Source organism: Lissotriton helveticus, chromosome 4_2 (genome assembly GCF_964261635.1).
Source record: "Lissotriton helveticus chromosome 4_2, aLisHel1.1, whole genome shotgun sequence".
Lineage (NCBI taxonomy): Eukaryota > Metazoa > Chordata > Amphibia > Caudata > Salamandridae > Lissotriton > Lissotriton helveticus.
In genome coordinates, this window is record NC_136064.1 from 127,254,011 (window position 1) to 127,398,189 (window position 144,179).

Here is a 144,179-nt window from a genome sequence, read left to right on the forward strand (position 1 = left end):
TCCGACTCCCGCCCTTCCAATCCGAAGCCACTGACATCATCTGCGGTGTCCCCCAGGGTTCATCTCTCAGCCCGACTCTGTTCAACATCTACATGGCCCCCCTCGCACAAGTGGCCCGCCATCACGACCTCAACATCATATCCTATGCCGACGACACCCAGCTCATCCTCTCCCTCACCAGTGACCAACACACATCGCCAAAACCAACCTTCATGAGGGAAAGAAGGCCGTCGCCGACTGGATGAGGAGCAGCCGTCTGAAGCTGAACTCGGACAAGACGGAGGTCCTCATCCTCGGACCCACTCCTGGTGGCCGAATACACTAGGAACAGCACCAACACCCACCGACCATGTATGCAACCTAGGAGTCATCCTCGACTCCTCCCTCTCCATGTCTAAGCAGGTCAACGCCGTCACCTCCTCCTGTTACAACACCCACCGCATGCTTCGCAGGATCTACAAGTGGATCCCGACCGAAACAAGAAAAACGGTTACACAGGCCCTCGTCAGCAGCAGACTGGACTACGGCAACGTACTCTATGCAGGAATCCCAGCCAAACACCTACGATGACTACAACGCATCCAAAACACCTCCGCCTGACTGATCGTCAAAGTCCCCCACCGCATCCACATCACCCCCCACCTGAGATACCTACACTGGCTCCCCATTGACAAGAGGATCACCTTCAAGCTCCTCACCCACCACACGAAGTACTCCACAACGCCGGAGCCTCGCACTCGCCGCTGTCCCCCACATCCAACCAACGATCTCCGGCAGCAGATTCTTCTCCTACCTCGCCGCCAAGACCTGGAACACCCTCCCTACCCACATACAACAGACCCAAGACCTACTCGCCTTCAGAAGACTCCTCAAGACCTGGTTCTTTGAGCAGTAGCAGCACCCCCTTCCCCTCAGCGCCTTTAGACCCTCACGGGTAAGTAGCCCGCTCTACAAGTAATCTGATTGATTGATTGACTGATTGATCACCCATAGATGACTAATACATTTAATCAATCACCCACGCACCACTGATTCACTCATTCACTTACCCATTCGTAAGTCATACACTTACTATCTCACCTCCACACACATTCAATCACTCAACCATATATAAACTCATGTTCTCACTCACTCACTGAAATATATACTCTAGTTCTCTCTTACTCACACATACACCACTCTTGCATTCACTCACTCACCTGTACACCACTCATGTACTCGTCATTCACCCATATACCACTGATGCACTCACTCATTCAAACATTCATGCACTCATACTCTCTCGCTGGCCCATACATGCCTTCATGCCCTCTCTCACTTATTAGTATTAACTTGCCTTTGTGAATACCAAAAAGCAGTAAACGTTGACTTAAGTGTAAATTCTATACTCTTTGGTATTCACAAATGTAAATTACTACTAGTAACTTTACTACAATTAAAGTTACTATTAATACAGTAACTAGTATTAAAGTTACTACTAGTAGAATAAATAATAGTAAAGGTACAACTAATAACCAAGTACTTGTGGATACCAAAAAGCAGTAAACATACAGATACATAATATTTGTTTAATTTTTCAATAAGTAATTGTTTGGAAATTTTACCTAAATATAGGGAAGTTTAGAATCCATTTTGCACTGCCAAATTTATAGACATATATAACCACTTATATGTGTTGTCTTAGAGTAGTGGTAATGGTTACATGACCTTATGTTGTTTTTCAAAAATCATTCTTTACTTCAATCTCAGGAAAAATCTCAGGAAAAATCAATAGGTAATCTATGAATTGTATTAAACAATAGATTCTATTGTTCAAAAAAGTAAACTTAAATGCTATTATTAACTATACAGAAAATGTTAAAACATTATGTAACAAATATATTTTTAGACACTGGATTAACAGGTATGATGGATTTAAATTATCAGGGTAAAGACAGTAATTTGGAGTCCATGTTCACAATAGATTTTTTCACTCAGAGGCAATTGTGTAGAATAAATTTGTCCCAATAGTAAATGCTAGTGCCTCACTAAAGAAAAGTTGGCCTTGCTCTTCTTGGTGGTGGTTTTGTTGGAATCATCTCTCTCTGATCCAGCTAAATTACCCCTGCTGAGTGAGATGTATGAATCCACAGTTTCAACGTTTGAGGTGATGACAGGTGTCTCCAGGGGTTGAAGGGCCTCCCTTTCTGTGGAGGAGCATGGAGGAGTGATGGCTCATGTTGAAGGTCTATGGAAAGTGGCATATGAATCTCTAATAGCCATACTGATGCCCTCAAACTATCCTGCACCAGCCAATTAAGGAAGCACAAGATTGACATCTACCTCACTATAAGGTCATTGCACTCCTTGTACACCTAGTAGTTTTGATCCCCAAGGAACTGATTGTTTGTTTTGAGGAGCAGCATTACCTTGTCCACCTGGACTTCATGTCTGGAGACTGATCCATGATATTGTGTCCCACAGTTTCATGAAAGCTCTGGGCATCAGTGGCGCGCTCAGATGTCTCAATATTGACATAACCCCGTCTCACAATACCCTGTGGACTTTTAATAATGTGTACCGTAACCGTGGGTCCTGATTCAAGATGTTTCCCCACAGGGAGCAGGGACAGTTATAATATCTGGAGAAGAAGCAGGTTGTAGGAGTTAAAGGGTAAGTGAGGCTCAGTCTCTCAACCTGCCCTGACACGCCTGACAGACCGGACTTTTCCTCATAATGATCCAGACCAGCAGGAGTTGTGTCTCCGCTGAAGGCTTATACAGAAGATTGGGATATTTTGAGCAGATTTTTTAACTGAAATGATGGCTGATTCGTACAATGTAAAGAAGAAGAAGAATAAGAAGTACTATCACTTCTTGAATATTAATTGATTCAAGAACGTTTATCAATCTGTCCGTTAGTTTTGAATGCTTTTGTATCTATAGTTATATCACAAACTCATGTATGTGTTCCTAATGAAGAAATAAACAAAACTTTTTTTCCACCTTAGATAAACACTACTTTAGTGTGACTGAGATGAGGTTCTACAACACAAACGTTATATAAATACCAAGAAGTAAGATGAAAAGAATAGATATGACTTCAAACTAGTAAGTCATTAAACAACGCGTTTAGAAGTATTCAATGTGAGTACATTAGTTCATTGTTTTACCTGTGTGTCTTCACTAATGTCCAACACAAAGTCAGAGGTATTGTTTGAGTGACACATTACTCCTTCTTTCAAATCAATATGTTGGACACCTAGATGTTGCTGTTGTTTTCAAATGAAGTTGTGTATATTTAACATATTTGAAAAATGGCAGATGCATGTGGACCATACTATACACAACAATGTCCATTGCAAAATGTATCCTCAGTATTATTACTTACTTGAACAAAATAACTGATCTGACTAAATTGTGAATTGTGAATGCAAGTAACCTAAGAGTGATTGCATCCTTATAAGGTCACAGAGATAGTTACTAATATTTTAACAACAGTGCTATGCTTCAACCTGATAAGAGGGATTAAACATGTATTTTTCCCATTACAATATTACTCCATATTGTCTTAATATTTGTATGACATCAAACATTATCTTGAAAGGCTAGAGACAACCTGAGAATGCATCAGTAAGTGTATTAACCTATAAACACCACGGAGGACTGATTACGTATAACTAAAATTGAGAGTCAGAGACAACAGGCTACAGTAACATATTGGTCAGTATAGTTTTATAGATAAGCACAGTGCACGTATGGAGCTGGAGTTAGTGGAAAAATTAGCGTAATGCGGTTTAAAATACAATACAAGCACTTCAAGTAGCATGGTGCATTATGGGAGATGTACTCAATTACCACTAATGCTGTTAAAGTAGTGTGGAACATAAGTAAGAGACACTAATAATATATAGGGTGCTGTGTTCGATATTACATTACATGTTAGTATATCTCAGGAAAAAAAAAAGCTTTAATTTTTAAACAGAACCATAACAAATAACATACAACGTGTGTTAAGATAATATTAATGAAGATGATGAGAAGACAAAAAAACATTATAGTGCTTGTTAGCAGTGAAGAGCAAATATACATGTGTATACATGGTTTTAGAGATTAGTTAGTGAGAAGGAAGAGATGATATACAAAGAAACCAACAAGATTGATAATGATATTACAAATCACCAATAAAATATAATTGTGCCTTTCTTTAGGTTAAAATGTATATTAAAAACATGGAAACTATATATATATTATAGAAGTACAAACATATGAGGTCACTGTTGCTCAATGACGTACACTCATTTTACCTACAAATCTCAAGTTGACCAGGTATTCCTGCAAAACCTTCATTATGGAGAATTTCATACATCTTTTTCTCCCTGGGCAAGATTTTCTTGGGAATGCGAGAAGAACCACCTGTCTCCTGGGGGTCTGAGTGGAATTATGAGTCCTGGGAGAGTGCACTCCGCCTTAGAGATCATTCCAATGCTTTCTCTTGTGAGTGCCTATTGTCAGATACATGATTTACTCTTGTGACAAGTATCTGTCTAATTTGCCTTTTCTGGGTAATAGTTGTACAAGGCACCAACAGCTGTAGCTCAATCCTAATCATCTCATCCAGCATAACAGTTAATTCTGTATCTGAAAATCTGGAGTTTGTTTTTCCAGACATGAGGCAAGCAAATCATAATTTTACAAATATCAAGATTAGTGGAGGTATCCAAAAAAAACAATAAAGAAAAAGGACAAGGCAATAAATATACCCTTTTCTTGCAGCATCCAAAATAGAAAATTAAAATGTCATGGTATGAAAAGAGGTGTGCTTTTCATCTCAGGTGTGTAAGTTACATGTCTATCATGAAGACGCATGGATATAACAAGGGAAAACAGGGCTGCAATGTAATCATTCCATTACTACACTCCTGCCACGCTGCTGACCTGAAGGATAGATAACTGATGATGGAGTATTGTCTGATGGCAGACCATTGCGTGCTGGGAATGTAGAAGACCTGTTGATAAGACGCAAAAATGTCCGACCAAGGCAGATGGAGTTTTCCTCTACATGTATAATTGAGGCATAAAACCGCTATAAACCTGATGAGTGGATTGAAATCTTCATTAAGAAATATAGATGGATAAATGCCAAGATAGAAGTCAGCCATCCTAGATCACCAATAATAGTGAGATGGCTAAAGATTGCTGAACAGATAAGATTCATAACATCACTACTGGCAATAAAAACGTGTAGGGTGGCTAGAGTAGGGCGGTGGGTAAAAAGGGTTGGCCTTTAAAGAAAGGGAAGGGTAAGCCGAAGGAATAGAGTGGGAGGGACTGCCTCACTGTTATAGTAATTCCACTGCTAGACATTCTTTAAAATATTTATTAAAAAATCTATTAAACCTAAGATGAGTCTGCAGACCTGGATGGTTTCACTGCATCGCATCACATAGTGTACTACAAAGTACCAAAAGATATCATTAAAATTACTATTATTACACATTTCACTATTGCGTTATAAATCTGTATTTAAATATTGCAACTACAAATTGACCCTGCACCCGAGAAGAGTAAATATTATTTATATAAACATCCTAGTACAACTCATTCAAATGAATAAAGAGATATATCACAAACAAAATAGCTTCTCAGACGAGAATATCAAACATGTGTATCTTGATTGTAGTTATAGTAAATCTTTTATTGTAAATCACTTGTCCTTTTTAAAAACACCACACAATTGCTTTCCAACGCGTTTCATCCCTCTTGGGACTTCTTCAGGGCATGTTCAAGTTCTGTTTCTGATGTTGATGGTAATTATGGCTCCAAGCCAATCTTAACAGCAACGTTGGTAAAATAGTGTATTGGTATTGGTCTGAACGTTGTCGATAACATATAATTATTTCTCCCTAGGCGCCAGAAAGTCGATCTTATATTAAAATGATTATGCAGGTAATCATTATTGTAATTATCAAAACTTATGATTTAGTGTTGATAATCCGGGGTAAATGACCAGATTTATCTCATATGTTCCCCATTATGAAAATGATGAAAATATCCACGCATTACATCTGTGTGTTTAGTGGCCTTTTTCAAACAACTGTATCATCCAGTGGCCGGGATATTCAAGTAACCTCAAAGTATTATTAAAGCAGTATCGCATCCTCTGCACGTCCACAATCAAATGGTGTATCCAAACTATGATTATCGAAAAAAATCATGAGTGGTCGCACAGGTACATATATATTATGTGGTAGAAACAGAACTTGAACAAGCCCAGAAGAAGTCCCAAGAGGGGTGAAACGCATTGGTAAGCAATTGTGTGGTGATTTTAAAAAGGACAAGTGATTTACAATAAAAGATTTACTATAAATACAATCAAGATACACTTGAATGAGTTGTATTAGGATATTCTCAGGTGCAGGGTCAATTTGTAGCTGTGGGTGATGGGGGTTTCTAACCACCTATTTGGGATGCATGTGGGTCACATTCCAGACCTGTTGTACTGAGGTTTAGCACTGATCTAAGAGGCATATTAAGTAGTGACGTCTGGTGCTGCACCTTTTAAAGCTCGACCCTGTCTCCTTTGGTAATATATTTAAATATTATAATCTACACATTCAGAATTCATAGATAGTGGAAAGAGGGCTATATCCTATTCTCCAAGGAAAAATAGCCACTATATATCTCAAACATCTATTTATGGGCAATAATGGAAACACACATGAGGGGAAGAACATTGCAGAACAAAACACATAAGATTTAAATTCCTTGAGAAAATGGATCATAATTTTATTGTAAGATTTAAATAATTGTTACCGCGTCACACGGAATCAAGTGCATGATCAAATTATCATTCCTTCCAGCAGTTATTGACTAAGCAACAATCCATTAGATTTTTCAGTAAAGGACAAGAGGATAATAATTAAATCAGAAACGGGCAGAGCCAAGGGAAAATGGTCCCAGCAAAAGCAAAGGCCTATGGTCAAGAAGTAAGGAGAGGCAGAGACCAGAGCATCACTGGTGTCAGCAGCAATAGGTCCAACAAAGGAGGAAACATAAGGGATTTGATTCAGGACAGGGACAACCTATTCCTTTCCTCTCTGTAGACGTTATGTCTATCAATTATGATTCATAAGTACATTAAACAGGTATTTTTTTTTTAGCATGAACAAGTATTACACTGCTGTAATCTATCACATCATACAGTTGATTAACAGTCCTGTGAAACACCTGCAGCTCCTTGATAACATAGTTAGCATCCCCAAGCGCTTGTCTTATAAAACTCTCATCCATACATAGATGGGGAAACTTAAAGCCCCCAACCATGTAATAAGTGGTATCGAGGCACGTTATCAGTATTAAATGCCCTTCATCTTTTACCAGTGATGAAACATTTTTTAAAGCACTGCAGAACCCATCTTTATTTGTCACGTGGGTCTCCAAACAATGAGGCAAAATCAGACAGTCAGCCTGGGGCAGGATGGTGGGAGACAAGGGGTTATGTTTGTTGGCATCATACTTAAGAACGTGTGTGATTTTGCTTCGTAACATATTTTGCGTCTCAGGCGATGCGTCACTGAAAAAGAGAATACAACGTTTTTTAATTTAAATGTATTATTGATTAAAACATGTTATATTCTCATAAGTTATGTCATATATTTTTTTCAAAACTGGTTTGTATGTATATAAACAATATGTTTGCAAAGGGACGACATACATATATATATATATATAGCTTTTGAAAAAAACAATATTTTACATATTGTAAAATAGAAACGACTGCGAGAGGCTCTGTCCCTATAGTGAACTTTACACTAACCAATATGGGATTTGTATGATATAGACATTAAAAAATGTTTTAACTGGTCCAGTCTTTATAGCACGTGCTCCAAAAAGACAGGTACAAACACATGCACTCTATACATGTGTACACACACACATAAGCATTCTGAATGGTGTTTGTGTTTTACTGACACAATATTTTCTAGGCATAGCAAAATATCAGTTTATAACTGCATTACTGCCCTTCTGCACCTCTTTTTCTAGATTGTAGTTTTACCCCGGGGACACCATATCTGCTTGTTATGCTCACCTCCCCTTTAAATTATTGCATATCTTCAACAGATCCACAGTCACACCTTAGGAACTGCCACTTTTCTTTCCTGATCACAGTTATCAATAAACCATTTTTGAGTGATCAATATATTTTCCACACCCTTCTCTAGTGGAGTAACCAAGGCTCAACTAGCCTGTGTCCTGCCCAGGAGTCAGAGTAAAGAATCTCCCTTATAGAGAGTTGTCACAATGAGGTAATAATATCTTCCACATATATGTATGTATTATTTACAGTGAGGCTTTCCAGAGGCAGGAATTCCTCAGATAGTTGTCTGTTAAAAACACATATATGTATGTATTATTTACAGTTAGGCTTTCCAGAAGCAGAAATTCCTCAGATAATTGTCTGTAAATAACAATTTCATGAATCTCTACAAAACCTAGAAGACCTATAGCATTTACTACATCGCAGAGCATACAAAGTTTAGTGGTGATTGGTCAACCAGGTTAAAAGAAAAAAGAGGGGGCCCAAAACTTGTTTTTGCTTTATTGAACTTTACATAGAAATGTATATTGCAGTTAGTGTTCAAAAAACAGCTGAACAGATGTTAATGAAACTTGAGAACATAATAGATTATGGTGTGCGGATGATACTTTTAGGTAGTAGAGGTAAGTAGTATTTTAAAACTCATAAGGCATTTGAACTTGGAGATATCTGTGGCCACAGTAATTTGTTTGTCTGTTTTATGAGTTAGGGGCATAGATGTAGGTACTTTATTAAATTGGTAATAGGAAGGCAAAAATTATATAATGTTTCTATATATGTTTTAAATGTATTTTCTATAAAATTCACTGACATAGTGAGCTTCAATATTCTACATATTGAAGCCGTTCCAAAATATTTTGTACATAGTAATGTGGAAACATCAAGAATTCCATGCTACTTAAAAATATTTTAAAAAGGTAAACTTATTCACCAGCACAGTACTTCCTAGATACTAGAACTATTCTCTGTAGACTTCAAATACAATTATATAGAAAAATACAACAACATTTCCCTTCCTATTACCACTTTAGTTAAGTGATCCTCGGTGGGAAACAACAAAAAAACTACTGCTTACTGATATTTAAGGGCCTAACCCAGAGCGCAGCTAGAGTATAGTAAAAACAAAATGGCTGACTTTAATTTTGTAAAGGCAGCCATTAGCCAGCCATATACAGGGGTGGGTGGAACTTTGCCAGATTCCGCTGAGTTTCAAAAATGGGTGGAAATATGCATGTCACACTGTTTGTACTGCAATATAGTGTCAGTAGCGCAAGCAGCACTGATAAATCAGTGTAAAAAGGCATTATGTGGCGTGAAAGAGTATGTAGCCATTCAAATTGATTATGCTGTCGCTCGAGTACAAAATCTACTCAAATGCCTCACTATCTACTTGAAAAGCAGAATTTTGACTGCAATTCCTACAACAGCCATGTTAGAAAATGGTGTTAGGGGAAGCCAAATCTCTGAAAAGTTGGGGCAATAAATTCTGCCACACAGTGGATGTCAGAATTTAGATGGATCTCTGCATACAAACATTGCATAGGGTAATCACGTTCTGCCATTTTTGTGGGCAGAGGGAAGCTTTCCACTCCACCCTAGTCACATACTGCTTTGTCATTGGCATGTATTGTGGTTTACAGTCAATTTGGTGCACCCTGTACAATATATCACTGAGAGACAGATGTATGGCTGTAGTTCCTTACCATTGCATCAAGCATGGTGTTGCAAGGGCCACTTTAATCAGATTTGCCAAAGCAACGCAAGGTCAACATGCATTACTCTGGGCATCTTGGTAAATCTGCCTGGAGAAACACAAGGCATTACCTGGCACTGAATTGGTTTACTCTACACACCAAATGTTATAGTCCTGCACAGTTCCAACCCAGTTTCACACTCCATCTTTTTAAGCTATACTGTATGACCCAACATGCCACTCCACTTCACTGCACGATACCACACTCCACTTCTAAAACACAACACTCTAATGTATGGCATGACACGCCACTCTATGACATGTCACTCCACTCTACAATGCTTCACTCAACTCTACTCTCTGCCACTCCACTGTATGCTTTTCAACTCTATGCCACTGCAATCTATGATACTCCACTCTACACTATTCCACCCAGTGCCAATCTACTGTGGTAATCCACTCTATGTCTCTCCACTCTACTTTAATCCACTATATGCCAATCCACTGTACGGTATTTCATTGTTTGGCACTGCACTGTATGCTTTTCTACTCTAAGGCACTCCAGTGTACGCCACTCCACTCCACTCTACCTGTTTATATTGTAAGCTACTGCACTCTCCAGTATTCTACCTTATTGCAATCCAGTCTACTCCACGTCAATGTATCCCTCTCTGCTGTACCCTTATCCAGTGCATGCCATGCTGTTCTGTTCCATTCCACTCTCTGCTATTCCACTGTATGACTCCCCCAATGCTGTTTTCCTCTACGGCACTCCACTATACAGTAAACTACTCAATTGTTCACTACTCTAGTCTACATCACTCTACTGTATGTCACTCCACTCTACTGTACAACATACTACTCCCCTCTATGCAACTCCACTCTACTCTAAGAAATGCCACTCCTGCCTACACAACTCCTTTATATGTTATTTAACTGTAAGTCACTCCGATGTATTCCACTCGTGTCTACACCACTCCAATATACTCTACGAAATGCCACTCCACCATAATTCACTCCAGCCTATGCCACTCCTTTATATGTTAGTTAACTGTATGCCACTCCGATGTGTACCACTCGTGTCTACACCACACCACTCTATTGTATTGCACTGTATTCCACTTGACTCTATGCCACTCCATTCTCCAACAATCTACTCAAAGCCACTCCACTCTAAGGTACACTTCTCTCTACACCATTCTACCCTATGCTATTCCACTGCATACTACCCCACTCTATGCCACTCCTCTCTATGCTAAGACACAAAATTCCACAACCCTCTACACCACAACACTCTAAGCCACTCCAAAGTATGCCATGACACTGTACGTCACAACACTTTACACCATGACACTGTACGATATAACACTCGAAGCCTACATACAACACTCTCCATCTGGAGTGATGTAGAGTCAGTGTATGGCACTGAAGTCTTCATTACTCCAGTCTATGCCACAACAGTTTTCTCAGCTTTCAACACTATTCTAAATTCAGTGACACTCTACAACTCTCAAGTCTACTAAATTCTACTCCACTCTATACCACTCCAATGTACAACACTGTACTCCAGTCTATGTCAACATCCTATTACTCTTTGTGACACTGTGTATCAATCTTCTTCACTCTATGACACTCTTCATAACTCCCTCTATGACACTGCACTCCGATTTACGCTACTCCATGACACACTTCTCCAGTCTACGTCACTCCACTACTCTACTCTATGTCACTGCACTTAACATCACTCTATGCCACTCGATTCCACCACACTCTAAGGGAGTATCTGACATTCTACGACATGGCACACAAGACCACTGTATGCCACAGAACTCTGCTCTACTCTATGACACTTTACTACACTCTGTGCTATGCCACTTAACTCTACTCCACTTCACAGAACTCTACTTTACAAACGTGCATCCCATTCTAATACACTTACTTTACATTATGGTGTGTATGACACTTTGCCCAACTCTGGGCCACTCTATAACACTCTGCTCTATTCTGCCCCACCTACAACATTCTACTCTACTCTATGCAACTCCACACTGCTACACTCTATAACACTATGAGATACTCTACTACAATATTCCCCTAAACACCACTGTACAACCCTGTATGCCACTGTAGGACACTCTACTTCACTCAAGAACCCACATCACATCTCCTTCAATGCCACTACACCACACCATACTACTACCCGCAGGCATCCCAGCGCTGGAGGCCATCGGGAAGATTAGGTGAGCTATTGCCCAGAGTCACATGGTGCTGAGCTGACCTGCCGCCAATGCCAGGGATCGAACCATGAGCCCCAGCGCCCGGTGTCAGTCACCCTGTCCGCAGCACCACATCTCTTCCCTCACACTGTATGCCCTCTAAGCCAATCATCTCTACACAAGTATTTAACACTCTACTCTACCACACTCTACAACACAGTACAGTACACTACTCCTTTCTACAACACTGTTCTGTATGCCACTCCACTCTCTGACACTTTCCAATACTCTATAACCTGCCGATCCACTATAGGGTATTCCACATCATGGTTTTCCATTCTATAACACTCAACTATACACCACTTAACTCTATACAACTCTACTCTATGCTACTCTGTTCTATGCCATTCCACTCTACCCAACTCCACTCCCATCCACTTCACTCTATTGCACTCTACTCCACTTAACAACACTCAAAGCCATTTCACTCTACCACTCATTAATATAGCACTCCACTTTCTAATATTTGTAATAAGGAATCCAATCTATAGGACTCCACTTTCTTACATTTGCAGTACACACTGGGTGACGCCTGTTTTTTGTTGACATGGTTGTAATCAGGCAAGCAAAGGTTTGTTAGAAAGGCTAACACTGGTCATTAACCACAGATCAGAACACCAGATCTGTGAAGTATGATGGGCAAGTATGTAGAAGTAAGTATGACAAGGCAGGCAGGAAATATAAAACACAGATCAGGAGTGTATGGAGACAGTAGCCTACAAAGAATACAATAGTACGAACATGAATGTAAAATTCAAGTGCAGCACCCAGGGAACAGGACAGTAATACTATGCTATACTGTAACCCATTATCACACACCCAACAACATCTCTCAGATATGTGTACAGCAATCAGCCATATAATAAGACACTTCTCAATTAGCAATACACTGGGAGCTGAGGATCATAGAATAAGATTGAAGAATATGAAACAGACAAAGCGACATAAGACTCTGACCAGTAATACACATAATTGGTGCAAAAGGCTAAGGTTTTGTCAAGATTATGCAGTATTTTAAAAAGTGCAGCTATATTTAGTTAACTCCGCTTGTAATAGGTCGGTTAGCTTCCGTTAAAAATAGAATAGCTACAACCCATTTGTTCCTAGGGCATCTCAAATGTACAGACCTTTAAATATACTTTGGAGCAGATAGACAGCCAATGAAGAGGTCTCAATGCTGGTAAAATTATATATACATACACATATACATATATATACAAATACATACACACACACACATATATAAACATATATATTTACAGATATGTATACATATATATATTTTCCGAAGATTGTCACTCCAAGGCAAAGAGACTTTCACCAAAGTATCCAGTGACAAAGAGTCGACCCAAAAGTGCTGGTGCAAGGTGATTTAATTACGTGGAGCCAGCGCTGCCGCCATGACGCGTTTCGCCTCCAGGGAGGCTTGATCACATGACAAGCTACACAAAAGTGAGCAGGGCATTTAAAGTGACAGTGCGATATTGTGTGCCATAAACATGGAAAAAATACTATACAATATAACGCTGCATTTGTGCAGTCAATCGAGAGTGCCAATAAAAACACATAATTATTACCCGATGGAATTTACACAATCAATAAAATCATATATACAGATTTCATAGATAAAGGAGCATATTTATAGGGCACCAAATGGTAGAAAACAACACAAGAAACTATATATACATGATAATTAATTCTATCTATGTACATTATGAACACCAGCTCATTGTTGTGCCCAAATTTTCTGAAAGTAAAAAATGCTCATACGTTAGTCAGCAGCATTGATCCAAAGCATCATGACACAAAGATCTAAATAGAGCCCAAGTGGGCGAGTCACAATATTTGCCAACAAACAGGAAAAGTGCTTAAAGTGATGGTGCAAATTTTGGCATTAAAGTGCAAATGGTTTAGCAAAAAATTCAAAATGTTCAATTCAGTACCAATAATACAAAAAAAGAATAGCATAATAGTTTTCGTTTAAAAAAAGACATGAATTCATCAATATATACAAATCGGAAACAGCATGAGGGGAACAATAATTAACTACTATATCCGGACAGGTCTTATGGGCATACCAATTAATCCTACAGACAGGTATAGAGATCTTCCCTGTCATTAAGGCCACTGGGATTTTTGGTATTGAGCTCCAAAATGTATCTAGTCTCAAGGAGACGGAGTTTGGCCTCACGGTCACCTCCCCTCCTTGACGCCTCGCACAATCGATTAGAAAAAATTGGAGTTTATCAGGAATGCCCAGATGTTTATCCTGAAAGTGCCTGGCAACCAGATAGTTATGATCATGCCCAGTTATTGCACGTATGTGCTGGAGTATCCGTTTGTGGGCGGGCAGTTTGGTACTACCCACATATTGAAGCCCACACGGACACTCCAGCACATAGATGGCATAATCAGTTTTGCAATTGAGCCACTTAGAGATAGCAATAGGATGTTCATGAAAGGGACTTTTGAAATGTGTCCTATTGATGCCATAGCGGCAGGCTTTGCATTGGGGGCATACCTTGAAGCCTTTCTTTAGAGCTGCCCAAGTTGTAGAAGTCTTGGGCTCCAAAGTATTGCTAACCAGAACCTATATATATTTATCCATCCAAACCCACGCGCAGACCTCAGCAGCGTGAAACCGACCACACCAGCGTACTTGAAATCCATTTATTTCGGCAGGAATGCATAACGCGTTTCAAGGCAACACGCCTCTTAATCATATGCACAGCATTGGGGAGGGGTTCGTTAGTTCTTAAAAACGTAGCTTAAACATTGAAGTAGGACAAATGTCAATTAGCTTAAAGAGGCAGTCTATTTTAAGCATTTTTCAATTAAAGTGTAGCGTTAAGTTTGATAGTGCTTGTATTATTCTTTTGACTGTATAATACTTGAGTCTCACTGTAGTTACATTTAGGTTCACCTTAACCCGCTGTACACCTTCTTTGCTCGGTATTTGGACTTCATGTCCCACAATGCCTCTCGTTAATACTCCGATTCTCAAGCTTACTCCAATGTGGATTTAGGCAGGCTTTCACAGCGTATCCCCGGCCGACACCTTCACAAGCCATATATATTTATATCTATATAGAGACAGATTTTTCTTATGTTTTCTAGGGTGACCCGAACCCTGATTTATGTATATGTAGAAACATGGTTCCACCGCAGTGGATCATTGGAACCATGCTCCAACACAAATGCTGTGATTGGCTGCCTGCAATCTGGGAGGAAAGTTGCAGCCGCAATTTTGTGAATCAGGACATTGTTCTCTGGGACGGGGAAGTAAAGGAAATGATAGGATACAAGAGGTCAGGAAAGGGGTTTCATGACCCCATGGTAATGATGGAGGGGTATGTGAAGGATCTCTTGTGGGCAAGAAAATATTTTGAATTTTTTTGCAAGCACAAGATAGACTCACACACTTAAACAGTAACTCACACATTGGCTCACAGACCCAGAGAACAACCTCTAACCCCATATAGGCACTCACACCGCCATGTACATACCTATAAAGCTATTTTACCCACACCCCCATCGACCAACACAGCCACTTATACAAACACTAACACATGCATATATCACAAACCAACTGACACACCCAGTTACATACACTCAGAGTCCCACACAGCCACTTACACACCCACTCACACACCCACCCATCACACACTTACATGTCTACTTGCACTTCCTCACAACCTCTCACACACCAACTCAGACACCCACACAGACACTGACAAGCCCATTCATGCACGCACCAACTCACTTCCTGGTTGAAGTGTTGGCAGCCAATCAAATTTCAGTAGTATTTCCATATGATTTTGGGCTTCCAGATATCTATATATTTTAAACCTAATTAACAGATTTACACCATCTCACAAACAGCACACTTTCCGAATCATCATCATAGGTGTATTTCCTTGCAGCAGTTTGGGCTGTAGTCATTTTCAAACAACTGAAAAATCCCAATAGATATAATCTTGAAAAACACACTTCGGGACCCCCCTGTGCTTGCCAAATTACCCCAAAACTTTCAACACAGCAGCTGAACCAAAAGATGGAGGTTTCTTGAAACGTTTCTGAATTTTCAGCCACTGGTGCCAATTTTATTAGCAAAATAAAACAAATGCATTTTCTATTGAATCTTTGCTCCTAACTATAACTATCTACTTTCACCTGTGAATGTTGGCACATTCTCAGACTTACCATGGGTGGAAGACTGGAGAATGCCTCAAAATGCTACGCCTCACCAGATACGGCATTACAAGAGAAATATCTTTATTTCTCCTTGTATTTTCTCTTTCTCTGTGTGCTGTATTCCGCAGCACCCATAGAAGGAGAAACATGAAGATTGTTTGTGTGCAGGAAGGTGTGTTTGCCTACAGTGAGGGTCCCGTGATAGAAAGGCCCCTTAGTTCTCACTAGGCAGCCAAAATCTCAACAGCGCAAGGAAATGACAAGAATGTGCTGAGTGAAAAAGTTAAATATGGCCCACATTCATATTTGACCTGTCTAGACCTAGAGTATGCATCTCCTCAGAGCAGCAAGCAAAAACGTTGTCACTCTGCCTTGCTCTCTCACCTCGGTGGAAGTCCACAAATGTTCTCTTGAAAGTCCAAAAAGGACCGAGATGGGGTTTTACTTACTCCTTCTTCATGTGGGGCCTGACCTGTTTACCCCCGTCCACTACAGCAAGGGTTATACAAAACCTGGACATTTATGTTTATTCTAATGGCTTACTTGACGCTCTAGAAGAACAGGGGCATCATTTACATTTCATGCAACAGAGCAAGCTGGCATGTACCCTTGGTATATCTTTTATTTTAGTTTAGGCTGGATTATGCAAGTGACGCTAATATGGCCAATCTCTGTCATCAGTTCTCTTCATTGGCTGCCTATCTGCTCCCGAGTTTGTTTGAAAGCCTGTAATTTGTCCATCAGTGTCGTTACTGACATGCACATCTATACCCTGTGCTCTAAAAAGGTCCTTGTATTCAGCCAACCAGTTTGCGCCTACTTGTCTTGAGCCTAAACAGCTACTTATGGGGACAGGTCCTTCTCTATTTCTACAGCAAAACTGTGTAATTCTCTCCTATTGACAATCAGTGCAACTTAGCTATCTTTAGGAAAGTAATGTATACTTTGACCTTATTTAGATTACAATGGACAGGCAGTTTTTGCACTAGGATGATGGAATAAATTAGTCTATCACTCTGGTGGTGGTACCACACTAAAGATTTATAATTTCCCACTGACAGGTAGTCATTCATTCATAATGCATTGGCAGGAACAACGGTCCTAGCAGTTTCCGTCAAAGTCTTTCGATGTTAAGTGCAGAGTGTTCCAGTAACATGAACAAAGAGTATTGTTCTTTATTTGAACAAAATCCTTTGCAATTAAACACATAATGACTCCCCCTCCATAGGAGTCATTTCCAATGTGGTGGGGTTATTTTCTTTTCCTTTACCACCAGGGTGTGCCTGTCAGTGACAGACAGTAAAAAAAAACAGCTATATGTCCACCAATCCTTATTGGGTAAATGGGCATATATCCAATTCTCCACCAACACTTACTTCTTTGGGCAATTGGAGATATTTGGTCATGGCATTCATGGTATTATCACTGATGCAGCTAAACTCAATGTCCACCTGCATCTAAATTGAATGGGATAGACCACAATGTTGGTGGAGTGGGAAGTCAGTCACCTTTACAACAGAGATCCTGCCCCACCAACATATAAATCAGGCTCTTTACTTTGTACTCAGTAATTCTTCTTTTTCTAGCACCTACTTGTAATCTATCTTACTCATCTTTTCAATGTGTTAGTGCATTCTAAAAAAAATAGCATAACTTGGCAATTGTGCACTAATTATGAAACAACTGAAACACTTGAGGTGCTCCTTATATTCTTTTGTCTTTAGAAGAAATGTGAGTTCTAAAAATATAGGATTGCTTTTTGTATTTGCAAATCTAATATGTCTGCCATTCTATTCTTGACTGTCTCTCTCTTCTAGCAATCAGCTTGGTTAATAAGGAATCAGTTTTTGTTAATCTTATCCTGACCATCAATTAGTTTGACATTAGTACTCAAAGCTTGATTAGAGATTGTTAAGTGGAATATTCTGTCTGCCGTATTACAAGTGACACAGGATATAATATACTGTGATAATGGGGACAGGATACTCTGTCATATTCGTGAAAGAACATTCATCTGCCGTAGTCTAAATTAGATTCTAAATCATAGACTTTTTTACTTTCAGAGTTTTTTATGGCGCAAACTTGACCTGCAACGGAATCGGGTATCAGAGCGCTTTACATAGCACCAGTTATGTTACATGAGGACACATTCATTTTTGTTAGGCACGGGGCGATTAAGTGATTTGCCCAGAATCACAGGATGTTCAGCGTCGTTACTGAGACTCGAACCTAGTTCCCCAGGTCCAAGGTTGAACGCCCAAGCCGTTAGGCCAACTCCTCTCCCACAAGAACGGATTGTGTCTGGCAGCCCTGTCTTTGATACTATGGGATTCCAAACTGCGATAGCCGACTTAGATTTTAGACTCATTGTTGCTTAGTAAATGTCCTCAAGTGTATATTTTTACAAAGGGTCTATTCACAAAGGTAAAGTTACATGTGAGTAAATCTACACAGGGGAGCTTACTCATATACTATTGAGTAACTTTGCTTCTTTTGGATATCACCATTCACTTTATAATTATTAAAAATTATGTATAGAATTAATTAAAACAATTAATTAAAACGAATTGGATTATAATTTTACAAAACTAATAATGGTATATTCATTCAAAAATTAAAAATTATATGATAACATATTAAAATGTGATAACATATATTCACTTTTAGATATGTTTTTAAACATTAAAATGAATGTGTTCCTATTTATAAATAATATAAATATTCAGTTCCCTTTCATTTTATTTTCCATGGGTGTTAAATTGAAGGTATTTGCTGGATTATTTCCCATTGGAAGGATGTTACATTATCAGTGGCTGGGCTTACACTACCTCTGATGAGGAGTACATATCCAATAATAACTTTGTAAGTGCACTTTGTGAAAGGTAATGTTGTTACTCTTTTGTAGATGGGTGAATATCCCTACCTAAACCCTATCTAATCCTCTATACTCCGTCATTAACCCCTCCCCTTCAGCAGTTAATAATTCCCTTTGCAACAACTCCTCCCTGTCTCTCCCATATTTGCAACACAAATGTATTCTGGAGACTGGGGTGGGGACCTCTGCTCAAACAACATATTTGGGAGGCACAGATGGAACCATCGCATGAACATTTGTGAATAGCAAGTTGTAGTATGTTAGTAGTACTATTGAAGTAGAAATAAACATACTACAAAAGCATTTTGTGAATAGGCACCTGAATATTTACTTAGATTTGGTATCTTAAAATGGGCTCTTGATTTGTTATGGCTGCAATTGTACAATGATGAAATAGGTGAGAAATGTTCTAAGCTTTTCCATTTTTAAGGTTCTCTCACTATTTTGACAAACAAATGTTGACATTTCATCTACTAAGCTGAGGGCGTGGTGTAGAAACAGCTAGAGGTTGGGAGTTGATCACCACACTCTTTTGAACTATCTGCAATACAATCTATATATTGATATAGTTGCATTGCGAGATTTCAAGTTATGTCAAGTGTCAAAAAAGCTGAGCTAAGGCATATTAAATAGGTAGGAAACGTTTTGTGACTCCCATCGACTGGCTCCAAACACAAGGATGAATGATTACAGGGAACAGCATACCATGATCCCTGAATTTGAATTTGGAAATGTGATTTTTTTTCAAAAGAACATGCACTACTGTTATAAACAAAATCCCATTTGAGAATTCATTTATAGAAGCAGGCACCCCAACAAACTCCCTGGAGAGGAAACTGTCCAATGGAACAGCATCGCTCTTTGAATGTTTTACCAATTCCTTTTAGTAGTAAGTCACTTTTTTAAACTTTTATGAGCACAATTCAGTAACAAACCAGTGACACACCTCAATGCTAATCCTAAAAACAATGGAGATGCCCAATGCATGACTTCTCCTATTTGTGATTCAGAATGAGTTGATAACCTTTTGTGATACAAAACAAATTACCAAATCACAATTACCAACATATTGCATTTCAAGAAAGCGATAGATTTTTCATGCTCGCTCACTTACAGGTTCAAAGATGGAAAGCAGTTTGATGAACGCCCTACAAATCTCTATGTTCAAAAATGGAAAAGTGGCATGAACCTGCTGCTCACCTCTGGAAACTTTGACATTAATTTCATGAAAGTAAATCTGCTGCCCTCTGCGTTAGGATTGCTGGCAAGGTAATCATAGGTAGGTATTTGTAATACATCATCAGGTGTAGAATACATACCTGCTGCCCTGGTGCTCACAAAGTGCCTTTGCTACATGACTCCAATCCAGAGCTCCAGGTTCATTTCTCCTCCACTTCTCTATCACTGCAACAACCTGATCAGTGGAGCCACCAAGAACGACGTCTGAAAAATAGTCACAGGCTGGAAAGGTCCAATGAAAGAAAGGAGCATAGGACAGCTCAATCAGCAGCTCCCCTTTCACACCACCTGGTAAGAAAAGATGTACAGAAATTGATTATTGATTAGGATTTTTGAAGTCAATATATTATATTAACCTCTGCTCCGCATGTAACTTTGCACAGATCAATCAGGTTTAGTTTTAGAGGCAGATTGTAAATTATTTGTGCAGCACCCCAAACAGTAAAACAGTGAAAACACCACACAAAAAGATACCACACCTGTTTAGACAAATATAGTTTAATTTCATGAACAAAATTAGACAACAGCTACAACAATTCAAAACGGAGGCCTTGAGTCAAGAATTTTTGAAGAATAAACTGAAACGTAGTGCTTAAAAGCATACTCCGCCATGGTCATGCTTCACCAGAACAAATACAAACATTCAGGCCAACCACAATGGAGCCTGGTCCAGATAGGTGGAGCAGGATTGACCTGCTGCAAAGTTCCGTTAATGCATCGTTATTGGGGAAGAGATGCGAGAAGCAACGGGGTGATTTTTCATTGTTAATCTATGGGATGGTGGTGACGCATCAGCTCTGAGCCGCACAAAGTCGAAGATGCACCTGAAATGTAGTCACTGAGCTGCAAAGATACATCACAGCCAATCCTAATAAAGGCGGTGATGCATCTGATGTTGCAGTGGTACACTAGTTCTGGGATGCTGTGTCTATGGCAATGCATAGAGTCTGCCGGAGCAGCACCTCAGGCCCATTTCAAGGGTCCAGGACTGGGCTGGCACCACTTGACAAGGCTGACTCACAGAGGGCAGATTACAGGTGCTGATGCAGGCTGGTTGGGAGTCTTTGATGTTCCTGAGACCCAGCAAGCCCTTGGAGTCTCTTTGGTTCTAGGTTCAAGGGATGTGGGTCCAGTTCTACTCACCCAGGCAAGGAAGACAGAAGGCAGCAGATTAACACAGCAGAAAAGCAGTTCTTCCAGAGCAGCAGTCCAGCAGAGTGATAGTCCTTGAGGGGGAACAACCTTTACAATTCAACATTACATTGCACTACACTTACAACGCAGGCATTACATCGCAACATCCTTTACAACGCATGAGACTACAACGCAGGCATTACATTGCATACCATTACAACACATGACACTACATTGCATGTCACTACAACGTATACCACTAAAGTTAGAATAGTCATTTTTTACCCCTACATTATCCAACAATTACCCCACGGTTGCACCCCCTGGAGATCGAATAGTAATTTTTACCCCTATACTATCGAATACTTACCTTAAATGCAATTTAATGGTATGCGTCGTAATGGTATGCGGTGTAAAGGTAGTATGCGATGTAATGGAATGCGTTGTGAAGGTAGTTTTTTTAAATGTGATGTAGTGTCATGGTATGTATTGGAATGCGTCGTAGTTGATGTTGCAATGTAAAAACTGCGTTGTAAGTGCATGCGTTGCAACATCATACATTCATCCTTAAGCAGCACATCAGTCCTTATTCCTGCCAGGTCAAGAAATATACTGAATTGGTGAGGTCAGAAGTCCAGTTCTTATACCCAGTGTTGTCTTTGCAGAAGGCAAGTGTTGGACTTGGACCTTTTTGCAGGGTCATCCCTGAACTTTTTGCCTCCGTCCTATATTTGTTCTGACCTGTTCTTGGCTGTTTTATGACTCTGGGCACTTTACAACTGCTTATCAGTGCTAAAGTGCATATGCTCTCTATTGTAAATTGATGTATGGATTAGTGACTCCAGGTTTACTTGTCAGACCCTAGTACAGTGCACTGCATGTGCCAAGGGCTTGTAAACCAAATACTGCTGGTGGGCCTGCAGCCCTGATTGTGCCATCCAACTGTAGCCACGTGTAAAGTGTGTCTCAGGTCTGCCATTGCTGAGCCTGTGTGCAGTCTGGTACTGCCATATTGACTTGGCAAGTACACCAACTTGCCAGTGCCTAAACCTTCCCTTTTCTATATATTAGTCACCCCTAAGGTAGGCCCAAGGGCAGTGTGCATTGTTTGTAAAAGGTAGTACATGCCCTGATGTGTGTGGCATGTCCTGATAGTTACAACCAATTTCAATTTTATTATTGCAAGGCAAACTGTTCCTCCTAGGCCAGAATGGGCAGTTTAATTATAACATCTTATAATCCTAACTGACTCAGGGAATTTATAACGTATATATTTTATTGAAGTTGGTTTCAACATTCTGTTTTTGAAAATACCACTTTTAGAACATAGGTATTTTCTTGCCTAGCTGTCCAGGCCTGCCTCTGCTAGGTTGTGTATTCCTAATCTGGAGTTTGAGTGACAGGGGCTGGGGGATTCCAGGAGACAGGGTGAGTCAGCACAGGACTGAATAGACCCATATGCATGTGAGTGATGGGAGGGAGCACCTGGGACCTGAATAGGGCAGTGCCTGCGTTTCACAATGCTGGCTCCACCTCCTGTGGGGCGCCTGATGTGCCTGGCCCACTCTGTCAAAGGAAAGACGGAGCCTTGTCAACAAAGTGCTCCAGGACTGACCAGAACTGGTTTGGACTAGGTACAGACACTTTGTGCTTTCGGAGAACAAAGAAAATAGGTGTAAAAAGGGGGGGCCCAGACCCCAGAGAGTTCACTTCTGGGAAACAAGAAGAACCTTTGCTGAGAAGATGAACTAGAGAGAAAAAACGAAGGAGGAGACTATCCCTAATCTGAGTGCTGTTTGGGGGATTGGCAGGCAGTGGTTGCCTGACTGCCAAAGAAATGAGAAAGGAATTTTGTGCTATTTTCATCGTCATGTAAAAGATCTCCAAGGGCTTGAATATTGAGCTTGCCACCTGCTGAAGTCTCAGGGATAACAGACTTCACCAACCAGCACCCCTTAATTCCCTTGCTGGGAATCTGAAGTGCCTGCTGTTGTGCTGGGCCTTCTGAGAGACTGTGTGTCGCTGGGAGCTGGAAGCGCGACTCAAGGAGAAGAAGCATGACGCTGACGCAGCCGCTGTTGTCGCATCACTGATTAAGTGTGCCGCCATTGCCGCTGTTACCATCGCATCGCCAAAGCGCCTCACATCACCAGAGAAGTGTTTTGCCGCCGCACCCGCTGTTGTTACATCACTGAGTAAGAGTGCCGCCTCTGTCGCCATCGCATCACCAAAGCGCCTCGCATCACAGGAGAATAGTGTTGCCACCGCAGCAGATGCTGTTGCATCACTGGAGAAGCAGGTCCCAGGGCCTGTCGCAGCTCAGAAGGTTCACCAAGTAGCCGCACGGCCATCAGGCATGCACGGATCATTGTTGCATCAAGAAGAAGACACCATTTTGTTTCATTACACCAGATCATCATCGCATTACGGTGCTGCTAGTCCCATCGTCACAGAAACGCAGTAAGAAATCACCATCCCCTACACAGCAGAGACAACTGATGCATCACCTCCCCCAGAGTAGCGAACGAACTCATCACCTCCCCACGTGGAAAACAACCGATTTATCACCTCCCCTCCATTAAGGACCCAAAGCATAACCGTCCCCTAAGCAGCAGTAGGGAACTGATGCATCACATCCCCCAGAGAAAGGAACCAACGCATCCCCGTTCTTGCGTGTAAGGAACCGACGCATCACCTTCACTGCAACTCTTTTGTTTATAGTACGTTATTCTTCCAAATGTACATTGAATGTAAAGTGTTGCATTTACCACCTAAAGAGATCTAAGCTATTTCTACCATTCTAATGTACAGTATTGTGGATTTTTGTAATTTGTTAAGTCTATATAAAAAATACTTATTAATATAATACAACCTGTGTGGTGTCCATCTGTAGTGTATTACTGTATGAGTTCACAAATGCTTTACACGCTACCTCTGAGATAAGCCTGCCTGCTTGTGCCAAGCTACCAAAGGGGTGAGAAGGAGTTATTTTAGAAGAGTAACAATGTACCCTGACTAGACACAGGAGTACTATTTGGTCAAAGGTACCTACTTCTGCCAACTAGAGACCCCCACATCTATCAGCGAGACATCAAAGAGGGGGGTAAAGTAACCAGAGGTCCTCCCTTCATGCCCTGGCTCCAGACTCACTGCAGTGGGTTAAGCAGTCCTTTGTGTAGGGACATGACATAGGGTATTCAAGCATCTTGCTCAGGAAGGACCTTCAGGATGTGGATGGCCCATCAAGTTTCAATAATCTCTCTTTGTGTGTAGCTGTACAGAAGGAATGCACACACCCCAGCTATCACCCATCCCCGACATGCATTGGAGAAATGCTGGAGGCACACAGGACTAAGCAGAAAAAGTACATTCTTTCTAAAAGTTGCTTTTTTAAAGTTGTAATGATAAATGTTGCTTTACCATTAACGTGGATTTATCATTACAATTCCATTGGTACTAAATATGATAGTTCAACTGACCTTCAATTAGAAACTTCACTTGTTAGATGTAACAAGGAATTCCAATGTTAACCTAGGGTAGGAGTAGGCTTCACAGTAGTGGAAAACGAATGGGGGAGTTTTTCACTACCAGGACATTTATAACTTGTGGGCTATATAATGTCTACCTTAGGGGTGACTTATAAGGAATAAAATGAGAGTTTAAGAATTGGCAAGTGGTTTTAAATGCACAGTCCACATGACAGTATAAGCAGTCTATATAGGCTGTGGAGTTGCGGGCTTGAGATGTGTTTTAAAGGGCTACTGGAAGAGGTGTGGCACAGCGGCAAGGGCGATTGATGCCGGACACTGGGTATTTATTTATTTATTTGTTTAATATATTTATAGAGCGCAAACCTGTCACCCAAAGGGCATCCTGGCGCTTTGATCAAGGAACCATGCACTTTAACCGCTCAGGCCACTTATGGAAATAAGTAAGTTTTTAATGCTTTCCTGAACGGAAAATAATCCTTATAGCTCCTCAAAGAAAGTGGGAGGGAGTTCCACAATTTGGCCGCTGCCACCCTAAAGGAGCGACCACCCATCCTCACTCTATGAAACCTTGGAACCACCAGAAGGTGAGCCGATAAAGAGCGAAGGAGCCGTGGAGCCGAATACCACGCGAACATGTTTTGCAAAGGAATGGGGCCCAAAAGGTGTACCGCTTTAAACACCAAGCATGCAGCCTTGAACTGTACCCGCAAACCCACCGGGAGCCAGTGTAGGTCTCGTAGCGCAAAAGTGGAAGAGCTGGACCTAGGGCGGGAGAGAGCCAGCTTGGCGGCCATGTTCTGCACCCGCTGTAACTTCCCCAACAGTTTTTTGGAGCCTCCAGAAGAAGCCCGTTGCAATAGTCAAGACGACTTAGTATGGTCCCACGGACTACTTTCGGCCTGGCTTGAGCGGGGAGAAGGGGCAGGACTTTGCGTAGCATGCCTAGCAGCATCATACACGTTGCGGTGGTTTTATTGACGTGTATGTCAAGTTGTAAGTTAGGGCCAAACATTACCCCCAGGTTACGAGCTGATTCCGCTGCCAGCACTGGTTCAGGGAAGGAACTGGGCCAAAAATTCTCAGGGAGTGCCCGTGGAATCCGGTCAGTGGAACAGTGGAGCACCTCCGTCTTCGAGCTATTAAATTGCAAGGAGTTAGCTCGCAACCAGTCCGCTGTAGCTGCCATGCAGCGATGGAAAGTGTCCAGAGAGACCGCATTGTTCCCTTCCAGAGAAAAAACCAGCTGGGTGTCATCGGCATAATTAAATGCCGAGACACCGAAGGATTTAATTAGCTGGACTAAAGGGCGAAGGTACAGGTTGAACAATATAGGGCTAATGGCCGAGCCCTGCGGAACCCCCTGTCCTATACTCCTTGGCTCAGAGCTAAATGGCGGGAGTGAAACCAACTGTTGCCTGCCACCAAGATAGGATATCAGTCAATCTCTAGCCCCCTCAGTGACCCCACATTCCTCCAGCCTCCTGACCAGGGTCCGATGGCAGACCGTGTCGAACGCGGCCGACATGTCGAGCAGCACTAAAAAGGCTGCCCGCCCACTGTCGACACGCGAACGAAGGTTGTCCAACACGGTCACCAGCGCGGACTCCGTCCCGTGTCCGGGGCGGAAGCCGAACTGGGTCTCATCGAACCACCTGATGTTCTCCAGGAAGCCTGAGAGTGAACGGGTCACCCACTTTTCCAAGATCTTAATCGGAAAAGGGAGCAAAGAGATCGGCCTGTAGTTGGAAAGACAGGCCGGATCCAAAGTTGGCTTTTTTAGCAGAGGTGACACTACTGCTAACTTCCAGCACTCTGGCACTGATGCCGACTCCAAAGATTGGAGACAAATCGAGAACAAAGGCAAAAAGAGTTCTGCTTGGAAAACCTTCCAGAATTTGGGAGGCAGCGGATCAAGCGGAGACCCTGAGGAAACCGAATGGGCCACCTTACAGAATTCCTTAAAGGACGGAGAAGGGAAAGTCCTCAGCCAGGGTCGACTGGGTAAGCTGGCTGGAGCTCCCAGACCAAGGGCAATGGTGCCCGTCTGAGGTCGACTGGGCGGCTCCACCGGAGCTCCCACACCAATCGGTTGGGGTCGACTGGGTGAGCTGCCCGGAGCTCCCAGACCAAGGCCAACCCTCAATCCCCGGCACCAGCGGCAGGGGTCTGCCCAGCACCATGTGACTCTGGGCAATAGCTTGCTTAATCTTCCTGATGGCCCCCAGCGCGGGGAAACCTACGGGTAGCTGTGCGCTTTACAAATACAGGATTATTATTATTATTATTACTTAAGTGGGTTGTATAATTAGTGCTGCAGGCTCACTAGTTGCTTTTAATTTACAAGGACTGGGCACATGCATACATTCAAGTAAAATAAAAATGCCAATTGTGTATAAGTGACGTACATACATACATTTTAGCACTGGTTACAGCGGTAAAGTGCAGATGGCCCTATAACTTTTTAAACAAAATTAGCAAATTGGTGAAAGTTCTGTCCCATTAAATGCTCTAAGGCGTCATTTTCAATAATAAATTCCTTGGAAAAGTCATGGACCATGAGCATAGTGGCTGTGCATGTGGCCTGCTTTAGTGAGCCAAGTGCTTCCTGGCATGTTTCCGTCAAGATCACGATCTTCAAATTTAGCTCAGTCAAGAGGGCAACAAGTGTGGCATATCTCTATATAAGCTTTCTGCAATATCCTCTGAGGTCTAGGAAGGATGTTGCCGCTCTTTGAATCTTTTTATGGTTCCCAGGTATTGATGGTTTCTATTTTAGCCTGGAGGGGCTGCACCTTACCCCCACCAACCAGGTGTCCAAAGTGCATCACAGACAGCTGCCCTATCTGGCACCTCCTGACCTAGTTGAATGTGCATTTTGCAGGACCCTGCAGCATTGTAGATGAAAGAGGCAGTCTTTCAAGCTGTGACTGAAGGCATCTGTGCCATACAAGTAAGCAGCAATAACGGCCCCATTCCATTAACAACGTGGTTCACCAGCATCTGGAAGGTGGCATTGGAATTCTTGAGCCCAAAGGGCATCATTTTAAGTTGGTAGTGGACTTTTGGTGTGGAGAAGTCTGACCTCTCTTTGACTCTTTCAGTTTGGGCAATTTGCCAGTACCATGAGGTAAGGTCAACAGTACTCCGGAACTGGGCAGCTCCCAACCTGTGGGAGTGGGAGGACCATCAGTCTTGGTGACTGAATTGAGACCCCTGTAATCTACCCAGAGTCTCTATTCTGATATAGTACCCAGTGGGACAGCATTTGGTACCAGCATCACAGGGCTGAACCTGGGGCTACTGGCATGTCTAATCACCCCTAAATCCACCGCCTTTGATGCTGGCTCTCACTTTGTCAGACAGCCTATATATTTAATTCTTAACATGTAGGCTGCCTCCTCTGGTCACATCATGGGTAAACAGATGGATAATCTCAGTATTGAGGGAAAACCGAAGAGAATTGTCCCAGTAACTGATACCAGTCCCTCTGCTGCTCTGATGTCAGGGTAAAGGAATAGTGTACAGCTTCCACTGCTCATCCTTTTATTTGGAGCCTAGGAGATCAGAGGAGGTTTGCTTTCCTCTTCCTCCCCACCTTCTGTCACCAACATCATGGTGCCTCAGACCATTCAAAGTGTGGCATGAGATGGATGAGGTAGGGAACCCTTATGGCAAGTCCGGGGGTCTTGAAGACAACCAAGATGGTGGCCTTCCCGTTCTTCTTAACAATCTAATTCAGCCTGGTCCAAAGGTGTTGGAGAGCTCTATCACCCACACTTTCTGCCCAGGATCCAAATCCATGATGGTAGCTGTCTGGTCATAACACTTTCATCTTCTCCTGGCTGGACTTCAGGTTTCCAGATGCTTGCTTCCAAAACTTGGCCATCTTATGCCAGAGGGCTAGTGTGTAGCTAAGCACATCCTAGGGAGCTTTCCAGGTATCCTGCTACCACCCCTCCCTAGCTTGACAGGATGAATAACAGAAGCTCAAAAAGACCAATGCCAACACATGTGTGTTGTATCTCTCTGTAAGCAAAAATCAGGGATCATAAAAAGAAATCCCATGTATGCTTCTTGGCCTCAGGCAGCACATTGATCATGTCTTTAAGGGTTTTGTTGAATCTTTCAACAAACCGAAAGGTTTGTGAATGGTAGGGTGTTGGCATTGTATAGGTAACTCCATACTCATTTGACATTGACTACAAAATTAAATTTGGTGCACCTACCAGACACAGACTTTATAGGAAAATCCAATCTGGTAAAAATTCCAATTAGGGTGTTTGTCACTGCACATCCAGTTACATTCCTCAGAGTTATGGCCTCTGGGTATCTTGTGGCATGGTTCTCTAGCACCAGGTCAAATCTGTTGTCAGACGTTGTCTGGGTATCCAAGTAGCTCACCAGGTACATCCAGTAAGCACAACAGAGTTGCGTTGCAGATAGGTTTGAAAAGGGTCGTGGCCTCAGACCACCTCTCTGCAACACAGCTCTGTGGCACTTACTGTAGGTACCTGGTGAGCTAGTTGGTCCCCAGCGACTCTCAGTATTCAAGGGGACTTAATCCCCCAACTAAAAACACGCCACAGGAGCATTTGCACATTTGTGAAATCAGGCCCCACCCCCTCCCTTCACCACTGTGTAAACGGACCCTGTGAGTTTGGGGATTAAGTCCCCTTGAATCCTGAGTGTCCCTGTGGTCCAACTAGCCCACCAGGTATCAGGCAAGCTCATCAGAGTTGCGTTTCAGAGGGGTTTAACAAGGGGCATGGCCTCGGACCACCTCTCTGCAAAGCAGCACTGTGGCGCTTGCTGGAGGTACTTGGTGGGCTACTTGGTACCCAGGGACCCTAAGTATTCAAGGGGACGTAATCCCCCAACTTACATTGTGGTAAGGTCGTGTTTGCACAGTGGTGCAGGGAGGGGGTGGGCCTGATAAAAGAAGTTAGAAATCCTGTTGTGTGGGACTTACTAGTGGAAATAAAAGAGGTTGTTGGCCCCCAAGGTTGACGTTGGGGGCTAACTACTCCTCATGTTTCCTCCAGTAAATCCCACATAGTGGGATTTCTAAGAGGTGTTTCGGAGGCCACGCTCACCGTTGTCCACCACTCGGGAAACGCAACTGGTATTTTATAATTAGAAATTAGCATTTAAAATTCACGGAAAAAACCATAGGTTTCAGGCACATTTTAGTTAGAAACTAGCATTTAAAAAACCTTAGAAATTCACTGAAAAAACTATAGGTTTTTGAGACGCTATAGTTAGTTAGACATTTCAATGTGGCTGTTATAGTTAGTTCAGCTAACTATAACTTTCACCCCGCAATGCACTGCTGATGATGTCACATAATGCATCATTCATGACAAGGTCAGTGACATCACTGATGACATCTCAAATGACTTCACTGATGACATTACTGATGGCATCATCCACGTGAAAATATGATGCACCTGCTCACACTCTAATATAACGTTTGCTACACCCATTGTAAAATACAGACTACCATTTGCGAAACCATCGACACCCAAATTCCAGTTACTACATACACACTCACTGATTCAAAGGTCTACACACATCTACTCATTCACCCATACAATCACTCATATATGCAGTCACTCATTAATACAACACTATCAAATGTACTCATACACATATACAGACACTCACACAACGTCACTCATCTGTGGAAAAGTAAATTTTGCCATGTTCTGTGTCCCTACGTGTCATCCATCATATGTTATGTGTGCATGATTAAATATGCATATGTATTCCCTATGTTCGATTCAAGACGCAGTTATAGTTGTGTCCACCTCTAGTATGCCAGTTTCCAGTTCTCGTGAATACTACGAATATCAGGTCTATGTAAAGCTACGTTGCCACGTTTCTCAGTGTGCACGTTATTCCATTATAAAGTCCCCGTTTCTAGGCCTCAAAAGGGCCCGGACACCAGATTCAGCTCCTGTCTCCTAAAGCCTCGCTGAGGAGCGATACAGCCCCCACCTGTATCCTCGACCCTTCACTTACTTCCTGCCACGCCGTGCCCGGTTCAGCCTGGCTCAGCCTCTGAGTCTGCCAAGAATATGTTATGATTCCAGTTATCAGTTCAGTCCTCCTTCTCTGCATTCCTAAGCTACTGAACCGCATCAATAGTTTCCGTCATTGTCTAGCCTTCACGTCTCCACGTAAGAGAAATACTGTATTAATGGTCATTTAATATTCTTCATCACGCACTACATGTAGAATAATGCATGGTCCAGTCTTAGAATCAAGTTAGCCTTTCCCCTCCTGACTTCTAGTTTATATCAACATGTTCTCTAAACATCAGATACTAGATACTGTTTAGGTACATGTCGCCCTGACTCTCCAGACTTCAGTCTCTGCTCCTAGCACAGAGTTCATAGCCCCCAGCTTCTCCTAGTAACACGTCATTGCTAGTTTGCGCGCACCATCAGGTTAGAGGTCCCGGCTCCTCAGGTAGCCCCCTCCATGGTTTCCGCCCCATTCATGACATATTCTGTTACGTTTGCATCACATGTCTATGTATACGCCCCGTTACACCTCTTTTCACCCTTATCCTTCGCGACTGCTACGCGTCACACCCTTTGCTCCACCCACTGCTCCGCCTATCATATGTACTGTAATGCAACTGTTTTACTATATATGCTTGTGTATTGTTATTAAATGCTAGCGCGCTCATCCCAGATCCAGCCCCGGCAGCTGCTGGGCCCTGCCATCCTATTCCTATGCAGGTTGTCCTGTTCCTGTCCTTTATGCTGTAATAAACCTGCGAAACTCCTACTACCTCGAATCTTGACTCTTATTTATTGAGCTATCTGTTATTCATTTATACATTCAAAAATAGGGTATTATTTATTTATTTACCACATAATGGCGCCCGAACAGGGACTTGCCCTTTCCCCACGCGTCGGTGAAGCCACGCCGACCCCCTGACCCTCTGCAGTCGTGACGGAACTCTTCTGCGCACCGGCAGATATTTCTGCTTCAAGTATCCCTCAGGCCCACGGAGGAGACGGAGGAGGCGGTCCAGCATCCAAACGAGACGGTGGAGGAACGCGGCGAGTCCCGACCAGAGCCCAAGCCGAGAGTCCAAGGTCCGAGGTATCCGGAGGTCCACCCGTAACTGAAGTCCGAAGTTCGCCCGTCCGGCGTCCAAGCAGTCCCGTCCAGTCTGAGGCCTTCCGTTCTTGCTGCCCGGTGAGTACCGTTACTGGGGTAGTATCTAGACAGGGTCAATTTAATTGACTCTGGTCCGTGGGTTGGTGGTACACAGACCCACAAACGAAGTGTCCACTTCGGTGGATGCGGGTCCTGACGTGTCTCTTTATGAGACCGGTAAGTTTCGTACTGTTTCAGCAGTGCATCTAGTTCCTGTTCTAGTCAGTTCTGTTCTCGAGAAAATTCATGTATTCTGTGTTCCGTATTCCAGGTAGTATTCTGTTCGAACTGTTATTTTTAAATGTTCTTCATGTATTTTAATGTCGTGGTATGAATGGGGAATAAGTATCGTGTTTATTGTGTATTGTATTGTGTCTAGATTATAGTTCAGTCATGCCGCTCTTTTCGAAATTACGTCAGTTAAAAACCAGAAAGGGTCTGCTGGAAGCAGCAGTTCCAGTTCCGCCTAGGGACAGTCCAGGTCATTTTATGTATCAGAAGCATGGCATAAGCGCCATACTGTATCTAGATTTATGGGTAGAGTATACCAAACAGTTAGAAGAAAAGTATAGATGGCCCGTATCGGGTACATGGGATGCCGAGTGCATCATGCGAGTAGAAGAGGCATTATGGAAAAAGAAAGCCAGACAGTCACAGAAAGATGCCATCGAGTTATGGCGCAAAGAAGCTCATAAAAGAACTGAAAAGGAAATCAGAAAGTCAGAATTAAGTAGAGAATCCTTAGAACGAGCACAAGAAAAAGAACTAATCGAGATAGGTGAACAAGTCAAAGCCGAACAGTCAGACAGACAGAGGCATGCCCTTATTAGGGGTATGTATCCTCTCCTTGCCGAGGGCTTGCCAAAAGCGACCCCAGAGGCATCCAGTAATTTCCCGCCACCATTAGTTCCGACCAAACTACGTCACAAACAGACCGCAGCTGATATTTTTATTTCGTCCTATTTGGACGACACAGTCCCAGAATATGCAAATCCTGTTCGCGCTCCGCCAGTCCCTGTAAATCAGGCACTTCCCGCTCCTCCAGACACCGGAGTACCTGTTACGGTACCCCCGGTCCAGCCCGCCATACAAGTCCAGCCTACATTTCCATTTCCCACTCTGCCAGGACGAAGAGCCTCAGTAGACGACTCTAGTTTAGGGGCCGCAGGGGGAGGTACTCCTCAAACCCCGCCGCCACACAAGCGTTTAACGACAGCCGAATTACATGCACAAGCGTCACAGCGTACGCCCAGACATCAGACTGTAGCAGAAATAAGAAAATCCCTTGCCGAATGCGGCTATGATCCAGTCCCAGGCGAGGATAATATGGTTTTATATTCATTCCGCGTAAGAAAGGTGGCCGAGTATCTAGTCACCTTACCGAATATGAAAGAAGATCTAGACAGAATATATCGTTTCATCCGTACAGGGGATGATCCAGAAAGTATTAGCGAGGCCATGTCTCAAAGGAAAGCCGAGATCCAGCTCATGATATTAAAGTTTCTGATTAACTGTCTAATAAGAGAACAAGATTACCCGTCTAAAGATCAAGCCGAAATGAAAACCCTGACAAGGTGGAGTGATAATATAGCCGAGGGTAAGCACAAGACCGTCGGTGCTATGGAGAGTATGTACAAGAAAATCCGTAAAGAAATAATAAAGTTACACGAACAGCGTAAAGCAGTACAAGTAAGCGAGAAAGAAAGTAACTCTGATACTGAAGAGGTAGAGGACGAGAATCCCGCCAGAATAGCGTATGTAGGAAAATCTAGATTTCCAGATCGCCATTTACGCCTAGAACACAAGTCTACTTTCCATCATCCAGCACCAGAACAAGGTTCTCTAGAACAAGTATTCCAAGCTACCGATCACATTCTGAAATCACGAATCGGTTACAGTGAGTTGAGTACCATGCATGAACAAGAACTAGTCCGATCAGCAGTCCGATGGATTACTGATTCTACCACTTTTCCAGACGAAATAGTGGCACAAATGTTTCTGAAACTGCCCCCAGCCGAGCAACGACTGGTGGGTATGTATATGATCCAGCACCTCATTACATTGTATGAGGGTCAGCACTCTGATCCGGGCCCGTTACATGATGTCCTGAACGAGTTACTCCAGTATAGATGGAAAGGTCTAGGTACCGATTTAATTAGTGTCATTCTAGAACAGCGTCACAAATATAGAACGTTTTTGAACCCGCATTTTGTTCATGTCTCACCCCCAGAAAGTAAACCATTTTACATGGAGAGACAGAATCCGTTACGAGAAGTCCACCCAGTTAGAGGAACGGGTGGCGAACTAGAACGAGTGTTTGTTTACACTCCGATTACAAAGATGGAACTCCTCGAGATGAAGAAATTAATTCCCTGTCATGACAAAGATCCAGCAGGGTTCCATAGAGAATTAAAAGACATGCTCCGTATGGGAGAATACACGTATCCAGATATAATTAAAATGTTAAAAGTTCTGCTGCCCGCAGGGGTGTATGAAAAGCTCAAGGAAAAAGAATGGGAGGTGGGAGAGAAAAAGATCGATTGGGCAGTTCTAGAAGCTGAAGATAAGGCACGAGTACCAGGTACCGGTCTTGGAGCGAAATGTAAAGAATTACCAGAATTATTAATACAAGTTTTACCTAGATTATTGACAACTAGAAAAGAAGACTGGGATGCAATCTCAGCCTGTAAACAGAAACAAGACGAAGATATTAGTGATTTTTATTCTAGATTCGAGAAATGTTTTAGCATCAACAGTGGCCTCAAGACAAGTAGTGAGTCATACCCTCACCTTTTTGTTACTAAATTAGTCGAGAATTCAAGCCCACAAATTAAAAATCGAGTTTTGAAAGTCGAAAGTACCTGGCAAGCTAATACCCCGTCCCAGATGTTACAGATGCTCCAATACCACCAGAATAGAATCAGAGAAGAGCAAGAACACGAGAGAAAACGTATGAAAGACACGAAAATGAAAGTACTAGTTGCACAATCTGTTCCTCAAGACAGTCAGAAGAGGGGTCCAAATCAAGCCAGTCATCCTGCAGCTCCCGTTAAAGGGAACTGCAATTATTGTAAACAGCCAGGTCATTTTATAAATGAGTGTGCAGTTCTGAAACACAACATAGCTACCGGTAAGACTAAAGAAAGACCACGTCCGCCTAGACAAGAACAAGTTTCACAGATTCCTCAGCCACAGAATGCACCACAGACAGTTACAGCACCGCAGCCTATTGCTGCAACACAGTACGTCACACAGCAGATGTACCAGTATGCACAGTCTGAGTATCCAGAGTACCAACAGTATTCATGAAACAGCCTAGAGAGGGAGGTAGGCTTGCCTCTCATCGAGATACCTGTAGATCAAGAAGGTCCCTATGTTCATAGTCAAGTATTAGGGAAAGACAGAAAGTTTTTGATTGATACAGGGGCAAGTAGGACCACAATTAGTCACGTCGAAGTTCCAGGGGCTCCGCTCTCAGGCTCAAGAAATGTTTCCCTTGGATTTTCAGGAAAACCCATTGTAAATGAAATATCAAAGCCAGTTACTCTAGAAGTAGGTCCATTGTCCCGCACTACTGATCTGTTACTTACTAAGTCATGTCCAGAAAATCTATTAGGCATTAAGACACTGAAAGAGTTAGGTGCAGTTATATGCTGTTCCCCAGAGGGAATACGATTGTTCCTACGTGACTTTAAGGGTCACTATGTATTACGAGATTTTGATTCAAGACTGTCTAATGTTCCGCAGCACTTATGGGCGCAAGGTCCAACTGATGTAGGTTATATGCAAATCACACCCTATCGTGTGACTCTCAAGCCAGGTGTAGTGTTACCACGAATCAGACAGTACAGATTGCCACCTGAGGCTGTAGCAGCCTTATCCAAAATTATTGACGAGCTCATGGCTCAAGGAGTGGTTGTAGAAACTGACTCCAATGTATGTAATTCTCCGATCATTCCAGTCATGAAACGCACTGATCCAAATGCACCCCCAGTATATCGATTAGTGATTGACCTACGAGAGCTTAATAAGTGTATTATTCCTCAGTACCCAGTCGTTCCAGATATCTCTTCCCTATTAACGGCCATTGATTCCGAAGCCACGTTCTTCACTGTCATAGACCTCAAGAACGCATTTTTCAGTGTCCCTATTCATCCAGACAGCCAGTTCCTTTTCGGATTTTGTTTAAATGGAAGGAGCTATATGTTTACACGAGCTCCTCAAGGTTTCACAGAAAGTCCTAGTATTTACAGTCAAGCACTCAAGAGACAACTAGACAACATTCACATGCCAACTGACACTGCCCTGCTCCAGTATGTCGATGATCTCCTGATCACAGCCCGTTCTGAACGTGCTTGCGAGCAAGCATCCCTTACAGTCTTGTATTTCCTAGCCGAGATGGGGCACAAGGTGTCCCCTTCTAAGCTTCAATTCTGTGTCCAGCAAGTGGTCTACTTAGGATACTTACTGTCCAAGAGGGGTAGGCAGTTGACACCAGACCGTATCCAGTTAATAGCGAGTCTTCCTCAGCCCAAGACCCAGAAGGAGGTACGTGCTTTTATTGGCCTTACTTCTTACTGCAGACAATGGATTCCTCAGTATGCATTTCTAGCCAAGCCACTGATACAGTTAACGACACAGGAGGCAGCCGTACCGACTGTCCTCCCTTGGACATCTGAACATACACTTAGTTTCAATGAGTTAAAGAAAGCCCTATGCCAAGCTCCAGTTCTAGCGACACCGAACTACAGTAAGCCTTTTACACTTTTTGTCACAGAACGTGAAGGTACAGCATTATCTGTTCTCACACAAGATCAAGCAGGACAATACAAGCCCTGTGCTTATTTTTCGAGCACATTAGATCCTGTAGCCCAGGCTCTGCCTGCGTGCCTCAAGTCAGTTGCAGCCACAGCCCTAGCTATCAGACAAAGTGATTCCATAGTCTTAGGACATTCCTTGACAGTACAAGTTCCACATTCCGTGGAAGTTCTTTTAAACCGAACACAAACTCAGCACTTGACAATTGCACGTTTAACAGGTTATGAATTGACACTGTTCCAGCCACACATAGATATCAGACGCTGCAACATCCTGAATCCTGCTACACTGTTACCATCAGTTACTTCGAATTCTGCCACACATGACTGTGTGGAAGTAGTTAACATTACGACAAAGCCAAGACAAGATCTGACAGACACTCCGTTACCAGACCCCGACCTGACACTTTATGTGGATGGTTCATGTATGAGAACAAGTACAGGAGAACTAGTCGCCGCGTATGCAGTGACTACTGACACCGAAGTTATTGAAACACACCGTATTGACACCCTGTCCGCTCAAGCAGCAGAGCTAGTTGCTCTGACACAAGCCTGCATACACGCCAAGAACTTGAAAGTTAATGTTTACACAGATTCACGCTACGCATTTGGAGTTGTACACGACTTCGGAGTGCTCTGGCAGGAGAGAGGTTTCATGACTTCTCATGGAACCAAGATTCAGCATGGTCTCCTTATTCAAGCTCTGTTAGATGCCATACATTTACCGACATCTATCGCTATCATGAAGTGCAAAGCACATACGAAAGTTACTGACATCATTTCTCAAGGTAACGATTTAGCAGATCGCACAGCCAAGCTCACAGCACAGACTCTAGACATTCCAGTTAACATGACACACACTCCAGATCCGATTACATGCATGACAGTTAAGGACCCTACACAAGATGTCATAGATATCCAGTTACATGCTACTCCCGAAGAAATCAAGAAATGGTCCGAACAAGGAGGGGTCCAGACAGATCAAGGATGGTTAACGAAGGGTAGAGCCACATGGTTTCTCCCCGACTCCATGGTTCAAGTCATTATTAATACCGCACATAGTCCAGCACATTTAGGAGAAAAAGCTATGTTAGACAGTATCCAGAATATTTGGTTCAACAAACATTTACGAGCTGCAGCCAAGCAGAAAGTCCGTACCTGTATGATATGTTGTCAGTTTAATCCAGGTAAAAGTGTCCCGGTGGAACAAGGTGGATTCCAGCCCCCTGACCACCCTTTTGAAGTCCTCCAGATGGATTATATTCAGATGGAGCGATGTCGAGGTTTCAAGTATGTCCTTGTAGTTGTATGCGCTTTGTCCAGGTGGACAGAAGCATATCCAGTCCCAGATTACACAGCCGCGACCACTGCCAAGCAGTTGGTTCGTGAGTTTTTCCCTCGTTATGGACTCCCTAGAGTCGTATATTCTGACAACGGCCAGCCATTCTCATCTGAGTTGATGAAACATGTTTCCCTTTTGTTGGGGTACCAGTGGAAGTTCCATTGTGTACGCCATCCTGAAGCAGCCGGTCTCGTAGAGAGACATAACCAGACTCTGAAAATCCGAATTACAAAAGTGTGTAAAGAGAAAGGTTTAAAAGTGTGTAAAAATAAAAGTTAAGGTCTAGTAAAATAAGTCAGTCAGTTTGATTGTCTAAGTCCTCCCCTAGGTGAAACGGTTAGACTGTTTCTGACATGTATAAAATAGACCCCCATAGTGAGAGAGTTAGTCAAAACTCAATTCGATGTATCGTTTTTCTAAGTTTCATATTATTTCTCAGCATTATGATTTCCTGCACCAGTTATGCATTTTACCTGTATCTTCCAGTTCTTCATGTAAATAAGTCTGCTAATGCTACAGTAGAGCACACGTTTAGTGATCTACCTCCCCATGAACTCTCTTACCGCCTCGCTATGCGAAATAATTCCTTTATCCGCATGTTACATTACTCACATCAGACCAGCAATGCCACTAATTGTTGGGTGTGTGGTCGACTCCCCCCTTTCCAGATACCGAAGGGAGTTCTGCCACTTTTTCCTTATCCATTTTCACATAATGGTTCGTGTGGAGCATGGTCCACATTAACGTCATCCTCAACAGATATGTCTTTTCTTAACAGTACATGTTTTCCAGACAAGCAAGGTCTCCCCCACAGAACCGGGTTAGATCTAGAAAATGAAGTGTATAATTTAGGTAATTATTCTTCGAATTTCATGGTCTTGAATGTTCAGTCTGATTCCACTCCAGACGTACCTGCTATTTCAGTACTACCAGTCAAAGGCGAATTATGTGTCCGAAATAATGGTTCCGTACATGTAGGACACAGTGATTGTACTACTATTGTCAAGTATAGTGACAGTGGGAAATCTATTTTTAAAGCTTCACGTCATTCTTATTTTATTTGTGGTCAAACTGCATATGTTCGTCTGCCCCTCGATTGGGAGGGAACCTGTTACATTGCCTTCCTACTGCCACCAGTTTTCCTAGCCCCACCTGATTATCATAGAAATACACATCTAGTACACATTAGATATAGAAGGGAGTCCCCAATTGTCGATTATACTGAAACTGCTCTAGAACAGTATACAGATTTCAATAGAGGTTTCTTCTTCTTTATAGGACCTATCCAGAATAGTAAGCTAATCCGTAGGTTAACAAGAACTCTTGAAGCTGTGGTAAATGAGACTGCCTCTGCTCTAGGTAACTTAACCGAAGAGCAATCTGCTATGAGATTTGTCGTTTTACAGAATCGTCTCGTCCTTGACGTCATACTGGCCGATAGGGGCGGGGCCTGTAGAGTCATCGGATCTAGTTGCTGCATTTTCATTCCAAATAACGCGCCGTCTGTTTATTCAGCTATAACCAGACTCCATAAAATTGCCCATCTGATACACCAAGATCCAGGCACCTGGACATGGTCCGGTTGGTTCTGGAATATAATTTCCGCATGGGGATGGAAAATATTGTCCTTCCTAGGTATTGCAGTAGCGATCATATTCAGCTGCTGTCTCTGTATACAATGTGGCCCTGCGATTTGCGGCATTTGTGCTACCTCTTGTATTCCTAGTCCCAAGCCCCGTTCTAAATCCCATTCCAAAAGAATTCGAGACGAGCAAATGATACTGTATGAAATGATAGATGGTATCATGAATATTGATGTTTCCTGATGGAAACGTAGTGACAAGGAGGGAATGTGGAAAAGTAAATTTTGCCATGTTCTGTGTCCCTACGTGTCATCCATCATATGTTATGTGTGCATGATTAAATATGCATATGTATTCCCTATGTTCGATTCAAGACGCAGTTATAGTTGTGTCCACCTCTAGTATGCCAGTTTCCAGTTCTCGTGAATACTACGAATATCAGGTCTATGTAAAGCTACGTTGCCATGTTTCTCAGTGTGCACGTTATTCCATTATAAAGTCCCCGTTTCTAGGCCTCAAAAGGGCCCGGACACCAGATTCAGCTCCTGTCTCCTAAAGCCTCGCTGAGGAGCGATACAGCCCCCACCTGTATCCTCGACCCTTCACTTACTTCCTGCCACGCCGTGCCCGGTTCAGCCTGGCTCAGCCTCTGAGTCTGCCAAGAATATGTTATGATTCCAGTTATCAGTTCAGTCCTCCTTCTCTGCATTCCTAAGCTACTGAACCGCATCAATAGTTTCCGTCATTGTCTAGCCTTCACGTCTCCACGTAAGAGAAATACTGTATTAATGGTCATTTAATATTCTTCATCACGCACTACATGTAGAATAATGCATGGTCCAGTCTTAGAATCAAGTTAGCCTTTCCCCTCCTGACTTCTAGTTTATATCAACATGTTCTCTAAACATCAGATACTAGATACTGTTTAGGTACATGTCGCCCTGACTCTCCAGACTTCAGTCTCTGCTCCTAGCACAGAGTTCATAGCCCCCAGCTTCTCCTAGTAACACGTCATTGCTAGTTTGCGCGCACCATCAGGTTAGAGGTCCCGGCTCCTCAGGTAGCCCCCTCCATGGTTTCCGCCCCATTCATGACATATTCTGTTACGTTTGCATCACATGTCTATGTATACGCCCCGTTACACCTCTTTTCACCCTTATCCTTCGCGACTGCTACGCGTCACACCCTTTGCTCCACCCACTGCTCCGCCTATCATATGTACTGTAATGCAACTGTTTTACTATATATGCTTGTGTATTGTTATTAAATGCTAGCGCGCTCATCCCAGATCCAGCCCCGGCAGCTGCTGGGCCCTGCCATCCTATTCCTATGCAGGTTGTCCTGTTCCTGTCCTTTATGCTGTAATAAACCTGCGAAACTCCTACTACCTCGAATCTTGACTCTTATTTATTGAGCTGTCTGTTATTCATTTATACATTCAAAAATAGGGTATTATTTATTTATTTACCACACATCCATGGAGTTACTCATACAGCTAGACAATCAGGCAAATAATCAATCACACTCCCATTTACTCACCCATACAGTTATACACACACCACCTCACTAATTTATACAGATACTAACACATACTTACTCTCTTATTCAATCACTGATACAAGTACACACTCATTCATACAGCCACTCTCACAACCACTGACTCTCATGTATAGACATTTCTATACTCCAACGCTCACATACACTGCCTTTTACATATGTAGTTACTTGGACATGTACCACTGAGACATCCATTCACTCACCAACACACCCATACACACATTTACCTACCCATACAGCTGTTTCCACATATATTCTTGAACCCATACATCCAGTGAATCAACCACTCATAGATCTATGCACAGAGTCACACACTCCCAGCACCAACACACACTCAGTCTCCCTTACAAATACTAAGGCAACCAATCAAACACCAATATAGACAGTCATGTAGCTAATGACCAAACCATGTAGAAGCTTACACAACAGACTGATACAGACATTCACATAGTCTCATCACTAACCCATGCATTCAGAAAGTCACATTTAATCACTCACTTCAGTCAGTCACGCACATACTAAATCCTCCATCCAGACACTTATTCACCCACTCATTCTTCAATACAACGTGGCATATATATAAAACATATTTAAACTTTATAGAAACACACTGTCACCGGATGTTAGTTATTCATCGATCCACCCCGAGCTCTTCATGGAGTTTCTTGGGTTTGCAGACAGTCACCCGATCAAAGGGTGCATTGCGGACCATAAAAGCCAGAAACACAGACCCCGGTTTAGCCATTGTGTATTTTGCAATCATAAGGTAAAGTTTAAGGAATTGAAATGTAGTGGATTTTCCATCCAAAATTATTTGGTTGGCCTCTGCCTAATAAGACAGCATATTCAGAATCAATATCCCCAAAACCTTCACTGTCACTTCAATAAGGAATATGGGAGGATAACGATGTGGGCTGTCCCTATCTTGCTTCTTAAAAATTGGAACAATAGTAGAGGTAGAACAGTGACACATTTAAGACCCTCACTAGGATAGGGCCCATTGAAAAGGTCTGGCTGCATCCAATCAGGTCCTCGAGCCGTATTTCATCAAATCTTAATCTCACCTCATCCAAAGTAAAGGTAATGGGATGAGAAATCTGATCAGGGTTTAATTCCTTATAGAACACAGTTCTGCCCATGCAGTGACATTTGAGGTGAGCAGATCTAGGGTGTTGCTGGTGTTGAGAATTCTCTCCTTCTTTTTTCGTAATTCATGCGACACTCTATGCCTGAAAAGGGTATTGTTTTCACGTATACTGGGTGCTCCCTTGTGTCTGGACAAAGCTATACGTCTTTGAAGAGCTCTAAATAGAGTGGAGCACAGGGTCAGGGGTTGCTTTTACTCATTTCAGCTTGGCTTGGTTGGTATTTTAACAATTCAAAGCTGTAATATTGTGCCTGGAGTGGTAATTGGCTTTTGTCGTTGTACAGCTCAGCATGGACAGCACTGTGCTAGTCCTGTGCTTAATGACTTTGCTGTAGAAATGGCAAAAGACTTTGTCCATTTCCATTTCAGCATGGATGGAAATTCTATGATTAAAGACTTTGATAGAAAATCAGGCATTTGAGGTAAGCAGATATAGTGTTGCTGGTGTTGAGAGTGCTCTATACAGGAGCTGCTTTCCACCTAAACTTGAGAACTACCCAGAGTTAGCTGCATCTTTTTTGCATAATTTATGCATCACTCCATGCCTGGGAGGGTATTGTTTTGACTTACAATGGGTACTCCCTCTTGTATAGACAAAACTATACCTCTCTGAAGAGCTCTAAATACAGTGAAACACTGTGTCAGGGGTTATTTTTACTCATTTCAGGTTGGCTTGTTTGATATTTTACAAATTCGAACCTGTAATGTTGTGCCTTGAGTGGAAATTGGCTTTTTGTCATTTTACAGCTCGGCATGGACAGCACTGTGCTAGTTCAATGCTTAACGACTTTGCTAAAGAAATAGGAAAATACTTAGTCCTTTTCTGTCTCTGCGTGGATGACACTGTGCTAATACTATGCCTAAAGACTTTGATAGGAAATCATACATTTGTGTTGAGCAGATCGGAAGTGTCACTGGTGTTGAGAGTGATCTATACAGGAGCTGCTTTCCACATAACCTTGAGAACTACCCAGAGTTCTCTGCTTCTTTTTTGCATTATTTATGTGTCACTCTAAACCTAAAAAAAACATAGGTTTCAGGGGCGCTATATTTAGTTGGAAATTTCCATAGAAATTCCCCTGTCATAGTTAGTTCATCTAACTATAACTCACGCGCCCACAATGCACTGCTGATGACATGACATGGTCAGTGACATCACTCATGACATCACTCATTACATCTCAAATGACATCACTGATGACATAACTGATGACATCATCCAGTGAATGTGTGTTTTTCTGAAAATTAAATATGTTTTATATATGTGCATCTGAAGGTCGATGGAAGAATAATAGTGTCGAAATGGTTGATTTTTTTATAAAATTGATTGTATAACTGTCTGATTAAGTGTATCCTAGTGAATTCATGGGTTAGTGAGTAATGTTTAAATATATAAATATCTGTATCAGTCTCTCACTTTGAGTATAAGTAGATGCATGGTTTGGTGAGTAGCAACATGAGTGTCTATATAGGTTATTAGTTGGTTTTATGAGTATCGGTATGAGTGTCTGGGTGTCTGTATGGTTTGGTGGGGGTATTACACAGTGCATAGATGCATGAATGAGTGACTCCCTGTTTGTATGTGTTGAAGGCAGCATGTGTGCAAGACTGTATGGGTGGATGAGTGTGTGTATGGGTTTGTTAGTGAGTGAATGACTGCCTCAATACTGTCTTTATGAGTAACCAGAGATGTTTTAAACTAGTATATGTGAGTTTTGGTGTATATAAGTGGGTATATGTGAGAGTGAGAGATTGGAAGAGTTCCTGTATAAATTAGGTTGTGTTTCTGTAAGTGATTGCTTACGTTTCCGTAGCAGTAAGTGTGGTGGTGTGTGTATTACTGTATATGCAATTTAATGGGTGTTTGATACTTTGTTTGCATGTGTGACTATGTGTGTAAGTAACTATGGATGAGTGTCATTGTGTAAAAGGAAGTATAGGTGTATGAGTACATATAATGAGTGAGTACATGTATGATTTACTCCATATGACTATAGGTGAATGAGTGGATGTGTACATAGATCTTGGAATTACTATATAGGTGTGTTGTAAGTGGTCTTGATATGTCCAAATGTTATTCTATCTGGTGCTGTAGCGGTGCTGAGTGATGCTGTGGTGGTGCTGAGTGATGATGTGGTGGTGCTGAGTGATGCTGTGGTGGTGCTGAGTGATGCTGTGGTGGTGCTGAGTTGTGCTGTGGTGGTGCTGAGTGATGCTGTGGTGGTGCTGAGTGATGCTGTGGTGGTGCTGAGTGGTGCTGTGGTGGTGCTGAGTGTTAATGTGGTGGTGCTGAGTGATAATGTGGTGGAGCAGAGTGATGCTGGGGTAGCGCTGAGTGATGATGTGGTGATACAGAGAGCAGAAAGGCACAAAAAGCAGTCTAACAAAGGGCAGAAGGGCAGAAAAACAAGGAAAAAACGAGTCTAACAGAGGGCAGAAGGGCACACAAAACCAGTCCAACAGAGGACAGAAGGGCAGAAAAACAAGGGAAAAATGAGTCTAACAGAGGGCAGAAGGGCACAAAAAAACGAGTCTAACGGGGCAGAAAGGCTCAAAAACGAGTCTAACAGAGGGCAGAAGGGCACAAACAACGAGTCTAACAGGGGGCAGAAGGGTACAAAAACAGTGGAATAACAGAGGGCAGAAGGGCACAAAAAAAACGAGTCTAACAGGGGGCAGAATGAATCCCGCCCTGCATGTTTATCCACGAAGATGCCACCTTTTTGTGCAATACCTCTACTCAACTGGTGTACTTTTTACTGTCTAATCAGTAAGTGCTCCCTCGTTGGCTAAATGTATAGGGGCAGATTTACAATAACTGGCACATCCCCAGGGATGCGCCAGTTATTGTGTGCCGCAGCTACGCCACCCATGGTGGGCCGCATTGTAAATCATGTGGCAAAAACGGCATAGATGCGTCACGCATCGGTGCCGTAAAAAAGCAGCGCATTGCTGGAGCTGCGTCACGCTGGGGACGCAGCTCCAGCAATGCTCTGGGGGTGCCCTATCTCCCCAATGCTGCATCAAGCCTTGCGCCTGCTTCAAGCAGGCGAAGGGTTTTGACGCAGCATTGGCCTAAAAGTGACTGAGTGAAATCTTGTAGATTTCACTCAGCCACTTTTAGGAGGCTGAGTCGGAACGCCTCCTGATGGCGCAGGGCTTTACAACGTGACGCATCTCACAGAGAGATGCGTCACATTGTTAATACCCAGCACCATGGCGCATCTTTTGTGCTACAGCTGTGTCACAAAAGGTCTCGGTAGAGGGTGGCAGTGGTGAACCAGAGGGTGGCAGTGGTGAACCAGAGGGTGGCAGGGGTGAACCAGAGGGTGGCAGTGGTGAACCAGAGGGTGGCAGTGATGAACCAGAGGGTGGCAGTGGTGAACCAGAGGGTGCTGTGCCCATACACGATTGCATGGGTAACTTCGCCATGCAAGCGGCCTGCAAACACGCAAAAAGCCCTGCGAACACGCAATAAACCCCGCGAACACGCACAAAACCCGCGAACGTGCAAAAAACCAAAAATCCGCAAATTTGCATGAATTTGCAGATTTTGCGGATTGCGAATTCTTTTTCGCACGAGTTCGCGGAACGCGATTTTGCGAATTTCGCCCATACCTAGATTTGTACGCTTATGCAGAGCTTCATGTGCTCTTACGAAGCGAGTACGTATGAGATTCCACCACGATTTCTATAATCGCTTTTAAAAGTAATATACGATTGTCCAAACTTAAAAAAAAACTATTTTCATAACTACTCTAGATAATATACTCTATTAGTATGTTAATTAAATATATAAGAATATCTTTTTAAACAATTAAAAACATACGCGCCTTTCGCGTACGGGGCACCATGCATGACGTCACACAGAAACTTTGATGCAACGCGTAACGTCCATGCATTTTCATAGCGTATGCGAGGTTACGCAGTGAGAATGATTACCAGGACAAACTATGGTGCAATGACTCTCTCACTGTCAAATCAGAGCACAGGGCGCGCTACGAGAATGGTTAAAAGTGGTCACTCATTGGAGATCCGATACTGGCCCTGCCTCTGCGTGCATGAAACCCCCTACCCATGTCTCTCTCTGTTGTTAATTATTGGTCCACACACTCACACTTGCACATGCGCCGTACCCGCCCACCCACACTTTCCTAGATACCACCACGTAGCTTTCTTGCTATTCCTAAGCCTGGAAACCAATAAATTAGCCAATAGGAGGTCCCCCAGGGCCGTCATTCTTCTAGACCACGAAAACGCCACCAATGATGGCCCTGGACTTAGTTTGGTCAACCCCCGCGGTTCCCATATGAAGCGGATACTAACGTAAGCACGCTCGCCTTTGCCTGCGCTGCGGTGACAGACAGACTCTCATCATCGTCGATTGTACTACAAATTGTTTGCTCGAGAGCAGAAGGACTCATGACACTCGACGTGGTGTCACTGCTGCTGCCGTCCAGCGAGGCCACCATAGCCGCAGTGTCGGCGTCGCCCATGCCCACCCACCCAGGCCCAGCCAAAGCCCCAGCCTTTGAAGACAAGACAAGAGAGAACAGAAGCAAAGGTAGGGCAAAGCGTTAGCATCAGCCTCTGCTGTAAATTGTACCTGCATCATTGTATTTTTTTTTTACTGTCACGTGACCCTCCAAGCTCTGTTTTCCTTTAGTTTCCTGCAACACATACTTTGTACTTAATTGTATTTCCTCCCTCCTAATCTTCCTGTCACTTTTAATATTTATTAATGCGTCACGTGAATTTCCCAGGCCTCTATTATTCCACATATATGATTTATCTTAATATATATCCTTCTGCATCATGGAGGCGTCCTAGGCCTTTTCTACATAAATTGTGTGTTCATGAATTACTGTATCGTATTTTTCAAGTTTCACGTGGTTTGGCCTGCATTCTTATAAATTGTGAGTTCAAAATATATTTATTTTTTTAAAAGAGTCATGTACCCTTCCCAGCTCTATTTTGCTTTAGTTTTGTGCTCCATTTGCTTTGTACTTCATTGTATTTTCTCCCTCCTAATTCTTCCGTCACTTTTAATGTTTAATGCTACTTCATGTGGCCTTGCCAGGCCTCTATTCTTATTGATCTTATATCGTTTATCATAATTAACCCGTTTATTGTGACCATTCTTTTGGCACAAGAGCGATTTTACAACCCCCTTGTGTCTCTTTTACGCAACCATTGCATCACATTTGTGATGTAGCAGTGGTGCAAAAGATGCACCATGATGTATGCTATTTACAATCTGACATACTTGGAAAGTGCGTCATATTGTAAAGCTGTGCGCCAAAAGGAGGCTTTCTTCCATACATGGGGAATGTTTTGGTGCTGGAACATCTCCTAAAAGTGAATAAATGAAATTTATATTTCATTCAGGCACTTTTCGTCATATACTGCGTCAAAACCTTGCACCTGTTTGAAACAGGTGTAAGGATTGACACAGCATTATAAGCATAGGGCCCACAATTTTCTGTAGAATGTAGAACACCATAAAAAGGCTGTTATTGCTAGAAACACCCCTACCAACAACCATTGCACACCCCTTTAATGCATAACACTGTATTAAAGGGTCTCATATTTATCAGGCAACAGTACACCCAAAAAAGTGCCATAGAGCTATCTTAAAAATATTATGCTTGACAGCTGTGCCACTGAACATCACAAAAAGTGAGCCTCTAATGGCGCAAGAAATCCCATAAATGAGGCCGTGAATGGTTACAATTCTTCAAGGAGACTGCCCAAAAAGGTTTGAAACAGTCCATGCCCTAAGCCCACTTTACCTCATCATTACTTTGGTACTGCCTCAATGATTAGAAACCTGCGAAGAAACTACTTGGTTGAATGTATAGCAGCTTCACTTTTAACATTATAGTCCACAATAGAGGACTATACCAGGTATTAAAGGCTCTCTCCACCATTGTAGGCCACGAGCCAAAGGTGATGCTGACTGGGGAATTGAAGGTGTGACATACGAGTGTGTAGGCGGTTAGAGGACTGGTTGCGTGGTGCATAGGGGTTTGAAGCAGTCAATGTGCTAAGGCCTGTGTCACTGCATGAGTACTTGGGTACTGCAAGGAGAGTGCCTGGGTGAATTTATAAGTGGTTGGGTTGGGACGCAGTGAATTGATAAGTACATGGTGCTGAATGGGTCTCTAGAGGAGTGCAAGAGGAGTGAAAGGTTGTTTGCTGGAGTGTTTGAATACTAACTGGAGAATAGAAGGCGTGAAAGACAAATGTGTAGGTGCTTAGAGGACTGCATGCATATTGGAGAGGGGTTTGTGGCAGTCTATGTACTAAGACCTGGGTCACTGAATGAGTACTTGGGTACTGACTGAATGATTAGAGTACTGCAAGAAGAGTACCTGAGTGAATTTATAAGTAGTTGGGTTTTGGCACAAGGAATGGATTAGTACATGGTGCTGACTGGGTCACTAGAGGAGTGCAAGGGTAGTGACAGGGTATTTGATGTACTGTATGGATACTGACTGGAGAATTGAAGGTGTTCAAGAAAAGTATGTAGGTGGTTAGAGGACTGCATGCATATTGGAGAGGGGTTTGTAGCAGTCTATGTGTTGAGGCCCGGGTCACTGCATGACTACTTGGGTACTGGCTGAATGGTTAAAGTACTGCAAAGAGAGTGCCTATTGAATTTTATATAGCTTCATTTTTACCACAGTGCATACAAAAAGACATTCTGTTGAATAGCTCTGTACAATATGAAATCAGCAATCACAGAGACTTTGCCAGAAGTCAAAGGCTATACACCTGGAAATAAAAACTATAAAACACAAGTTTGAAGCACTCCATGCTGTAACACTCAGTTTACACCATAATAACTTCGCTAGTAGCTCAGAGATTACAATTGTACAAGAAGACTTTCTCAAACCATTTTTTAATTTTTAATCAGAAATTTATTCTTGTAACATTTCATAATGTAATAGAACATCTAGCATGTTTTCATCAGGAATTTCATTTGCTTCTTCATCAATTTCAAAACTTATGACATTAAACTCAATATCATCTAATGCTTCAATGAAATCATTGTCCACATTTTCATCCACAAAATCACAGGTTATATATTCTGCACCATTAGGTTGTTCTTCATTGCTACTGTCCAGAAAATGTACATTTAAGTCCTCTATCAGAATGTTAGAAATTTCAAAAGTGTCTTCGGTGTTCTCAAGTTGATCCATAATAAATGTTATTATAATGCTGTACCTTGCAGGAAAATATAAACACTTAGGGGTCGATTAGGATCGCGGACGGACTTGAGTCCGTCCGCAACCCCTGAGGAGGAGGGAACGTCCGCATGGGCTGCGGCGTTCCCTCCGATCAAATTAGGATGTGACCGCCAGGGTGGCGGTCACATCCTCTATCTCTAACATTGCGGCGGGTGCAGCTTCAAGCTGCACCCGCCGCAATGTAAAAAATCCATGCACAGCATTTGCGTGCACAAAGCGGCAGGCACCGCGCGGTGCCTGCTGCATTGTGCACGCAAATGCAGGGGGGTACCATAGGTACCCCCCATGTGCACCCCCCACCCCACCTTCACCCAGGGGGCCCGCAACGGGCCCCCGAAGTGAAGGTCCGTATGCTTTTCCACGGCGGTAAAGCCGCCGCGGAAAAGCATATATTTTCAGACATCCTAATATGCCTGGCGGTGTCTGATAGACACCACCAGACATGTTAGTGCTTTTCCGCCGCGGTCGCCTTCCGACCGCGGCGGAAAAGCGGCGGACAGATTATCAGACCCACCAGCCATCCTAATTTGGCGGTGGGTCTTTGGAGTCTCCGCCGCGGTTTTTCCGCATCCTCCAGGCCGGCGGACACTTCCGCCGGCCCGGAGGATGCGGAAAAACCGCCATCCTAATCGGCCCCTAAATTTTAACATTTCCCTAATAGATAATACAAAACTAGCTTTATCAACTAGTTTGCCCTTTAAAAACTATTATGCAGAAATCTTTCTCAAGTACTTTATATGATTATATCAATTAAATTTGTTTATAAGAATTTGTACTTATAACATTTCCGTACATTTTTAAACCAATCATTGTTTATCATTTTAGAAATAAACTAAGCCTATTATAATAAAATGCAGTAATAAAAAAAGGAAAAAATATCTATTCAGCTTACCAATTCCAAAGCAGTTGATGTGCTGTAGTTAAATACAAAGAAGACAAGTACCCTCACAATATATGTTTTTTAAATTTCTTTAAATGTGTTTCAAAGATGCAAACCATCTTTACAAACTCTTGTACACCATAGACGTCGTATTACTTCACTTTTGTAGAAGTACATACCATCAATCATTTTTAATAGTTAGTTATACTTACCTTCAAAATAATAAATTCTAAAAAAAATAATGCAAATTTACCATCTGTAGAAGACAAAAAAAAATACAGTTACAATAATTTATCTTATACAACACAAAATCATTTCTAAAGCATTTAATTTGGCTTTTTTGCTATTCTCAGATTATATTGAATTTCACTACAAAAGTGAGTTCAATAGTACTCATCACATAACAGCGGGCAAAAAAACAGACAATCAAGAAGATTATCTTAAAAAAAAAACACAATCTCAATAAATATTTCAAAAATAAAAATTAAATATATCTGAAATGTTTTTTCTAACAATTTCTTACGTAACTATGAGGTATGTCCAACAATCTAGAAATAACAAAACACCATCATAACTTTCATTGCATGATTAAATTTAAAAAAAAGTAGTTAAAGGTTTCACAAACTTTTCCTTATGGCCAAAAAGGAATGTCTAAAATTCTTTCTTTGAAAGATGATCAAAAGTAACTCTGGACATTTGCCTTCCAGTATTCTGATCCAAAATCATTGATATCATTTGCACCGTCCACCAGTGCTGATCCGTCAATCCAACGCTATTCAACAGCTTCACAGCCAATCTTACACAAGTGGCTCCCCATCTCAACCACAACATCATCTCTTACGTCAACGATACCCAGCTCATCCTGTTCCTCACCAAGGAACCATAAAACATAACAAATAACCTTCACAACATAATTAAAGATGTCACTAAGTGGATAAGGTCATCAAAAACAAGGGAACCCACAAAGTAACCAAGGACCTGGGGTATCAGTTAATTGAAAAAACAATGGCCCTTGACACGGGAAATTTATCAGTTTCAATAATTATAGGCCACAATGTGCACTATAATGAACACATAGTCCAGCCGGACTATAAAATTTATTCAAATGTTAAGATAATCAATTTTCAGCAAAAAACAATAAAACAAGGGGACACAATCCTGCATCCACAGTGCTGCACACACAATACACATAACATATAACTAAGGTTCTTCAGGCTTTTACAAGAGCAAGAGCGAAGGACATTAGGTTATAATCGCTTCATATATGTGAAAAACACATGAATTTTAGCACTTCATAGTGAACTTAGTGTTTAACCACATATTGTTTGTCGACGGCGTTTCGATCCAATCACAAATAATGGATCATCATCAGGACATGTAATAGGTTGCCTGAAATAAAAGGCCTGTAATAGCAGGGGGGTAAAGGGGGAAAAACAACATATAACAGTGATTAACCGACCACGTATATTCAACTATTTATACCAAGATGTACTCATACCATGCTTACTGGTGTCAAAAGCCAGACATGTGCAGGGTGTCAGGCAGTCTGTGCCAGGCATCCATGGTCTAAAAGTGAGCCATGCTTAAATCAGAACGGTGAGGTGCAGACTAATAGTGTTGTGCTATAGCCTAATACCTTCGGAGCCGGAATTCATGACTTAGAGCACCTTACCATTACAGGCAACGTCGTGATTGTGTTATCTCCCCATGCAATTGCTATGATTTAGGAAGCCAGCCTTAATGAGATAATTTATATCTCTTTCAACAACTATGTAACTAATGACTGCTGCAGTCACAGTCAAGGATGGGCGTTGACCACAGGTTAAGGTAAAGGAGCTTACCTTAAGTTTAGGCTAGGTGCATGAGGGTTGAGTTGGCACCACAACTGTGCAGGTTCGGGTAACCTAATGAAAGCAGTATAGGGTCAGGATGGTACCTTGGGGGCATGTTAAGTCTTTACAGTTAGGCTGTAAACCGGGCTTACCTATATAAGAGGATTGCCCACGTCTAATGAATTCTCTGGGGATCAGGCTGCTAGGCGAGACGCGCTCCCGCTAGACAGATAAACAATCGATGTAATCGTCGATGTGATCGTAGTTCAGATAACCTATAGGACGGTAATTGTAACCTGTTAGAGCCAACCCATGGATCGTGTTTGCTTAAGGGAAACTGCTAGGGAGTGTCGCTTACCTGGGAGCTTCAGGTTCAATCTCCCTGTTACGAGGCTGATTAGCGTTTGTAAAGGCTCCTGAAATTAGAGCACATAGCATTAAGAGTCTAGGACCCAATACCATAATTGACCTAAGCGAAGGGGGGGCGAGGTTCGCTTACCTTTTGTTCACAGTGGAACAAGGTGCAACATCCCGGTACCGAGTCGCGCCGTGGAGTGCAAGAGCGCGGGCGATAGCGGTAGAAAACATCGCGCCGGCCATTTTGGAATAGGCAATTGGGGATGTGTGGCAGCCATATTGGTGGGGGCTGAAGTTTTGGGAGCAGACATATTGGAGTGGTGAATCGAGTAGAAGTGAGCAATAAAAACCAATTAAAGTGCACTTTAAAAGCATGCATGTGACTTATTCGCCAATACAGGCGCAAGAAGGCAGGTATATCGTAAAAAAGCAATTATTTCGCATACATATTCATAGAATTGGACGTCCATCCAGAATTAAGCAACCACTATTACAGAAAATTAATCACAAAAGTGAGGTCCAGTCCTCACTGCGGTTCAGACCATTTCGTATACTGTCAAATATTAGTATCATCTTTAGTTCTTCTCTATTGAGCAAGAGTCCAATATCACCTCCCCTAGGAGGTAATTTGACAGATTTCAGCACAGTCCATTTTAGATCATTTTCTGTGTGGCCTTTGTCAATGAAGTGGTCCACCAATGGGGCATTTGGTGTCTTGCATCTCACCCGGCTCCGGTGTTGGCAGATCCTTGTTTTGATTTTCTGCCTTGTCTGTCCCACGTAGATTAGTTTGCAGGGGCATTCAATCAAATAAATCAAATCAGTACTGTTGCAGTTAGTGAAATGTTTACATTGAATAGTGACTTTATCAAATACAAACGACTTTCCTTCAATGGTAAACTCACATACGTTACAGGAACCGCATTTGACATGACCCACTAATGGAGTTTGTGTCCAGAGGGAGTTAATTGTACCAAACGTGGGGGGACTAGGCAGAGCAGCCCTGACCAAATGATCTTTGAGATTTGAGCTTTTTTTGAAAGCAAACAATGGGGAATCAAAATTAAGAGCACCAGCATTCAGGGTGGGCCAGTGTCTGAGTATGCTTTTCTTTAATTCATTAGACACTGGAGAAAAGGTGGTCACACACGCCAGTCTATTGTTGGACTCTTTTTCTTTTGGACAGAGGAGTGCCTCCCTTGGTGAATACCACGCGCGCTTCGCTGCTGTCCTGACTAACCTATTGGGGTAGCCTCTCTGTTTCAATTTTTTGGATAGCACATCAGCCTCCTTGAAGAAGTCTTCCTTTGCAAAGCAATTTCTTCTAATGCGCAGGAATTGGGAGTAGGGCAAGGAATCCCTGAGGGCTCTGGGGTGATTACTGTTGTAGGCTAGCAGAGTATTCCTTTCAGTAGGTTTGCGGTGCAACCTTGTATGCAGGTAACCTTCAAGGTGATATATATTCAAATCTAGAAAGGCAATGGATTGGGTGTCAATATAGCTGGTAAATGTCAAACCACAGCAGTTATTGTTCAGCCAGTGAATGAAGAGAATTAAATTCCTTTCATCATTGTTCCAAATCAAAAAAATATCATCAATGTATCGTTTCCAATTAGAAATACATGATGAGAAAGGATTGAAGGGTGTTAAGATGGAATCTGTCTCTATCTTGTCCATAAACAGAATAGCCAGATTTGGAGCATAAATAGCCCCCATGGCCGTACCCTTCACCTGCTGGAAGTATTGTTGGTCGAAGGAAAAGAAATTCCTGGTCAGACATATCTCCAAAAGCTGGAGTATAAAAACTGTGGGGACTCGGTGCGGTCTGGGTCTAGTGTCTAGAATGTCACGTATGACCAAAAGTGCTGCTGTCTGGGGGATATTAGTATATAAGGACTCAATGTCCATTGTACACAACAACTGTTCACCCATAGTGAACGGTGTTTCTTCAACAAAGTTGACCATAGCCATACTGTCTCTAACATAGCATTGAGTTTTGGGTACAAAATCCTTTATATTGGGGAAATACGTCAACTTCTTTATAAAGGATTTTGTACCCAAAACTCAATGCTATGTTAGAGACAGTATGGCTATGGTCAACTTTGTTGAAGAAACACCGTTCACTATGGGTGAACAGTTGTTGTGTACAATGGACATTGAGTCCTTATATACTAATATCCCCCAGACAGCAGCACTTTTGGTCATACGTGACATTCTAGACACTAGACCCAGACCGCACCGAGTCCCCACAGTTTTTATACTCCAGCTTTTGGAGATATGTCTGACCAGGAATTTCTTTTCCTTCGACCAACAATACTTCCAGCAGGTGAAGGGTACGGCCATGGGGGCTATTTATGCTCCAAATCTGGCTATTCTGTTTATGGACAAGATAGAGACAGATTCCATCTTAACACCCTTCAATCCTTTCTCATCATGTATTTCTAATTGGAAACGATACATTGATGATATTTTTTTGATTTGGAACAATGATGAAAGGAATTTAATTCTCTTCATTCACTGGCTGAACAATAACTGCTGTGGTTTGACATTTACCAGCTATATTGACACCCAATCCATTGCCTTTCTAGATTTGAATATATATCACCTTGAAGGTTACCTGCATACAAGGTTGCACCGCAAACCTACTGAAAGGAATACTCTGCTAGCCTACAACAGTAATCACCCCAGAGCCCTCAGGGATTCCTTGCCCTACTCCCAATTCCTGCGCATTAGAAGAAATTGCTTTGCAAAGGAAGACTTCTTCAAGGAGGCTGATGTGCTATCCAAAAAATTGAAACAGAGAGGCTACCCCAATAGGTTAGTCAGGACAGCAGCGAAGCGCGCGTGGTATTCACCAAGGGAGGCACTCCTCTGTCCAAAAGAAAAAGAGTCCAACAATAGACTGGCGTGTGTGACCACCTTTTCTCCAGTGTCTAATGAATTAAAGAAAAGCATACTCAGACACTGGCCCACCCTGAATGCTGGTGCTCTTAATTTTGATTCCCCATTGTTTGCTTTCAAAAAAAGCTCAAATCTCAAAGATCATTTGGTCAGGGCTGCTCTGCCTAGTCCCCCCACGTTTGGTACAATTAACTCCCTCTGGACACAAACTCCATTAGTGGGTCATGTCAAATGCGGTTCCTGTAACGTATGTGAGTTTACCATTGAAGGAAAGTCGTTTGTATTTGATAAAGTCACTATTCAATGTAAACATTTCACTAACTGCAACAGTACTGATTTGATTTATTTGATTGAATGCCCCTGCAAACTAATCTACGTGGGACAGACAAGGCAGAAAATCAAAACAAGGATCTGCCAACACCGGAGCCGGGTGAGATGCAAGACACCAAATGCCCCATTGGTGGACCACTTCATTGACAAAGGCCACACAGAAAATGATCTAAAATGGACTGTGCTGAAATCTGTCAAATTACCTCCTAGGGGAGGTGATATTGGACTCTTGCTCAATAGAGAAGAACTAAAGATGATACTAATATTTGACAGTATACGAAATGGTCTGAACCGCAGTGAGGACTGGACCTCACTTTTGTGATTAATTTTCTGTAATAGTGGTTGCTTAATTCTGGATGGACGTCCAATTCTATGAATATGTATGCGAAATAATTGCTTTTTTACGATATACCTGCCTTCTTGCGCCTGTATTGGCAAATAAGTCACATGCATGCTTTTAAAGTGCACTTTAATTGGTTTTTATTGCTCACTTCTACTCGATTCACCACTCCAATATGTCTGCTCCCAAAACTTCAGCCCCCACCAATATGGCTGCCACACATCCCCAATTGCCTATTCCAAAATGGCCGGCGCGATGTTTTCTACCGCTATCGCCCGCGCTCTTGCACTCCACGGCGCGACTCGGTACCGGGATGTTGCACCTTGTTCCACTGTGAACAAAAGGTAAGCGAACCTCGCCCCCCCTTCGCTTAGGTCAATTATGGTATTGGGTCCTAGACTCTTAATGCTATGTGCTCTAATTTCAGGAGCCTTTACAAACGCTAATCAGCCTCGTAACAGGGAGATTGAACCTGAAGCTCCCAGGTAAGCGACACTCCCTAGCAGTTTCCCTTAAGCAAACACGATCCATGGGTTGGCTCTAACAGGTTACAATTACCGTCCTATAGGTTATCTGAACTACGATCACATCGACGATTACATCGATTGTTTATCTGTCTAGCGGGAGCGCGTCTCGCCTAGCAGCCTGATCCCCAGAGAATTCATTAGACGTGGGCAATCCTCTTATATAGGTAAGCCCGGTTTACAGCCTAACTGTAAAGACTTAACATGCCCCCAAGGTACCATCCTGACCCTATACTGCTTTCATTAGGTTACCCGAACCTGCACAGTTGTGGTGCCAACTCAACCCTCATGCACCTAGCCTAAACTTAAGGTAAGCTCCTTTACCTTAACCTGTGGTCAACGCCCATCCTTGACTGTGACTGCAGCAGTCATTAGTTACATAGTTGTTGAAAGAGATATAAATTATCTCATTAAGGCTGGCTTCCTAAATCATAGCAATTGCATGGGGAGATAACACAATCACGACGTTGCCTGTAATGGTAAGGTGCTCTAAGTCATGAATTCCGGCTCCGAAGGTATTAGGCTATAGCACAACACTATTAGTCTGCACCTCACCGTTCTGATTTAAGCATGGCTCACTTTTAGACCATGGATGCCTGGCACAGACTGCCTGACACCCTGCACATGTCTGGCTTTTGACACCAGTAAGCATGGTATGAGTACATCTTGGTATAAATAGTTGAATATACGTGGTCGGTTAATCACTGTTATATGTTGTTTTTCCCCCTTTACCCCCCTGCTATTACAGGCCTTTTATTTCAGGCAACCTATTACATGTCCTGATGATGATCCATTATTTGTGATTGGATCGAAACGCCGTCGACAAACAATATGTGGTTAAACACTAAGTTCACTATGAAGTGCTAAAATTCATGTGTTTTTCACATATATGAAGCGATTATAACCTAATGTCCTTCGCTCTTGCTCTTGTAAAAGCCTGAAGAACCTTAGTTATATGTTATGTGTATTGTGTGTGCAGCACTGTGGATGCAGGATTGTGTCCCCTTGTTTTATTGTTTTTTGCTGAAAATTGATTATCTTAACATTTGAATAAATTTTATAGTCCGGCTGGACTATGTGTTCATTATAGTGCACATTGTGGCCTATAATTATTGAAACTGATAAATTTCCCGTGTCAAGGGCCATTGTTTTTTCAATTAACTAAGTGGATAAGGAGCAGCTCTGTAAATTTGAACTTGCACAACATAAATATACTCATCCTCAAACTCACCTATTCACCTTCAGATGACTTCTGCTGGCCAACTACACTGTAAACAGTACCAACACCTACTAACCATGTACACAACGTATGATTCATCCTTAACTCCTCGCTCTGCATGTGAAAGCAAGTGTACAGCATCTCCTCATATTGCTATAACACCCTAGACATGCTCTGCAACATTTAGAAATGGAGTCTAACCAAGAGAAGAAGAACAGTGACACAGGCCCTCATTAACAACAGACTATTCACTTGAAACACTCTACACAGGAATTTAAAGCAAACACCTACAACGACTATTACAAATCCAAAACACCTCCAACTAACTGATCTTCAATAGCCTCTGATGCAGCCACATCACTCACGACCTCATACACCTACACTGCTTCAACATCAACATGAAAAATATCCTTCAAATTCCTCATCCTCCCGTAGAAAATACTCTACAACAACAAATGAATGTCCCTTATCAGCAGTAATCCTGAAAGGCCAACATTTAGCTCTTAAAATTTAGGCTTTAAAAATATTAGGTAAGAATTTGGTAACTCTTTAGGCAAACCTTGCTTAATAACTAATTCAGTATCATTACAATGTATCCAACCTTTCAGATTTCTTAAGAAAACTGTGTAGTGTCCAGATGTTGTAGAAGGTCCATTATGAAAAATAATTGCAACAGCTGCAAAAGTTCTTCCTGATATTGATACTTGAGTAGCTTTAACATTTTTAAATTTTCCAATTTTCTTCCATCAGCTCTACAACGTCGCAGCATTAAAATTACATACTCTCCATAGCTTTGTATAAATAATGTTGATAACATTTCTGACTTACATTGCCTACACTCCATGTTTTGAATAGCTCCTCTAACTAAATTATTAAAGGACACTGATTCACAGTCTGGTAAAGTCAAATATATAAATCTTTCAGTGTCTATGTTAGTGGTACATGTAAACAAACAATTTTGACATTCATGTTCCCTTTGATAAGAAAGACCAAAAAGGGTTTCAATATCTATACCTTCATCTTCCAATACACCAAGCATACACATTAAAAATTCCTGACAATCTTGCTGTATATTTTGTGTAAATTGAGTAGAACCAGAACATTTTGAATATCAGAAACACTTTGTATTTTAGTTCTATCACTATTACATTTCTCATAAAAAGAATACAACAATAAGGAGAATATTTTCTCCCGATTTTCAGCATTAACAATTACATTAGCATAGCAGTTGACACCACAACTATTTTCAAACCTATATCCAACATTTCCTTCAACACTATCCTTTTTCTGTTTGCTTGCAGGTGCAACTTCATCTGTTTTTTTTCCTTTCTCTACAGTTTCACTACAGATATTCTCTAACCTTCTTTTTCTTCCTACCACACGCTTTTCAAACACTGGATATTGAACTAAATTGGGTGCATAGTATCTTATTAATCTATTATGCTCTTTCACAAAATTGCATCTGCACTAACCTTTAAATTATCAAAATCAATCAAATACAATCCAGATAAAGTTCTCACTCGGGACAAAGCAACATATGCCATACCCTCTTTAAACACGGTACTTCCAATATTCACTAAAGCACTATCTACACTTAAACCTTGATATTTATGAATGGTCACCGCATATGCCAAACAAATAGGAAACTGTTTTCTGCGTACAAACAAATCTTTTACAAGCAAAAATAAGGTGAACAACAACTAAATTGTTGTATTTCAGCAAATTTGATTTTCAAAAATTCAATCCCAGCTCTATTTACATAATTAAGAAAATCAACAATTTTACCCATTGCTCCATTTACTAAACCTTTTATCACATTCAAATTATGCCGCAAAATTATCCTACAGTTTCTACATACATAGAAATTATTTTCTAACCCAGAAGTTTTACTTATCGATTTCTCTATAGAATCTAATTTGCTCTTCAATTTTTCAGTCAAAATAATAGTGATTCCTTCTTTGTTCTATTTTATCAATAGCTTCCAATTTTATAATTTCTTCATTTTCCAATTTTAACATTTCTTCATTGAATATAGAACATTCACGCAGTGTTGGCATTAAACAGATTACAGAGTTGTTTTCTGAAATTTCCATATAAATTTTCTCAGGAAAAATATTTTCATTTGGAAACAAATTGGGAAGTAATCATCTCTGTAAAGCTTGTTTGCCATGTTCTGTCAGTTTTACAATCCTTATATCTTGAAGAAATTTTCCATAATCTGCATCATTTGCCTGACGCATATTTGTAATAAGTTCCTTATATTGAAAATTTGACCAAAGGTTAGCGTTTCCAATACTCCCCAAAGACTTTCTGGTATCTTCAAGTGCCAGTGTTTTAAACACTGGTTGTCCTTTCACAGGAGTAAGTTGTAGTAGATCTCCAAAAACTATGACGTGTTTTCCTCCAAATAATACATCATACTCTGTTTTAAGAATGTGCTGCATTCTTAAATGCAAAAAGGCAAGCATTAAGTTTGATACCATGCTTGCCTCATCAATAATGAGAAATGTAATTTTCTTCAAGACTCTTGAAACTTCAAAACAAGCTTCTCCAGATAGCTTTTGGTATTCCAATTTGTTTTCATGCTCTACTGGTAGCATTAATAAACAATGTAAAGTAATTCCTTTAATATTGTGTGCCGCCAACCCAGTTGGAGCAGTGACAACACAAGACAAATTTGAGTCAGTTCTTTTGTGTAGATAAGTTGAAATTACTTTTTTTTAAAAACTTTTTCCTGTTCCAGCTTGTCCATTCACATACTATTGGATAGGTTGAAAGGATGAGCAAGAGCACTCTTTGTTTTCATGAAGTAATCCATGATTAATCTGTTCTTTCACTTGCTCATATATTTCTTTCTGCTCAACATTTAGTTGTTCTTCCAAAGTTCCTAAGTTTCTTACATCTTCTAGAGCTTGGTAGATTGCTGTTTCCACCTCTTCCATAGCAGTTGCTGCTTCTTTTTGAATAATTGGTTCTCCTAATGGATCCTGACTTAATGAAGTAGAACTTTGACTATCCTGAGAACTGTCTCTAGCAATCTCATCTGCAATTGCAGCTTCTAGCTCAATTTCATCATTCAACATTTTCTCGTGATTTGCAAAAACAGGATACTCTATAGTGTCTTTAGTAGCATTGAAGGAATCTTCATAACTCTCAAAATCTCCAAGTAATTCTAATTCTGAACGCCATGGTTCGAAAAATTGCAAAGGAGCTAAATAGTAAAATTCCATTTTATCAGGTTTTTCAAAACTCAATTTACGATAATTAATTAAATGTCCTTTTCTTTGTTTCACCAGACATCCTTCAGAACTAATCACGGCATATATATACTATTATTGATATTTTATGTAATATTACGTTTAAAAATATAATTTCACTTCACTTCGTAGAGACAAATGTTCTCAAGATGATGACTTCTATTTGGATAATATGTATCCAATATATTTGGTTTCACAATATCTGTACTTTCTGGCTCCTTTTCAGCTAAATATTCAATTTCTTGTACAGATTTAAGTACTCGGTTTCGTGTTGCAGAAAGACCAAGACTCACCCAAATGATTCTTCTAGATTTGGAGTAAAGACTTGCAGATGATAAGCGATCCAAGCATAAATATTATCGATGAGATAACATCTTCAAACTGTAAGTATATAATTTCTTACTTAGACTCTTCTCATGAGAAATCTCTTCCCACATTTCCTTCTATTCAGTCTTTTCTGATTTGGTTATGTAAGATGTCACATATCGAGCAACAGCTATGGAATTGTCCGCAATGCATTGAATATCCATGTTAGCATTCCACATAGACAAATTACTGGGTTGTATTCATTTATATATTTCGACTCTTCATTTCTTCTTAAATTGTAGGTATTTTTTGGAGACTTTCTTCTGATACTATGTCGTAGAGATGATATTAAATTGTTCACTCTTCCTTTGGATATGACATGACGTGGGAATCCAAAACGACATTTAGTATAGAATTTATCCTTTGATTTGTACTTTCGTCGACAGTATTTGCCGCAACGATGGCTTTAAAATCGTAAGACTTTTTCTCTTAAGTCCTTATCTTTTGTACTTTTCGGTATATCACATGTTGCATATTTTTCAATGAAAGTCAAAACAGTGTCATCTGAGTCTGTTCCAAATTTGGGAGCATCTTTAATCCATATTAACATATGTATGTGAGGAGCACCTCTTGCTTGATACTACTTTCTCCAAAAGAAATCCAAAACCTCTCCAAGAGGTGGATTTTTTTATTGGTGCTAAAAGACATCATAGCTTCAAATCTATGATTGAAATACCTGCATACATTAACTGGAACCAAAGAACACAATTCGCCAGGTGTCTTGTATTCAATATTTTCTATATTTGCATTTGCCTCAAGAAGAAATTGAAGTAAATCATCCCAAGCATATTCAGCACAGCCTAGAGTAAATAACCATGTAAGAGTTCCTAAGTTCCTTAGCATACATTTAAGTTCTCCATGACGACAGTACCAGTGCTCATTAGTACCACGCTGACATGCCATGAGATTAATCAGATAAGATTCCAAAACATTATCTTTCAAGTGTACTTTATCGATAAATTCCTTTGCTGAAACATTTTGCAGATGTACACCTGTTTTCAATATATGATTAACTGCATAAGAAAGTCCAGACAAATCACTCTCAAACAACAGGTGAAACAAATATGGAATACATTGTCGAAATCTTTGATCTTCAGCATACAATCTAGATGTCCGGTATTAAGATGCAGGAATCTGCACAGGTCGATCATCTTATCGTCCACCTTTTCCTGTGGGAAACAACTGAGGAAAGCAGCGAGCTTCCAAGCTTTTTTCCCATACTCTAATGGGACTTCCCTTTGCTTTTATCATTTGGAACAATTCTATAGTATCTTCAGAATGAAGTGGATGAACACTATAATGTTCGTAAATTTCTTCTTTTCTGGACACATGCAGTTTTTTCAATTTGTCCAGATGGCAAGTCACTGTCTTCTTCTACAGTCATGTCTTATTCTCTCAGAAACACATTTTCATAATATTTATTGTTTCTTATCAGATACAACGTTGCCTTTTTAAGTGTTTCAATATTTTTCTTTAAATCTAGAGCCAAATATACAACTCTTCCCTTTAACCCTCTTTGTAAATCTGAAGGAGGCAATTTCCCCATCTTAGGACTCTATACGAACAATAGCTTGAAATGGATGAACACATTGAACAAGAATCGACTCATAGGCATTTAATTACATCAATTCAGAAGGAATATTTACCAACTCAAGATTATTATTAACAGCTCTAGCAGGCATTTCATTCTCATCTAATTTATTATAACAATATTTACAAATACGCTGATCAGAACCCAAATCAAAACAATTCTCTACCAACAAATAAGTTGCAAACACCTTCCACTCATTATTATTTACCTTTTCACTTTTTAAAAACAGATCAACAGTCCTGGTCTGATTTTTATAATGAGTACGTCGACAACAGATATAAGAATAATTTGACCTTTCACCAGTAATCACCTCAAAATTTGTAATTTCTTGCTCAAAATTTTCTGTACTACAATCTTGTACATTCTCTTGTACATTTCCTTCTATCAATGTATCAATTTCTATACTGTCTTCCTCAGGACCAAAGTAACTAACCTGAATTTCATCACAAACCTTTATTACATCTGATACAGATCCATGCAAAAGAGCACTGTTCAACTTTTTTAACATTAGTCCTGGACTTTTTGCATAATACAACCTTCTCACTAATTTCCTCATTTGCGTATGATGAACTGCTAACATCCTGAAATGGTGAAAAATACTTCTACATACTTTTTTAGAAAGACAAGCTAAAGAATGTCCTTGCAATCCAGTAATTTGTCTCACACTGCAAGGGTCTAATCCTTGCAACATCTTAATCTTTGTTTAACACTTTCTTAATATAGTTACGTAAGAAATTGCGTAATAAATCAATAGATTCCTGCCGTACACTACAAATACTACTGCAATTCCAAGTGTACACTGGAGCTTTAGGACGTCTCCCTAAAACAACTGTTCCTCATTTCTAGGAATAATTTTCTCTTTCTCAATAGGAAAACCATTTTTAACCTCATAAGCACAACCTGTTGTGTCAACTGCATGCAACAACTCATTACTCTGAAAATAACTCTCCTCATTCAAAAAAGGCTCAGAGCTTGAACTATGTTTCCATTCACCCAAAAAAACCTTTTCCACTTACTTTTGCCCTTCATTAAATGGATTATCTTATCTAATGATCTAATTCAATTCATTACCAAAACAAAAACTTTTTTTCAGTTCAAAAGCTTTATGAACAACATGTTCAATATATTTTTTTTGTAAAATGCTCTTTTTCTTTTACAATTCTTTACAATCTTAGTCAAATTTAAAACAACTCGATTATAGTACGTCTCCTTCTGTATCTCCTTGTATTGTTTTTTTCTCCTTGTACTGTACTCATTTTTTTCAGAACATAATACTTCACGGTTCTTCTCTTTTCCCTTGCTAGAAGAAACACTGATATTTTTTTTCTTTCTGCACACTACTCTTACTGTTTACCAATCTTCGTAGAAAACTTTTAGTTTTCTTACCAGGACATTTTTGCGTCTTCGTAACACATTTTTCTTATGGGAAATCTTGTTGATGACTTCTCTTTAAATGACCTGCTTTCTTGCATTGTTTTGTTTTCTTAGCCTTACTGGGCATGATGACTTTTTTTCAGTATTGATCAAAAAATTCTATAAAAAAAATATCACTTTTGAAAAATAAATGAATAAAACATACTATTATATTACTCATAAAAAGAAAGCAGAGATTAGACTAAGAAGACAGGAGGCAGTTGGAAAAGAAGCAGCATTATCACGAAAGACAAGTGGAAATATGGAAAGAGTGGAAATATCAGAGGAGAAAGGACAGTATAAGCAGAGAGAGGAAAACAGTGAGGAGAGACAGGTGAGAATACAGAAAAAGGTACAAATATAATTATTTCATTTACACAGACACTCAGTGTGATTCTGGACAGAAATGTTAAAACTATAAATTTTACCAAAACCCATTTACCTCAGTAAAAGATTTAAGTGACAGAACACAACCCATGTTTATGAGCACTACATTACAGTGCAGAAACCTGACTTATTTTCAAAATACATTTCCAATATGCAGCATTACATTTTTGCCAGCATTACAAGCAAACATCAGACAGAATAGAACAAGAAAGAGGCCCAACATGAAATCTGCCCAAAAGTGTATGCAGCACTCTATGTATATTGACTGGGGCATTGTTAAGAGGAGGTTAAAACAGAGAGGATTAAGAGGGCAAAAGAGGGAGTATAAAAAGAAAGGGGAACATTAGGGGACAGGAAAAACAATGACGATAGAGGGAGACTAAGAAGACAGGAGGCAGTTTGAAAAGAAGCAGCCCTATCACGAAAGACAAAAGGAAATATGAAAAGAGTGGACATATTAGAAGAGAAAGGACAGTATAAGTAGAGAGAGGTAGACAGTGAGGAGAGACAGGTGAGATTACAGAAAAAGGTGCAAATATAATTCTTTCATTTACACAGACACTCAGTGTGATTCTGGACAGAAAATTTTAAAACCATACATTTTACCAAAACACATTTACCTCAGTAAAAGGTTTAGGTGACAGAACACAGCCCATGTATATGAGCACTAGATTACAGTGCAGAAACCTGACTCATTTTCAAAATACATTTCCAATTTGCAAAATTACTTTTTTGCCAGCACTACATGCAAACATGAGACAGAATACAACAAGAAAGACGCCCAAAGTGCTTGTAAATCTGCCCAAGAGTGTATGCAGCACTCTATCTATATTGACTGGAGCATTGTATAAATGATTTTACAAACTTGTTTAGATTAAAACTTAACTTTTGTAAAAATTTAAATACACCATATACATTCCCTTAGAACTTTTCAACTCACCTCTCAAACAGATTAGTAGATTAAGAAAAAAGCCACTCACACAGCATATAGCCTTATACAAAAACACTCTGCTTCAATGCTTGTAGCAGAACCAAAAATGGCACATTTTACCTCTCACACTACACACATATACACATTACGAACAAATCAAATTCCTTCACACAATATTTCAAAATCAAAGACACATTTCTATTGGTTCAACATTTCAAACCTTTCTAACTGATTCTACTTTCCACCCTACCCCCAACACATCATGCAGAAGTCAACTGTGAACAGAGGTCAAAAATTCAGCACTCTATAAAACACTGCTGCTCAAGAAGTTTAGACTATACATAAGTACTTACTTATAAGTACCAATAAAGAGAAAACCTCCAATTAGAACCAACAGACACGAAAACACATAAACTTGAAACATATCTTTGAAATATATTTTTTTAATGATTTTTTTCATGACAGAAAAAGCTTACCGGACAACTTACGGACCGCTTATCGTACGCGTACGGAGCATCGATCGTAAAAAAAATCTAGCGTTTATTACTCATTTTTTATAATCCCCGGGGACCCCATCCCCCGGGGCTAAAATATATCCTTGGGGACCGTGGGGGGAGCGGCAATGCCCCCGCGGTCCTAGACGGCTCCACACGTCCTTCGGGAGTCGGCAATGTTTTTCATCAGAGAGAGCAGCTTACATGCTGCTCTCTCTAACAAAAAGCAGTTTGCTGTGGTAGGGTGGGAGCCGCGAGGCTCCAACCCTACCACAGCAAACAACAGTGTCCCGGGGGTAGGCACCCTGGGACACTGCAGGAGCCGGCCCTGGGGAGGTGGTGGTCCCCAGGGATTTTCGATGTTGGGAGTGGGGCCGCGGGGCCCCCCTTCAAACATCAAAAAGCCTGGGGTGTGGTGGTCCCTGGGGCAGGGGGTCCATCACGGACCCCCCTATTTTTAATATTACAGCCCCGGGGAGGTGATGGTCCCCGGAGCGACTAAGGAGCAAAGAGCTCCCCCACACAATTTTGTATTTTTTTTTGCAAAAAATGAAGCCCCGGGGGGTGGCGGTCCCCGGGGCTGCGGAGGGGCAGAGAACCCCCCGCAAACAAACAACTTAAACCCCGGGGATGGTGTCCCCGGGGATTATAAAAAATGAGTAATGGAAACTATTTTGTTCCATAGATGCGCCAAACGGGTATCGTGTAAATTATATAACTCGTACCGGAAGCGCACCCTAGCATGAAAAAAATCATTTAATATAATATATTTTACATATATCTTTAAAGTTCATGTGTTTATATGTTGGTTGGTTCATTGTAAAATCCCCTAATTAATCCAAGGCAGTCTAAAAATCCTACAACAAACAGCCAACAATTCCTGTCAATCTACACATTCAAACCACACACACATAAAAATAAATAACAAATCAGATTTATTCCCACATTAAAAAAGAAACTCACTTTTAAAATGCTGGAAATGTTCAACACTTTCCAGCTCACAAAACTTTAAACCCTTCCCCCAACCACATTCTGCCTGTTACCATAGAAATACTTCAGGGAACGCCTAACTGACAATACAGGTGAAACGTTCATCATACATTGTTGCAAATCAAAACAGCAAGTGTGCTTGTCTTCTCAATATATCAGCTTATCTTAAGTAATGTTCCTTCCTATCACTTTCTATAACCAAACAATAACAGGCTTTTAAAAAACAGAAAATTGCACCCTACTTTTGTAGCTAGTAACATTCCAAACAACCAATCACTTCTTTGCTTATTTTCAAAACTTCCACTTCAAACTGCCCTTTCATTTACAGACACCATCTCAGTGCATCCAGACCACTCTTCAAGATGTTTAAAGTCAGCCGCGGGCGTGGACGGAGTTACGGTGGAGCAGGGACGCGGGGAGGGGGAGGGGCGGGGTAGAGGGTGCTAAAAACAGGCATATGGATCATTGCAGGTAAGTACACAATTGAATTAATAAAATGAAATTCGTAGCGCGCACTGCATGGCAAAAAGCAATGCTGTGTGCGCTACGAATTTCGTTTTATTAATTAAATTGTGTACTTTCCTGCAATGATCCAAATGCCTGTTTTTAGCACCCTCTGCCCTGCCCCTCCCCCTCCCCGCCTCCCTGCCCCACCGTAACTCCCTCCACGGCCCGCGGCTGTATAAAGTGTGAATTGTGGGACACAGCTTTATTTTCTGGAGTGAAAGGTGCGCACAACAGGTAGGAACTCACAAAGACCTAGGTTTACCAAATGTAGACATTAAATGGATTGGACATAGAGGGTTAAAGTGGCACCAATTGATGCAATTAGTGAAATCCTTTATACATCTCCAACACCCTGACCTCATAATTGTGCACTGTGGTGGCAATGACCTAGGCACTTTGACTGGGGTAGGTCTGGAAATGTTTATGAAGGACACCTTCCAACAACTGATGGGACCTTTCCCCCAAACTGCATTTGTCTATTCTAATATATGCCAAAGGCAGAAATGGAACTGGTCCAACCAATATTGTCCACAGATTGAAAAAGCTAGGAAACATATGAATAAATCTGTTTCTGCGTTACTCCGAGACTACAACAACAATCTGCGTTTCTATATGCAAGGCATCTATAGGAGAGATGGTGTACATTTTACAGATGAAGGGAACAGTGTCTTCCTCATGAACTTTAGACTCTGCATCGGTACTTACTTGTAGGTACTAACATCTCCCAATAAACATAAAGGCTCTCTTAAGAGCCACTCAACACATAAATACAAACACTTCATAAATATCTAAAAATATTCATATTTTTCTTGCTTACGTGCGCTTACGGTACGACTTACTGAATTTGCACAGTACGCATACGGTGCATCTATCGTAAAAAAAAAAAGGGTCTACATCAAATTTTTTATAACCCAGGGGACCACATCCCCTGGGATAAAAAAAATGTTGGAGTCCGTGGGGGGAGCCCCAAAGCCCCCACAGTCCCAGCCGGCTCCCCGCATCCTTCGGGAGCCGGCATTGCTTTTCGTCAGAAAGAGCAGCTAACATGCTGCTCTCTCTGACGAAAAGCAGTTTGCTGTGGTAGGGTGGAAGCTACGAGGCTCCAACCCTACCACAGCAAACAGCAGTGTCCCGGGGTAGGCACCCCACGATACTGCAGGAGCCAGCCCTGGGGAGGTGGTGGTCTCCAGGTCCATCAATGGCTCCAGGAGGGGGGCCGCGTGGCCCCCCTCCGAACATAGAAAAGCCCCGGGGGTGGTGGTCCCCGGGGATGGGGGTCTGTCACGGACCCCCCTTTTTTCAATATTAGAGCCCCGGGGGTGGCGGTCTCTGGGGCACGTGGGGGGGCAAACAGCCCCCCACAATTATTTAAAAAAAAAACAAAAAAAAAGAATTAAGCAAATATTGCCCCTGGGATTTGGTCCATTCGGGGGCTAATTTAGAAAAGAAACAGTTCATTTTTTCCTTTTTTTTCGGGCTACGCATAGGTACGCGTACCCCTCCGATATTTTGAAAAAATATATATATATTGGCCTTGGGGGTCCTCGTAGAACCCTCTGAACACGCCTAGGGGGTCAGGGTGTTTCTACCCTGCCCCCTTTTCTTTGTTTTTACCTTTGTTTCCCTGTTTTCTTTTGCCTCAGTCTACCGAGGCACAGGATGGCTGCCAACACTTCCTGGTTTGGAGTGTTGGCAGACAGCTGACAGCCAATGTGCATGCAGCTCGTGCTGAGGAAGGTAAGCTTAGGGTACGCATTAGGGTACGCGTACCGTAACACCTCCAATATATACTTATGATATTATCTAGAGTCGGAGTTCAGCACACATACTGAAATCTGTTCAAATACAAGGGCGAGTTGCATGCTTATTGGCTGTGAACTGTCTGTCAACACTCGAAACCAGGAAGTGTTGGCAGCCATCTTGTGCCTCGATAGAACGAGTCACAAGAAAACAGTAAAACAAAGTTGAGAAATAAGGGAAGGGGGTAGGGTAGAGACATTCTGACCATCTAGGCTTCCTCAGGGGGTCGTACATGGATGTTTAGGCTCTATTTTTGTTTTTAAAGAAAAATCGTGACGTACGCGTATGTAAATACGTACAATTACGAGTAGGAGCTGCATGCTGATTGGCTGTCAATACTCCAAACCAGGAAGTGTTGGTAGCCATGTTGTTTGCCGGGAGAGTAGAGTCACAAGAAAACAGTAAAAGAAAGTTCAGAAATAAGGAAAGGGGGGGCAAATTACGGGGACAATTTTTCTGCATAATGGGGGCTTGTAAGGTGCCCAAGCACTGGGGAACGGCACTCCTCTGGTTTTATTTTGAAGTATGCGGGGGGGGTTATGGTCCTACTCCGCGCAGTCTCGGTGAGCGGCATCCCTCGGGTCTTTTTAAAAAAAATATATGTTTTGAGCTCTCTCTCTCTCTCCCCGTACACGTTGCGGAAAACGCCACATTTCTGGGGCAGTGATATGTAAAATGACCTTCCAGCTCCAGGTACCTGCATTGTCTGCTATTATCAAGCACATTATTGCCGCTTTATCTGCAGTTTCCTGTCGATAAAAGCGTCGACAATGTATCGCCTTTTGTTGATAATATGCTCCTTCATTTCTATGATAGTATGTGAAGCTTTCCTTTTTTTTGGTGTAGCAGTTGTACTCTCTTTGCATGCTCAGCGTAGTTTCCAAGCTCACTTTTTCTTTTTCTTCAAGTTCAACAAGCAAACCATTCTTTATATAAGTTAGTAAATCTGTTGCTTTCTTTTCCCGGTGCGTGTGTGTCATCCGCTGCTGTACTTTTGTACAGTGTTAATAGTCATATTTTTTAAATATTTATTTTGAAAGGTAGTGCCGAGGCGCTAAACGTTGATTACGTACTCCGTCCACCGCCATTTTAGTAGTTTCTCACCGTTGTTTTTATTATATCTGTTAGTTAGAACTCAGTAGTTTTCAAACCTAGTCTTGAATATCTTACTATAGTATTGCAACATTATTTTTATTGGGGACCGTCATACACCTCCCCCACAAAATAAAAGAAGTATGTAGTTTTTTTATTAACTTTTATTAAACAATAAATATAAACGAAACTCAATTATAACTATATTAGAACTGGGACAATACCTTAAATAATGTTATAAACAAATTGTAACATGGATTCCAAAAGGTGACTGATAGTTAATCTGCAAAACAAAAAAGAAAAATAGAGTTTAGAATTATGTAGATGTGTGTAAATGAGCTGAAGCATTACAGGTCATAATATCAAGTACAGCGATAAAATTATCACCGTTTCAGCAGCAGGAAACTGCAGCTAAAGCGGCGATAATGGGCTTGATAATATGCTCTTGTGATTTCCCATAGCAGTCCAGGTTCTGGTGTTAACCTGGGCTACTATGAGAATTCACAAGGGCATACTATCAAGCCCATTATTGCCGCTTTAGCGGCAGTTTCCTGCAGCTGAAACGGAGATAATTTTATCGCAGTTCTTGATAATACATCCCTACAAGTTTTGGTAAGTCTACGGTTTTACGTGTGCAGTGTGACTCGTACATTCCAGTTCTGTTATAGTGCCACGTTCAAGTGGTGTCTATATAAATGCCTATTGCGTTACTGACGCCCGGTATGGTGACTTATTTCTAATGCATTCCTATTAAAGCTTTATAGATCTAGGCCTCTGTGCTTACCGTTGTGTAAACCTTGCAGGTAAACATTTCAGGCAGTTGGTGTCACAACTTTTTCTGAACAATTCTTATACACGTCTACACATCCAATACAGCAGTGTCTACGTTTAAGAGAGAAAGAGAAATGATGTCAGAGAGAGTGAGAGAGAGAAAGAGAGAGAAAACAACATTAAAACTGTGTCGCAGAGTCTGAAGTTGAGATTTTTTCTTGAAAAGTCAGACATAGATTTACTAGCTCCTTGCATCACTTAACCCATGTTAAAAGTGACTCAAAAGTGGCGTAATAAGGTTGTGGATCTGTTTGTCAGACTGTTGTAACCTATCTGATGTCACTGCTCGGAGGTAATTATAGATTTTACAGCGAAGCTGCCGTAAAAACTACGCACTCTGGGCCATAATATCAAGCCTGGGTGACAAAATTATCGCCAGTTTATCGGCAGTAAAGTGTCGCTAAAGTGTCGATAATGGGTTTCACAAATAATGCTAAAACTACAGTTTTACGAGTGCAGTGTACCGGGTACATTTCACTTGTTATAGTGCCGCGTTCAAGTGGTGTCTATATGGAAGTGCCTACTGCGTTATTGACGCCTGTTATGGCGACTTATTTCTAATGCATTGCTATGAAGGCTTTGTAGATCTAGGCTGCTGTGCTTATCTTTTATGAACAGTACGGCCACAGGAGTTCACCATTCGACTTGAAGTCTGCTTCTATAAGTCTAAGTATATACAATACGTTGCAGAGAATTACATTGCTGTTGCTCGATAGGCCTTGGTTGCTTCTGCACGATGTTTGGTGAAGGAAACAAAAGGACATTTTGCTTAGTCATCGTAAACTGAGTTGCGGAACTACTATCAAAAGTGAATTTTAATGGGGGTTCTTAATATTACGTAGTTAAGACTGTTGCAGCTCCAGCAAACAAAGGAAGATCAATAAGTTAATAGAAGCCTGGGATGGCCTCATGACTCAGAAAAAAAATGCTATTGTGGACGCACAATTAATAATAATAGAGGCCTAAGCATGTGGCGTAGTACAGAAATACGACACAGAAATGTATACACGCACAATTTTTAAGATTAGAGGTGTATAGGACCTCGTGACTTATAAAGAAATATTTAAATTATGTAAGTACAATTTAAAACCATTGAGGGCTAGGAAAGCCATATGAAGGATTAAAAAAATAGCATTATGCATATACAATTTACAGTGGAGGCTGATGTTGTGACGTCTTCTCTTACCTTTGGTTCTGTCTTCTTTTGTCGTGTCTTGAAAGGCTGCGGTTTCGCTGAGTCTGGCAGTCTGTCTGTCACCACAGCACAGGCAAGCAACAGAGAGCGTGCTCACTTGTGCCCACATTACATGGGAACCACAGGGGCTGACCAAACCAAGCCCAGAGCCGTCATTGGTAGCGTTTTCGCAGACTGCAAGAATGATGGCCCTGGGGGACATGCCATTGGGCCATATATTGGTTTCCAGGCTAAATGATAGCAAGCATGCTAGGTGGTGGCAGATGGGTAGATTGGGCGGGCGTGCACCGCGCATGTGCAAGTATGAGTGTGTGCACTAACAATTAACAACAGAGAGAGATGGGGCGGTGTTATAATGTACGTAGAGGCAGGCCCAGAATCGGATGTGTAATGAGTCAGCACTTCTAATCATTCTCCTTAGCGCGCCCTGAGCTCTGATTTGTCACTGAGAGGGTGACCGCACCATAGTTTGTACTGCTTATCATACTTAGCCTGTACCAGCGCATACGGTACGAATATGCTTTGATGTTACGCGTCGCATTAAAGCTTCGGTGTGACGTCATGTATGGCGTTTGGTACGCGAAAGGGGGCAATGTTTCTACTTGCTTTAAAACATGTATGTATTTATTGGATCACTGAAAGAATATCGACTACCACAATATCGAGTACCCAAAATATCGAGGTGAAAATATCTACTACAAAAATATCGAGTTTGTATGTACAAACAGGTAAGTACAAAAATATCGACTACAAAATATCGTTTACAAAAATATCGTTGTAAAAAATATCGACTTTACTAAAAACAATGTTTAATTACATTAATATAAAAAATTTATTACTAAAATATAATTAACAATACTTAAAATAACTTTTAATAATTAAATATTTAATGAAAGTAAAAAAAATAAATATATTTTAATCATATTTCTTAAAACATATATATATAGTAACAACATTTAATTAAATAATAGGCAATATTGTATATGTACCCCAAAAACCCAAAACTGACCCTGAACCCTAAAAATACCCCTTTACCCAAAAACTAAAAACTGACCCTGAACCCTAAAAATAACCCTTTACCCAAAAACTGAAAACTGACCCTGAACCCTAAAAATACCCCTTTACCCAAAAACTGAAAACTGACCCTGAACCCTAAAAATACCCCTTGACCCAAAAACTGAAAACTGACCTTGAACCCTAAAAATACCCCTTTACCCAAAAACTGAAAACTGACCCTGAACCCTAAAAATACCCCTTTACCCAAAAACTGAAAACTGACCCTTAACCCTAAAAATACCCCTTTACCCAAAAACTAAAAACTGACCCTGAACCCTAAAAATACCCCTTTACCCAAAAACTGAAAACTGACCCTGAACCCTAAAAATACCCCTTTACCCAAAAACTGAAAACTGACCCTGAACCCTAAAAATACCCCTTTACCCAAAAACTAAAAACTGACCCTGAACCCTAAAAATACCCCTTTCATTTAACATAATTAGCAATTAATCAATTAAATAAAATTAATTACCAATTACATTTTAATTAATTAACAAACATTTTTTAATTAACAATTAATTAAATATTACTACCAATTATTAAATTAACATATTTAATTAATTATAATTAAATTACTTCCCACCCTATTCCCCTATAAACCCACAACCCGCTAGAGAAAATAAATTATTTTAATTGACATAATTAGCAATTAATCAATTAAATAAAATTAATTACCAATTAAATTTTAAATAATTAACATATATTATTTAATTACCAATTAATTAATTATTACTACCAATTAATAAATTTACATATTTAATTAATTATAATTAAATTACTTCCCACCCTATTCCCCTATAAACCCACAACCCGCTACAGAATTAAATTACACAATAATTAAAAAAAAATTTAATTAAAAAAAATAATAAAATAAATTGACACTTTTCACACATATTATAACATAAACACACTATAAATAATTAAATATTATTTAAAAAACTATATTTTTTACTATCTAGATTATATACTTGGATATTTTCACTGTCTATATTATTTACAGTCGATATTACTTCACTTACCTTAAAAACGATATTTTGGCTGTCGATATTCTGTCTAGTCGATATTTTCTCCAAACGATATTTAAAACTCGATATTCTGTCCAGACGATATTTTGGAGTCGATATTATGTCTGTGCACCGTATTTATTGTACATACTAAGGGTAGACATTTGTTATAACTATGTTTTTTTTAATACTTGTAATAATCATATATTACTTTTAAAAACAATTACACAAATCGCGGTAGAACATCATGCGTACTCGTATTGAAAGAGCTGCGCAAGCGCATCATAAGCGTACGAAAAGGCATGTGACTTTAAAAGTAGAGATTTTATTGGTTCGTAACTTTTCCTATTGCGACTGTTGAAAGTTCAGTCATATTATAATTATTCGACTTTGACTTTCTAAGAAGAAGCATTTGTTCTGAGAATCTTCTCAAATAGAAGGTTCTTCAGAGGGAGATTTCATTCCTGAAGAACGTCCAAAGAAGAGGAAAGAAGCTCTAATTTGGAAGTTTTTCACTTTTCCAGAAGGTCAAAAAAAGGCTAATGCCCCAAAGGTAACCTGTACAATTTGCCAAACAACTCTGTACAAAATACTCCTTTGGCACAGCAAATATGGTGCGACACGTGAAGAACTTGCACCCATAGAACTTTGCTCGAGCTGCAAGACGGAGGTTGTACGAGAACCCACCTGATGCTACACCAAGCACATCAACTGCTGCAGCAGCATTTTCAGCAAGCAGTCCACACCCACATATTGATTCTGACTTTGCTAAAGTTAAAATTCTTTGCATTTATTGTGATGAAGTTTTGTGTTATGGGGAACAGTCTATAGACCTGATGAAACACAGGATGCGGGATCATTGCTGTCCTCGACATTAGTTGTTCTTTTTTTCATTCTTTTGTTCCGCTTGGAATTTGTTGAGAAAACACAAAAAAAATACAAAACACAAAAAAAAGTAATTTTTAGAACTACCTTCACTGGTCAAAGAAATAACTATATTTCTATGTTAGTGTGTAAAAGTTTGTCAGAATGAATGTGTAGTTCATAAATGAATGAATGAATATATTACTAGTGTATGGAGAATGTGAAAGTGCAGAACTATAAGGAAGTGCTAAAGCATAAATCTATAAGGTGTTTACCTATAGTATACTGTAGTATGTCCGAAGCACTTGAATGTATCATATGTACATACATATGTTAAAAGTCTATGCTTCAATTTGCGCTGCTGGTGAAACTGCCCTGGTGAATTTGTATGTGTTAGGGGCGGATTTACAATCCCCTTGTGCCTCTTTTACACAGCCGTTGCGTCACTTTTGTGACACAGTGGTGGTGAAAAAGATGTGCCATGGTGTGTGCTATTAACAATGTGACGCATCTGGAGGGTGCATTACATTGTAAAGCCCTGCGCCAGAAGAGGCTTTCCTGTGCAGACGTGGGTGCAGCAACGCCTCCTAAAAGTGACTGAGTGAAATGTATAACATTTCATTCAGTTACTTTTGAGCTTATGCTGCGTCAAAACCTTGCACATGCTTGAAGCAGGTGTAAGGATTGATACAGCATTGTGAGCATAGGGCCTCAAGAGCATTGCTGGAGCTGTGATATGCTTGCAACCGAAGTCAAGTAATAATTAATCCAAAAATTACTTAGCAATTTAGTTTTGTTATTATTTTATAATAAGAATATGAAATATAATCAAAAAAATTAAAAACATATAAATATGTTCATTAATAATATAAGACATTAGTATAAAAATAAAGACATAATAATTAATACATTTATAAATTATCATTTATAAAACCTTTGAAATTCACTGAAAAAACCATAGGTTTCACACACGTTATAGTTAGGAGTTAGCATTTAAAAAACCATGCAAATTCATTGAAAAAACCATAGGTTTCACACATGTTATAGTTAGGAATTAGTATTTTTTTAAAACATACAAATTAATTGAAAATAACATAGGTTTTACACGTTATAGTTAGCTGAACATTTCTCTCATACAAAACCTTTGAAATTCCTCCGTTATAGTGAGCTCAGTTAACTATAACGTGCGCGCCCGCAATGCACTGCTGATGACGTCCCATATTACATTACTCATGACATGGTCAGTGACATCACTCATGACATTACTGATGACATCTCAAATGACATCTCTGCTGACATCACTGATGACATCATCCAGTGAATGTGTGTCTATCTGAAAAATAAATATTTTTTATATATGTATGTCTAAAGGTTGATGGAAGAATAAATGGGTAAATAAGTGTCTAAATGGATGTCTTTTTTTGTAAAATTGATGTTATAACTGACTTATTAAGTATATCTTAGTGAATAGGTGTACTAGCGAGTCAGCTTTAAATATTTAAATATCTGTATCTCCTAATAGTAGCACTGATGTGTGACTGCATGTTTAGATGTTTATCCAAGGAGATATCTACAGATTTGGCAGAGTGAGGCGTACAGTTCAGAGCAGTTAGGTATGTAATCTAGTCAAGGGTAGGAGCTGAGAGATTAGGTGGGGTGATCAAAGTTAATTCTGTTTTGGGAGTATTTAACAGGAGATGGTTCTGAGCTAGCCATAGTTGAGTTTGGGCTAGTGCGGCATTTAAAGTGGTTATGTCCTATTGCGAAGATATCTTCAGGTAGAATTGTGTGTCATCCGCATACATGAGGTATTGGATTTTGGCTCTGTTCAGAATGACCGGAAGAGGCTCTATGAATAGGTTAAAGAGTGTGGGCAACAGTACAGAACCTTGGGGGATTCCAATCAGGACAGGAGTTCTGGACCCCCGGGTATGATGAACTTTGATCCTTTCCGTGGGGTTGTTAAGGAAGGAGGTAAATCAATTAAGGACCAGGCCCGACATTCCCATCCTATGTTGTAGGAGATCAATCAAGTTTTCGTGTTTGATAGTATGGAAGGCTTAGGACAGGTCTAAAAGGATCAGGAGACAAGGGACATTTTTGTCAGGGGTTCGCAAGGCATCATCCATAGTGTGAGTTACTGCCATTTCAGTGCTGTGCCCTGCTCTGAATCCTGACTGATGAGGATCCAGGAGTTGATATTTTTCAATATGTTTACAGAGTTGCGAGTGAACACATTGCAAGCAATTTCGCTAGAGTAATGACCTGCTAATAGTTCGGAAGTTGTTTTGATCTGATAGGTCAGGTTTGGGCTTCTTGCCCAACTTTTAGGTATTCCCCTGTGAGAGGGATTCATGAATGATCCTGGACCAGAGAGGTAGAACGGGTGAGATTAAATCTTTACATAACTTGGCAGGTACATCATCACCAAAGTGGTTGGAGGGTTTGATGGATGTCATGTTGCAAAGTAACTCAGTGCAGTCTGGTAGGAGAAAACATTGTTTTTGAGTCCCAGAGGTGAGTGCATTGTCGAGGATTCTGCCGCCTTCCCTAATCCTGAGAGCTGAATCTTGGATAGCAGAGTTGGGGTGCTGGGTAATAGCTCCAGCTCTATTTTCATTGTTTTTTCAGCAAAATAGGCTGTAAAATCATCACCAATAGGAAGCAGGGATAATGGATTAGAGCTTTGGTTAGGAGATTGGTTATCTGTTATGCTGCTGCTCAACATTATGTTTACATATGGATGAACTCACTCTGACATTGGACACATTCCCATATATATTATTAGTGAAGGGTAAGATAGTGTTAGTGTTAAAATGTACATTTATATTTAGTAAGATACATTAGTTAGTGGGGGCGATGTTAAGATTGTAGATTATATGATATTCACCGTTCAGTATGTGCTTGTGTTATATATGGGGATTGATGTTTGAGATATGTTGTGTTAGATATAGATATGTACATTTGACCCATGCCCATACTATGCAGACTGTTATACATTACAGTCTCAGCGTGATGTGCTGCAATGTGTGAATGGCAGAAGGGAAAACATATACTTACCATATAGACATGTTTAAACCTAAATTATACTTCCATTCTGCTGCCTCATAATATGGCGTTGTTACACATTTCCACATCAGTTTTCATAGTAAAACTGCTGGTTAATAGGTCTGCAAACTGGTATGAGGAGGGGCTACTCTTTACTTTCAAACCTCTCTCTCAAATAACAACTATTCATAGTAGGGCATGTGCAGAGACTGAAGTATTTGCTCAGACCCCTCTCTTGCAAGCCCAGTGTATATAGCAGGGTGTGTCATGAGGCTGTCCTTTCCTTTCCAGACTCTATTTTAGACGACAGGTGTTCATAGTTGAATATGTGGATGGAGTAAACTCTGACTTCTAATCGTGTCATGAAGTCGGAAGACACGCCGGCCCGTAGCTATTTTGAAATTAGGTGATTATTAAGAAGCTGAAGACATAACTCTGAATTCTTCAAAAAGACAGAAAAAACTTTGGGAAAGGGGAGATCGATTTCTCTACGGCAATAACTTACACAAGAATCTTCTGCGAAATTCATGATCTTGTCCTGTGATGGTATCCATAGTGACCCCTTACAAATAAATGATACTATGAAATTTGGGGGAGCCAGAACTTCATCTCAATGATTTGGGACACAACATTCAACAGGACCCAACTGCTGTAGCCATTTTCCGTGGGCAGGATTTGTTACTTATGGTTCTTTTGTCCCCTGGGCATATGAGTTTGTCTATCTGGAAGAGGTCCTGAGGATGGTGGCCTTGCCCCGCGAAACGCGCGTCGACCAAGTGCGAAGTCTCACACTGTGTTTTGAGATTTACGGATTGGCAGGGTGCCTCTGCCAATTGGATCCAGTCCCTTTTTTTCAGATGTTGTTGGTATGAGTGTGGTGAGGGTATGACTGTGTGAGGATGTCTGTGATGGATTGCTGGTTACCCGGGGATAATTATTTTGGTGTATTGTGTCTTTTGTAAACAGACCTGTATCTGATATTATGTATATACTGATGTGTTTTTCTTTCCTTTTCTTGAATGAAATACCAATGCATTTGGATATGTGAGATTTATACATCTATGATGAAAGTGGTTATAAATCAGAGAACAAAAAACTTTTTAAGAAAACAAAAAAAATAACTTTTTTCTTCTTGAATTAATATGAAAAGGATTATCACCAAAAGAAATAATAATATGGAAATCATGAATACAACTTTATACCTTTTTAAAGAAAGCAAATAAGGCTGTTGTGTATTTGTCACCCATACTGAACTGACTGCTAAAGCAAAGAATAGAAAAGTATATTTTTGTACTAAAATATTGTGGCCATCGAGGGAAATCTGTTCTTCTTATTGTGTTTCTTCATTCCCCTCCCTTTCCCTGGCCTTATTTAAACTTTGAGGGGGCCCCATTAATCTTGCTACTGTAAACTCTGTTTGAAACTTCTTTCATCTGACTGGTGTGCAGGGTAGTGAGTGGGGGACTGTAATTCCCTTTCAGACCTCTTTCTGAGGTGACGGATATATGTGATAGTGAGATGAGAGGGACAGCTCTCTATGTCTAGACCTCTCTCTCAGATTAGAGGCATGTGTGGTACAGTATATGGAGAGAGACTGGCCTTTCTGTTGAGACCTCTCTCTCAAATGATAGATATACATACTAGGGTGTGTGAATGGACTTGCAATTCTTTACAGAGCTCTGTCTCAGATGACGGAAGTGAATGGTAGTGTGTAGAGAATAACAGTCTGCCCTTTCATACCACTCTCTCAGATGACAGGTGTGCATAGTAGTGCATGGAAAGGGATTGGCCTCTCCTGTCAGACCTTTCACTAAGATGGCAGATGTCCATAGTAGGGTGAGGGAATGGCTTGGCTACTCTTTTCTGACCTCTCTCTCAGATGACAGGTGTACATGGTAGGATGTGTGATGGACAGGCTATTCTTTTCAGAACTCTATCTCAAATGATGTGTGTGGGTAGTAGTGTGCAGACAATGACTAGGAAATCCTTCTAAACCTCTCTCAGTTGATGTGTTTGCTGTCAGACCTCTCTTTGGTGTGCATAGTAGGGTGCATTATGAGAGACTGGCCTCGGTGCTGGAACCTCTCTCAGATGACAGGTGTGTGGAGTAGTAGGCAGAGAGAGAGACTGTACAGCTTGCTAACACCCCACTCTCTGATAATAGGTGTGCATAGTAATGTGTGGGAAGAGATTGTACAACTTTTACCTAGCCAATGGGTATAAATAGTGGATAAAAATCATAGCCAGTAAGACTACTTCATACAGTAATAACTGTATATACCAGAGTGTATTCAAACATCACGCTACTCATTCCTTTTTCTCAACCTACCACAGCAGTCTTGCAAGATTGCAACTCCTTTTTCTCAGCATCACAGTACTTATCTCTTACTCACTTCCTCTCAAAACAAGGGCCAAAGAAAGCAGTCCTACTAATAGAGTGTATTGAGAACTCATGTACTCATTTTAACATTCACAATCCTGTAAGAGTCCTGTGAGATTGTTAAAATTAAAATATACATTTATTTTTTTCACAGTAGTTATCCATTAGACACCTCTTTTTTACTTAATTTTCTCAACGACTTTCTTAAAGTAACACAAATATTCAATTACCAAACGTTAATCCAACCACCACCGTGCAAGGCCTCCAAGTTTGTGCGGTGGGGCATTGGCCGCAGGGATTGGCCTATGACCATGCCATGAAGCCAACAACCACATCTAGCCAATGCCACGCTGCACATGGCATTTGGCTGTGTGAAGTGGCTCTGTGGCCAACCCACTGAAGGAAGACAACACACATACCCCGTTGCCAGGCTGCTTTTGGTCACATGGACCTCAACCCTTAGGTCCCACCAACATATGTAAAAGGGAGCGGGCAATTAGCCCTTTGCCCTGGAAGATTTTAGCACCAGCTACACCATTCCCCAGAGCCCGTCTTCCGATGTGATAGGAAGCAGGGCACACAGTGTATTCCCATGCAACTCAAGTGGTTTTAGACACATTCTCACATTTACCAACAGTGCTACACCTGGCAATGCACCATAAGATATGCTTCCTCAGGGGAGGTGTAGGAGGAGAAATATATTTATTTTTCCCTGTTACTTCCCCTTTCTATGTGTGCAGCAATTTGAGGCATATGCCTCTCAGGGTTGTTTTTGTGCATGAAGGTACCCTTTCCTGCACAAAAGCAATCCTGCATGCAACACAGGCACCCTGGTTGAATGGTGACTGAAAAGGCACTATGTAGCCAAAAAGCTGCCAATGTGGCACATTCTTGCCATTTCCCTATTATGTAGCCCTAAGTGGCCAAGGGGCACTTGCTCACTGTGCCCCTGGAACCAACCTACATCTAACTGATAACTGACAAGGTCCAATCTGGCTGATCCCCTTTCTGGGATGTTCATGTTGGGCACCTGGGCACCAGGTGCTGACGGGCATTATTTGATATAGGACACCAAAACAACCAAAACTGATTGATGTGTTTAGCAATATGGCCTTCTCACATGCCAGGCTCCCGATACTTGGGGATTTTAATCTCTGGCCTAATGGAAGTATGGACCCAGGTTATAACAACATTTTACAGTCGTGTCCAGATTTGTCCCTCAGTCAGTGGGTGGCTGAGCCTACGCATACAGGGGGGCATACTCTGGATTTGATATTCGCCAAGGAAGATTTGGTGAAAGAAGTGGAAGCTCTCCCTGTAGGCTGGTCTGATCACTATTTGATCAAATTTGTTGTTACGGGTATCAAACAGAATGCTCATGGCAGGAAGGAGGCAATCGCTTCGTCAGCAGGGACTGGGAAGGCCTACTGGGGAAAGCTAGTACTGCCCTATCTTTCATATGGAGAGCCTGGTTGAATCAGGGAAGCATGTGGAGGATAACTATGCTGCCTTCTGCTCACACATTACGGACCATATTGATCTGATTGCCCCTATAAAAATGATGAGAAGAGACGGTAAATCTTCTGCCCCCTGGTATAATACTGCTCTGAAGGATTTAATACTTGCTTGCAGACAGGCAGAACGTAGATGGAGGAGAGGGTACTCTAATGTAGATAAAGTCATCTGGAAAGAGAGGAATAGTGACTATAAGAAGAGTATTATCTCCATCAAAGCCGAGTACTTTGCTGCTGTTATCCTGAATGCAAAACAACAGTTGATCAACAGAATGCAGAACAATGTCATACATTCACCCCAGTACAGAGATCTGGGGCTAAATCCATCGTTTTTATGCACTCCACACCACCCCAGGTCAGACATGGCCATATGCAAATCAGCCTTGACCCTGTGCCTCATGGAAACAGTCCAGCCCGAACTGCCAAGCCATGTCTTTCCTAGACCGGAATCAAGCATCCAAGGACCGGTTTCTGGCTATCAGCCGTCTTCAGCCAGGATATTTTTTATTTTTTTTAATTTTTATTTAAGCGTTTTTATATAGCGTGGACTTTACCCGAAGGCTTGACTCCAGTGGTGTGGGGAGCATGGGACTCACGTCTGAGCATACCCAACCCACTCGGGGTGACAAATGCAAAACAACAGTTGATGGACAGAATGCAGAACAATGTCATACATTCCCCCGAGTACAGAGATCTGCACCTAAATCCGTCGTTTTTTTTGCACTCCACACCACCCCAGTTCAGACATGGCTATATGCAAATCAGCCTTGACCCTGTGCCTCATGGGAACAGTCCAGCCTGAACTGCCAAGCCATGTCTTTCCTGGACCGGAATCAAGCATCCTAGGACCGGTTTCTGGCTATCAGCCGTCTTCAGCCAGGATAGCTTGACTCCAGTGGTGTGGGGAGCATGGGACTCACGTCTGAACATACCCAACCCACTCAGGGAGACAAATGCAAAACAACAGTTGATGAACAGAATGCAGAACAATGTCATACATTCACCTCAGTACAGAGACCTGGGCCTAAATCCATTGTTTTTTTGCACTCCACACCACCCCAGTTCAGACATGGCCATATGCAAATCAGTCTTGACCCTGTGCCTCATGGGAACAGTCCAGCTTGAACTGCCAAGCCATGTCTTTCTTGGACCAGAATCAAGCATCCTAGGACCGGTTTCTGTCTATCAGCCGTCTTCAGCCTGGATAGCTTGACTCCAGTGGTGTGAAGAGCATGGGACTCACGTCTGAGCATACCCAACCCTCTCGAGGTGACAAATACTAAACAACAATTGATGGACAGAATGCAGAACAATGTCATATATTCACCCCAGTACAGAGATCTGGGCCTAAATCCATCGTGTTAGGGTCAGAGCATGAGTTTATACCAGGATGGCATCTCGGATTCCATCACTCATGGTGTACTACTATTGAGCCTGAGGAAAATTTTGTGAAATATCTTCATCAGGGCAGATGTCCGGGGTCCGGTTTTGAGGCGATACCCAGGTTCATAGCGGGCTGAGAGCGTTGAGGGCGATGTGCCAGGCACGCTCCAACCCCCCTCCCGAGACCCATGGTGCAAGTAGCGCCCTGTTTTAAAGTGCTGAGATACTCCACAATTTGGAGCATTTTTTGGAATGAGCGACCCGCTCTTCTATTTTTAGCACTTTTTCACCTTTTTTTATATTTTAACTTTCACGTCCCCAGGTCAGGGTGGATGATTAGAGAGTCCATACCGCCGGGGTTTAGTCCTGATGAATGCCTTGGTAAATTGAAACCACCCATATGGCAGAAACATGTTGACTGACTTAAGTATTTCTGAATTTAACCAATCCTAGAACTTTGGCAGCTAAATTCAGACACATAATACTCTTCACCTGTGCCTGAGGGATCACTCATTAAAATGTTTTTATTGATACCCTTTTTAGGCACTTTTAATTTTAATTTTACCTCACAGCACGCCCTTCTCACACAACCAGCTCCGCAGTCTTTCTGGCGTCGCAGCACACCGAAGAGGCACTCGGCCTCTTTGGTGGGGCCCGATGATGAAGCATGACACTGACTAGGTCGGTGTGTGAGGGCTTTCCTTCCCACCCAAAGTGGGTGTGTGATTCTTACCTTACTCCGTCTCTGTGGCTTTTTTGAGATTGATCTGAGCTCTCTGTTTTTGTTTATTTGTATCTAACCGGGGACTGAGAGAGTGTCCTTGAATCTCCCTACCTCTCCCTTTGTTGTTTTTTATTTTTGGTGACATCAGAAAACTTGTCCAAGTGGTCCTCAGCTGGCCAGTTTCTATGCCCATGTGTATCACTGGGCCTCATTGGTCTCTGGAATGAGGTCTGTGTGTAATGGTTTCATCGGGGCAGGTAGATAACTCATCAGCGTGGTTCACCTATTGGTGTTGGTCTGGAGTTTGTTGCGACACAATGTATGTTATAAGGTGTCATCGCTAACGCATTTAGTGCAGTAATTTAATAGTACTGCTAAGATTAGTTAAACACGTTTAACTTCCATTCAAATTACAAGTGATCTATCACACTATCCCAATATAACACAACATCAAAATATGTGACAATAGAAAACCACTGCCACCTCCAGAAATGTGGCAGGCTGATATACTTTTGAATGCAGCCCTTGAACGGGCACTATGTATCCTCTGGGCAAGCTAAAGGTTATGAGGGAGCAGGTTTTATGTCCAATGTGATGTTGAGTCTAGTTTACATGATCTAAGGTAAAATACCTCCAACTGTGCATATATACTCAGGTATAACTGTGTTATCATGAAATAGTGAGATCAAAAGAATTCATTAAAAGAACTAGGGGAATATATTTGTTTATTGCATTCATAAATCATTAGAATTGTAATGTCACTAATATTTCATGGGATCAGATCTGTAATACAATTGGACCTATCTCAGTCTCTGGTGCATTCTATATATTGAGTTGCAGAAACAGCCTGCTGTGTTTTATTCCAATTCTCTATTCTCTAAATCTACATTATTTGTGCAGCATCAGGGAAAATAAGTGACATTATTGCCGTCCACCTTGCTTTTTAATACACAGTGTACAAAAACCTATGGATGAATGGTAAATATTGATATACTTTACAATGTACTTTTCATTATCAATGTGTTTTTGCACAAAGCACGATAATTTATATTTGATCATTCATGTCAATTGCTTATCCCTGCTTCACTCGCAACATAAAATAAAAATACTTTTAAGATTAAAAACAGACCTGAGGAGAAGATTTTGTTGAAAGAAGGTAACATCCGTTCAATCGCATCATCAAGGAAGGCAGAATCCTTTGCCATGAATGCAGTCACCGGCGCAGTCGCATCCAAGTATCGATCATGGAGCTCTTTCAGATCAGAAAATGATGCCATGTTCAACGATGAAAAGTTTCAAACTTTACTTCTACTGTGTGTGCACCTATTCTTATATTAAATAATCTAAATTGCTAATTATTGATGAACAAAAGTCAGTTTTATGTGTGTGCGATCCAAACCTTATTTCAAATTCTATTTTTCTTTGATGTCAGCTGAGTCATGCTTATACATATTTGTCAACCTGTTTGCAAAGCATTTTTTTAGCTCGGCTAGTGGTATTTGACTAGGTTCTGGTGCCACAAGGGAATGTTCATCTTTCTTAGATCTAGGTAAATGTTTTATGACAAGTTACGGTGCTACAAGGAGAAGGGAACCACTTCCCTCTTCTAGTTCGGCAAGAGCCACAAGATTGCTTAATACTCCTTAGCACACGTTTTCTGTTAAAGTCTCTGCAGTATACAAGTGTTTCCACCATACATCATTCATACATTCTTAAGAAATTTCAGTTCCTCTTATGCAGGGTTGTTGCTGGTGTTGTTTATTTCTGGAGACGTCACAGCCGACACGTGTTTCGTCGTTGAGGGAATATAACCCACGACTTTCTCAAGGCTATTCTCCGAAATGTCGTTCTTCATTTTTTGAGGTGATAATTCCAACCCTCAAAGGGGTTCTGTGTGGGGACTTCATTCGTGGTTGGCACGTTCATCAGTGTTGTAACCGGAGTGTCGGTTATTGGTTCAAGCAACATTGAAACGGCAGCGGGGACGGAACTTCAAACTCGAAGTATACAGCGAATAACTGCTTGAACCAATAACCGACAATTCCCTCAACGACAAACACGTGTCGGCTGTGATGTCTCCAGAAATAAACAACACCAGCAACAACCCTGAATAAGAGGAACTGAAATTTCCATGCAGTGCCGGCCATATGCTTAAGGACGTATGGTGCCCCCCCAGGCCCCATAGCAGAGGGCCATGAAAGGGCAGGTGCAAGTGACATCGTAATCCCAACGTTAGAGCCAAAGCTGGCTCTACTGTCCTTTTGGGTTTACAGTTCTGCCCCCCCCCCGAAGGGCTCAGTGAGATTTCCCTATGGACAAAAAGACTGCGACAAGCTGTTGGATGGCTTTCTGCCCAACATAACTATCGCCCCCTTAAAGTATAACCATGTGCGTGATATCAGATTCACACAAAATCTAATAAATGTAGGGAATCAACACATTGTGAATATTTCTTTCAAAATAGAGTTACTAATAGGGAGGGGGTACTCACACCAACTCAAAACCCCTCTTTGGGTTTATCAAAACAATGTTCTGAGAGAATTTCCAATAAGCCCCTGGTAGCTATAGCACAAGCAGCCAGCAGACTGATATGAACTGTGTGCTATGCTGAAGCAGCACCAACAATTGTAAAGCAAAAAACAAAACCAGTCAAACTTTTTACCTTTTCACATCGTCCATTAGGCTCCTTCAAAGTTTTATGCAATTTCATTAAAATGTGCTGGTCTCAGTGGAATCAACATGAATTTTGCCATCGCTGGAGAGTGCTTCACCTGGCAGAAATATTTACTGCCTTTCACTTGTTCAAGGTTTCTCAGTGAAAACATCTGCTGTTGCTGATGGATTTTTGGAGGATAGGGTATTGTACAAAATATTCAGTCCTACACAATGATTGCAAATTCTATTTGTGTTTGCATCTATTTAAATTATTTTATCACTTCTATATTTGTCTCTGATGTGTGACACTTTGACACAGTGCATGACAACCTACAAGATCTTGATTATTAGAAATGCATGAAGGTACTCCAAACTATAATTAAATGTTCTGTTTTCAGAATCATGCGGCCATATGCATACATTTTGAGATTTCTTAATTGCGAAAATTAAGGAATCGCAATTAAGAAATGGCAAAATGCTATGCATTACGAAATCGCAATTTTCCTTAATTGCGATTCACAATTTGCAAATCGCAATTAAGGAATCCCTTCCCATTGAATCCTAGAGGCCCATAGGAATGAATGGGAAGCAATTCTCATTTTTTGATTCGCAATTAAGGAATCGCAAAATGAGAATGCTATTTCAAGGGTGCACCCCTGAGATACAACTTTAAGTGCATTTTTCACAAACATGTGCCCCAAGGGCATGTGTGTGTGTAAAATTAAATTTTTTTGTGCATTTTTGAAAGTTTTCGTAAATTACCATGAAGTTCAACTTCATGGTAATTTACCTCTTCCTAATTGCGAATTCACAAAATAAATGTTCATGCATTGCATTTAATAAATCACAAATTGTGATTTCTTAAATGCAATAGCAATTCAAAAAATCGCACCATAATTGCGATTCCTTAAATTGTGAAAAAATAAAAAAACATGATGCATCTCAAAAAAGGAAATTGCATTCGCAAACGGCCGAATTTTGCAATTTGCACCGTTTGCGAATGCAATTTACCTTGATGCATGTGCTCCATAGTGATCAATTCTTGCATAAAACAAGTACTACTATTAATTTAATTTAATTACATGCAATGGAAACACTACCCTACACCAGCATTGGGTAGCTCACTAACGTTTGCATATTTCTCTGGTCACAATATAAATTACCTAGAGTTGTATTATTATCCCGACTGGATGATCCACACTATGCTTGCCAACCAGCCAGCTCACGCAGGTCTTCATTGGAAGCATTGCTTGAAGGAGAGGCAAGAATAGAGGCCAGAAGAAGATGTACCTGGCAGCATGTCATGCAGGTCCCAACACCTGGAAGTCCTGCCTTAGCTGGCAGGTTGGCAAGCATAGTGTGGATCATCCAGTGGGGATTCTGCAGAGATCAGAAGGACAACCCTACACTTTAAGGCCTGAGCCTGCAAGCTGAGGCCCAGGTAGCCGGTGACACCTCTGGAGATCACTTGATTTATTGGGAAACTGACGTTCTGTTTCATGAGCCATAGGTGAAACCTGGATATTGGTGGTCCACCTATGCTACAGGTACTTCCAATATGGTCTGACCCTATTGTATGGCTTGTGCCTCCCTCTGTAAAACTGGACGCTTGTAGGACAACATAAACATTCAGATTTGCCAGACTGGTTATGTGCAAAACCCGGTATGTTGTCCAATGTTCTACTAGCCAAAGTGCACCATCTGTACCCCAAACCCTAAAGGACAATCCATGTGCATGCTGCTTTAGAACATGACAACTGTGATACCCTAAGGATACCTAAACAAGTGCACAAGGATTTACAATATTTATTGAAGAGTTGTGCTTCTTGCATAAAATATGTATTCTGCAATAATTTGTAGAATTAAACAGATTAGCTTATTTTCCATTACAATAACTGTGAACATTATGATCATTTTCACCATTGTGCTAAAATAGTATATATATGCAGGCATATATAAGTACTGTGTCTTTGTACTCCTACTTAGAGCTCCCTAACCTAGAAGCATGTTTACAGTAAAATGAAACAGAACAGAGCTGCAAGCAATTTAGCAGTGCTGTGCTGTGTCAATTAAAAATCGCAGGGATGCAGCATATTCACAAGATTACAGTGCACCCTTGTGTTTTCCTGTGCACCGGCACTAAAAAAGCTGCTCAATGCCGATGCAGACAACCTTGTGCCATCATAAATTCAAGGTGATTTACTCATTCTATTCCACTGCAAAATGCAGCAAAAAAGGAAAGAGCAAAAATGAGGTGCAATAAAAGTATTTCTCTTTTTTGCGCCACACTAATGACTAACACCTGTTTGTTGATCGTATTAATTCTTGGCACTACCTTAGCTTTACAGATACTTGCAAATCAGGGGCAGCTTAAACAAGTGGAGTGGAGTGGAGTGCCCGCAGCATCACCAATTACACACTCCTTTTCAAGCTAAGTGATGTATGACATGGGGCCATATTTATGAGGCCATAAAAAGTCACGCTGGGTGGCTTGGCATGGTCTTGTAAATAAGGGCTAGCTCACAGCACTGGCAGAGCATCAAAAAATTTACCATTTTGTGGCACCTGGGGCTTGTAAATATGCCCTAGTAGTTTTGCAGATGGTGGGTGATCTGCCAACTCCCTGCTATGGTGGACTAAATCCCTGTTACCTGTGGGTGAGTGGCGTCAGGCTGTCTGTTGTGGTCTGGAGCTGGACATCTCTTGTGTTGGTACACAGGAATCAACAGAATTAGAATTCTGATAGTGAGACCTCTGACTTTGGTCCCAAGATTGCACTCTCCCCGGCAGCTCCACTGTGCTTTGTGTCACCTGCCAGCCCCACCGTTGCAGGGTTCGTATCTACCTTGCTTCTGGTCTTTTTTTTTCCGCTCTGTGCCTCCTAAATCACTATATTGTGCCTGACTGCTGTTTAAACCTGTTGTTCCGCTCTGTGCCTCTTAACTTTACTACTTTGTGCCTGACTGATGTTTAAACATGTTTCTCCACTCTGTGACTCTTAATTTTAATCTTGGAATTGTGCCTCACTGTTGTGCCGGTTTTTCTCCCCTCTTCCATTTTCCCACTGTTTCTCCCAATCCTGCCACCGCTTCACCCATGACCCCTCTCCCTGACTGCAACGCTCCCACCTCGCAGCTTCACATCCCTCCCCCTCCCTTGACTGTGGTCAGAGCCAGGAACCCTGAAACTCTGGGACCCCGCCATTACGACTGCATCGCTCCAGCTTCCCAGCTACACATCTCCCCCCTGACTGGGATCAGAGCCTGTTTGCATGTTTACGATTTTCTCGATGACCTTTGCTTAGAACGGGAGCAGGGAGACGGGCCTGATTTTCTTGAGTTCCTTGGCGTCCGCCTTGAGCTTCTTAAGGAGGGCGTTGATTTTGGCGTGTTTCCAGCTTTCTGGGAATGTCGCTGTTTTGAAGGAGATGTTGATGACCTTCTGTAGTTGGGGTACGATGGTAGCGTCTGCTTTGTTGAATACGTGGTGTGGGCACGGGTCTGACGGAGATCCTGAGTGGATGGAGTTCATGACCTTGCGTGTCTCGTCGTCGTTGACGTTGGAGCAGGAAGTCAGGCGGTTGGCGCTGGTGGTGTTCGCCGGGGAGGTGGGATCTGGCGTAGTTGGGGCGGTCATGGTGTTGAAGCTGTCATGGATGTCAACGATCTTGCAGTGGAAGAAGATGGCTAGTGAGTTGCACTGTTTTTTATGAGGGTGGTTGTCGTTGGCGTTGGCGCTTGGGTTGGAGAGTTCCTTTTCGATGCTGAAGAGCTCTTTGCTGTCATATGCGGTGTTATCCAGGCGGTCTTTGAAGGAGGATCTCTTGGCTAATCTGATGAGTTGGTTAAGTCGGTGGATGGCGTCCTTGTGGGCTGCTTGGTTGTCCGGAGTGCATTCGTGGAGCCATATCATCTCCAGTTTCTGGCAGGCACTTTTGGAGGTCTGCAGCTACTCGGTGAACCAGGTGGCTCTCTTGCTGGCGTGGTTGTTGGAGGGTTTCTTGAGTGGGGCTAGGGTGTTGGCGCACTGTCTGAGGTTGCGGGGTGCGGTGTCTGGGTTGGCAGGTTTGGTGGGCGGGATTTGGGTGAGCGTGGTGATCATCTGGTCTTCAGTGACTTTGCTCCAGCAGCGGCGAGGCAGCTGTTGGGTGTGGTGGTTCGTGGTTGGTTTGTTGAAGTTGAAATGTATGTAGTGGTGGTCGGTCCAGTAGAGTTTGGTGTTGTGGTCAAAGGCAACGTGGGTGCCTGTGAAGAAGATGGGGTCCAGCATGAGGCCAGTGGCATGGATGGGTACGGTGACGAGTTATCTGAGGCCAACGTTGGCGAGGTTGTCAATCAGGGTGGCGGAGTTAGCGTTGTTGTTGTTCTCAAGGTGGAAATTCAGGTCCCCGAGGAGGATGTTGTCCATGGAGGCGAGTGCGTGGGTGCTTGCGAGGTCGGCGATGGAGTCGCTAAATTGAGCTCGGGGTCCGGGTGGTCTGTAGATGAGTGTTCCTCTGGGGGTGGTGTTGGGGTCGGTGTGGATCCTGAAGTGCAGGTGTTCGGCGGTGTTGAGGGTGTCTTCTGCGTGGGTGGCGACCTTGAGGGTGGACTTGTGCACGATGGCTATTCCTCCTCCGATTCCGTGCGATCCATGGTGGTGTTCTTTTGGCCATCCGGGATGACTATGGCGATGTAGGGCACCGAGGAGTCTTTCTACCAGGTCTCGTCAGGAAGGCCACGTCTGGGGCGGAGATGTCGACCAGATCCCAGAGCTCAATATGCATAGTGCCTCATTCCTCCGAACCTGCCAATATTCAGTTCCTGAAATTGATTCAAACTCAACTGTGTCCCTTCAACAGTTAAACTCTTGTGTGGACAAATGAAAATGTCAATATTCAGAATATACCAGATTTTTGTTAGTGAGCATATTTGTCATTGCTGGTGATGGTGCAAGTCTATAATAATAATAATAATCCACATTTGTAAAGCGCACAATCACCCGTAAGGTGGAAGAGGTGTGGCGCCGCGGCTAGGGCGACTGACTCCGGAATCTGGGGATCACGGTTCGATCCCCGGCACCGGCGGCAGATTAGCCCAGCACCATGTGACTCTGGGCAATAGCTTGCTTAATCTCCCGACGGCCCCCAGCGCCTAGAGACCCTTACGGGTGATTGTGCGCTTTACAAATGTGGATTATTATTATTATTATTATAATGAATGAATTGAATTCCCTCCCTGGCACGCCTGGTTCAGAAAGGACAGAATTAATGTTTTGGCTCTTGATTTTTTATTACCCCCATTAGTTGTTTCTACCTTTCTCTTCCCCATTCTCAAATTGAATATGCACCAGAATATAACCAAACAAGCCAGTGGGAAATCAAATTGTGCTGGGAGGCAGCTATATTTCTAACCACTCACAACCTACAGAATCGACCCGGTCTCCAGTGTCTAAGCACCAGAAGAAGGGGGTTGGCCCAGCTTGGCATCTTATGGTCTGATGGGCTAAAACAGACCCCTCTTCACACGGTCTTTGCCCATGCACTCACCCTGGCATGTCCCGTGTGCATCCCGGGTTGAATTTAAGACAGCGTTTCACACCAAATACAAAATAATGAAGGCTAACGTAGCAGCAGCATCAGGAAAAGCCACAGCCCTACAAAGAAAGTACTCCTGACATTGGTTCATAAAGATAGAGAACTTTGAACTGTCTCTGTTAATCATTTTAGTAGGCACAGCGGGTAAAGGTGGAGCTCCGAAACTATGATATTTCCTGGAATATCAAATTGAGGACTGACCCCTGCGAGGATGAAGGCTTTAGGACTCCGGTATTGTAACTGAGCTGGGTGTAATAGGGGCTTGGTGGGTATATCTATTTCACCAAAATAGGGTACCCTCAACCAGTGTTCCTGGGTTGGTAGCATTGTTCCCTCAACACCACATTTCATTCTGTTAGACGTGCAGTTGACCCTGAACCTCAGCCAGAGTAGTCACTAAGACTTCTAAAAAAGAATTGTCCAATTCCAGGGACTCTGCTAGAGCCCAGACATCGAGGGTTTTTCTCATCCATGTTAGCCCTGCAAGTCTGTTAAAGTGGGCTTGCTTTCTGTCAAGGTCACTAACCTGTTCAATTTTAGGTCTTGCAGGAATACCATGGGTGTGACCTTTCCCCATCTTTGGTGTCAACAGCGATTGATTGAAAAAAGTGGTAGCAATCACCAAGTCAGGGGAAGAGGGAGATGTTCTAGGGAATAATTCCTGATGATGCTTGACCTTATCCAGGCTTTCAGATCCTCCAGGTCAGGGAAGGTGTGAATGGCCTTGTTTCTCTTATACACTACCACCTGTAGTTACCACAAAGAGATTATAGTTAGCACCACATCCGAGCCTAAAAACAATGTTTAATGTAACAACTTCTAAACAACATTCTTAACACTTACACACAAAGTTTGTGTGGAGAAACTCTCTTTCCTTCTTGTCCTTTAGAATTCACCCGAATGAATTCATAATAATTCCCTCATAAGAAGCTGGTTATCCACTTTACTGCACGATAATGCTAATTGAATTCAAGAAAGGCTGTATATATTACTGATCATACTAAAGGGCGGGTTGGAGCGCAACGGTGCGCAGACAGAATATTGAGTTTTAAATATTGACATACACAAATATTGTGATACAGAAATATTGATAGCACAAATATTGTGGTAAAAATATCGACTTTAAGGTAAGACATATCGTTTTTGAAAAAAATGCAGTTAGTAATGTCATTTGCAAAAATATAGCTGTTTAAAATATTGATTTTTAAATTAGTGTGATGTACATGTGATCCATTGTTTTGTATAAGTATTGCTGTTTTTAATATAGGTGTTACATTTGTTGTAGTTATTAATTTTACGTTAATAAATGTAGCATTCTTTAGTCCTGTAGCAGGTTGTTGGTTGATAGGGGAATAGGGTGGGTAGTAATTGAATTATAATACATTAATTAATTAATAATGTGTATGTATTAGTATTTATTTAATTTAGATTGTATTGTGTTAATTGTGGGAATCAGTGTATTATTAAATAATTAATAATTGGTTGCTAATTGTTAATAATTCATTCATTAATTGTTAGTTAGAGCGACCGCTGAGCCTGCTCCAGGCGAGGTCGCCCACACCCTCCGCTGCTCCTGCCCGCTGTTGCCAGTGCCCTGCTGACTGCGATAGCCTCTGTGTACTTTGCCGTTTGCCGTTTGTTTTTGCCTTCTGTTTTCCCCTCTGCCTCTTGCCCCTGTATTTTGCCTTTGTGTGCCCCGTTCACCTTTTGCCGTTGCCGTCTGTTTTGCCTTCTGTATTCCCCTTGCCTCTCGCCCCTGTATTCTGCCTTGTGTGCCCCGCTCACCTTTTGCCGTTTGCCTTTTGTTTCTTGCCTCTGTAGTCCCCTGAAGCCTCTGTACTCCCATTTCCCCCCCTCTGCTGCCCTCCCCCTACCTGCATCCCATTTCAGCCGCCGGACGACCCAGCCGCCGCTGAGCCACCCTCGGGCCTCCTTCCCGCCACTGTCCTCCGGCGACTCCGCCCCCCATGCCCCCCATGCCCACTGGCCGCCCCGCTCCCGCCACCCAGCTGACCCGCCTTCCCGGCTCCTTACTTAAGGGGTCCGAGTGCAGGGGCAGGGAGCGACCGCTGAGCCTGCTCCAGGCGAGGTCACCCCCACCCTCAGCTGCTCCTGCCCGCTGTTGCCAGTGCCCTGCTGACTGCAATAGCCTCTGTGTACTTTGCCGTTTGCCGCTTGTTTTTGCCTTCTGTTTTCCCCTCTGCCTCTTGCCCCTGTATTTTGCCTTTGTGTGCCCCGTTCACCTTTTGCCGTTGCCATCTGTTTTGCCTTCTGTATTCCCCTTGCCTCTCGCCCCTGTATTCTGCCTTATGTGCCCCGCTCACCTTTTGCCGTTTGCCTTTTGTTTCTTGCCTCTGTAGTCCCCTGAAGCCTCTGTACTCCCATTTCCCCCCCTCTGCTGCCCTCACCCTACCTTCATCCTTTTTCAGCCGCCGGACGACCCAGCCGCCGCTGAGCCGCCCTCGGCCCTCCTTCCCGCCACTGTCCTCCGGCGACTCCGCCCCCCCTTCCCACTGGCCGCCCCGCTCCCGCCACCCAGCTGACCCGCCCTCCCGGCTCCTTACTTATGACGCCCCCAGAGCGACCGCGCAGCAGACGCGCGCAGCGGGAGCACCGATTGAGCGCCGAAGGTACGCCAAAGGTAAGCCCGTCTGCGCCCGTCCGCGCCTGGACCGCGCCCAGCGCCAGGACCCCTGGCCCCCGCAGACACCAGCCACACCCGGCGGACCTACAACTCCACCGAACTCAACGCACTCAACGCCGGCCGATTCCCGGGATGCTACCGTGCCACCCCGAGACTCACCCACGGACCCTTCAGCTGCCACTCCTGCAAGTACACCTGCAACCGGACCTACACCACACCAGCACCCACCAAGCCGAACACCAGCAGCAACCACCTCAAGTGCATCCTGCTCAACACCCGCTCCATCCACAGGCACGCCATCGAACTCTGGAACCTCCTCGACACCACATCTTCAGACGTCGCCTTCCTCACGGAAACCTGGATGAACGCCTCCTCAGCACCCGACATCGCCATCGCCATCGCGGACAGATACAAGATCACCCGGAGGGACCGCGCCAACCAGACGGGAGGAGGCATCACCATCATCCACAGGAACACCATCCGCATCACGACCAACACCGACGACACCCTCACAACCGCCGAACACCTGCACTTCCAGATCCACACCGACCCCAGGACCACCCTCAGAGGCACCCTCATCTACAGACTCCCTGGACCACGCACATAATTCAGCGAAGACATAGCCGACTTCATCAGCCCGCACGGCCTCCCCTCCGCCGACTACATCCTCCTCGGGGACCTCAACTTCCACCTGGAGAACAACAACGACCGCAACACCACCACCCTGCTGGACAACCTCACCAACCTCGGTCTCAAGCAGCTGGTGACCACCCCCACCCACTACGCCGGACACACACTCGACGCCGTCTTCTCTTCCAGCAAGGACATTGTCTTCAGCCACGCCACCGGACTCCACTGGACGGACCACAGCTGCGTCCACTTCGGCTTCAGAAGATCCACGACCCACCACCACCACCAGCAACAGGTTGCACGCAGAAGCTGGAACAAGATCACAGCCGACCAGCTCACCGCATCCCTGAGCCAGGACCCACCCACCAGCTCAGCGAACCCTAGCCAGGCCGCCAACAACCTCACGAAGTGGATCAGCAACTGCGCAAACGACCTCGCCCCACTGAGGACCCCGCCAGAGCATCCTGGTTCACCGACGAACTCAAGATCTCCAAGAAGAACTGCCGAGTCCTCGAGAAAGCATGGCGCAGAGACCCGACACCAGACAACATGACCGCCCTCAAGCTCGCCACCCGAAAACACCACCAACTGATCCACACCACCAAGAGAACTGCTTTCAAGGTACGACTGGACAACAATGTACACAACAGCAAGGAACTCTTCACCATCGTCAAAGAGCTCTCCAACCCCAGCGCCGGAAACAACGACATCACCCCATCGCAAGACCTCTGCAACTCCCTTGCCTCCTACTTCCACAACAAGATCGCAGACATACACAACAGCTTCAGCACACAACCGACGCACCCCACGACCGCACCGACGCCCCCCACCACCACCATCCGCGCCTGGACCCCGATCACCACCGAAGACACCATCCGCACGATGAACTCCATCCACTCCGGATCCCCTACCGACCCCTGCCCTCACCACATCTTCAACAAAGCCAACGCTGTCATCGCACCCCATCTGCGAGACATCATCAACACCTCCTTTGACACAACCACCTTCCCGGAGAGCTGGAAGCACGCCAAACTCAGCGCTCTACTGAAAAAACCAACAGCGGAACCCACCGAACTCAAAAACTACCGCCCCATCTCGCTCCTCCCGTTTCCGGCCAAAGTCATCGAGAAGACCGTCAACAAGCAGCTGGCCGCCTTCCTCGAGATGAACGGATCCCTCGACCTCTCGCAGTCTGGCTTCCGGGCCAACCACGGCACCGAGACCGCCCTCATCGCAGCCACTGACGACATCCGAGCCCTGCTCGACAACAGAGAAACAGCGGCCCTCATCCTCCTGGACCTCTCCGCGGCGTTCGACACTGTCTGCCACCGCACCCTAGTGCAGCGTCTCAGCAACGTCGGAATCCAGGAGAAGGCACTAGATTAGATCATCTCCCTCCTCGCCGGAAGAACACAGAGAGTCCGCCTACCACTGTTCAGATCAGAAGCCACCAAAGTCATCTGCGGCGTTCCTCAGGGCGCTTCGCTCAGTCCCACCCTCTTCAATGTCTACATGAGCCCCTTGGCGGCCATCGCACGCCAACACAACCTCAACATCATCTCCTACGCCGACGACACCCAGCTGATTCTCTCCCTCACCAACGACCCCGCCACCGCCAGAGCCAACCTACACGAAGGGATGAAAGACGTAGCCGAGTGGATGATGGACAGCCATCTGAAACTGAACTCAGACAAGACGGAAGTTCTCATCCTGGGCTCCTCACGCTCTGCCTGGGACGACTCCTGGTGGCCCCCCGCCCTGGGCAGCGCACCCAATCCAACAGACCACGCACGCAACCTGGGCTTCATCTTGGACTCCTCCCTCTCCATGACCAGACAAGTCAACGCCGTCTCCTCGTCATGCTTCAACATCCTGCGCATGCTACGTAAGATCTTCCGCTGGATCCCCACCGAGACCAGGAAGACGGTCACCCAGGCCCTGGTCACCAGCCGACTGGACTACGGCAACGCCCTCTACGCCGGAACCACCGCCACGCTCCAGAAGAGACTCCAGCGGATCCAGAACGCTTCAGCAAGACTCATCCTCGACATCCTTCGTCACAGCCACATCTCCGGACACCTGAGAGTGTCATGAATTGAGCGCCAACAGCGCTGACTGCGAGAACAGTACATTACACAACGATAGAAACTACAGAAACCAGAATCCTTTGAGTGACAGGAAGCGTCATCCTCTATTTAGGACATCACCAGAGGGGGAGCTGTGTTCGTGATTTTGGTTCCTTGGAGTTGGTGTTTAGAACCTGTGTTTGCCCGCGTTTGGTCGTCTTGCCAAAGCGGAGTTCCCTTACGAGGAAAGCGGCGTGAGGCTTCCGCCGTGTTGTTTCTTCAGTCTCTCGTGATCCCCCTTCGCTCTCCGTCCCGGCTGGGGCTGGAGGCAGCGTTTCAGAAGCTCGTTGTCATCAGAGCGGGGGACGCGGCTTTTCCAGGCGGCTGCCTGGAAAGACTATTATTCCCTCGGCTGAGGGGATACATCAGCAGGGAGCAAAGGCTTCCTGACTTGGCGTGCAGTAGCAGTTGCACGCGGTTCATACGCCGGCTGGTGTGTGTACACCGAGGATCTCTGGAAGTAAGGGCGTCTGTTGATAGGCGCATTCAAGTACTTTTACCTGTTGGATTTTGGGGTGTTTGAGAACACCGTTCGTGTTGGGCTTATTTCTTGATTACCGGATTACTTCGAAAGCCTTGCAAGACTTTGTTCTAAGTTCGTTTATTTTGTTTTTGGCACTATTGGAAACCCTCTGCTCATTAAGGGGACTTTCTTTAAGGATATTTGATTATAGTTGATCCCAGGAAGGCTGGAAGGTACGCATGGAGGGTGCATAATTGGTTGAGTGTATGAGAGGTGTGGAGCCGCCTTGTGGATTACTGAATTGTTGTTTTCTGTGTTACAGATATGATATTTTAGAAGGAAGTGTTTCGTTCGCTACCTACCAAGAGGGAGAAGAAGCTTTACAGTTAGCAAGTGTGGTAGGTGGTGTATCTAGCGAGAATTACCGAGAGTAGCCAGCATTGTGTGCATATTAACATATGTGTGTTCTGTTGTTTCTCTCGTTTCAGCCTCCCTTCCCGTTCCAGTCCCTTCCTGACCCTTTCCCTCGCCTGATTTCCTATAGGCTCTGTGATTTTGTGTTCAGAGCTTAGGGCAGTCTGGAGGTGGACCCCTTATAGCATCACCCTGATCCCGAGGATACGAGGTCGTGACAGAATCACGAACCCAAGTATTGTTGTTCTCCTGGTCAGGGGGTGCTGTGGGGATGGCCACCCTGGATGATGTATTGCGTGCGCTTAGTTTGGTTCAGAGTGAACTAGAGGCTTCTAGAGCCGAAACAGCAGCTCTGAAAGAACGGTTTGAGAGGCAGGCACGTAACCCTTTTGATGCCACAACAGGTGGTTCGCCTATACAGGTTAATGTGTCTCCCCCTATTCCGTTGGCCAGTCCTGAGAGGTATTCTGGGGATCCGGCTAAAATCCAGACTTTCCTGACTCAGGTTACCCTGCACTTCTCGTGTAGACCGGCTTCATTCCCTTCACATCTATCACGGGTGGCGTTTGCAATATCTTATTTAACGGGGGATGCGGCCAATTGGGCTGTGCCTTTAGTGCGTACGGATGACGCCTTGTTGTCTGACTGGGATGAGTTCCGTACCGAGTTTGAAAGAGTCTTTGACAGACGTGCTACCACATTGAGCGCAGATAGGGAGTTGCTAGGCTTGCGTCAAGGGAAATCAGACCTTGTAACCTATATGACTGCTTTTAATAGGTTGGTGGTGGAAACGTCCTGGCCCGAGGAGAAACGGATGGCACTGTACTATCAGGGTTTGAGTGAGGAACTCAAAGACGTGCTGGCACAGATCGATCCCCAGCCTAAAACCTGTATCGGCTTGATAAACCTCACTCTAAGGTTAAATCACCGTATGTCTGATAGGGGTGGAGAACGGAGGAGGGGTGAGAGGTCTGTGGGAGGACTGCCTGTGGGGGGACGTTCTAGTGTGAAAGAGTCAGGACCAGAACCTATGGAAATTGGAGCAATTCGACCACCTTTAACTAAGGCCGAGAGGGAGAGCAGAAGAACCCTGGGACTCTGCATGTACTGTGGAAAAAAGGGGCATTTTGTCAGGGAATGCTCCATGAGACCAAAGAAATCGAGTTTCTATTCACCAGCCAAACAGCTAGCCGTTACTACGACAGGGGCTAGTCGGGTTGGTTTACCCAGTGCAGAGGGTGTAATAGCGGAGCATAAGTCGTCTCCTGAATGGAAAATTCCGTCTCTAGAGATATCCACGTGCAAGCAGTCTGAGAATCATATTGTGTTGTCTATGTTCTTGAATACAGACCAAGAAAGCCATCCGGTTGTATCCATGATAGATTCAGGAGCCACAGGCAATTTTATAGATCAAGGCCTGGTCGATAGATTGGGGTTGGTGAAGGTCCCTTTGGGTATCCCGGAATTGGTGTTGGCGGTGGATGGCAAGCAGTTGAAGTCAGGACCTGTCACAGCACGCACAGAGAATGTGGAATTGGTTATGTCCGGGGAGATAAGTCGTCATAGAGAATGTATTGTGTTGAACAAAATCGAGGCTCCCCAATATGAGGTCATTCTTGGGATGCCCTGGTTGTGGCAACACAATCCTACAATTGATTGGAGAGCAAGAACGGTGACATTCGAGTCGGAGGAGTGCCTATGTTGTTGTTTAGCGTCTTCAGTGTCCCATGCAACCTCTTTGGCTCGGGGGTTTGCTATAGCCACAGCAGCGGAAAAGGAGGTAGAACTGCCTTCAGATTATGCTGGTTTTCAGGATGTGTTTAGCGAGGTGAAAGTGGAGGCGTTGCCCCCACATAGGGACTATGATTGCCAGATAGATCTGATGGAGGGGGCAGTGGTTCCCTCTTGTAGGGTGTATGCCCTTTCAATCTCAGAAACAGAGCACCTGAGGAAATATCTAGACCATTTCTGTTCAATGGGCTTTATTCGCCCATCACGCTCCCCTGCTGCCTCGACACTTTTTTTTATTGCAAAAGCGAATAAGGAATTAAGGGCATGTATCGACTACAGACAGTTGAACAAGGTGACGGTGCGCAACAGGTACCCTCTTCCACTCATCACGGTCCTTTTGGATCAAGTCCGGGAGGCTAAAATCTATACGCGCCTGGACTTGAGAGGGGCGTATCATCTGGTTAGGATCAGGGCTGGTGATGAGTGGAAGACGGCCTTTAAGACCTGTTTCGGTCTTTATGAATACCTGGTAATGCCGTTCGGGCTGTGTAATGCCCCGGCGGCATTCCAGTTTTTCATCAATGACATCATGAAAGAATACTTGGACCGGTTTGTGATCATCTATATTGATGACTTGTTGATCTATTCGGTGTCTCCAGCTCAACATGTGAGCCATGTTCTCCTGATATTACAAAAGCTGCAGGAACATCACTTGTTTTGTAAGCTGAGCAAGTGTGAGTTCGGAGTGGATGAGGTTGAATTTCTGGGGGTGATCCTTAGCCCTCGAGGGTTCAGAATGGCTGACAGAAAGGTGAAGGCGGTTCTGGAGTGGCCGGTTCCTTTGCATGTGCGAGACATCCAGTGCTTCCTGGGGTTTTCGAACTACTATAGGAGATTTATTGCCCATTTCTCACAGCTGGTCTCTCCTATAACTCGTTTATTGCAGAAGGGAGTGCCTTTTGTGTGGACACGTGAGGCTACAGAGGCCTTCGACCTCTTGAAAACAGCGTTCAGCACGGCTCCTGTTCTGATGCATCCACAGATGGATCTTCCGTTTGTGGTTGAAGCGGATGCCTCGGAGGTAGCAATTGGGGCAGTTCTATCACAGCGAAATCCAGCAACTAGTCAACTGCATCCTGTTGCGTTTCTTTCAAAGAAACTTAATCCGGCGGAGGCGAACTACACCATCGCCGAAAAAGAACTGCTGGCAGTAAAGAAGGCGTTTGAGGAGTGGAGGCACTATCTGTGGGGGGGCCGGCATCCGGTGACTGTGTACTCTGATCACCGCAATCTGGTGTACTTGAAGACGGCACGACATCTGTCTCAGCGCCAGATGCGCTGGATGTTATTCTTTGCGGAATATGATTTCACCATTACGTTCCGACCTGGAGTCGAGAATAGAAAAGCTGACTCTCTGTCTAGGTGTTTGAGTACGGACTGCGCTGAGAGGATGGCTCCTAAATCTATACTCTCCCCTGAGGTGGTGGTGTGTACCGTTCGAGTGGAACAGTTCTTGGAGGAAGTGGCTAAACAGTGTTCACCACAGCAATGGAGAGAATGGGCAGACGCGGTCGCACATCGGTCCCTGAATCATGGCTTACCAATGGTGCAGAACAGGTTGTTTCTTCCGACCCATGCCCTTCGTTTAATGGCTTTCAATTGGTGTCACAATGCTCTAATGGCCGGACATCAGGGCCACCAAAAGACTGTGCATGAAGTACGGCGTCATTTCTGGTGGGACGGACTATCTAAGGACATTCGGCTGTTGGTGGCTCAGTGTGAGACCTGTGCGAGAGCCAAGAATACACATACCAAGCCTGCAGGGTTGCTCATGCCGTTGCCCACCCCTTCGCGGCCTTGGCAGGTGATCAGTTTGGACTTTGTGCTGGGCCTACCGCTGGATAAGGGGAATGATACCATCTTGGTCGTGGTGGATAGTTTCACCAAGATGGGCCATTTTATCCCCTGCAGAAACCTTCCCTCAGCTTCCCAAACAGCCCAGTTGTTACTATCCCAAGTGGTGCGGCTTCATGGGGTTCCGCAAGTCATCATTTCAGACAGGGGGCCACAGTTCGTAGCCAGGTTCTGGCGTACCTGGTGCAAAGCATTGCATATTTCTGCGGCCTTGTCGACAAGTTTTCATCCGTAGACAGACGGTCAAACTGAGAGACTAAATCAGACTTTGAAAAAATATCTTCGCTGTTATGCGGATGAGGCGGCAGACTCTTGGGTGTCTTTGTTATGGCTTGCGGAACTGTCGTACAATAATGCGTGGCACTGCTCCACTGGGGAGACACCTTTTCGAGCTAATTCTGGGTTTCATGCAAACATTCTACCTGTGTCTGTTCCCAGTGATGTGGCTAATCATCCGACGGTGGCCGGTCAAGTGAAAGCGCTGTTGAAAATCCATAGGAAGGTGCAGGCTTTTCTGGATAAGGCGAAGGTGTCCTATAAGAAATGGGAAGACAGTCATCGGAGGGTAGGACCCGAGTATATGGCGGGGGACAGAGTGTGGCTTTCCACTAAAAACATTCGTTTTCGCTTCCGGAGTGTTTTTCATCCCCGGTACATCGGGCCTTATGTGGTGGTGAGAAGGGTGAATCCTGTGGCATACAAGCTTAAGCTTCCGGCTTCCTTACGGATTCATCCGGTTTTCCACTGCAGTTTATTGAAGCCGGCCTTTGCGGCTCACAGAAGGGCTGTTCCTCCGGTGGTGCGAGATGGGAACCTGGAATACGAGGTGCGCAGGATTGTGGATTCTCGGTTCCGGCAGAGGAAACTGTGGTTTCTAGTGTCCTGGAGAGGATATACTGCCGAGGACGATTCCTGGGAGCCGAGTTCTGGTGTCCATGCTCCAGCTGCTGTTCGCCGCTTCTTTGCCAGTCATCCGGGTAAGCCTGGGGCAAACAGGCGCTGGTAAAGAGGAATATACTGTCATGAATTGAGCGCCAACAGCGCTGACTGCGAGAACAGTACATTACACAACGATAGAAACTACAGAAACCAGAATCCTTTGAGTGACAGGAAGCGTCATCCTCTATTTAGGACATCACCAGAGGGGGCGCTGTGTTCGTGATTTTGGTTCCTTGGAGTTGGTGTTTAGAACCTGTGTTTGCCCGCGTTTGGTCATCTTGCCAAAGCGGAGTTCCCTTACGAGGAAAGCGGCGTGAGGCTTCCGCCGTGTTGTTTCTTCAGTCTCTCGTGATCCCCCTTCGCTCTCCGTCCCGGCTGGGGCTGGAGGCAGCGTTTCAGAAGCTCGTTGTCATCAGAGCGGGGGACGCGGCTTTTCCAGGCGGGTGCCTGGAAAGACTATTATTCCCTCGGCTGAGGGGATACATCAGCAGGGAGCAAAGGCTTCCTGACTTGGCGTGCAGTAGCAGTTGCACGCGGTTCATACGCCGGCTGGTGTGTGTACACCGAGGATCTCTGGAAGTAAGGGCGTCTGTTGATAGGCGCATTCAAGTACTTTTACCTGTTGGATTTTGGGGTGTTTGAGAACACCGTTCGTGTTGGGCTTATTTCTTGATTACCGGATTACTTCGAAAGCCTTGCAAGACTTTGTTCTAAGTTCGTTTATTTTGTTTTTGGCACTATTGGAAACCCTCTGCTCATTAAGGGGACTTTCTTTAAGGATATTTGATTATAGTTGATCCCAGGAAGGCTGGAAGGTACGCATGGAGGGTGCATAATTGGTTGAGTGTATGAGAGGTGTGGAGCCGCCTTGTGGATTACTGAATTGTTGTTTTCTGTGTTACAGATATGATATTTTAGAAGGAAGTGTTTCGTTCGCTACCTACCAAGAGGGAGAAGAAGCTTTACAGTTAGCAAGTGTGGTAGGTGGTGTATCTAGCGAGAATTACCGAGAGTAGCCAGCATTGTGTGCATATTAACATATGTGTGTTCTGTTGTTTCTCTCGTTTCAGCCTCCCTTCCCGTTCCAGTCCCTTCCTGACCCTTTCCCTCGCCTGATTTCCTATAGGCTCTGTGATTTTGTGTTCAGAGCTTAGGGCAGTCTGGAGGTGGACCCCTTATAGCATCACCCTGATCCCGAGGATACGAGGTCGTGACAGAGAGACCTGCAACGGCTCCCAATCAACAAGAGAATCACCTTCTGCCTCCTCACCCACGCACACAAAGCCCTACACAACGAAGGCCCAAGATACCTCAACAGCCGCCTTAACTTCTACACTCCCACTCGTCAGCTCCGATCGACCAGCAACGCCCTCGCCGCCGTCCCCCGCATCCGAAGAGCCACCACAGGAGGAAGGTCCTTCTCCTACCTGGCCGCCAAGACTTGGAACTTCCTTCCTGACACACCTCCACCTGACCCAGGACCACCTCGCCTTCAGGAAGCAGCTCAAGACCTGGCTGTTCGAGCAGTAGCGGACCCCCCCCAAGCGCCTTGAGACCCTCCGGGTGAGTAGTGCGCTATATAAATGTTCTAATTGATTGAGTTGTGCTAAATGTGTTTTTTAGGAGTGGGTTTTGGGTTTATAGGTGAGTAGGGTGGAAAATAATGTAATTATAATAAAATGATTAATATTTTTAATGTATTAATATGCATTTAACATTTATTTTAAAATGTTAATTGTGGGAATGCATGAATTAATAATTATTAGTTAATTATTAATCATTAATGTGCAATTGTGTTAATTGTGTTATTATTTTCGGAGCATGATCATATATAGGGGAATAGGGTGGGTAGTCATTTAATTTTAAGAAATGTATTAATAATGTTATATAAAAATAATAATAATAATAAAGGGGTTTATGAAGCGCCTGGTGACGCCGTCCCGGCGTGTCCCCGCGCTGTGGAGAGGAGAAGGTGCAGCAGAATAGGAACTCTCTATAGCTTAAACAAGTGAGTCTTTAGCAGTTTTCTAAATTTTGCTTCCGTTTCTTCGAGCCTAAGGTTAGATGGAAGGAGATTCCAGTGACTTGCTGCTAGCATTCTAAAAGATCTACCGCCCATTCTAGCCTTGTTAACACGGGGGGTCCTGAGTAGCCCAGTACCTTGAGAGCGAAGTGTTCTAGTAGGCTCATAGATATGAACAAGGTCTTGGAGATACTGGGGGGCCCTGTGCCAAATTATCCTGTGGCACATCAGGAGGGCTTTAAACATAATTCATTTCTTGATGGGGAGCCAATGCAAGGCAGCAAGAGCAGGTTTTGAAGCAGCTATTTTAGGAAGTTTTAAAACCAGACGAGCTGCCGTATTTTGTAATACCTGCAGACGTCCCAGGTTTTTTTTCCGTGGAACCAAGGAATAGCACATTCCCATAGTCTATCCGGGAGGTTACCAAGGCTTGAGTCATCGTGCGTCTGGCCTCCAGCGGAAGTAGGTCCAGGGTGCGGTTTAGAGTTTTTAGCACCCCGAAGCATTTACCCACTACTTTATGAATGTGACCCTCATAGGATAGTTTGGGATCCATCCATATGCCTAGATTTTTTGCCTCTTTACACGGGGTGGGTGCCGGCCCTAGACAGGTAGGCCACCAGTCGGCCGTCCATCTCGAGTCATTACCTCCAATTACCAGTACCTCCGTCTTGGAGCCATTAAGCTTCAGACAGTGCACACTCCTCCATCTTGCTAGGTCCTGCAAGCAGGCTTTAAAATTGGCAGCATCATTTATATGGGCTTGGGAGAGGGAGATCATTAATTGAGTGTCGTCGGCGCATGGTCAGTGACATCACTGATGACAACACTGATGACATTCCTGATGACATCCCTAATGACATCATCCACGTGAAAATCTGATGCACCTCCTCACGCCCTAATGTAACCTCTGATACACATACTCTAAAATACAGACTACTATTTTCGAAACCATAGAAACACCAATACCAGTTACTACATACGCACTCACTGATTCTTAGGTCTACACACACATCCACTCATTCACCCATACAGTTACTCATACATGCAGTCACTCATCAATGCAACACTATCATATGCACTCATACACATGTACAGACACTCACACACCTCCACTCATCCGGAGTTATTCAAGAATCAATCACACTTCCATTTATTCACCTATATAGTCATACACACACCACTTCTCTTATTCATATAGATACTAATGCATCTTTATTCTCTTATACAATTACTGAGACAAGTACACACTCGTCAATACAGCTACTCTCACAATCACTGAATCTCACGTATAGTCATACTCCAACTCACACATAAACTGCCTTTTACATATGGACATGTACCACTGAGATATCCATTAACTCACCAACACACTGATACACACACTCACCCACCCAGACAGCTGTTCCCACAGGCACTCTTTAACCCATACACCCAGTGAATCAACCACTCACACATCTATGCACATAGTCACACACCTCCCACCCACCCACGCAGACACTCAGGCACCCATACAAATATTCAGGCACACACTCAATAACCCATATAGACACTCATGTAGCTAGTCAGTAGTCACTAACTCATGCAGCAGCTCACACAACAACACACAGACTGATACAGACATCTGCACAGTGTAGTCACTAACCCATGCATTCACTACGACGCATTTTATCACTCACTTATGCAGTCAGTCATGCAAGCACTGAAACCTCCAACTAGACAATTACACACCCAGTAATTCTTCAATACACCTCAGCATATATATATAAAACATATTTAAACTTTACTGAAACACACAGTTGCTGGAGGATGTCAACAGTGATGTCATCAGTGTTGTCAATTGAGATGTCAACAGTGATGTCATCAGTGATATCACTGACCATGTCATGAATGATGTAATATGCTGTATATTCAGCAGTGCATTGTGGAGGTGTGAGTTATAGTTAGCTCAGCTAACTATAATAGTCACTTTTCTCAGGTTTTGTATGAGTGAAATGTCCAACTAACAATAATGCCTCTGAAACCTGTAGGTTTTTCAGCGAATATATTTAATAAATATATCCCTTTTTTATTACCAACCATATTCCTGTCCATTTTTCACAGTTTTGTAAAACGAATATTGTTAAATAATAATAAAATAGGCACAAAATACAAGCTCCCTTTTTAGATATATTCTTCATTGTTTTCTTCAAAATATATTGGGGCCCTTAAAACATATCTTCCTGGTGAATCCTGATTGTCAGTTTTTGTGACTTTTAAAAGCATATCTATTGTTTGCCATTGTCTCAGTGTCAAAGATGAATTTTGTAATTTACATTGATATGTTTCAAATTCCATAGGAAACAAATGACAAGCTGACAATCAGGCCAGCCAAAATTTTAAATATACCTGAGTGATCAGAGTCATTTTAGGAATTTCACATTAGGCTGTGATGACAATTTAATGAAAATACATGATTATCCAGCTTGAGTAATTAAGCAAATTTGGAGCCAAAAATCCTACCACAGGAACCCAGGAACAAGGGGCTCAGAGAGAGTGAGAGGCTGCTGAATACTTATCCATAATTACGCACAATTACAAATAATTACGCTAGAGAGAATTACACCAGGTACACTCACTCACATTGGCAATTCGTTGTTCATTTTTGTTACCGATCTCCGACTGTTATTTTGGGTAAACATGCTGTCTAAAATGTAGACATGCTTTCTTTTTCTGGCCACTACCCTGGGAAAAATGTCCGGGTAAATATGGATGGATGGAGTAGTTTATTGAATATGAACAACAATAATCTGAAACTTTCCCCACTAAATGGTTCAGTTGATGAAATTCAAAGCTGAATGTAATAATAAGAATCATGAGGATTATAAGGGTGTAAAACGGAATTCTTGGCATTGCATTCTGAAATCAACATTACAAGGAATCAAATATAGGTTTTCTATTGATTGGAAGCATGAAATGGGAAGCAGGCAGCAATCATAGAGGGACTTTGAATATGTTTTAATGGTGAATTTCACTTTGCAGTGTGTTTATGTACAGCACCCTCAGAAGCTGGACCTGGTAGTTGCAGGAAAGGGCTGATAGTAGCTCATTGTGGGGCATATTATCAAGCAATAGCGATAATTATCGCTATTGCTTGGTTAGAGACAAATATTTACCGCTGAGCTGCGGCGATTGTTATTGCAGATAAACCTTGGTGTTACCAAGGTTTATCGCAAATGCGATAAAAAACGGCCACAATGCATGAATATCTCTGAAAAGTCAGCGATATTCATGCATTACCGAGCTAATGCTCTTAGCCATGTTATCCACCTCCCATTGGATAACATGGCTAAGAACTGCTCCTGGGCAGGTGTTAGCTTTTGGAGATATTCGCGCTTAGTGCGAATATCTCCAAAAGTTGGTAATAGGAGATAGCGATGTTAGCGACTGTTTCCAGTTGCTAACATCTTGGCACACCCACTTTGCTTGTCATTAGTGATAAATATCACTGACATGCAAAGTGGGGCCCAAGATGGTCGCTATCTCCTACTAGCTGTCGCTAACTGGTGTTAGCGACAGCTAGGTAGTAGGGAGATCATTTTATCTCCGCTTTCTTGGCTTTTAAAGCCAAAAAAGCGGAGATAAACCCCCTTGATAATATGCCCCTGTGTCCCTGTAGATTAAACAGAAGGTCAGCGTTCTTCTTGTGACCCTTGGGGCTCATGCCTTTGTCCTAGGCTCTTCTTAGGACTCATACAGCAAACATTATCCTCTTATCGTCTTCTGATCTTACAGAAGTCCAGTACCACATTTGCCTCATTTAAGAGTGGGAGAAGCTGGCGGGTGGGAATAGCCCCAGGGGACACTGTAACCAATGGGGCAAAGGTTCCTGGGGTCAGCCCTACCCACATTGGGTATTTTCCAGATGGCCAAATAATTTTGCCATGCTCAACCTTGGAACTGAGGGCTAGGTGTGTGTGTGTGTGCTGGGTAAGTGTACTGAGGTAATCCTTTTGTTAGCCATCATTATTATACCATTGAGCAGAAATAGCACCGAAAAACAACACACATTACCAAAAGCAAGACACATAAGAGCACAGAGAGTAAAAACACACATTGACAAAATTAGAAGATGAGTTTAAACAAGTTAATTGCATAAGATAACTTAAACTAAAAGTCGAAAACAATGCCAGTTCTTAGTCCAACTGAAGGCTCGACCACACTCTTTTGAATTTTGCCCAAAAGCGTGTGCCTCTGGCTTTGGCTAAGGCCAGTTCCATTCCATAAATTCCACTCTATAGTGCCCAAAAATCATTAATACTTAGACTCACTGTTTGACTCCATGAGCGAGCAATGCATAGATGAGCGCATGCTATTATAATCAAGACTGAACATTTTGTTAGATTGCCCTGTTCTGATATACCCCAATTCAATTTCCTTCTCTGTTATTTGATTGTCATAGTCTGATAATATTACAAGCTCATCGGTTACATTGGACCAAATCGTATTCAAATTCGGACATGTAACAAACATATGACGGAGGTCATCTGCATATTCTTGGCACTTTGGACAGCGTGACTTTACAAATAAATGGGTCAAAGCCCACTTAGAAATATTCTCTGGTGTATAATACAGCATAAACATAATCCAGGGTTGCTGTAGTTTCAAATTAACTGAGGTAACTGCCGCATTTATAGTCTCCAAATATTCAGATACTACCTCTTTTGCTTTATCAATGTAAAAAATCTGGCTTAGTTTGACTGCGATCTGTAAGCTGTCATCACTAGCAGACACTAAGAATATCTGATAAACGTTACCAATACAGGTCCGGCCGGAAATCAGAAAAATTTCTGAGAATACCTCAGCTGGGCTAGGTAATTCTAATAAGCCCTCTCCGTGAGTGAAATAATCCCTTACTTGCAAGTACATAAAAATGGATGAATATCCCAAATTCTTTTTTCAATGATAGGAATGATCGAAATCCATGTTCATCATACAACTGCCTGAGCTGTATACCACTATGTTGCCACCATCTCCCCACATGATCATGAAATATATCAGGCAATCTTGGATTTACCCAACGTTTTGTGATATGTGTGCAGCTTAGGCAGTGTACAAGCCTTACATATATCTTGCCAAATCCAGACAATGTGTCGAACTACCTTAAATCGAACCCTCTTGTGGTAGTTAGGATCAGCCGTTTTATGCTGACCACAGGCCAGCTGGTATGAGAGCCAGATCATGCCCATACCAGGCCCCTTGAGTAAACTTTGAATCTGACTAACAAAAGCAGCCCAAAAATATACTTTAACCTCCGAGAGTTTAAAACCACCTCGCTCATATGGTAGCTTAATGTACCTGAGAGCTCTCCTTGCCCACCGGTAGCCCCATATAAAACTGCCTACAGCATTTTCCAACTGGTTAAAAAATGACAATGGTACCCTTAGTGAATAGTGTGAAAAAGGTACAGAAACTTCGGAAGTTGCAGGAAAAGGCTGAGTTACACCTCCCAATTATACTAAGGGGTTGCCTGTACCAACTACGCATATTTGCGACCACCTTTATTAACAATGGCTCGTAACTTAGAGCGACCACATCATCAACTTGACAACTAAGACACACTCCAAAATATAAAGCAGTTCTTGTATTTCCTAGTTTAATTGTGGCTGTTTCAAGTGGAAAATGTAGGATCGTCTGTGTCTGTGTCTGATGACACAAAGCTGCTGCTGGGCATAGATGATACAACACATGCCCAGTTGCACGCGCAAGATATACTCCGATACACGGTCCACTGGATGTCCATCAACCAGCTCAAAATCAACCCGGAAAAGACAGAGGTGCTGATAATACCATCTAAATGCACCTCCTGGAGCGATATGTACTGGCCCCAGGAGCTGGGCCCAACCCCACAGCCGGCAGCCACGGTTAAAAGTCTGGGCATTAAACTGGACAGTGGCCTCTCAATGACCAACCAGGTTTCCACCGTGGTTGGCACTTGTACAAGTCTTCTAAGACAGCTGCGTAAACTGGTCCCTCTTCTCTCCCAGTCGATGCTACGCACAGTGGTCTCGGCCACTATAGTGTCAAGACTCGATTACGGCAATGCGCTCTACCTAGGCCTGCCAAAAATACTAACAAACAGACTTCAGGTAGTCTTAAATGACGCCGCAAGACTTATCTTCAATCTCCCGTGGAGAACGCATGCCTCTCCACTATTAAAATATCTACATTGGCTACCAACTGGACAGAGGTCTGTTTTCAAAGGCCTCTGCATAGCCCACAAAGCCATTTACGGGAAGGCCCCGACCTACATCAAGGAACGGATCGAGATATACAGACCGGAAAGAAATCTCAGGTCCTCTGATGCCAAACTCCTTGTATGTCCTCGTTTTAAGCTGGCCACAATGGGTGGGAGATCTTTTTCGGTTGTATTACCGAAGCTTTGGAATGCCCTGCCTGAAACACTCCGAAAGGAGGAGAATCTACTCCGCTTCAGGAAAGCCTTGAAGACCAGCTTGTTCCGAACAGCACTTAGTCCAGCTTAGGCACTCCACCCCTTCTCTTTCTCGGTTGTTATGTTCTGTGGTCAAAGCGCCCTGAGACCTGTAGGTGACCCGGCGCTATATAAACCCATAATAACAAATAACAAATAACAAATAACAAATCCAGATTTAATTTGTAGCCCATAAAGGTATCGAAACGCAGGGCCTCTTGTGTAATCTCAGCCACAGATTTTACTGGTCGCAAATTAAAAATAGCAATGTCGTCTGCGTATTCCATTGGTTTTAATTCCATTCCATTTAGGGACACAGTAGAGATATGAACTTTTTGTGAAGCAAGTGCTTTAAATAAGAGTCAAGATTAAGAGCACATAATAATGGGAATAGCAGGCATCCCTGCCATGTACCCCTCTGAACAATAAAGTAAGATGAAGAGAGGCCATTAAGCCTGACAGCCACTGTTGGTTTTCTGTATAGTTTCTGAACAGCCAAGTTAAACCTCTGACGGAAGACCTAATGATGATATTGTAGCTGTTGGCAGTGTGTACTTGTCTGCACTGTGAAACAATTGCAAATGGCATCATACACAGTACCATTTATGATAAAATAGGTATCTCTATTTTTATATGCTAAAGAGCATATAGTACTTTCACAACCGTGAAACTGAAAAATGAGCAAGCAGTGAGAGAGGTGATGGTTTTGGGATCCTCCCTAACCTAGGGAGAGTACAAAGCAGATGCCTTGAAAACAAAAAAGCACATCTTATTGAACGATTCCGTAGTGGTCCCATCCTCTTAGGACAAACCCAAACACAGTTATTGGCAAAAAAACAATCCTAACCAAAGGTCCTGCAAAGCATTATGGGATGAGATTAGCAGTGGCACTGAATATTATATAGTATCCAATATCAAAATAATTCAACAAAGAGCTGCAGTTCAACTGGTGGTTACTAGATGTCCCTCACGAGTCAAATACAACTGCTTGATGAAAGGGATTCAATGGCTTTGTATTTGACTCATGAGGGACATCTAGTAACGACTAGTGGAACTGCAGCTTGATGTAAGAATAATTTCAATGCCTTGCATTTGACTCTGCTATTTATCCCCCAACCTCCTTGATACCCCCCACCTACTAGTCCAAGAAAACAGCCATGAACGGCTGACTACCATTCTCTGACCATCCTCTACCCTTCCCACCCCTGTGTCTGCCAAAAGGTGTCACCCCCTGCCTTGCTGTCCGAAGTTCACAGCATACAGAAGTCGCCACCTTTGCTCTCCCCAGAAACCCCCGTAAACTCATCACACCCATAATTCCACCCCAAGTATGCATATAGATGTAGCAATAACAAAACAATACAGCAAGTAAAATTAATACTTTGTAAGACATATAGCTTAAGCTACAAGTTATACTATTGTCTATTATCCCAAAGAAATGCCCCATTTACACATTGATTCAATCCTTAGCAGTGGGATGCCACTTAAAGAGTGCTTGTTTGGCCTCCTGTTCATTGAAAATTAAATGTGTGTGACCATCTTTAATAATCTTTAAATAGAGCAGTTCTTGTAGGAAAACCTGTGAGCACACATCTTTCAAGGGATCCATCAGTTGACAGAGCCACCAACACTTGTCCATTGTAAATTTGCACAGGCCAGAACTCAAAAATATGGACATAGTATTGAGTTTGACATTGCTTGACAAAGCAGGAAATTGCACAGAAACACTAGTATAGGTTGTGCAAAATTGGATCAGGCTTGATTGCCTTCGGAGAAAAACTGAGGCAGTATGTGCGCTCCCTGGAGCTGAGTATCCAGATCCCAGTCTGCTAGGTCAGGAAAGGCTTTCTGAAAAAGATTTACGTTGCTGGCATGTGGATCTGAACCATCCCTTCCTTCTGGAATACCAAAAACCCTTAAGTTCCGACACCGCTGCCGAGTCTCAAGATCTTCAATCTTGACTTTCATGAGAGTAATTTTAAAATCTAGCATTTTTACCAAGTTCCAAATATGAGTATTCACCTCTTCTACATCTGTAACTTGTTGTTGAAAATCAATAACCTCAGAGGAGAGCTGAGTGACCTTGGAAATCACATCTGACAAAGCTTGCTTAATCTCTCTGCTATTAGCCTTGGCCTGCTGATTATGGTCTTGAGTTCCGTCTCTCTGAATGGCTAGCACCTGCATAATTCTAGAAAGTGATGGTTCATCATCATCGCCAGTAGCATACTGAGTCTTATTGATACTTCCTTTTTCTAATACAGGCATCAGTACTGAAGGTGCTGTAGGTGATATAATGGAAGATACTGTAAGATATGTTGTAGGAGTGGCAAACATAGTCTCCTTGAATTATGCTACCGGCGTAACTGTTGACATTTGTGGAAGACCCTGATAGCCACTGTTGGACCCATTGTGCAGATTGCCTTAGCCATCCAAATCCTCTACGCTCTTAGTGATATTGGCTGCCGGTGCTAAACATTCATTGTCTATTGAAGCAGGTACTATATTGCCAGGATTAGATAACCTAGATATAATTGCTTTTACATCACCCTTTGAAGAATCCCATTTCCGCAGAGGGCTCACCTCGGGTCCGTCCTTCGCGGAGTTTGCTGTAGTTTCCTTGAGGCGACCCAGTGTATCAGTCACTTGTGTCTTTACACCAGTTCCACAGCCTTTACCTCCTTTACCTGTCTGAACAGTTTTGGGGCCCTTCCCTTTTACACCTCCCCACCACTGTTAGAGCCAGTCATGGTACCATGGTCTGAACCTCAGCGGAATTGCGCCGTGCAACACTAAGAGACAATTCTGAACATTCGGGCTGTCCTGCATTTAAAGCACCACTTTTAGGTGACTGTTGTCAAGGAAGATGGTGGATTGACTCCGCACAATGAGGACGCGTACCTCTGTTCTCTCCATGGAGCCCTAGTGAGCCGCTGCTCATCCTCCCTTTGCCATTGATGCAGCCATGAGTTGTTGTGAGGCAGTAGTGGTCAGGGGAAAAAAGAAAAGAAAGATGGAACCTTATGGCCACGGCTGCCCTCTACATGTCGGATGCGCCGGATTACACAACTGAGTGCAGTGGTGATTGGCTGTTGTGTGGTGTGCTGGTTTTTGCTTTGGTCACTGCTCTCACCGCTATCACTACCGCTGATTTTGAGTGTCGGGTGCGATCTACTGATACGAGGCAACAGGAGAGTATCGACGGCGTGACTGAAGGCTGAGAGAGTACCTCCCGATGAGGACTTAGTGAGACACAGATGGAAGCTGGGACTGCTTCAGAGGCACTAGATGGCGGCAGTACTTCTAATCTTGGCTCTGGCATTGCTGTCGGTCCCCAGTTGGGGAAACGAATACTGAAATGACACCCCTATGGGAGGGCAACAGAACTGCTCTGATCCTGTTGCTCAGAGACTGCCATCCCGGGTTTTAAAATGGCCGAGGTGCTGAATGCTGCAGTAGAGGAGGGCTGGGGGAGTGAGGAAAGTCCAGCTATCTACATGATGCCCCCCATTTCTCCCAATCAAGATCTTGGCAGGAGTACTGTGCTGCCAGCTATGACTTCAGAAATAATGTTGGAAGAATCTGTATATAAGAAAGTTTATGATCCAGCTTCTTGTGCTGGCCCCCGCTCACACTCTAATAATTAATGTAACTCAGACCTCATAGCCTAATATGTCCTTCAGAGGACTCCCTGGAGAGTTTGATGCTGCTAAGCGCTAATTCATTAGGCACTGGTATTGTGGGTGAGAGTAGGAGTAGTGATACTCCCAAAACGCTGGAGCAATTGGCTTGTGATTCTACTGGCAAAGGGATCAGTAACATCAGTGGTGCTTTAGCTGCAGGACAGCCCAGGTGTTCAGAACAGGCATTGCACGGTGCAATTCCGCTGGGGTTCAGTGTCAAGGTACTGCAATTGGTACTACAGTAATCCTAATGTCTTCCCACACCTAACAGAAAAATATATTTTTAGGCAATTTCTGTATCACTAACTCTGAATCTGACTCTCCAGCAGGATCTTGCACTGTGAGGTTAATAAGAGACTGATTTCTACATGCCCCCTTTTTAAATCATCTGCACTCTACTCTCAATGTTGTAAAGGAAGGTGGTTTTCCTATCAAAAGGACTATTTTGGCAGATTTGACTGCAAGTTTAAATTGCAGGAGTCGGGCTACACTGGTAATCCTTAAGTCTTGTTTTTCTTGTCAACCTTGAAGATACAGTCACATGTGACTATTTAACTAACTATGCCATTGGTGTAGTTTCTACACCATGCACTACGGCTTGATCATCAAGTTAAGTAATCCAATCTTGGAAAATCAATCTCTACAAGTTGTATGGCTCATAGTGTGGCGCCGCGGCCAGGGCGACTGACGCTGGAATCTGGGGAGCACGGTTCGATCCCCGGCTCCGGCGGCAGGTTAGCCCAGCACCATGTGACTCTGGGCAATAGCTCGCTTAATCTTCCCGACGGCCCCCAGCGCCTAGAGACCCTTACGGGTGATTGTGCGCTTTACAAATGTGGACTTTACTTTAGTGCCTACATTGGATAGTGGACAGTAGTGCTGCAGTGTACAGAATTAAAAGAAACAGCAATATAATTTGGGAAAAAATGGTTGACCAATTAAAAAGGAAGATTTTTCACAACTCCCATCAAGGAATCCACTACATACCATGGTGCCACCCCTCCATCATTCATGGCTGCTGCTTCTCCGTCAACCTGGTTCTGAATGTGGGTATATTGGTAATTGCCAAACCCATCTTCAGCACTGTCTCAAAGCTTCTTACCTATCTTTCTACTGCTGTTTATTTTGCCACATTGCTCATCAAACACTTTGTGAAAGGCCTTTGAGATCATGAACTATGTGTCATTCTCTCCAGTAATGGTCAGTATAGTAAGTACTCGTGCTATGAGTTACATTCCATTAACATACATCTGCCACTTCATCTTACGACCTGATCTATGCACCATCTCCAGGGACCTTCTGTGATTCTCCCAACACAGGTGGTGCAGATGTTACAAAGATACCTTTTGTGTCACTTCCCCTCCACACAATATTGTTATCTTCGCCTAACCTCAAAATTGAGTTTTATCCAGTGGATTATCTGTCTCACACATTAAATTCAGTGCAAATAAACTACAATATTTATGATCGTGAATTGCTGGGGATAAGGTAAGCATCCTGTCACCTGCTATTTGGTAGGTGTAGATTTCAACATAAAGCTTTGGACTGACGATAATAAACTTGGCGATCTCACTTCAATGAAGTCAATGTAGGAACCTCTTCTTTTCACACTTACAGTATAATATATCACATTGTCTTGATTATCACAATTAAAAGCAGATTCATCCTCCAAAGCTTAGTATGAGCCTATCCCTCCCACGATTTGTCTGTTAAATGGGACGACTCGAGTCGAATTTGACGCATTCAAAGAAAAATATCAGCAGATAGTTGTTTACATGGAAGAATGTTGCCTCAGGGATATCCCTAAGTTACATGCTTTACCCGAGGTCATCATTACAGACAGAAGGGCCTATCTTATTGCTAATTTTTCGTAGGAATTCATTTCACTGTTTTATTTTTGTGATAGACAATCCTACTGACAATTTAAATCAGATATTATCACAATACTAAAAGTATTATCCCATGCAACATTGAACAGAGTAGGTACAGTGTTTATCTTTAGCTGGGTTTGAATATAATAACGTATTACGCACTTTCTTGGGTTGATTAAATTTTACTCAGATATTATCCATCCATAGATAAATTGAAATAAACATTGGTGTGTTTTATTGGGTGTTTTGCAAAAAAGATGTTAAAATATGCATATACAAATGCACATATTTTAAAACATCATTATTGCACTCTTCCTTTGATTGGAGACTTTATGAGGTATCTTCCTTGACCAAGATTTCTTAGCACTTCAGGTGCTTTGTAACATTGAAGACATTTAAAAAAAAATTGGGAAACAACCCATCATTGTATTACTGTTCACACCCACCTGGCTACATAAATAAATAGAACTTAAGGTGACATATGTGACTCTCTAACTCTCCAGATGATCTCTTTTTTTCTACAGGTTCCAGATCCTTTTTCGTAAATTACCTGGAAATCTATATGGGAAACCAGGGGGCATATTTAATAGGAACTGGGGGAGAACAGTGTTAGACTCATTGGCTTACGACTGCACGCCACCACTACGAAAACACAGGGCTGCACTGTGATAACTAGGATACGGTGGAGCCCTGCATCTCCCCTTGTGCGGACGCAAATTTTAGCAGCCTTGCACCAACTCAGACAAGGACGCCTGCATTGTATGGGAAAATCATTTAAACCATCTTTCAGTGGTGTTTTTTACCTTCTATGTGTCTTTTTTTTAAATTGATCATTTATGTGCAGGAAAGTACTCGCTGTGCCAGTTTAGGACCATGTTTTCAGTGGTCTTAATTTTGGCGCTGCCTCATATTGATGCTGCCCTTGTTAATATGGGCCAAAATAATTTCAAAAAAGGGGGTGGTGATGGACAGAGTATCTGAGGTATTCAGACCACTCCTACCCAGTCAACAGATCAGGGCTTGATCCATCACCGTTTTTTAGCTCACTGCACCATCCCAGTTCAGAAACTGGCTACATGCAAATTAGTCTGTCCCTGGCCCAGTGCATCATGGGAACAGGGCAGACCAAACTACCAAGCCAATTGTTTACTGGAAAGGAAACAAGCTTCGGGGGACCGGTTTCTGGCATTACAGCCGTCTTCGGCCCGGCTTGCTTGAATCCTGATGGTGCAGTGAGCAAGGGACTCATGTCTGAGCATACCCTTCCACACTTATGGTGGCCAAAATAATTTCAAAAAAGGGGGTGGTGATGGACAGAGTATCTGAGTTAATCAGAACACTCCTACCCAGTCAACAGATCAGGGCTTGACCCATCACCGTTTTTTAGCTCACTGCACCATCCCAGTTCAGAACCTGGCTACATGCAAATTAGTCTGTCCCTGGCACAGTGCATCATGGGAACAGGGCAGACCAAACTACCAAGCCAATTCTTTACTGGAAAGGAAACAAGATTCCGGGGACCGGTTTCTGGCATTACAGCCGTCTTTGGCGCGGCTTTCTTGAATCCTGATGGTGCAGTGAGCAAGGGACTCATGTCTGAGCATACCCTTCCACACTTATGGTGGCCTGTGCTTAGAGTGCAGGGCATAAGAACAGTCATTTTACCCCCACTTCCTGGTCACAAGGATAACAGGTTGACAATGTCAAATTACGGCGAGTGGACGATTCTTCTTAGTATGACACTAGCGGTCTGTTGTCCTGCTATGCTGAGAAATTCTGTTTTGGCTCCGACGAATACCAACAGGTCTGACATTGTCATCAAGATGCATACAGTTGAATCCACCGGCTGGTAATACCTATGATGATACTGAATATACTTACCCCACAGAGTAGTGGGTTAAGTATATGGAGAAATGTGGCTCAATGGTTAGAGCGGCAGACCCTGATGCACAGGTCTAGCCCGGGACCAGGGTTCAAGTCCCCGCCTTGGTGGGTCTTGGGCTCAAAATTTCACGGACCTGATAATTCTTGCCTCAGTGCCTATTCCAATCATGGAGTCCCACTCTGCAACTCTGGGCAATAGCTTGCTTAATCTCCACAACGGCCCTCACAACGCTAAGGATGCCTGGCCTCCACCTTGGGGGTGCTCATGAGTGGACACCTCACATGGAAAGCCAGGATGGGTTCCACAGCGGTATTCGTACAAGCGCCTTGAGACCCTTGCGGGTGAGTAGTGCGCTATACAAGTATCAATTTTAATTTTACATTTCACAGATGTGTCTTGCCCGGTGTGCAAATAAGTGTTGTTAACCAGTCACACTTTTCATTTGACACTGACTCTAAAACATCAAAGTCCCCATCAAAAGATTCTATTTTTCGATGGGGGATGTTGTAAAACAAAACATATGCTCTGATGATTGGGGTGTCCAAGCCGTGGAGGCTCTGTTTTCTGATTTGAAATATTATGCTGCCTTTGATGCTGAAGATGTGTACTTAGATTCTGCTAATTATGCAAACTTATTTTGCAACCAACATTGGGGAGAGGAGTTGGCCTAACGGCTAGGGCGCTCGACCTCAGACCTGGGGATCTGTGTTCGAGTCTTGGTAACAACGCCAAAACCTCCTGTGATTCTGGGCAAATCACTTAATCTCCCCATGCTTAAAATGAAAGTAACTGGAAACGTAAAATGTAACGTAACTGGAAAAATATGTAAAGTGCTCTGGTACCTGATTCGTTTCAGGTCTAGTTCGCGCTATATAAAACTCAGCAAAATAAATAAATAAAAAAAAAACATTATGGCAAATATGTTCTGCATAAGGCAAACACGTTTAGAAATGTGGTTAATTATACAAAATTGGAACATTGTCTAGCTCCCGTTGAAGGCAGCTCGAGAACTCTTTTGAAGAAGTTTACTTATTTTACAGATTTTAATCAATCCAATCCTGATGCATTTTATTTTAAGATGACTGCTAAGTCCTCTTCCAAAGTTAGAGACACCAACACAAAATTACTGTATTCAAAGTCCTTTATTGATCAATTGGCTATAAGGGGCTATGAGCTGTGGAAAGATATTATTGATCTTAAATCTGTTTGGGGTTCTAAAAGCTGGCAAGAACAAGGCTCGGAGGCTTTGCATCATGCATGTCTCATTCCGAACCATATGTTGTTTTTTATTTCGACTATTTCACAAACCACTTGCTTTGAATTGGCTACATCTAAAAAATTAAATGCTCCTTTAATTCCTGCTTTGAGAATATACCCTACATGGTACAATCACACCGAAAGGTCCATTGATAAATTGCAGTCCCTGTTACTAAATTCATATTTTAATATTTCCAGCTTGGATCCCCAAGGTTGGTTATTATGGCATAAAAGTTCAGATTCATGCAAACATCGTTTTCTGCGTCTGGCCCCTGGCTATACACAGGTTAGGTTGGATCCCCGTTTTGAAAGCGAACATTATATACTACATATTAAGTAGGCAAGTTGCGTCAGAATTGGCTTAAACATTCCTCCTTAGCGTCAGTTAAAGTTTATTTGTCCAAATTGACTGACAATGTTGATATAAAGGACTTTGTTAGAGGCCCAGTAGGAGGCAGGTCAAAAAGATATATATATGCTATTTACAATGAAGTTTGGAAACTATCTCAAATTGAAGCTGCTTCTCAATTGAGAGCTGTTGATCTTGTAATATTGAAGAGAATAAACCAATACATTTAATGAAGCCCAAAAGTAAGAGGAAAAGAGTAATTAACACAATTAATTTTTGGGATTTTTTTTTAGGGCATTGGAAACACAGTTCAAGATCTGAGCCTTTTTTTAATGAAGAGAATTATTTACAGAGCAATAATTTTTTGCATGCAGTTGACACCAGTGGTCAAGCTTATGAGGTTAGAGATGGTTGTCCAATTGAGAAAAAGCACATGCAGCCTGATTCATCAACGGGCCGTTTTGCGAGCCCCTAATAGCGATTCATAGCGAATCGCTATTGAGGACTCGCAAAACGGTATTCATGTAGGAATTGCTAAATTAATAGCGATTCCTACACATTCCTTATTTGCGAGTAACAATTTGCTACTCGCAAATAAGGAATAACTCCCCATTCATTCCTATGGGCCAAAAGGCCCATAGGAATGAATGGGGAGTATCCCTTATTTGCGAGTAGCAATTTGCTACTCGCAAATAAGATAGCGATTTTAAGGGTGCCAGGGGTGTCCAAAGGACACCCTCTAGCACCCCTTAAATGCACATTTGAACAGGTGTTGCGCACACACATGTCCAAAGGACATGTGTGTGTGCAACATGCAACTTAGAAAAATGCTTTTAAAAGCATTTTTCTAAGTTTTTGCTATTTACCGAGAGGTCTGACCTCTCGGTAAATAGCGGCCCGAAATTGCGAATTAGCAATTTAAAATTGGTTGATGAATTGCATATAAGGAATCTCTAATAGAGATTCCTTAAATGCAATTCCTCGCACAATAGCGAATTCTGTAATAGCGATCATTGCATTTGGGATGATGAATCCCAAATGCAATAATTGCGCTCGCAAAGGGCCAGATTCTCAGAATCTGGCCCTTTGCGAGCCGATTTTCGTTTCATGAATCAGGCTGATGGTTCCTAGAAATGCAGAAGAAGTGATAGCTGAGGAAGTTCTAGGCAAACGTCGTAAAGCCCCAGGGTACACTTGGGATTGTAGTAGTATTCGTAGTGTACTACAACAATCTATTGATAAATTACACAATTCTTACAAGCATATTGTAAAAAAAGTGTTAAACAAGAGATTAAGCTGTTGCAAGGACTAGACCCTTGCACAGTGAGAAAACATTCGGGTTTGCAAGGTCTTTCTCTGGCTTGTCTTTCTAGGAAAGTATGTCAAAGTGTTTTTCACCATTTCAGGATGTTGGCAGTACATCATACTCAAATGCGGAAGTTAGTGAAAAGATTGTATTATGCAAAAAGTCCAGCACTAAAGTTAAATGAGATTAACAGTGCTCTTTTGCGAGGGTCAGTATCAGATGTGAAAAAGGTTTGTGATGATATTGAGTTTTGTTACTTTGGTCCTGAAAAGAGAATGAAGAAACTCATACATTAATAGAAGAAAATGTTGTAGAGAATGTTGAACATAGTTGTACAAAAAATGTTGAAAATGAAATTACAAAGTTTTAGGTTTTAGCACACAAAATTAAAGGAATTACTTTACAATGTTTACTAATGCTACCAGTAGAGCATCTAAACGAATTGGAATACCACAAGCTATCTGGAGAAGCTTGCTGTGAAGTTTCAAGAGCCTTGAAGAAAATAAAACTTCTCATTATTGATGAGGTAAGCATGGTCTCAAACGTAATGCTTTTCTTTGTGCATTTAAGAATGCAGCAAATTCTTAAAACAGAGTGTGACATATTATTTGGATGAAAACACGTCGTAGTTTTTGTAGATCTACTGCAACTGACTCCTGTAAAAGGACAACCAGTTTTTTAAAACACTTGCGCATGAAGACACCAGAAAGCCTCAGGGTAGTGTTGGAAACATGACATTTGGTCATATTTTGAATACAAAGAACTCATTACAAATATGTGACAGGCAAATTATGTTGATTATGGAACTATTCTCCAAGATATAAGAATTGAACTACTGACAGGATATGGCAAACAATCTTTACAGACTTGATTACCTTCTAATTTGTTTCCAAATGAAAATATAGTTCCTGAGAAATTATACATGAAAATTGCAGATAAGAAATCTGTAATCTGCTTAATGCCAACACTGCGTGAGTGTTCTATATTCAATGACTGACTTACTGACTGAAACTGGAAAATGAAGAAAGAATGAAGATGGAAGCCATCGATAAAATAGAACATGAAGGATTCTCTGTTATTTTGAACGAAAAATTGAAGACAAAATTGTATTCTTTAGAAAAATCAATATCTAAAACTGCTGGTTTAGAAAAGAATCTATATGCATGTAGGAACTGTCGGATAATTTGAAGGCGTCATTTGGAAGTAGAAAAAGGATTAGTTAATGGAGCAATGGGCAAAGTTGTGGATTTTGTTAATTTTCAAAATAAAGATGGTATTGAATTCTGAAAGATTAAATTTGAAGATTGAAGAAGTGCAACAAATTGGTCTTTCTGTTCGTTTTTTCTAGTTAAAGATGTATATGTCCGTAGAAAACAGTTTCCATTTTCTCTGGCATATGCAGTTACTATTTATAAATCTCAACTTTTAAGTCTTGACAGTGCTTTGGTGGACATTGGAAATTCTGTGTTTAAAGAAGGTATGGCATATGTTGCTTTGTCCAGAGTCTGAACATTATCTGTTTTGTTTTTGATTGATGTTGATGATACTAAGTTTACTGCAGATGCCCACTTTGTCAAAGAGTACAATAGGTTAAGAAGAACATATGCTCCTAATTTAGGTCAATATCCTGTATTTGAAAATTGTGTGGTTGCTTGAAAAAGAACGTATGAGAATATCTGTACTGAAGTTGTATAGAAGGGAAAAAATAAGATAATGTTGTGATTGCAAGCAAAAAGAAAAAGGACACTGTTGAGGAGATTGTTGGTTTTCAGTTTGAAAATAGTTCTGGTGTCAACTGCTATGCTAATGTAGTGGTCGATGTTGTTTTTTTTCTTGAAGGGTTGCAACAGCGAATTATGGAGAATCGTGAAAAAATATTTTGTTCCTTGTTACATTTTACATCACTGAGAACAGATAACAGTAAAATACAAAGCGTTTCTGATGTTCGTAATCTTTTGGATGTATGTTCTGTTTCTACACAATTAACACAAAATATCCAACAAGATGCTCAGGAGTTTTTAAGGTATAGGCTTACTGAATTGGAAAATGAAGGTGTAGACATAGGAAATATTGTTGGCCTTTGTTATAAATGGGAACATCAATGGGAAAATTGTATGTATACATGTAGCACTAATGTAGACACTGAAAGGTTTTTATATTTGACATTACCGGACTGTAAATCAATGTTAAACAGTAAATTAGTGAAAGCTGCAAACCATAACATGGAGTGTAGACAATGCAAATCAGAAATGTTATCAACATTATTTATCCAAAGATATGGAAAATATATCATTTTAATGATGCAACGTTGTATAGCTGATGGAAGAAAATTGGATAATTTAATAAAACATTTTTTAGCAAGTCAACTATCAATATCAGGACTTTTGTAGCTGTAGCAATAATTTCCCACGATGGTCCTTCAATAACATCTGGACATTACACTGCCTTTCTCAAAAGTGAGAAAGGTTGGAGTCTTTGTAATGATGGTGAGTTGGTTTTCAAACAATGTTTGCCTTTCGAATGACCAAATTCCTACCGAATATTTTTAAAGCCAAAGTTTTAGGAAGATAGTTCAGCCGCCGAGGAATTGATTGTTATCATTTCATAGGATTATCATTGGACAATTTCCATAAAAAATACTGCAAATATTCAAATTTGGCCTCAAGGAAATGATTTTCTTTGAATCATGGACTTTTTGTTGTTCTTTGTCTCTGTGTATTATTTTAACTGGCATTATTGTGTTTATAAATTTACGTTATAGCATTTTCTTAGCAGTAATCATTTGATATACGTGTGACTTGTATTATCTAGTATTTTACGATATATAGATTATTGTTTTTTTAAACAATCTAATTGATGTGTTTTTTATGCCCGCTGTTATGTGATGAGTACAATTGAAATCACTGTTTCTAGTGATTTCAATATATTCTGAGGACAGCAAAAAAGGCAAAGAAATGAATTTGTAAAATGTTTAAGTTATGCTGTGCAGCTAAAAATGTATTATTACATGTTATAACTATTTTTATATTTTGTTTACAGATGTTAATTTTAATATATCAAATTCATCACCATTTAGATTATAAAAAAACTAGTGAATAAAATGAGTACTTTTTTTGAGTAGTACTGTGGAGGTAAGTTTTAGTAAGTCTTAAAATGCACAATGGACTGTGTTTCGACACAGCTGAAGAAACGGAACATGGATGGACAAATGTTCTGTCAAAAATTGTACACCTGTCAGCAAGATATATGGTATAGACATCCCGGACACAGATAAACTATGCACATACATATCCGCATGAACATATCGTCCAGCACATTCGTTTCATACAGTGAATCCACATGCGCGCACTGGTCAGCGCGCTTAGTTGGCGTGATTTCACACAATCAAACTGAGTCTTCCTGCGAGGCATATTGCCTGCAGCGTTTGACAAACATGATCACGACATTACTGCACACGTTTATTATCTTATCACGGGAATGTTTGCACATTATTACCTTGCAATATCAAGATCACATTATTACGTCTGTCTATCATGCAAGATTCCCATGACATGCATTAGTTATGATATTGTATTTATGCGTGTGAATTGCTCTGTTACATTTGAGGGTTCTATTGAAATCCAACTAATTTTCCACTGTAAGATGGCTGCCGTGCTATGTATACGATCTCACACTGTTGAATAGTCTCTTGTTTATGTTGATTGAGTAGCTGAATGCTTTATCAGTCTGTTCAAAGCACATTTTCATTGACATGAGCAAGGCTTCCCAGCCAAAACATGTTGTCAGTTACGTACGAATCTATGGACCAACTATTAGACAAATCATAACATCACTACACTGGTTATCTCGCCACATCAAGCCCAAAGGGTGACTGTGTGGTGATTAACTTTAACAACCCATATGTATTGAAATATGTTTTGAATCAACTACACGGTCATACCCCAAGAGACACTCAGATCAAGGGTCTCCCACTGGCTTACTTCTACAATCATCCCTACCCTGCCTTTAAGATCTCAGTACAAACACATTGGGCGGCCTAGTCAGGCATTTAACCGAGAAGGAAACGGTTGCGGCAGGACCAGGAGTTTGCACAACAAATGGGTATGCTCCACCTTCAGATCTAGACTGTTGTGATTGATTTTCCCCCTTAATATCCAAAGCGCCTATTTGTGAACACCACTTATCTTCTACCTCCTCCATTTCACCCAGACAGAATGAGCCTGAGGGAAAGCACAATATTCTATTTAAAATTATCTAATGGAATGTGGCAGTAATTAAGCATGGGCTGAAAATTCGTTCCGCTCGCGGAATTTGCAGATTTTCAGCGATTTCGCGATCCGTGAATCTCGCGAAATCACGGTAAAATCCGCGAATCAGTGGGGACGAATTTTCAGCCAAGCACTTACAGGATTACAGCAGCAGATGCAAAAGTTGAAGCAAATTTTTTGTAACCTTTTACAAAAGGGTTACAAAGAAATTAACTTCAACTTGGGCACCTGCTGCTGTAAGTCTGTAGGTGGTTCCTGGCGCCTCGTTGCCTACTTGCAACTATTCTCTGACCCTTGAAGCAGGGTCAGAGAATAGTTACAAGAAGGCAATGAGGCGCCTGTCATGAAAATTAAACCTCAACAGGAAGCACTGACAGATATCAAAACAAGCATTTGCAATGCAATAGGTCTTGAATTAGGAAAGTTTGAGCTATTGGTCTTGTAAATGACAATTTTTTTTATTTATGTGTTGGTTTTGAAAATAGCTAAATTAATAGCTTTGTCATTTACAATGCCAATAGTTATAACTTTCGCAAATATGACACCTATAGCATTTGTAATGCAACATGTTTTGTATTTACGTGACTTAGCTGTATTGCTATTACAAATTACAATGGCTTTTAATTTTTTAAAATAATTAATACTTAAATAAAAGTGATTTTAATTTATAATGGCAATAGCTTAAACTTTTGTAAATAACTTTTGTGAAGATTATGTTCAGTGTATTTTATTGTGACGAAAATCCTAGAACAGAAGTGAAATATTAACATCTGTGTGTGACATTTGTAATAAAGTTTGAAACATTGAGAGAACATATTTGAACCAGTTGTTGTTGAATGGTTGCGCAGATTGATGCTGTGGTGATGCTGAGTGGTGCTGTGGTGGTGCTGAGTGATACTGTGGTGGTGCTGAGTGGTGCTGTGGTGGTGCTGAGTGATAATGTGGTGGTGCTGAGTGATGCTGTGGTGGTGCTGAGTGATGCTGTGGTGGCACTGAGGGGTGCTGTGGATGTGCTGATTGGTGCTGTGGTGGTGCTGAGTGATGTTGTGGTGGTGCTGAGTGATGCTGTGGTGGTGCTGAGTGGTGCTGTGGTGGTGCTGAGTGATAATGTGTTGGCGCTGACTGATGCTGTGGTGGCGTCGAGTGATGCTGTGGTGGCGCTAAGTGGTGCTGTGGTGGTGCTGAGGGGTGCTGTGGTGGTGCTGAGTGATGCTGTGGTGGTGCTGAGTGGTGCTGTGGTGGTGCTGAGTGATGCTGTGGTGGCACTGAGGGGTGCTGTGGATGTGCTGATTGGTGCTGTGGTGGTGCTGAGTGATGTTGTGGTGGTGCTGAGTGATGCTGTGGTGGCACTGAGTGGTGCTGTGGTGGTGCTGAGGGGTGCTGTGGTTGTGCTGAGTGATGCCGTGGTGGTGCTGAGTGATGCTGTGGTGGTGGTGAGTGGTGCTGAGTGATAATGTGGCAGTGCTGAGTGATGTTGTGGTGATGCAGACGGCAGAAAGGAACAAAAAGCAGTCTAACAAAGGGCAGAAGGGCATAAAAACAAGGGAAAACGAGTCTAACAGAGGGCAGAAGGGCAGAAAAACAAGGGAAAATGAGTCTAACAGAGGGCACAAGGGCACAAAAAACAAGTCTAACAGGGGGCAGAAGGGCAGAAAAACAAGGGAAAAACAAACCTAACAGAGGGCAGAAGGGCGGAAAAACAAGGGAAAAACGAGTCTAACAGAGAGCAGAAGGGCACAAAAAACTAGTCTAACAGAGGGCAGAATGAATCCCGCCATGCATGTTTGTCCACGAAGATGCCACCTTTTTCTGCAATACCTCTACTCAACTGGAGTACTTTCTACTGTCTAATCAGTAAGTACTCCCTCATTGGCTACATGTATAGGGGCAGATTTACAATAACTGGCGCATCCCCAGGGATGCGCCAGTTATTGTGCGCCGCAGCTCCGCCACCCATGGTGTGCCGCATTTACAATGCAGTGCACCATGTGGCAAAAACAACACAGATGCGTCACGCATCTGTGCTGTAAAAGCAGCGCATTGCTGGAGCTGCTCCAGCAATGCTCTGGGGAGCCCTATCTCCCCAATGCTGCATCAAGCCTTGCGCCTGCTTCAGGGTTTTGACGTAGCATTGGCCTATAAGTGACTAAGTGAAATCTTGTAGATTCCTGCGCAGGAACGCCCTCCCCTGCGCCGGAACACCTCCTGATGGCGCAGGGCTTTACAACGTGACGCATCTCTCAGATGCGTCACGTTGTTAATACCCAGCACCATGGCGCATAAAAGGTCTTGGTAGAGGGTGGCAGTGGTGAACCAGAGGGTGGCAGTGATGAACCAGAGGGTGACAGTGATGAACCAGAGGGTGGCAGGAGTGAACCAGAGGGTGACCATGCTGAACCAGAGGGTGGCAGTGGTGAACCAGAGGGTGACAGTGCTGAACTAGAGGGTGGCAGGGGTGAACCAGAGGGTGCTGTGATGAACCAGAGGGTGGCAGTGGTGAACCAGAGGGTGGCAGGGATGCACCAGAGGGTGGCAGTGGTGAACCAGAGGGTGACAGTGCTGAACCAGAGGGTGACTGTGGTTAACCAGAGGGTGGCAGTGGTGAACCAGAGGTGCTGTGATGAACCAGAGGGAGGCAGTCGTGAACCAGAGGGTGGCAGTGGCTGCCGCTGCGTCATAAAAGGTCTCGGTAGAGGGTGGCAGTGGTGAACCAGAGGGTGACAGTGCTGAACCAGAGGGTGGCAGGGGTGAACCAGAGAGTGGCGGTGCTGAACCAGAGGGTGGCAGTGGTGAACCAGAGGGTGGCAGGGGTGAACCAGAGGGTGGCAGGGGTGAACCAGAGGGTGGCAGTGGTGAACCAGAGGGTGGCAGTGGTGAACCAGAGGGTGCTGTGCCCATACACGACCGCATGGGTAACTTCGCCATGCAAGCGGCCCGCAAACACGCAAAAAGCCCCGCGAACATGCAAAAACCCAGCGAACACGCAAAAATCCCCGGGTACATGCAAAAAACCAAAAATCCACAAATTTGCACGAATTCGCGGATTTTGCGGATTGCGAACGCGAATTCGCAAATTTCGCCCATACTCAGCAGTAATCTGCAAAAAGCGGAATAAAGCACATTGGTAAACGCTTTGGCAGGCTAACAATATCATCTGCTTTCAGGAAACGTGAGCTACGGAACACATTTTCATTAACGGGTACCGCTCTTTCTAAACCACGGCCTCACCATCAACTGCCGGGAGATCGAAAGAGGGTCTCCTAACTTTAATACCTAATACAACATCATTAAAATTGAGGAAATTTGATGACAGAAGCCGCTTCTTCCATTTCCTTGTTCTTGATTTTCCGAAAATGGGAACTTGGATTCTGATAAACTTTTCTAGTACTAACTTTGGACCAAAAATTTACATGGTCGTAAATGAGGATAACACCTCAATTGAGGAGATGTTTAAATGTAAAAACCAAGATGATGTATTTACCATATTCGGGTTGGGAGACTTCAGCATCCATCCAAAACAAAACATATTATGCGGTTTGGTTGATTTGATCGGTAATCCTGCCTCCCATTTTGCCCATAGCATTTATGGTAACTCCCTTAACAGGACCATGTCTAGTAGACATTTTCCTAATATTAATATTGTTGACAATTTAGATGCCTCCCCTTTGAAAACTTTTTCTCGGGAGGCCTATGAGTCACCAATTGATTTTATACTAGTTTCTTCTAAGGTCAAGGACAGCTTTAGTAGCACAGATGCTAAATGTAATCGTTTTATCAATCACACTATTTTAACTGGTACAATAACTCTGAACTCCAATAAGAAGAACATGCATCCGGTAGTTGATCGCCCCGTGTTGGGCCAAAAAAATGGTTATCAATTGAAATGGGCTCGAATCAATAGGTTTAAATGTATTCCTGAAATAATAAAAACACCCAAACTAATATTAAACGGTGTCTGGACCTATCCATAGCACCCTCAAAACTGGTCCACTCATTCACTGTTCTCTTGATGCACATAAAGGGGGCCCTTACCCATTACAATAGTGGAAAGAGTCCTACCTAAAAGGGATGGTTCGACTACATCTGTAGCAAGGCCAAAATAGCCCTTACCATTTCTCTTAAAACTCGGCCATGCGATCAAACCCAAATCGCCCTACTGCATACTGCATCACAAATATATATTACACCGATTTCAGTTAAATCTGACCCCACTAATGTTGAGTTTTCCATTGAAAACGTATAGACATTCAGATTTAATTAATTGCCCTTGTGACAAGCACTGTTCCCTCTGTTACATGAAGCGCGCAGTGCTGTGTGTGGAGCACGCACAAATACAGCACATCAAACAAGATCATTTGCGCCGCTGCTTTAAAAAAAAGAGCGGCGCGAAAACAGGGTGTTTCTTTCATGTAGAGCCCGGCTGCGGTGCATACTGTGTACTTTTGTTTCAGGATTCATGTATTTGCAGCCCGTCACGAGCTGCAATTAACATGAATACTTTAAACAAAAGCACAGATTCTGCCCATCACACTGCAGCTGCACTCTATTATGAAAAGAAATTCAGCAAGTCTACAAACAGGGCGTGAAAAGCACACATTGTGTTTGTAGACTTGTGGAATTTCTCTTCTTAACGAAGTTGGGCTGGGGGTGATTGTTTGTCTTTTTAAAAAGTTTTCAGGTTGATTACAGCTCCAGACAAGCCCTGTGATTAACCTTGAATCTTTATCAAAGCCCCAAAATCACTCCGCAGCCCAGCTCTGTTAAGAAAAGAAATTCAGAAAAACGCTAAAAACACAGTGTGCAAAGCACACATCGTGTTTGTAGACTTGCTGAATTTCTCTTCTTAATAGAGCGCAGCTGTGGGGTGATTTATGCTTGGCATAGTGTGCCACCCTACTTGTATTTTCGTGTTTCTGTCATTGCATCCAGATATATGATATAACAAGTAACATCATACCCAGGGCTTTAAGTGGGATGACAAAACTGAGGGGTCTTGCAAAGGGGTGTGGCCAGTGTAATTAAGGCCCTGGCTTAAGACACATAAGCTAAAAATCTGTACTTAGCATATTGTACCGCCCAACATATATTTTGCTGTTTCTGTCATTGCATCCAGATATATGATACAACAAGTAACATCATACCTACCAGTCAGGACTATTGGCTTTGTCAAATTTTGTTAGTTTCATAAGAAAAAAAAGCAGCAACTATGACTTGTATGTAATATTGAAAAGGCTTCAATTTAAAGTCCATGGTGACACCACACAAAATGTTGCTTGTCCTGAGTTTCAAAAAGAGAAGGGAAATCCAGAGAGAAAAGACTCTCTTTAAATTATTTCCCATCCCCTACAAGGATGGTGTCTAGAGGAAGGACCCCAAATGTATATAAATAAATTGGCAAATAATGACAGTCCTCATCCTCATAGCAACACAGAACAGGCACTAAGGAAATAAATAAAATTAAATGTTTAAAACCAGCATCATGCCTATTGATTAAACTGCTTAGTTATAACAGCTGATTACTAGCCATGCTTTTGAACACCTACAGAAAATATGCCTCAAACTTTTTTGAGTTCACCCTTTCAAAAAAATGGGACATGAGCCACTTTTACCAAAGTCTGCCGGGACAACTGTTGAAAAACTAGGATGGTCCAGACAAATCCAGGACTCCTGGTCGCCCTACCTACAAGGCTCAGCAGGCATTACATCATGCCCTAACTTGTCTACTAGCGAGAAGTGAGCAGTGTGAGCACACACACATTTATCTACCTACTGTACCTTTGTGTTCCCCTCTCCCCTCTTGCCTTCTGTACCCCTCCTGCGTGCTTCCTACCCAGCCGCCGGACAACCCAGCCACCGCTGAGCCGCCCTCGGTCCTCCCCTCCCGCCACTGCCCTCCGGCGTCTCCGCCCCCCTCCTGCCCATTGGCCCCCCCGCTCCCGCCGCCCAGCTGACCCGCCCTCCCGGCTCCTCACTTATGACGCCCCCAGAGCGACCGCGCGCAGCGGGCGCACCGATTGAGCACCGAAGGTGCCCCAAAGGTAAGCCCGTCTGCGCCCGTCCGCGCCTGGACCGCGCCCAGCGCCAGGACCCCTGGCCCCCGCAGGCACCAGCCCACCCGCCGGACCTACGACGCCACCAAACTCAAGGCACTCAACCTCGGCCGATTCCCCGGATGCTACCGAGCCACTCCGAGACGCACCCACGGACCCTTCAGCTGCCACGCCTGCAAGTTCACCTGCTACCGGACCTGCACTACACCAGCACCCAACAAGCCAAACACCAGCAGCAACCACCTGAAGTGCATCCTGATCAACACACGCTCCATCCACAGACACGCCATCGAACTCTGGAACCTCCTCGACACCACATCTCCAGACGTTGCCTTCCTCACGGAAACTTGGTTGAACGCCTCCTCAGCACCCGACATTGCCATCGCCATCCCGGACGGATACAAGATCACCCGGAGGGACCGCGCCAACCAGACGGGAGGAGGCATCGCCATCATCCACAGGAACACCATCCGCATCACGACCAACACCGACGACACCCTCACAACCGCCGAACACCTGCACTTCCAGATCCACACCGACCCCAAGACCAACCTCAGAGGCACCCTCATCTACAGACCCCCGGGACCTCGCACACAATTCAGCGAAGACATCGCCAACCTCATCAGCCCGCACGCCCTCCCCTCCGCTGACTACATCCTCCTCGGGGACCTCAACTTCCACCTGGAGAACAACAACGACCGCAACACCACCACCCTGCTGGACAACCTCGCCAACCTCGGTCTCAAGCAGCTGGTGACCACCCCCACCCACTACGCCGGACACACACTCGACGCCGTCTTCTCATACAGCAAGGACATCGTCTTCAGCCACGCCACCGGACTACACTGGACGGACCACAGCTGCGTCCACTTCAGCTTCAGAAGAACCACGATCCACCACCACCAACAACAGGTTGCACGCAGAAGCTGGAACAAGATCACAGCCGACCAGCTCATCACATCCCTAAGCCAGCGCCCACCCACCAGCTCAGAGAACCCTAGCCAGGCCACCAACAACCTCACGAAGTGGATCAGCACTGCGCAGACGACCTCGCCCCACTGAGGACCCCTCCCAGCAGACCCGGCAGCAAGAAAGCATCCTGGTTCACTGACGAACTCAAGAGCTCCAAGAAGAACTGCCGAGCCCTAGAGAAAACATGGCGCAAAGACCCGACACCAGACAACATGACCACCCTCAAGCTTGCCACCCGAAAACACCACCAACTGATCCACGCCACCAAGAAAACTGCATTCAAGGCACGACTGGACAACAACGCACACAACAGCAGGGAACTCTTCAACATCGTCAAAGAGCTCTCCAACCCCAACGCCGGAAACAACGACATCACCTCATCTCAAGACCTCTGCAACTCCCTCGCCTCCTACTTCCACAACAAGATCGCAGACATACACAACAGCTTCAGCACACAACCGACGCACCCCATGAACGCACCAACGCCCCCCACCTCCACCGTCCGTGCCTGGACCCCGATCACCACCGAAGACACCATCCGTACGATGAACTCCATCCACTCCGGATCTCCAACCGACCCCTGCCCCCACCACGCCTTCAACAAAGCCGACGCTGTCATCGCACCCCATCTGCGGGACATCATCAACACCTCCTTTGACACCGCCACCTTCCCGGAGAGCTGGAAGCACGCGGAACTCAGCGCTCTACTGAAGAAACCATCAGCGGACCCCACCGAACTCAAAAACTACCGTCCCATCTCGCTCCTCCCGTTTCCGGCCAAAGTCATCAAGAAGACCGTCAACAAGCAGCTGGCCGCCTTTCTCGAGAGGAGCGGATCCCTCTACCTCTCGCAGTCTGGCTTCTGGGCTAACCACAGCACCGAGACCGCCCTCATCGCAGCCACGGATGACATCCGATCCCTGCTGGACAACGGGAAAACAGCGGCCCTCATCCTCCTGGACCTCTCCGCGGCGTTCGACACTGTCTGCCACCGCACCCTAGCGCAGCGCCTCTGCAACGCCGGAAGGACACAGAGAGTCCGCCTACCCCCGTTCAGATCAGAAGCCACCAAAGTCATCTGCGGCGTTCCTCAAGGCTCCTCGCTCAGCCTCACCCTCTTCAATGTCTACATGAGCCCACTTGCGGCCATCAAACGCCAACACAACTTCAACATCATCTCCTACGCCGACGACACCCAGCTGATCCTCTCCCTCACCAACGACCCCTCCACCGCCAGAACCAACCTACACGAAGGGATGAAAGACGTAGCCGAGTGGATGATGAAAAGCCGCCTGAAACTGAACTCAGACAAGACGGAAGTTCTCATCCTGGGCTCCTCGCCCTCCGCCTGGGACGACTCCTGGTGGCCCCCCGCCCTAGGCAGCGCACCCAAACCAACAGACCATGCATGCAACCTGGGCTTAATCCTGGACTCCTCCCTCTCCATGACCAGAAAAATCAACGCCGTCTCCTCGTCTTGCTTCAACATCCAGGCATGCTACGTAAGATCTTCCGGTGGATCCCCACCGAGACCAGGAAGACGGTCACCCAGGCCCTCGTCACCAGCTGACTGGACTACGGCAACGCCCTCTACGCCGGAACCACCGCCAAGCTCCAGAAGAGACTCCAGCGGATCCAGAACGCCTCAGCAAGACTCATCCTCGACATCCCCCGACACAGCCACATCTCCAAACACCTGAGAGACCTGCACTGGCTCCCGGTCAACAAGAGAATCACCTTCCGTCTCCTCACCCACGCACACAAAGCCCTACACAACCAAGGCCCAAGATACCTCAACAGCCGCCTCAACTTCTACACTCCCACTTGCCAGCTTCGATCGACCAGCCACGCCCTCGCTGCCGTCCCCCGCATCCGAAGAGTCACCACAGGAGGAAGGTCCTTCTCCTACCTGGCCGCCAAGACCTGGAACACCCTCCCGACCCACCGCCGCCTTCAGGAAGTAGCTCAAGACCTGGCTGTTCGAGCAGTAGCGGACCCCCTCCCCCAAGCGCCTTGAGACCCTCCGGGTGAGTAGTGCGCTATATAAATGTTTTGATTGATTGATTTATTGACTGTCACTGCAGTCTGGTAAAAAAGGACTGCATGTGCCAGGGCATAAAACAGAGCCCGACAGAGACCTGTTTCGAGGCCCCCTTTTAGAAACTGAGAGTGCTAAGCACCTGTGAGACCCAGCCCACTTAAAGCCCTGATCATACCTACAAGTCAGACTATTGACTTTGTAAGTGGTTTCCAGTTCCATGAGATGAATACGCAGCAACAATGGCTGGTATAAATTAAATCCATCGGAATTTGAAAAGAGCAACTATAAAAGCCTCTAAGTGCTCTGCCTTCTGCCGGCGTTTCAGCAACTGTATCTCTCTTGCTGCAGCGTTACTGGTGGCGCAGAATGTACAAACAAACGTGTGACTATGTCCTCACTTGTGACAGTTGTTGTTCATATCTAATAAACTACCTGCATGTGTTTATTTAGATCACTGCGGCCTTTCTCCTCAGATACTGCATATAAGTACATATTAGTTGGAGTGGATTCGTGGACACGCTTTATTTGGCTCTGGCCACAATGGAGTGCTGCTACCCGAACTGTCATCAGGGATTTCCGTGTCTTTGTGGGAATTTTTCCACGTGGCACCCTTCATTCGGACCAGGGTCCAGAATTCACCTCTAAGGCATACAAGGATGCCATGAGTTTATTGGGTGTTCAAGTCAAATTTTTGGCTCCATACAGACCTGAGGGTGATAGCGTTGTGGAGTGAATGAACCGTGACTTAAAGCAATCCTTGACAGCTAGGGTTTTAGGTATTGGCAGGAACTGACTGGCCCATCTCCATAGCATTCAACGTGCTTTTGTTAATCTCCGTAGAAGGTCTCTGGTAGGGCGAACTCCATACAAACTGCTCCATGGCATCAAAATGTTTGTTCCGGACCTTGACGGTCTAAACATGGCAGCATCTGCCGCAACTACAAGTGACTCTTGACAGTCTTGCAAAGGAACACTTACCCTCCACAACTGATGCTGCGCTTCAAATACCGGTAGGCTGGCTACCCCGAGTCGGTGACCTGGAGCATGAGAAAGTGGACAAAAAGACGGAGTGCGGCCCTCATATCGTGCACCAGTACCTGTGCTTAGAGTGCAGGGCATAAGAACAGTCATTTTACCCCCACTTCCTGGTCCCAAGGATAACAGGTACATCTCCATTGACAATGTCAAATTACAATGAGTGGCCGATTCTTCTTAGTATGACACCAGCGGTCTTTTGTCTTGCTATGCTGAGAAATTCTCTTTTGGCTCCGACGAATACCAACAGGTCTCACATTGTCATCAAGATGCATACAGTTGAATCCACCGGCTAGTGATACCTGTGATGATACTGAATATACTTACCCCACAGATGTGTCTTGCTCGGTGTGCAAATAAGTTTTGTTAACCAGTCACACTTTTCATTTGACACTGACTCTAAAACATCAAAGTCCCCATCAAAAGATTCTATTTTTCGATGGGGGATGTTGTAAAACATAACATATGCTCTGATGATTGGGATGTCCAAGCCGTGGAGACTCCGTTTTCTGATTTGAAATATTATGCTGCCTTTGATGCTGAAGATGTGTACTAAGATTCAGCTAATTATGCAAACTTATTTTGCAACCAAAATTATGGCAAATATTTTCTGCATAAGGCAAACACGTTTAGAAATGTGGTTAATTGTACAAAATGGGAACATTGTCTAGCTCCCGTTGAAGGCAGCTCGAGAACTCTTTTGAAGAAGTTTACTTATTTTACTGATTTTAATCAATCCAATCCTGATGCATTTTATTTTAAGATGACTGCTAAGTCCTCTTCCAAAGTTAGACTCACCAACACAAAATTACTGTATTCAAAGTCCTTTATTGATCAATTGGCTATAAGGGGCTATGAGCTGTGGAAAGATATTATTGATCTTAAATCTGTTTGGGGTTCTAAAAGATGTCAAGTGCGAGGCTCGGAGGCTTTGCATCCTGCATGTCTCATTCCGAAGGATATATGATGTTAGCACGCATACATTTAGCATGCATACCATTACCACGCATTTTTTACAGCGCAGGAACCATTACAACGAATACCTTTACAACGCAATACACTACAACGCAGGTACTATTACAACGCATACCATTACAACGTAAGTATAGGTAAGTATATAATATGTTAAAATAATGTAATTGTTAATATTTTTTTAATTAATAAATTATTTTAATATTAAATATTTTAATTAATTATATTAATTTTTATTTATTAATGTGTAAATATATATGTTGAAAATACCCCTGTACCCCAAAACCCAAACCCATCCCTAAAACCTAAAAATACCCCTGTACCCCAAAACCCAAACCCAAACCCAACCCTGAAACCTAAAAATACCCCTGTACCGCAAAACCCAAACCCAGCCCATAAACCTAAAAATACCCCTGTACCCCAAACCCAGCCCTGAAACCTAAAAATACCCCTGTACCCCAAAACCCAAACCCAGCCCTGAAACCTAAAAATACCCCTGTACCCCAAAACCCAAACCCAGCCCTGAAACCTAAAAATACCCCTGTACCCCAAAACACAAACCCAACCCTGAAACCTAAAAATACCCCTGTACCCCAAAACCCAAACCCAGCCCTGAAACCTAAAAATACCCCTGTACCCCAAAACCCAAACCCAACCCTGAAACCTAAAAATACCCCTGTACCCCAAAACCCAAACCCAGCCCTGAAACCTAAAAATACCCCTGTACCCCAAAACCCAAACCCAACCCTGAAACCTAAAAATACCCTTGTACCCCAAAACCCAAACCCAGCCCTGAAACCTAAAAATACCCCTGTACCCCAAAACCCAAACCCAACCCTGAAACCTAAAAATACCCCAGTACCCCAAAACCCAAACCCAGCCCTGAAACCTAAAAATATCCATGTACCCCAAAACCCAAACCCAACCCTGAAACCTAAAAATACCCCTGTACCCCAAAACACAAACCCAACCCTGAAACCTAAAAATACCCCTGTACCCCAAAACACAAACCCAGCCATGAAACCTAAAAATACCCCTGTACCCCAAAACCCAAACCCAACCCTGAAACCTAAAAATACCCCTGTACCCCAAAACCCAAACCCACTACCCCTAATAAATGTTTTTAAAAAAAAGATAAACTTACCTATACTTACGTTGTAACGGTATGCGTTGTAATAGTATCTGCGTTGTAGTGTAATGCGTTGTAAAGGTATTCGTGGTAAAGGGTCCTGTGTGGTAATAGTTTCGTTGTAACAGTACTTCGTGGTAAAAGATGCGTGGTAACGGTTGTATACCCTCATTCCGAACCATATGTTGTTTTTGAATTCGACTATTTCACAAACCACTTGCTTTGAATTGGCTACATCTAAAAAATTAAATGCTTCTTTAATTCCTGCTTTGAGAATATACCCTACATGGTACAATCACACCGAAAGGTCCATTGATAAATTGCAGTCCCTGTTACTAAATTCATCTTTTAATATTTCCAGCTTGGATCCCCAAGGTTGGTTATTATGGCATAAAAGTTCAGATTCATGCAAACATCGTTTTCTGGGTCTGGCTATTTACAATGACGTTTGGGAACTATCTCAAATTGAAGCTGCTTCTAAATTGAGAGCTGTTGATCTTGTAGTATTGAAGAGAATAAACCAATACATTTAATGAAGGCCAAAAGTTAGAGGAAAAGAGTAATTAACACAATTAATTTTTGGGATATTTTTTTTAGGGCAATGGAAACACAGTTCAAGCTCTGAGCCTTTTTTTAATGAAGAGAATTATTTACAGAGCAATCATGTTTTGCATGCAGTTGACACCAGTGGTCGAGCTTATGAGGTCAGAGATGGTTGTCCAATTGAGAATGAGCAAATCATTCCTAGAAATGCAGAATAAGTGATTGCTGAGGAAGTTCTAGGCAGACGTCCTAAAGCCCCAGTGTACACTTGGGATTGTAGTAGTATTCGTAGTGTACTTCATCAATCTATTGATAAATTACGCAATTTCTTGGAAGCATATTGTAAAAAAAGTATTAAACAAGAGATTAAGCTGTTGCAAGGACTAGACCCTTGCACAGTGAGAAAACATGCTGGTTTGCAAGGTCTTTCTCTGGCTTGTCTTTCTAGGAAAGTATGTCAAAGTGTTTTTCACCATTTCAGGATGTTGGCAGTACATCATACTCAAATGCGGAAGTTAGTGAAAAGATTGTATTAGGCAAAAAGTCCAGCACTAAAGTTAAATGAGTTTAACAGTGCTCTTTTGCGAGGGTCAGTATCAGATGTGAAAAAGGTTTGTGATGATATTGAGTTTTCTTACTTTGGTCCTGAAAAGAGAATGAAGAAAGTCATACATTAGTAGACGAAAATGTTGTAGAGAATGTTGAACACAGTTGTACAAAAAATGTTGAAAATGAAATTACAAAGTTTTAGGTGATTTCAGGTGCTTTTGCTTGTAACTGTGTTTGTCATGAGGTTTTGTTCCTCTATTATGATGTACGGTGTCGTGGTTGCTTGAGAGGATGCCTGAGAGTATTAGTATGATTGAGGGCTGTGTAATGTTGATTTAATTTAATTGAATTGTACATATTTGTATATAATTCTTAAATGAAATTGTTACTTTCTATGGACTATTAAGAATAAAAATCATATGTTTTTCTAAAGAAACCTGTTTGTGGGACAATGATGCTATATATAAAGTAATGGATGTTTCACCTATAGATTGATAATGTTCTAGGAGAGGTTCTCTGTTGTTTGATAGTTTTTCCCTGCCCCCTCTCCTTGCATTGCCTCATTAGGTGACCCTCTTTTGTTTTTTGAAGTCTAGGCCTTGCAGCAATGCGAAATCGAGTTCTGACATCTGTACAAGAAATTGAATATTTAGCAGCAAAAGATCCAGAAAGAACAGATATTTTGAAAACGAATATGTTGGACACATATTAACCAAACAGAAATCATCATCTTGAGAACATGTGTCTATGTAGTGCTGCAAAACTACACTTTTAAACGGAATACTACAGAGAAAATCAATAATGGGATATATGGAGTCATTGGTTCTGAAGGATGTTTAGTGAAACAAACAAAAAGAAATTTGATTAATCACAGGCAGTTGAGTTGTAACACTGCTGATAAAAGGGAATTTTATTATTTAGCTCTTTTACAACTGTTAAACCATGGCGTTCAGAACTGGAATTACTTGGAGATTACCATAGCTATGAAGATTCCTCTAATTCTTGTAAAGAAAGCATACAATGCAGTGATTTTGCAAATTATGTGAAAATGTTGAACTATGAAATTGATCAAGAAGCTACAATTGCAGCTGAGATGGCTCGAGACAGTAATCAAGACAGTCAAAGTTCTGCTGCGCTGAGTCAAAATCCACTTGGACAATCAATTGTTGAAAACGAAGCAGCAATCACATGAATGAGGTGAAAACAGCAATGCATCCAGCTCAAGAAGATGTAACAACCTCAGGAAATTTGGAAGAACAACTAAATGGTGAGCAAAAACAAATATATGAGCAAGTGAGACAACAGATTGACCATGGAGTACTTCATGAAATGAAAGAGTGCTCATGTTTGTCACTTCAAGCTATCCAAATGTACGTGAGTGGACAAGCTGGAACAGGAGAACTTTTTTTAATTAAAGTAATTACAAGTTATATTAAAAAATATGTCTTGTGTTGTCACTGCTCCAACTGGGTTGGCAGCACACAAAATTAAAGGAATTACTTTACAATGTTTACTAATGCTACCAGTAGAGCATGAAAACAAATTGGAATACCACAAGCTATCTGGAGAAGCTTGCTGTGAAGTTTCAAGAGCCTTGAAGAACATGAAACTTCTCATTATTGATGAGGTAAGCATGGTCTCAAACGTAATGCTTTTCTTTGTGAGTTTAAGAATGCTGCAAATTCTTAAAACAGAGTGTGACATATTATTTGGAGGAAAACACATAATAGTTTTTGTAGATCTACTGCAACTGACTCCTGTAAAAGGACAACCGGTTTTTAAAACACTTGCACATGAAGACACCAGAAAGTCTCAGGGTAGTGTTGGAAACATGACATTTGGTCATATTTTGAATACAAAGTACTCATTACAAATATGCGACAGGCAAATTATGTTGATTATGGAACTATTCTCCAAGATATAAGAATTGGACTACTGACAGGATATGGCAAACAATCTTTACCGACTTGATTACTTTCCAATTTGTTTCCAAATGAAAATATAGTTCCTGAGAAATTATACATGAAAATTGCAGATAAGAAATCTGTAATCTGCTTAATGCCAACACTGTGTGAGTGTTCTATATTCAATGACTGACTGACTGACTGAAACTGGAAAATGAAGAAATAATAAAGATGGAAGCCATCGATAAAATAGAACATAAAGGATTCTCTAATATTTTGAACGAAAAATTGAAGACAAAATTGTATTCTTTCGAAAAATCAATATCTAAAACTGCTGGTTTAGAAAAGAATCTATATGCATGTAGGAACTGTCGGATAATTTGAAGGCGTAATTTGGAAGTAGAAAAAGGATTAGTTAATGGAGCAATGGGCAAAGTTGTGGATTTTGTTAATTTTCAAAATAAAGATGGTATTGAATTCTGAAAGATTAAATATGAAGATTGAAGAAGTGCAACAAATTGGTTGTTCTGTTCGTTTTTTACTAGTTAAAGATGTATATGTCCGTAGAAAACAGTTTCCATTTTTTCTGGCATATGCAGTTACTATTTATAAATCTCACCATTTAAGTGTTGACAGTGCTTTGGTGGAGATTGGAAATTCTGTGTTTAAAGAAGGTATAGCCTATGTTGCTTTGTCCAGAGTCTGAACATTATCTGTTTTTTTTTTGATTGATGTTGATGATACCAAGTTTACTGCAGATGCCCACTGTGTCAAAGAGTACAATAGGTTAAGAAGAACATATGCTCCTAATTTTGGTCAATATCCTATATTTGAAAACCGTGTGGTTGCTTGAAAAAGAAGGTATGAGAATATCTGTACTGAAGTTGTAGAGAAGGGAAAAAAACAAGATAATGTTGTGATTGCAAGCAAAAAGAAAAAGGACACTGTTGAGGAGATTGTTGGTTTTCAGTTTGAAAATAGTTCTGATGTCAACTGTTATGCTAATGTGGTGGTGGATGTTGTTTTTTTTCTTGAAGGGTTGCAACAGCAAATTATGGAGAATCGTGAAAAAATATTTTGTTCCTTGTTACATCTTACATCACTGAGAACAGATAACAGTAAAATACGAAGCGCTTCTGATGTTCGTAATCTTTTGGATGTATGTTCTGGTTCTACACAATTATCACAAAATATCCAACAAGATTGAATTTGATTTTAAAATTATTTATAAAGCGCTCGTACACCAACGGTTCCATGGCGCTACAAGTAACAAAAGATCTGGGCAGAGAAGGGACCGGAACTGGGGGAAGGAGAGATAGACTGCTAGTGGATCAGTTGAAGGACTTCGTAAAGAGATGAGCCTTGAGCTGCTTTCGAAATTGTGGGTATAGGGTTAAGGCTCTGAGCTCGAGAGTCAGGGAGTTCCAGAGGAGGGGGCAAGGGTCGCAAATTTCGAACCTCCCCATTTCTTTCTCCGGAACCGAGGGATAGTAAAAAGGGACAGAGTGGATGAGCGTAGTTCCCTAGTGGGAACATACGGGGTGATCTCAGATGAGATGAAAGCCGCTGCCGTGCCCAGTCGAGCTTGAAAGGCAATGGAGGCAAGCTTAAACTGGACACGGGCACGAACAGGGAGCCAATGGAGAGACTTTAGGAGGGGAGTGGTGTGGTGGGACTTCGGGAGTTTGAACACCAGGCGCGCCGCCTGGTTTTGGA

At 42.7% G+C, this 144,179-nt stretch overlaps 1 protein-coding gene across 1 annotated transcript; it reads right to left on the reverse strand.

The window, feature by feature from the left end:
* Nucleotides 1-6,742: 6,742 nt before the first annotated feature.
* LOC144752102 (nicotinamide N-methyltransferase-like) lies at nucleotides 6,743-86,350 on the reverse strand. Its single transcript, XM_078640045.1, has 3 exons — nucleotides 86,193-86,350; nucleotides 20,437-20,644; nucleotides 6,743-7,554 (listed from the first exon to the last, which is right to left on the reverse strand). Exons 1-3 carry the CDS (start codon nucleotides 86,338-86,340, stop codon nucleotides 7,119-7,121), a joined length of 792 nt encoding a protein of 263 aa, XP_078496171.1. The 5' UTR covers nucleotides 86,341-86,350; the 3' UTR covers nucleotides 6,743-7,118.
* Nucleotides 86,351-144,179: the final 57,829 nt, after the last annotated feature.

What these genes read in the sequence shown, in the direction of transcription:
- LOC144752102 (XM_078640045.1), bottom strand. Translation starts at nt 86,340, where the DNA reads ATGGCATCATTTTCTGATCTGAAAGAGCTCCATGATCGATACTTGGAT. An exon ending in CAACAAAATCTTCTCCTCAG is followed by an intron (nt 20,645 to 86,192) that starts GTCTGTTTTTAA and finishes TTTTCTTACCAG; the next exon opens with GTGGTGTGAAAGGGGAGCTG. An exon ending in TGTGAGCACCAGGGCAGCAG is followed by an intron (nt 7,555 to 20,436) that starts GTATGTATTCTA and finishes TCTCTTTTTCAG; the next exon opens with TGACGCATCGCCTGAGACGC.